We start from the raw sequence: 131,002 nt of genomic DNA on the forward strand, positions 1-131,002 counted from the left end.
CTCAAATTAATGTCATCTCCCCCAGGAAAATAACTGCTGTTACTGCAAAGCACAGAAGATTTTATGACTTATGAATAAATGCATATGTTTTTTTATACTTGTCATAATGAGGAACTGTAATACTCAATGTTATAAAATGAGCAGACACCTTTCTTCAAAGGGAGGCGCTTCATCAATGAAATATTTTCATAACGGTTACTAATAACTGGCTCATAATCTCCACATTTCTTACGCCACATCTTTTATGATGCCACACAGTGCATGCATCAAGTTAGTAAAGAATGTGGAAAAGAGGTTGCCACAGAGATTGACTCTTTATTATCTGTTAAATTCTGAGGTCATCCCTGACATTTCAAGGGTAAGGTCGCACTGTTATTAATGATAAAGTTGTGCCATGCAGCAAAGTAACTTTAGATCTCAATTTCAAATCCAATCAATGTCTGTACATGAGTCAGGACTGATCTATTGCATATCATCCATTTGGCCTTCTCTACTTGATCCTTTAGCCAAAACTCCACAGCAAACAGACAGCTACAGCATTTATCGATCACTTTACCTATATCACTCAGGAAGGAAGGGATAAGTGGTGCCAGGACAGTCAGATAGCTATATGGCTAAAAGCACTTGCTCAAAGCCTGAAGACCTGAGTTACACCCCTGGAACCTTCATGATGAAAGAAGAGATGTGATGATATATTATTTAGGTTTTAGGAAAGATTGCCTGAGGGGTCAGGATGCAAAGCAAGTCATAAGCTACAGAAGTCAGGCAATGCCCTCTAATCCCAGCAGCAGTACTAGTTAGCCATAGCAGCTGGTAGTGGGAGCACACACCCTTCATCCCAGGACTCAGGAGACAGGTAGATGATCTCTCTGTGAGTCCTCGGCCATCCAGGGTTACATTAGAGTGAATCAATCTAAAAGAGAATTAGAGCTCACAACTATAATCCCAGCCCTAGAGAAGTGTATAAAAAACAGGAGCCAAGTGTCTCAGGCTGCAGTCTGAGATTTCTTCTCCAGCCACGCTGAAGAAGCAGCAGTCTCAGGCTTGATGGAGTGCTCATGGAGACAGGATCAGCCCTTTCAATCTGAGGTAGAGGTAAGAGCTAGTGGTTTGGCTACTTTGCTTTTCTGACCTTCAGCTTGAAGACTGACCCCCAACATCAGTCTCTGGGTCTTTATTATTCACGCTACAGAGAGAATTGTGATTCTCACAAGTTGTCCTATGACCTCTGTGTACATACACATGAACATGTGCATGTCCTCTCTCTCTCTCTGTCTCTCTCTGTCTCTCTGTCTCTCTGTCTCTCTGTCTCTGTCTCTGTCTCTGTCTCTGTGTCTCTGTGTCTCTGTGTCTCTCTCTCTCTCTCTCTCTCTCTCTCTCTCTCTCTCTCTCTCTCTCTCTCTCTCTCTCTCTCTCTCTCTCTCTCTCTCTCTCTCTCTCTCTCCTCTCCTAAACTGCTGATTCCAAATTAAAAACCAAAAATACCCAGGACAAAAGTGGGAAAACAGTGTCATTTTTAAATGTTGATATCGCGCCACATTCATTTCTTATCCCAACCTTCTAGTCCTCTGATTTAATAGCTCCCAGTGTTTTCAAAAAAAATCTAAGATTCTCCTCAAGGTGCAGTTCTCCTTCTCTTGGTCTCTGCGCATACACATCCAAAGGAAGGCTCTCAGATTGGCTGGCCCTGGGAGGAAAAGAAGAGGCTCTGCAGCTTAATAGTGAACCCTGATTTATTGTCTCTAAGTAGTGTTTGGCAACATTTCAGGTCTCATAAAACTTAAGGGTAGAGTTAGTTGAGTCTATGATCTTATGGTCTGTTTCATATTGCCAGTCCCCAAGCAAGAAGTAATGTGACAACAGCTTTCGTAAAATGTGTTGGCAATATCTGAGAGTGGACAGTTTCAGCAGTACAGGTTGATTTCATGCAAGTTTTATAAAAACAGGCAATTTTGTTGTTGTTGAGAAGTATATCCAGTAGTGTACATAACTGCTCATTTCCTTGCAAGGAGATATGGTCTGAGGTTTATTTCTACACTGAGCCGTTCCAGCTGATACCTTGGCAGGATAGGCATGGAATTAAAAGACTATTAGAAAATCGGTAGCATGAAGTTTGAGGGAGGATTATGTGAACAGATTTGTATAAATGAATACAGAATGGAAGGCATTTATGTCCTACCTAAAAGCAGTCTGGCAGGAGACTCGGCAGAGGAGTCATAACAATTAGTATCATAAAATGTTTCAGTCTGATAGTTATCAATTTCTTCCAATTATCTTCTACTTCCAAGAAAGCTCTGGATTACAGTTAGTAACCAACAGGAATAGAGATCATGCAAAACTCAGGTCACCAAAACTTGTCCACCTATATCTACTGGTTACTACCCAAACTATAAAGCAGAAAAACCAAAACTATACCTCCATGCGGTACCATAATCAGGAAGAGAGTTAAGTTCCATCTAGCCATACATGTTATATTAATTTCATTGAATCATCTACATCATGGAAAAACTACAATAATTTGCTGTCATTTGAATATATCCTGATGTATAGATTCACCTTCTCAAACTCTTCTGTGAATATTGTTATTCAGGGAATTGAAAATGCCTCACTTAGAATTATCATATAGCACTCATCCCAAAATTCAACCAAGAAATGCTGTAGAGTCACTGGTATTTTCCTTATTTCTTTTTCCTGATAGAAGTTGCATAATTGCCATTTGAAGTGTTAATTCTAAGTTGGATAACACAGGGCTAAAGAAGTGTTTTCCTGGGAAATGGGTATATGTTAAGTAAGAAACAAATCCATAGACCTGTTGTACTAGAGTTGGGATTTAGAGGGTTCCAAATCAAGAAGTGAATATAGGAATGGTTCCTTTTACTATTAGGCTTATTGATCCACTAGCAAGACTGTTTTCTGTCCCTAAGACTTGCTATGTTGATATAAAAGTAATATTTTTACAAAATACTGCAACAATTATGGTATCATTAAGATGGAAGTTAAGAATGTTTCCCTGATAGAACCTTGTGCCTTCTTTGGGGAGGACAAATAGTATGTTTTTAGTTTTGTGAAGATAAGCTGAATCTTTTTAGGTTGAAACATGTTTGGCTACTGTCTTCATTTGCAATTATAAACATGTTTAGGAAAACCGTGCACAGATGTGAAGTTGACCCAGAGCTGATTGTAACCTCCTTACTAATTTAAAGTAACTAGCTGTTGTAGTTGCTTTTGTTTGCTTTTAGTTTACTTTCCTGTGACAACATACTTGAGAATTATAGAGAGAAAATGTTTTATTCAGTTCATAGTTTGGGAATTTGAAAGTCTAGGCATGGTCAGGCATACACATTAGTCTGGACTCTATCTAGATGTAATAAAGTCCAGTCATCATGGAGAAGAGAGTATGTAAAGAAAAGCCCTATCAACAAACCAGAAGTCAAGAGAGACTGACATACCACTTTGGCTCACAAACAAGATTTCCTTGATACCACATTTTCCTAGTAGGAGAAGTGAACTGGGAGCTATGTTAATGAGAGATTTTTCCTTTTTTTTTAAATTAAAATAAGAAACAATCTTGCTTCACATATCAATCTTAGCTCCCTCACCATCCTCTTCTCCCCAGTCCCCCACCAGACCCTTCAATCCCCAACCGAATCCAAACACCATTCCACAGGGAGGGTGAGGCCATCCATGGGGGATCTCCAAAGTCTGTACATATCATCTTGGAAAGGGCCTAGACACGCCCACATGTGTTCAGGCTGAGAGAACATCCCTCCACATGGAATCAGCTACCAAAGTCCATTTGTATGCCAGGGATAAATACTGATCTACTACTACCCAAGGCTCCATAGATTGCCGAGGCCTCCTCATTGACACCCAAATTTAGGGGGATCTGGATCAGTCCCATACTGGCCTCTCAGCCATCAGTCTGTCTGGGGTCCATGAGCTCCCCCTTGTTAAGGTCAGCAGTTTCTGGGGGTTTCACCAGCCAGGTATTGACCCCTTTGCTCCTATCTCTCTGGAACTGGGTTCCAGGAGTTCAGTTCAGTGTTTAGCTGTGGTTGTCTGCTTCTGTTTCCATCAGCCATTGGAAGAAGGCTCTAGGATGGCATATAAGTTAGGCATCAATCTCATTATCTGGGAACAACATTTAAAGTAGCCTCTCCATTATTGCTTAGTTTGCCAGTTAGTGTCATCCTTGTTGATCTCTGGAAATCTCACTAGTTCCAAATCTCTCCTCAAACCTATAATTACTCCCTCTTATGCTGCTCTCCTCTATTCTTCCCCTGACTCAACCTTCCTGCTCCACCATGTCCTCCTCTTCCCTTCTCTTTTCCCCCTCACATTTCCCCAGCTCATTCTCCCCAACCCCAAGAGCCCAGTCCACTCAGGAGATCCTGTCCCATTCCTCTTCTCTGTGATACCATGCATGTCTTTCTTAGGGTCCTTCCTGTTTTCCCAGACTATCTGGCAGTGGGATTGTAGGCTGGCACTCCCATGATCCATGTGTAAAATACATACATAAAAGACTACATACCTTGTTTGTCCTTTTGTAACTGGGTTACCTCACTCAGGATGATTTCATCCATTGGCCTGCAAATTTCAATATTCCATTGTTATTTTTCCTCACTGAGTAGTATTCCATTGTATAAATGTACCACATTTTCTCTACCTATTCTTCAGTTGTGGGGCATGTAGGTTGCTTCCAGGATCTACCTATGACAAATAATGCTGCTATGAACATTGAGGAACAGACATCCTTGTTGTATGAATGGGCATCTTTTGGGTATATGCCTAAGGGTGGAATTGCTGGATTTTGAGGTAGACTGATTCCCAATTTCCTGAGGAATCTCCATACTGATATCCAAAGTGGCTGTTCTAGTTGGCACTCCCACTAGCAGTAGAGGAGTATTCTCCTCTCTCCACATCCTTTCCAGCATAAACTGTCATTGGTGTTTTTGATTTTAGCCATACTGATAGGAGTGAGATGGTATCTCAGAGTTGTTTTGATTCGCATTTCCTTAATGGCTAAGGGTGTTGAGCACTTTCTTCAGTGTCTTTCAGCCATTTTAGACTCCTCTACTGAGAATTCTCTATTTAGTTATGTAGCACAATTTTAATTGGATCCTTTGGTGTTCTGGAGACTTGCTTCTTAGGTTCTATGTAAATTTTGGAGATCAGCCCTCTGTCAGATGTGGTAGTGAGTATCGTTTCCAATTCTGTGGGCGCCCTTCTGTATCGATGACTGTGTCCTTTGCCCTGAAGAAGATTCTCAGTTTTAGGAGGTCCCATTTATTGTCAATCTCAGTGTCTGTGCTACTGGTGGTATGTTTAGGATGCAGTCTCCTGTACCAATTCATTCAAGGGTACCTCACTATTTCTCTTCTAAGAGGTTCAGTGTGGCTGGATTTATTTTGAGGTCTTTGATCCATTTGGACTTAAGTTTTGTGCTTGGTGATAGACATGGATCTATCTGCAGTACTCTACGTGCCAGAATCCAGTTATGCCAGCACCATTTGTTGAAGATGCTTTCTTTTTTCTATTGTATAATTTTAGCTTATTTGTCAAAAATCAAGTGTTCTTAGGTGTGTGGGTTAAGATCAGGGTTTTCATTTTGATTCCATTGGTCTACCTAGTTTTGTGCCAATACCAAGCTCTTTCCAGGACTATAGCTCTACAACAGAGCTTGAAGTCAGGGATGGTGATGCTTTGGGAAGTTCCTTTATTATGCCAGTCTTTTGATGGAGGTGGCATTGAATCTGTTGATTGCTTTGGGCAAGGTTGCAATTTCCACGACATTGATCCTACCTATAGAGCATGGGAGATCTTTCCACTTTCTGGTATATACTTTGATTTCTTTCTTTAAAGACTCAAAAGTTTAAGCAATGCAGGTCTTTCACTTGTGTGATTAGCATTATCCTAGAATATTTTATGTTGTTTGTGGCTATTGTAAAGGGTGATGTTTCTTTTATTTCTTTTCCAGTCTATTTATAGTCTGTATATGGTAGGGCTACTGATTTTTTTGAGTTAACCTTGAATCCTTTCACTTTGCTGAAGGTGTTTATCAGCTGTAGGAGTTCCCATGTAGAGTTTTTTTGGGTCATTTATGTAAACAATCATATCATCTGTAATAGTGAAAGTTTGACTTTTCCTTTCCAATTTGTATCCCCTTGATCTTCTTTTGTTGTCTTAATGTTCTAGCTAGACCTTCAAGTACAATATTGAAGATATATGGAAGAGAGTGGACAGCCTTGTCTTGTTCCTTATTTTAGAGAAATCGCATTGAGTTTCTCTCCATTTAGTTTGATGTTGGCTGCTGGTTTACTATATGTTGCTTTTATTATGTTCAGGCATGTTCCTGTTATCCCTGATCTTTCCAGGACCTTTATCATGAAGGGATGTTGGATTTAGTTAAGGCCTTTAAATCAATTGAGATGATCCTGTGGTTTTTCTTTTTCAGTTTGTTTATATGGTGGATTACATCGATAGATTTTCGTACGCTGAACCATCCCTGCATCTCTGGGATGAAGCCTACTTGATCATGGTGGACGATTTTTCTGATGTGTTCTTGGATTTGATTTGCTAATATTCTATTGAGTATTTTTGTATCAATGTTCATGAGTGATACTGGTCTGTAGTTCTCTTTCTTAGTTGTGTCTTTGTGTGGCGTGGATACCAAGGTAATTGCATGTTGTAAAAAGACTTTGGCACTTACCCCTCTGCTTCTATGGTGTGGAAGACTTTGAGGAGTATTGGAATTAGATCTTTTTTGAATTTCTGGTAGAATTCTGCACTGACACCTTCTGGACCTGGACTTTTTTGGTATCTGGACCTGGGCATTTTTGGTTGGGAGATTTTTGATGTCTGCTTCTATTTCATTAGGAGATATAGGTTTGTTTAAATTGCTTATATCTTCTTGGTTTAATTTTGTTAAGTGATATCTATCCAGAAAATTGTCTATTTCCTTTAAGTTTTCGATTTATGTGCAGTATAGGTCTTCAAAGTATGACCCGAAGATTCTCTGAATTTCTTCAGTGTTTGTTGTTATGTTCCCCTTCTCATTCCCAATTTTGTTAATGCTTGTTCTCTCTGCCTTTTGGTTAGTTTGGATAAAGGTTTGTCTATATTGTTGTTTCTCGATGAACCAACTTTATTACATTGACTTTATTGATTTCAGCTCTCAATTTCCTCAATTTAATTGTTTCCTAGCATCTACTTGTCAGGGGTGAGTTTGCTTCTTTTTTGTTCTAGAGTTTACAGTTTTGCTGTTAATTCTCTAGTGTGACTATTTTCTAGTTTCTTCATATGAGCACTTAGTGCTACAAACTTTACTCTTAGTACTACTTTTAAAGTGTCCCATAAGGTTGGGTATGTTGTATCTTCATTTTCATTGAATTATAGGAATTCTTTAATTTTTTGTTTTGTTTTATTTCTTGTTTGACTCAGGGATGGTGTAAAGATTGTTCAATTTCCATGAGTTTGTGGGATTTCTACAAATTGAGCTGTTGCTGAATTCTAAATTTAAATTATGGTGATCAAATAGTATACACGGGATTATTTCAAATTTTTGTACCTGTTGACATTTGCTATGTTACCAAGTATGTGGTAGATTTTAGAGAAGGTCTGATACGGTGCTGAGAAGATATGTTCTTTTGTGTTTGGATGGAATGCTCTATAGATATCTGTTAAACTCAATTGGGTCATGACTTATGTTAGGTCCTTTGTTTCTCTGTTAAGTTTCTGTCTGGTGGTCCTGTCTAGTGGTGAGAGTAGGGTGTTGAAGTCTCCCACTATAACTGTGTGAGGTCTTTGTGTGATCTGAGTTTTAGTAATGTTTCTTTTACAAATGTGGGTGCCTTTGTGTTTGGGGCATAAATGTTCAGAATTGAGACTTCTTCCTGATGAATTTTTCCTGTGATGAATGTGAATTGACCTTCTTCATCTCTTTTGATTGATTTTAGTTTGAAGTCTAATTTTTTTGACAGTAGGACACCAGTTTGATTCTTGGGAAAATCTTATCCCAACCCTTTATTCTGAGGTAATGTCTGTTTTTAAAGTTTAGGTATGTTTCTTGTATGCAGCAGAAGGATGGATTCTGTCTTTCTATCCATTCTGGTAGCCTGTGTGTTTTTATAGGCAAATTAAGACCATTAATATTGAAGGAGATTAAGGATATTTGAGTGTTAATTCTTGTTTTTGATTTGCTGTTGGTGGTGTTATTGTTCGTGAATTTACCCTGCTTTTTCTTTTGGCTTTTGGTAGAGTTGGATTATCTATTGTCTATGTTTCTGTGAGAGTATTTACCTTCCTTAGGTGGAACTTTTCCTTTCAGTACTTTCTGTAGGATTGAATTAGTGGATATGTATTATTTAAATCTGGTTTTGCCAAGGAATATCTTGTTTTCTCCATCTATAGTGACTGAAAGCTTTGCTGGGTACAGTAGTCTAGGCTGGCATCCCTGGACTCTTAGTGTTGGTAGAATATCTACCCAGGACCTTCTGGTTTTCAGTTTCCATGGATAAGTCAGATGTAATTTTGATATTTTGCTTTTGTAAGTTACTTGGCCTTTTTCCTTTGCTGCTCTTAATATTCTTTCTTTATTCTGTATGTTCAGGGTTTTTACTATAATACAGTGAGGGGACTTTTTTGTGGTCTACTCTATTTGGTGTTCTGTACTTTCTTGCACTTTCATTGGCATGCCATTTTTCTTCTATTATTTTGTTGAACATGTTTTCTGCGCCTTTGAGTTGGGTTTCTTCAACTTTTTTCCCTATTATTCTTACATTTGGCCTTTTCATGGTGTCCCATATTTCGTGGATATTTTGTGTTAGGGATTTGTTGAACTTAAGATTTTCTTTGGTTGATGTATCTATTTCTTCTAGTGAATCTTCAATGCCTGAGATTATCTCTTCCAACTCTTGCATTCTCTTGGTTATGCTTGCATCCTTAGTTCCTTATCATTTACTCACCTTTGCTAATTCTAGCATTTTTTAGAACGTGTGTTTTTTTATTGTCTCTATTTCAGCTTTCAAACCTTGCACTGTTTGAATTGTTTCTTGCAATTTTTTGTTTGGTTTTTCTTCCTTTTCTTTAAAGGATTTTCTCATTTCCTCTTTTAGGGTCTCTATCATCTTCAAGAGGTTGTTTTTAAGGTTGTTATCTTCTGCTTCATCTGTGTTGGGATGTTCAGGTCTTGCTGGTGTATAGTCTCTAGACTCTGGTGGTGTCATATTGGTTTTTCTGTTGTTATGTGTTCTTATATATTTTCCCATCCCTTCTCCCAGTGGGTACAGGTGGGGTCTCTTCCTTTCCTGGTGTGTATGGGAACAAGGTTCTCTTCTGGTGGGTGCAAGCAGGTCTAATACTCTATGTGTCTCCTGGTGAGTAGAGGTGGGTCTGAGGTACTCCCTCTCCAGGTGGGTCTCCAGCAGACTCTAGGTTGCTAGGTGAGCCAGGGTGAAGTCGACCTGCCTGAAGTCCCTAGATCAGGTGATCTCAGAGAGGGCAAGGGGAAGGAAGTTTTATCAGAGGGTTCCTGGAACTCACCTCTGCACTGAATGGAGGAGGGAGTAGACCAGCACTCTCCCCAGGCTCCTGGTTGCATGGTCCTCCAGGACAAGTTGACCTGGCTGCCGTCCCCAAGCCAGGAGATCCCAGAGCAGACAATAGGAAGGAATTCGGCTCAAGATGGGGGCCGAAGCTCACCTCTGCCTTGAGTGGAGGCAGGAGTAGACTGGTCTTCTCAGTATATAGCCTTAGAAAGGAAGTTGCTGGGAAAGAATGGCTATTATGCTCCATGTATTTTGCTTCAGTTTTAGAAAAACAACCCCTCTAAATATCATGAATTAAACATGAAAAAAGAGGAAAGAAAAGAAGAGACTTCCCATTATACCATATGCACAGTTTCCAATAATTTCAAGGATAAAGCCTTTATTTAATGTATTGTCCTTTGTGTGACATTCAACATATAAGCCACAGCACCTTTCCTTTTCTGTAGCTTCAGTGAGGGTCTAGTCAAATAAGAAAAACTCCCAAGAGAAAAGGAAATCACACATGAAAATCCAACAGCCTCACATGTCAAAGGTTTGGTAGTGTACCGTGGCAGTCTGTACTCCTTGCCCCTCAAGATTCCAGCTTGCTTCAGTGACAAGAAATAAGAGCTAACCCTAGGCTCCCACTAGTTTTTTCCATTGAGTTAAGGTAAGTTAAGGACCAGGTAAGTGTGAAGGCCCTTTGAGAAGCTATCACCATCTTCTATAGGTCATCAACATATCTTAGTGACCAAGAGGAGTATATATTCCAATTTAAATTCATGATTGCAGTGCAAGTGTCCCAGATCCAGTTGGTACTAGCTCTCTCCTACTTGACATTCAGCTTTCCTCCTTTACTGAGAAGAGCTGTCAGACCAGATACAGAGGTCTTGTATCAGTTTCTCTACCATCGACCGCATCTGCATTCATCCTCACTCCCATAATTAATTCTGTAATCTACATTACTCACATTGCCTTTCTGTTCATCAGAGTAAACCCTACCTGATCCAATCAGTATGCATACTATAAAAATTCTGCAAATAAGTAAAGCAAGCACCCAAACAGAAAATCGGAAACAAAACAAAACAAAAACTCAGAAAATTCCCAAAATAGAGAAAAAAAGGGGGTGTGGAGAGAAGAAATTGGATCATGAGCTTCTGTTCAGACCCTTAACAGATCAGATATTAAAATTTCATACAACTCTAACTAACTATTATAGAAGAAGAATTAGAAATATTCCCAGAGCATAATAGAAACATTCTTTTTTTTAATTAATATTTTTTTTATTTTCCATTTTAAATTTAGATAAGAAACAAGGTTGCTTCACAAGTCAGTACGAGGTCCCTCTCCCTTTCCCTCCCCTCCTCCCGTGCCCTCCCCCTCATCCCCCCCCCGTTATCCCCTCATTCCCCAAGGGAGGGTGAGGCCCTCCATGGGGGTGTCCATAGTCTGTCATTTCATATAGGGCAGGGCCTAGACCCTTCCCCAAGAGTTCAGGGTAAGAGTGCACCTCACATTGTTCTATGGGAGTCCAGAGACCGTGTGTATACTTGGGATGGGTACTGATCTGCTGTCCAAGGCTCAATAGATTACCTAGGCCTCCTCACTGACACCCAGATTCAGGGGGTCTTGATCAGTCCCATGCTGGATTCCCAGGCTGATGCCTGGGATTCAAGAGTTAACCTTTGTCTGGTCAGCTGTTTCTGGGGGTTCAACCAGCCCAGTCTTAATCCCTTTGATCATCAGTGCTCCCTCTCTGATACTGGCTTTCTTGAGTTCAGCTCAGTACTTAACCAGCCAGTAAATGAAGTTTCTGTTTCCCAGACACTCTGGTCATGGGATTGTAGGTTGGCACTCCCCAGATCTATGTCTAAAATCCATATATGAGAGAGTACATGCCATGTTTCTCTTTTTGTGACTGGGTTACCTCACTCAGGATGGTTTCTTCTAGTGTCATCCATTTGCCTGCGAATCTCATGATTCCATTATTTTTTTCTGCTAAATAGTACTCCATTGTGTAGATGTACCACATTTTCTCTATCCATTCTTTGGGTGAGGGACATCTAGGTTGCTTCCAAGTTCTGGCTATTACAAATAAAGCTGCTATGAACATAGTGGAACAGACATCTTTGTTATATGAATGGGCATCTTTTGGGTATATGCCTAAGAGTGCAGTTGCTGGGTCTTGTGGTAGGTTTATTCCCATTTTTCTGAGGAATCTCCATACTGCTTTCCAAAGTGGCTGAACCAGTTGGCACTCCCACCAGCAATGGAGGAGTGTCCCCCTTTCACCACATCCTCTCCAGCATAAATTGTCATTGGTGTTTTTGATTTTAGCCATTCTGACAGGAGTGAGATGGTATCTCAGAGTTGCTTTGATTTGCATTTCCCGGATGGCTAAGGATGTTGAGCACTTTCTCAAGTGCCTCTCAACCATTTTAGACTCCTCTATTGAAAACTCTCTATTTAGTTCTGCAGCCCACTTTGTAATAGGGGCCTTTGGTGTTTTGGAGACTTGCTTCTTGAGTTCTTTGTAAATTTTGGAGATCAACCCTCTGTCAGATGTGGGATTAGTGAATATTTTTTCCCATTCTGTGGGCTGCCTTTTTGTCTTGCTGACTGTGTCCTTTGCCTTACAGAAGCTTCTCAGTTTCAGTAGGTCCCATTTATTAATTGTTGATCTCACTGTCTGTGCTACTGGTGTTATGTTCAGGAAGCTGTCTCCTGTACCAATTCTTTCAAGGGTACCACCCACTTTCTCTTCTAAGAGGTTCAGTGTGGCTGGATTTATGTTGAGGTCTTTGATCCATTTGGACTTAAGTTTTGTGCATGGCGATAAACATGGATCGATCCGCATTTTTCTACATGCCAGTCTCCAATTATGCCAGCACCATTTGTTGAAGATGCTTTCTTTATTCCATTGTATATTTTTAGCTTCTTTGTCAAAGATCAGATGTTCGTACGTGTGTGGGTTAATACCCGGATTTTCAATTCGATTCCATTGGTCTGCCTGTCTATTTTTGTGCCAATACCAAGCTGTTTTCAGGACTATAGCTCTATAATAGAGCTTGAGGTCAGGGATAGTGATGCCTCCGGACGTTGCCTTGTTGAACAGGGTTGTTTTGGCTATCCTGGGTCTTTTGTTTTTCCATACAAAATTGATTATTGTTCTTTCAAGGTCTGTGAAGAATTGTGCTGGGATTTTAATGGGGATAGCATTGAATCTGTAGATTGCTTTTGGCAGGATTGCCATTTTTACTACATTGATCCTACCTATCCAAGAGCATGGGAGATCTTTCCATTTTCTGAGGGCTTCTTTAATTTCTTTCTTTAAAGATTCAAAGTTCTTACGATACAGGTCTTTCACTTGTTTGGTTAGCGTTACCCCAAGGTATTTTATGTTGTTTGTGGCAATTGTAAAGGGTGATGTTTCTCTGATTTCTCTTTCAGCCCTTTTATCATCTGTATATAGTAGGGCTACTGACTTTCTTGAGTTGATCTTGTAACCTGCCACTTTGCTGAAGGTGTTAATCAGCTGTAAGAGTTCCCTGGTAGAGTTCTTTGGGTCATTGATGTAAACTATCATATCGTCTGCAAACAGTGAAAGTTTGACTTCTTCCTTCCCAATTTGTATCCCCTTGATCCCCCTTTGTTGTCGTATGGCTATAGCTAGAACTTCAAGTACCATGTTGAAAAGGTATGGAGAGAGTGGACAGCCTTGTTTTGTTCCTGATTTTAGAGGAATTGTGTTGAGTTTCTGTCCATTTAGTTTGATGTTGGCTGTTGGTTTACTGTATATGGCTTTTATTATGTTTAAGTATGTCCCTGTTATCCCAGATCTCTCCAAGACCTTTATCATGAAGGGGTGTTGGATTTTGTCAAAGGCTTTTTCAGCATCTAGTGAGATGATCATGTGATTTTTGTTTTTCAGCTTGTTTATATGGTGGATTACGTTGATGGATTTTCATATGTTGAACCATCCCTGCATCCCTGGGATGAAACCTACTTGATCGTGGTGAATGATTGTTTTGATGTGTTCTTGGATCCGATTTGCCAGTATTTTATTGAGTATTTTTGCATCAATGTTCATGAGGGATATTGGTCTGAAGTTCTCTTTCTTGGTTGTATCTTTGTGTGGCTTGGGGATCAAGGTTATTGAAGCCTCATAGAAAGAGTTTGGCAAAGACCCTTCTGCTTCTATTGTGTGGAACACTTTGAGAAGAATTGGTATAAGCTGTTCTTTGAATTTGTGGTAGAATTCTGCACTGAGGCCATCTGGACCTGGACTTTTTTTGGTTGGGAGACTTTTGATGACTGCTTCTATTTCCATAGGGGTTATAGGTCTATTTAAATTGCTTATCTGTTCTTGATTTAGTTTTGGCAAATGATAGCTGTCCAGGAAGTCATCCATTTCCTTTAAATTTTCGAATTTTGTGGAGTACAGGTTTTCAAAGTATGACCTAATGATTCTCTGGATTTCCTCAGAGTCTGTTGTTATGTCCCCCTTTTCATTTCTGATTTTGTTAATTTGCGTGTTCACTCTCTGCTGTTTGGTAAGTTTGGACAAAGGTTTGTCTATCTTGTTGATTTTCTCAAAGAACCAACTCTTCGTTGCATTGATTCTTTGTATTGTTTTCCTGGTTTCTACTTTGTTGATTTCAGCCCTCAATTTGATTATTTCCTGGCGTCTACTCCTCCTGGGGGAGTTTGCTTCTTTGTGTTCTAGAGCTTTTAGCTGTGATGTTAATTCTCTGGTATAACTGTTTTCCTGTTTCTTCATGTGAGCACTTAGTGCTATGTACTTCCCCCGTAGCACTGCTTTCAAAGTGTCCCATAGGTTTGGGTATGTTGTGTCTTCATTCTCATTGAATTCGAGGAAGTCTTTAATTTCTTTTTGTATTTCCTCTTTGACCCAGGGATGGTGCAGTTGAGCATTATTCAATTTCCATGAGTTTGTAGGTTTTCTGCAATTTGTGTTGTTGTTGAATTCTAATTTTAAGGCATGGTGGTCTGATAAGATGCATGGAGTTATTCCAATTTTTTTGTAGCTGCTGAGGTTTGATATGTTGCCAAGTATGTGGTCGATTTTTGAGAAGGTTCCATGTGGTGGTGAGAAGAAGGTATATTCTTTTTTATGTGGATGAAATGTTCTATAGATATCTGTTAATCCCAGTTGGGTCATTACTTCTATTAGACCCTTTGCTTCTTTGTTGAGTTCCTGTCTGGTATTCTTGTCTAGTGGTGAGAGTGGTGTGTTGAAATCTCCCACTATAACTGTGTGGGGCTTTAGATGAGATTTAAGTTCTAATAATGTTACTTTAACGAATGTGGATGCCTTTGTATTGGGGGCACAGATGTTCAGGATAGACACTTCGTCTTGGTGGGTTTCACCTGTGATGAGTATGTAATGACCTCCTTCATCTCTTTTGATTGATTTTATTTTAAAGTCTAGTTTGTTAGATATTAGGATTGCTACCCCTGCTTGTTTCTTGGGTCCATTTGATTGAAAAATTTTTTCCCAACCTTTAACTCTCAAGTAATGTCTGTCTTTGAGGGTGAGGTGTGTTTCTTGTATGCAGCAGAAGGAAGGGTTCTGTCTTCGAATCCATTCTGCTAGTCTGTGTCTTTTTATGGGTGAGTTAAGGCCGTTAATATTGAGGGATATTAATGACCATTGATTGCTCATCCTTCTTCGATTTGCGATGGTTGTTGTTGGTGGAATTATGGGTGGAATTTCACCCCTTTGTTCTTTTGGCTGTTGGTAGAGAGGGATTCTCTAATGCTTATGTTTTTCTGGTTGTAGTTAACTTCCTTGGGTTGGAGTTTTCCTTCCAAAATTTTCTGTAGGGCTGGGTTAGTGGACACATATTGGTTGAATCTAGTTTTGTCATGGAATATCTTGTTTTCTCCGTCTATAGTGATTGAGAGCTTTGCCGGGTATAGTAGTCTGGGCTGGCATCCATGGTCTCTTAGTGTAGGTAGAATATCTATCCAGGACCTTCTGGCTTTCAGAGTTTCCATGGAGAAATCAGGTGTAATTCTGATAGGTCTGCCTTTATATGTTACTTGACCTTTTTCCTTAGCTGCTCTTAATATTCTTTCTTTATTCTGTATGTTTGGGGTCTTGATTATTATGTGGCGAGGGGATTTTTTTTTGTGGTCCACTCTATTTGGTGTTCTGTAGGCTTCTTGTACCTTCATTGGCATGTCTTTCTTAAGGTTGGGAAAGTTTTCTTCTATGATTTTGTTGAATATGCCTTCTGCCCCTTTGAGGTGGATTTCTTCTCCTTCTTCTATACCTATTATTCTTAGGTTTGGTCTTTTCATGGTGTCCCATAATTCCTGGATGTTTTGTGTTAAGGATTTGTTGGATTTAAGGTTTTCTTTGGTTGATAAATCCATTTCTCCTAATGTATCTTCAACACTTGAGATTCTCTCTTCCATCTCTTCTATTCTGTTGGTAATGCTTGTATTGGTAGTGCCTGACTGTTTGTCCAGCTTTTCTATTTTCTGCCTTTCTTCAGATTGTGTTTTTTTTAGTGTCTCTATTTCAGTTTTCAACCCTTGCAGCGTTTGCATTGCTTCTTGCAATTTTCTGTTTATCTGTTCGTCCGTTTGTTGCCTTTTATGAATTTTTTGGTTTGTTCTTTCTTCCATTTCTTGCATTTTTTGGTTTGCTTTTTGTTCCATTTCTTGGATTTTGTGCTTTGTTTCTTCTTCCATTTCCTGCCTTTTTTGGTTTGTTTCTTCCTCCATTTTTTTCATTTTTTGCTTTGTTTTTTCTACCATTTCTTGCATTTTTTGCTTTGTTTCTTCTTCCATTTCCTGCCTTATTTGGTATGTTTCTTCTTCTAATTCTTGCATTTTTTGCTTTGCTTTTTCTTCCATTTCTTGCATTTTTTGCTTCATTTCTTCTTCCATTTCGTGCCTTTTTTGGTTTGTTTTTTCTTCCAATTCTTGCATTTTTTGGTTTGTTTTTTCTTCCATTTCTTGCATTTTTTGGTTTGTTTTTTCTTCCATTTCTTTGAGGGATTTTCCAATATCCTCTTTTAGGGCCTCTATCATTTTCATGAAAGTGCTTTTAAGGTCGTTCTCTTCTGCTTCCTTCGCGTTGGAATATTGGGGTCTTGCTGGTGTGGAGTCTCTAGAATCTGGCGGTGTCATATTTGTTTTTCTGTTGCTGACTGTGTTTTTGTATTGTCTCTTTCCCATCTCTTCTTTTAGTGGGTGCAGAAAGAGCCCCTTCCTGGTCTGGGGACCAGAGTTCCCTTTTGGTGGGTGCTAGTAAGTCCAGTAATCTGGTGGTTCTTCTATGCCTTGTTCAAATGCTGGTCCGTGGGTAGAGAAGAAGAACAGGAATCTGGGGTGCTTAGCCTCCTACCTGGTCCCCTGGACCCTATGCTGGGTCCTGTTGTACCTGATCCGGAACAGCTACTCCCCTGGTCTCCCTGGCTCCTGTAGTTTCCTGGTCTCTTTGGTGGGAGAGAAGATCTGGAGTCTGGGGTGCTTGGCTCCCGCCGGGATTGGGAGCTCTGTGCAGTTCCCAGGCGATCTGCAGGCTCTGGAACACACACAGGCCGGGAAGCTGGCCTGTTTACCTGATGCTCCCGCCGGGATTGGGAGCTCTGTGCAGTTCCCAGGCGATCTGCAGGCTCTGGAACACAGGCCAGGAAGCTGGCCTGTTTACCTGATGATGCCAGAGGGACAGCTACTTCCCTGTACTCCCAGCCTCCTCTCCTTTCCTGGAATCGTTGGTGGGAGAGAAGATCTGGAGTCTGGGGTGCTTGGCTCCTGCCGGGATTGGGAGCTCTGTGCAGTTCCCAGGCGATCTGCAGGCTCTGGAACACAGGCCGGGAAGCTGGCCTGTTTACCTGATGCTCCTGCCGGGATTGGGAGCTCTGTGCAGTTCCCAGGCGATCTGCAGGCTCTTCAGCTCTTTTTCTTCTATCTTCCTTTGGAGCACTTTAAGACACTTGGTAAAATCAGTGTGGTCTTGGTCAGGAGTTGAAATAAGATCACAGCCCGGTGGGTAGCAGGGGCCGCAGCGGGGTAAAGGCACGCTCCATGGCGGGCTATGGGGTTTCTCACACAATGGCTAGTGGAGCCACGAGCGACGGATTGGCCGCTCGGAACTCGGCGCTAGGCTGCGGGCGTAAAGCTAAGTATTTAATGTAGAAAATTACTCACAAGATACCAAACCCAGAGGAGCCAAGCAGTTCTCAGCTAGCCGCCGGACCAGAAGCCGAACTCCAGGAAAAGAGAGAATAGAAACATTCTTTACAACACCCCAATTCTACAGCTAGAAAAGATCCAAAAAGACACAGATTCCCCTAGGATTCCAAAAGATTTCTTCTCTAAGGCAACCATACCCTTGCAGTAGTCTAATTCCTTCTTTTGAGCTACAGGCTTGATTTAATTACTTTCCTATGAATAGAATATATGACAGAGGTGATAAAAGACTGGGTTACAAAAAGACCCAAGGGAAAAATCAAGTAGTGCTATTATTTTATCATTGGTTTGCCCTTGGTGATACCCACATGACTAAGATGTGATCTACCCAGCTACATCCAGCAAGGTCTTGAGACTAGCCGACAACCGATTCAGAGTGACTCTCTAGTAGATGATTACTCCTTCCCTAAGATGAATTTAGCTCTTTCTGAATATTTTGAAGAAATAGGAGCTCCTGCACCACATAGGCCCACCCCCATCACCCTCAGATTCCTGATTTACAGAGAATTTGAGTTTGCAAATGACTTATGGAAAGAAGTTTCAGAGTAATTTGTAAAATTAAGCAGATAATTAAAATAGTCTCCAACAATCTAATTATAACCCTTAGTGGAAATCAAATTCCTATTTTTAATTTTTTAATGAATGTGGGCTATGATTACCTATAGTCACCCATTTATTCATCATTTCAATGTAATTGAAAGCCTTATCTACTAGATCCTGTTCTGAATACAAAAATCATAACAGGCATCCAGAGCCTATGATCTTACAGAGATTCCCAAATAAATAATAAACAAGATTGAAAGCTATCCTGAAAGTCATATAATGAAAAGAGCTATTGAGAAAACAAGTGAAGGAAGTAAGAGAGAGACAAAGCTATGTCAAAACATAAGTAGCAGGAGTTTTTTGTTTGTTTTTTGAGACAGTTTCTCTGTGTAGTCTTGGCTTTCCTGGAACATAGAGATCAGCCTACCTCTACCTCTGAGTGCTAAGATTAAAGGTATGGGCCATCACTGCCTGGAGACGTAGCAGTTTTTAGCAGGTTTACTCTGAAAACATGACGTGAGCAAAACCAAGAAGTTACGAGGAAGTGATTCATACAGAATCTAAAGTGCATCCCTTATGCACAAGAAAGAAACAAAAGCATCTAGATGCAAGAGGTAAAATGCCATTGCAACATCCAGAGCCACTTTTCCTATGTAAAAGTTTGGACTTCAGAGACAAATGAGTTTCTGGCTTTACAAGATGGGAGTGACAGAATGATAGCTTTAAGATAATCTTGATAGCTGAGTTTAAAAATGTATCATGGTGAAGGAAGGTGTCAGGCCAAGTTATAATAAACAGAAAAGCAAGGAGACAAATGAGAAAGTTTGAATATCAACACCAATGAAGTATGGTGGTGCAGACCAGAGTGGGAACGAGGAAGGGCAGGTCAAACTGGCCAGCTTCTGACAAAAGACTATTCACTGGATTCAACTAATGTCTAAGACCTATATGTATGAATGCCCACTACAATTAAGTCATTAAATCAGAAGAATTTATGCCTTTAAAATTCTACTTTTCAAATACATGGTATCCACATTGCCCAGTATCTACATCCACAGCTAGTGCATTACTTCCAGGAACTAAATGATAGTTCTTGATGACTTGTTAGTATTTTTAAATGAACTTTATTTCTCTTGTCATGCTATACTTAAGTGACAGAGCATTTCCATGACTAGTTTGCTTTGAGACATGTCTGCATTATGGTATCTGAGATAGTTAGTCATTATTCCACTCTCTGGGGGTAACTCTGCCAACAGGAGACAGGTTCCATTCTACCCCCATCTGTGTTATATAAATCACATATCCAACAAAACAGAAAGTGGATCCACCAATTAGCAGCATATTGCCATATTTGTCATGAAAATCTGATGAGGGCTTTGTGTGGCCCTGTCTTGCCACAACTTTCCGAATGCTTTGAATCTTGAGATGGTTTAGTGCATATCTGGCCAAGGGAAACATCACGACGTGTGATGCGATTGCTATTGATTGCAGCAATGGGTCTAGTTCCAGAGACCTAGAAGACAAAACATAACATGGCAATGATCTTTTATCTGTATTCAGTTCTTCCTTCATTTAAATGTTTCATCTACGGCCCTAGATAACCTAGAACAGTTGCCAAGGATTATGATGGTTCCAAATTTCTAGTGCAATCTTCTACCTTTTTTGAGACAAAGGTTTCTCGCTGCACCTCCTTATGGTTTCAAAAACATGATCATCACAACTGGTATTAGCTTCAAAAAAAAAAGGTTAATCTTTGTATTGAAATAATGTGACAAACTTAAATAATCTCTGGATGAACTCCAGTGATATTTTGTTTGTAATCTAACAAATAAAGCTTGTCTGATGCAGCAGACATAAGCCACTAGTTAGCCACAAGTACACTAAGCTAATAGTTAGCCACACACCTAAGCCACTAGTTACCTATAGAGGACAGGCTGTGGTGGCCACACCTTTAATTCCAGCACTTGGGAGACAGAGGCAGATGGATCTCTCCGTTCAAGGCCACTCTGGGATACACTAGAGTGAATCATTCTGAAAGAAAAATGCCAGAACTTGGTTGGTGGAAACAGGATTGATAAGGCTGGGTAGAGAGAGGAATATAAGGTGGGAGAAGACAGGAACTCATTGAAGTCTCAGTGAGTGTGAGGAGCAGTGCAGCTTGGAGATACAACCAGAGGACATGATATCACCTTCAGTCTGACCTTTGGTAGAGCTGAGAACTCTCTAGTGGCTGGGCTCTTTGCTTCTCTGGTCTTCAGTGTTAATCCCAATATTGTCTCTGTGTGCTGCATGAACAGTCTTTATTTTACAAATATGGTTTGGTTTTATGGTAGTATTAACCTTTAAACATACAGAGAATTAGTCTGCTTTTATGGTGACACCTAAGAGATTTTACAATAAAACAATTAAGATGATATACATAGCACTAACTGCCCAATTCTCCTTTATATTGATTCCATATATGATTGAGAAACATTCCTGTGCACAGGAAGAAATCATTGATCATCAGACAAAAATCTAGGGGCAAAACCAGATTTAACAGGTATGGTGATGTGTGGAGACACCAGACCTTGAGCAAAAACCCACTTCCCCTTCAGCCTGGGAGCAGGCAGCTGTGTAAAGTTTACTGAAAACAATTCAGTGCTATAAAGCTCTTGATAGGGCTCAGATAAGGGCTAGCTCACTGAGATACTATGACTTTCACACCCCCTACGGCTAGATGCTTCTTCCTGTCCCCCCTGCTGTGTCTCCCCGATTCTGGGGCCTGAGATTAAACCACCAGCCAGGAAGGTGAGAAGTCTGGAAAGAATTGTATGTAGATGGATGACAGAAATCCTTAAAAAGGGGAAGCGTTTTTTCTTGGAGAGACTTCTCCTGAGCGCTCTCTCCTAAGCGGACTGGGGTCTCCTCCTAAGCTGACTTGGGAAGCATAAAGTTTTTCTTAAAGCAACCGACTGGTCTCTGTCATCTATCCCGACCACCTTGCTACATTCTCAGATGCAGGCCGCACAGCAGGTGCGATAGTGATGTAGCTCAGTGTAGATCACCTAATGCCCCTTGCCTAGCACTGCAACATACATAGACACACAGACACACACATATACACACACAGACACACACATATGTACAGACACACACATATATATGTACATACATGAACACAGAGGCACACACAGAGACACACAGAAGAAATATATAGTCAAAACCACAGGTGAAAACATTAAACATTAGAAGTACTTATAACTATGGTTCTTAAAGAGGTAATAAGGATTTGAAGTACTAATAGAGAGAAAAAATAATTAAGGAATGCTAGCTCGCTAGGGAAATAAAATCTGACAGATTCATTTAATCAGTTGTTGCAATTAAATGGAAAATTATAATCTTTCAGCTTCTAGGGGAAGAGTTTTAGCTGAAATGCCTTTCCCACTCTTTTCCACCATCTCTCTGAGGAAGCAGACAGATCCCTGTCTGTTCTGTCTCTCTCACTGCTCTCTTTTTCTCTGTCTCTTTTTCTTCTCTCTTCCCTTCCTTTCTTCCCCCATACCCTTCCCAGTAAAACTTTCTTTTCGTGTTAAAAAAAATACCTGTCCCAGTTTAAATTCAGATACTCACACTAGCTTATAGCTGACCCCGTGGAATCAGAATCTAGGTGATGCAGGTACAGAATACAGAAAGAAAAGATTGTATATGAATGAGGTGCTTTGATTATGTGGACTTAGATACCTAATTGCAAGGGAACAAGATCCAGAAAGAATCTCAAGGGGAATGTATCATCTGGATAGCCCAATACTACCATCAGATTGCTCCCTAATTTGATATAATGATTTCTCTTTAAGGGTAGGAAATGTGATTTTTCTTTTCTTAAATGTCACAGTTATCACTCTCAAAGACATCAGCGTTATTTCATGTCGTGGGAATAAGTCATACCAGGTCTTCCCAATAAAAGTCTGATGCTTCATTTCAATGATGATATGCCTGTTGTGGAGTTATCTTACACATTTTAATATTTGTTGCAGCATCCCTGCCTTTAGCCACTAGATATCAGCAGTATCATCTTCCAGTGATGATGGCATTAAGATCTCTAGACATTGCCAAATGCACAAAATCGTCCCTGGTTGTTCTCTGCTGTTGAATATGGAAGAAAATGGGTTCTTGGAGCTTCAGTTTTGCTTTCACAGTGTTAGGGATTGAACATGGGACTCTGCATACTAAGCACGTCCCCAATCACCACACTATAACTACATTTTCAGTCACTCTTTTCACGTCTATGACCAAAAATCAAACATTTTATTTATTACAAATGCCGCTCAAGTTCTAAGAAAAAACATTCTTCCATGTCCCACCATGGGATGCAAACTCACTAGGAGCTGATCCTATCCTATGCAGTAAAATGTCAGCAACTCATTTAAATCTATCTCACTTCTGTTTTCTCTCAATAAAACAGATAAAATAATATTGAAAGTATTTAGGACTTTTTTTCTCAAACTTTTCAGATCCAAAGAGTCTCTGAAATCTTTGTTTTAAAATGGAAATTCCTGCCTGGCGGTGGTGGCGTACGCCTTTAATCCCAGCACTCAGGAGGCAGAGGCAGGCGGATCTCTGTGAGTTCGAGGCCAGGCTGGACCAACAGCCTCCAAAACAATACAGAGAAACCCTGTCTCGTAAAAAACAAAATAAAAATAAAAATAAATAAAATTGAAATTCCTATGTCCCATATCAAATGTAATAAAATATCTGGTTAACTGCCTAGGAATCTGAAGTAAGTTCTCTAGGGTGCTGTACCACTAGATGTGCTTATGGGACACAAAGACCAGCTACAGCATGCCTCCAGCTGTAAGTGTTCATGGACTTTCCAAGGAATGAATAATTCTAAGAAAAGTACTGTAGTAATTGAGCCCCTCACTCTGGTGAACTCGAAAGGGTTATCTGAGAGCCCTGAGTCATACAGACACCCAATGCAAACAGTTGGCCCATTTAATGTCATTAAGAGTACTAACTTAAATGACCGTCCCTGATAATGAGTTTCAGGACTACCTTATATGCCATCCTAGAACCTTCATCCTGTGGCTGATGGAAGCAGAGGCAGACACCCACAGATAAACATTGAACTGAACTCCTGGAACCCAGTGACAGAGAGGGAGGAATGATGCAGGGGGTAGGGGGGGAGGTGTCAAGACCTGGCTGGTGAAACCCACAGAGACAGCTGACCTGCACAAGAACACGCTCATGGAAACCAGACTGATGACTGGGAGGCCAGCATGAGACTGATCCAGGCCCCCTGAATGTGGTTGTCAGTATGAGGAGGCCTGGCCAATATATGGGGCCTTTGGCCGTAGATTGGTATTTAAGCCTGGCATACAAATGGACTTTGGGTACCCCCCCCTACAGTAAGGGATGCTCTCTCAGCCTGGACTTGTGGGAAAGGGCCTAGGCCCTGCCCTGAACAAAATGACAAACTCTGGATATCCCCATGGAGGACCTCACCCTCCCTGGGGAATGAAGGGTGGGGGGCTGGGGGGGAGAATGGGAGAGGCAGGGAAGGAGAGGAGGGAGAGGGAGCTGGGATTGACAGGTGCAGCAAACTTGTTGCTAATTTAAATAAAAAAAGATTTTGAAGTAAATTAAAATGAAATCTACAAAGAACTTAAAACAACAACAACAAAAAAAAGAGTAACTACCAATGCTGATGTTCGGTTGTATAACAATGACATATTTTCAAAGCTACGCTCTTGGACATTATTAAACTGAGGCATCTTTGTTTCCACCTGTCTTATTTCCAGTCTTCTTTTTCTTTTTAACAGCTTTAGAGTATCAATGCAGAATAAGAAACAATAAAAAGGTGATCTTCTTGAAATGAAAAATGCATATAACCTGTGGTGTCTTCAGTTCATTTATGTATGTGTCAGAGGACACAAGGAGGGAATCAAGTGTACACTATGCATAGTGTCTCCCATCATTACTACTTAAGCTTTCAGGCTTTTCTTAACAAGAAATAGGAGCACCCCGCAAGAAGAAAAAGTACCGGTGCAAATGTTGACCAATGGCTATATTTTATAATTAATGGCATCATATCCTGACTCACTGAATTGATGCATTTGCTTAAGGCTAAATTTTATGTCTCTTTATTAAGGTTAAAATGTTACATAAACGAATGCTACCTGCATAAAGAGAAAGGCAGGTTATCACACTGAATTGATAATCCTAGAAGAAGGAACAACAGAGATGAGAACACAAAAATCTTCTGGCGTGATATTCTCTAAGGCAAATGTTGCCTGATGATGATGGTTGTAAGATATGCACACTCTTGCATGTTCCCCCCCTCCCTTTTTGTTACTGAATGTCAATCAGGTCCAGTATTTCTTCAAAAAGGACATTATTTGTTGTTTGATAAATGTTTAAAAGATCCTGCTGTAAGTACTTGAAGCCATTCATGGAGCATAAAATTTCCAGTAAGAAATAGCAAGGGCCATGAAAATACAGTGTATCAACAAAGCTCTCAAATGTGCTAGTCTCTTGGTGCAGTCATTGTGTTTCTTCATCCATTCCTCAGCAAAGCCAAGCCAGAGTTCTTTCTCACACTCGTGAAAATTACGTTCATCTCAGGATCTACTTCATACCAAGGAAACTCAGAACTTAAGTAACTAGATGGAATGCAGTGGTAATTACACTAACAACTGCATTCTAGTTTCAGGAATGCTTACTCTAACTCTAGTTGTACTCATTTGACACTGACTAGAATCAGAAAGTATTCTTATTTCAGTACTTTTCCATAGCATATACCTATTTCACTTGTTCTGTTAGCTATGGGTAAGAGCTACTTGAAAATAGGACTACAGGGTCATCTACATTTGGGAAATCATAAAGGCAGCAGATACTTTGAAAAACTATGGTACTTAATATACTGCAATGATTCTTTAACAAGGAAGGCATGTGACACTTTTTAAACTTAACTGAGGATGCCATCCTTTTTTTTTTTTTTTTTTTGGCCTGGAGTGAATCTATATTAAGATTTTCTAGAATAGCTTAGGGGAACACCAAAATATGGCTTAATGTTCTCAATCCTATTACATCTCTGTACCCTTAAGGGCTTAAGGGTCCCATGAGGCACTTCATAAACCACATAGCTTAACACATGACTCAAAGGATATAGGTGGCATATAAGTGTCTTAACATCCATAGAAGATAACATGTATGTTTTTCATATGATTGAGACTTATCAAGTTTTTGTGTAGGTGTTTTTCTTGCCTCCATACCTACTTTAAAAAATACGTGTGAATAGATGGAAAGCATGACACTGTAGAGGCCAGTGAAGTTATATTAATAACCTCATTGAAATTTAGATGTCATTTCAGCCTTTATGTAAGTGATAAACTCAGCTAAGAGTAAGACATTTAACTATTAGAACACAAAAACGTTTTATTTTTTAAAAAGCACCTACTAATCTACATTTTGAATTATAATTACTTTTAATTGCTTACTAGAACTCAGGGCAGTAAGGGTGCAATGTAGATATCAATTTAATGAAATGTCAAATTCAGATTATGATTATCACTGTTTTCTGAAATCTCCATAATTCTTTTCAGCTTACAGTATCTTTGCTCTCCCAAATCTGCTCCAAATTTACCTGTAAATTTTATCTCTTTGGGTAACACCCTTGCTAGCATCATCACCTGAGCATTTGCAGAGAAACTTCATTTGACAAAGACAGTACTTCTAACCCCGAAGCAGCAGTGAAGTGTGCTGGGGCAGGGTGTTTACCAGGACAGAATTGTCCTTTATCATCATACCCCTCCCTCTTTCCCCTTTTCTAACATTTGGTGAACTTCTTGAAATCTCTTAACAGATGTAAGCATTTGACCTTTTCCTTCTTCCACTTTGGATTCATTATTTGAGAATGAGGAAAATTAGCCAGAGGCTACAACTTTGGTTAACTGATGTCCCCCTGTAGACACTTCAGGAAAATCAGTTCTACAGGATGAAATCTAGGGCCAGATGCTTACTTTTTGTGAACTGGTATGTCTAAATTTGTATTTCAAGTTCCTGAGGGAGAGATTCTAAAAAAGAGAGCAAACCTTAAAGTCTACCCATCTAAAACATATGCAACAAAACTACAGAACACAGACTCTTATTTTAAAAGGATAAAAATTGCTATGAGAATTCTAGTTTGAGAAAGATTTCTTGGCTTTGCCTTCCCTTTCATTAATCCAACAGAGGTCAGAATTTCAAAGGCTCAAAGGGTATTAGATTAACATTATGTTTTTAATAACACAGGTAAGACTGCTATGTAAATAGATCATAATTTTTACATAAACAAAAGGTGATAAAGCTTAAACTACTCAGTCCTGACACAGTATTTGGCTTCTTGTATACAAAGTCTATTTTTGTATGTTTGGGTCATGTAAATAATCAGATGTGAACAACCTAGAAGTTATTTTAAATTGCCCTTTGCAGTATTTTGGGGGTGTCACTGAATAATCATAGCTTGACAGAATAAATAATCATTGAGAAATAAAGTAGATAAAGGAAGCTGGATATTAGACAGACCTATTCCCTTTTCATTTCTTGTTTTTTTTTGTCTGTTTGTAGCATGAATTCTAATTGGTATTAATATAAAAACCCAGAGACAGATATTGAGGTTAAAGCTGAAAACCAGAGAGGCAAAGCAGCAAGCCACTAGAGAGTTCTCACCTCTACCAATGCTCAGACCAAATGGTCAATCCTGTCCCCACATTGCATCTCCAGACTGCATCTGTCTCCACCAAACCCTGGACTGCACTGAGTTGCTGTCTCCTCCCACCTTATATTCCTCTCTGGAATTAAAGGCGTGGAATCTTAAGTGCTGAGATCCACCTCGATGTGAGCTCTGTTTCTCTTTTAGACTGGATCGATTTCATGTAGCTCAGAGTGGCCTTGAACTAACAGAGCTGCATGGCCTCTGTCTCCTGAGTGCTGGGATTTAAGGCATGTGCCACTACTTCCTGCCCTCTATGGCTAATTTGTATGGCTAGCTTTGCATTCTGATGTTCAAGCAAGCATTAATTGTTAGATCATAAACAAAATATCACCACATATGTTTTAGATATGTTCTCACTATGAAACCTAATCTAGTTTCAAAGTCATGATACTCCCATTTGTGACATCATCATGACATTTTCACTGACAAGTTAATAGGAGAGCTTAACTTACATACCTAAGAACAAAGAGGAACAAATATGTAAATGGAGAACAAGTGAGATACATTAACACTTTGACCAAATCTCAACAAACAACATAACATCATAATACAGAGTGGAAGATAGGAGAATTCTATTTTTTTACACTTTTTTATTATATATTTAAATTAGAAACAAGCTTGCTTCCCATGTCAGCCCCAGATCCCTCCTCTCTTCCATGCCCACTCCCTCTCCCCAGCACCCCCAGCCCCCCACCCAATCCCCAGGGAGGGTAAGGCCCTCATGGGAAATCTCTAGAGTCTGTTATTTTGTTCCTGGGAGGGCCCATGCCCTCACCAAAGTGTCCAAATTGAGGAAGCATCCTCATTGTGGGATGGGTCCCCAAAGACCATTTGTGTGCCAGGGATAAATACTGATCTACTACGGTAGGAGATCTCTTAAAAATTAAGGATGTTAATCTCTGACACAGGTGGAAAGGATACTGAATGCCATCCCCAAATAAACAACTATGTGCATAATATATCTATAGGTAGTCTGAGAGGAAGAATAAAACAAAGCAGCTCATTGGTCAGTTAACAGAGACCAATAGACTAGATACTTCCATCTGTAATAATCTATTTCTAAAGTTTCAAGTAGTTATCTTTTATAATCCGAGAGAGAGGAACATACTGGACTAATGGTAACTATGCAAGAATGAATACATGCTTACCTCTTTTGTATATTTAAACTTTTATGTATCTATGCATGTGTGTAAGAGTTTGCATGTGGTTTATGAGCATGTGTGTCCACAGGTGTACATGTCCATTAACATGGACACCTTAGGACAGTGTTTGGTATTGGTTCTGTTACATTCCCCTTTTTTCCCTAAAGACAGGGTGGCTCACTGAATCTGGAGCTAGGCTGGTAGGCAACAAACCCCAGAAATCTCCTGCCTCCACCTCCCATATGGTAGGGTTATAGGGGTGTCCCTGAACTATATCTGACTTTAATGTGAGTCCTGGGGATTTGAACTAAGTTCATCATGTTTCCCAAAAAGTGATTTTACCTGCTAAGCCATCAACCTAGTTTGTAACCGCACTCCTTTCCTGAAATTGCATATTTCTAGAATTAAAAGTTTCTCTTCAAAGATTCACTATGAAAATATCAGAAACCCCTAGCTAACTAGCACTATTATTATGTAGTTGCTTAAACATACAAATACACCCTTACCACATAACAGAGTCTGCTAAATAAATGCTGGTATCAAGGGAAATGAGCAAAAACAATATTATTTCCAGAACTCCTCACTTAGCAGAAGAGATGGACAGGCAACCATAAAGTATCTATACATGGTAGGATGTAATATCATCAAAAATACGAGGCCTCACTCCAGCCAAAAGGTCCCACAAAAAAAAACTTCATTTAGTAACTTTTGCCTTAACTACATTTTAAAACAGATGATATGATAGTTTACATAAGTGACCTGAAAAACTCCACAAGGGAACTCCTAGAGTTGATAAACACCTTCAGCAAAGTGGCAGGATACAAGGTAAATTCAGAAAAATAAATGGCCCTATTATATACAGACGATGAAGTGACTGAGAAGAAATCAGAGAAACCTCACCCTTTACAATACCCATAAACAGCATCAAATATCTGGGGATAATGTTAAACAAGGAAGTGAAAGACCTGTATATCAAGAACTTTGAGTCTTTAAAGAAAGAAATCAAAGAGGATAGCAGAAAATGGAAAGATCTCCCATGGTCTTGGATTGGTAGGATCAACATAATAAAAGTGGCAATCTTGCCAAAAGCAGTCTACAGATTCAATGGAATCCCTATCAAAATTCTGGCACAATTATTCACAGACCTGGAAAGAACATTAATCAACTTTATATGGAAAAACAAAAGGCCCAGGATAGCCAAAACAACCCTATACAATAAAGGAACTTCAGCAGGCATCACCATACCTGACTTGAAGCTCTATTATAGAGCTATAGTCCTGAAAACAGCTTGGTATTGGCACAAAAATAGGCAGGTAGACCAATGGAACTGAATTGAAAACCCCGATTTTAACCCACACACCTATGAACACTTGATTTTTGACAAAGTAGCTAAAACTATACAATGGAAAAAGGAAAGCATCTTCAACAAATGGTGCTGGAATAACTGGGTACTGGTATGCAGACGACTGCAGATAGATCCATGTTTATTGCCTTGTACAGAACTTAAGTCCAAATGGATCAAAGATCTCAACATAAATCCAGTCACACTGAAACTTTTAGAAGAGAAAGTGGGAGATGCTCTTCAATGAGTTGGTACAGGAGACCACTTCCTGAACATAACACCAGTGGCACAGACACTGAGATCGACAATTAGCAAATGGGACTTCATGAAACTAAAAAGCTTCTGTAAGTCAAAGGACACACTCAATAAGACAGAAAGGCAGTCCACAGAATGGGAAAAGATCTTCACTGACCCCACATCTGACAGTGGGCTTATCTCCAAAATTTACAAAGAACTCAAGAAGCAAGTCTCCAAAACACTAAAGGATCCAATCAAAAGGTGGGGTATAGAACTAAACAGATAATTCTCAATAGAGGAGGCCAAAATGGCCAAGAGACACTTAAGAAAGTGCTCAACATCCTTAGCCATCAGGGAAATGCAAATCAAAACAACTCTGAGACACCATCTTACTCCTGTCAGAATAGTTAAAAATCAAAATCACCGAAGACAATTTATGCTGGAGAGGATGTGGAGAGAGGGGAACACTCCTCCACTGCTGGTGGGAGTTTCAACTCGTAGAAATGGAAATCAGTATGGAGATTCCTCAGGAAAATGGGAATCAATCTATCACAAGACCCAGCAATTCCACTCTTAGGCATATATCCAAAAGAGGTAAATTCATACAACAAGGGCATCTGCTCTACTATGTTCATTGCAGCATTATTTGTAATAGCCAGAACCTGGATGCAACCTAGATGCCCCTCAACTGAACAGTGGATAGAGAAAATGTGGTACATTTACACAATGGAGTACTACTCAGCAGATAAAAACAATGGAAACTTGAAATTCGCAGGTAAATGGATAGCACTGGTAGAAACCATCCTGAGTGAGGTAACCCAGGCACAAAAAGACAAACATGGTATGTACTCACTCATATACGAATTTTAGATTTGGATCAGGAGAGTGCCAGTCTGCACTTCCAATAACAGAGAGTCTGGGAAACAGGAAAGAACATAAAAGATATGCATGGTACCCAAGAGAAGAGAAATGAGGCAAGATCCTCTGAACAGATGGGGAACACGGCAAGGGGTGGGGGGTAGGGGGAGCTGGGAACTAGAGAGGGGGAGAAGAGGAAGAGAGAGTAGGTCATGGGGAAACAGGAAGGTTGACTGGGGGGGGGGTAGGATAGGGGGAAGAGGGAATCATAGGTTAGAAGACAGATCAGGCACCATTGTGACCTCTAGTGATCTAAAGGGATGACACTAATTGGCAAGCTAAGCAATAGTGGAGAGACCACCCCGAATGCCCATTCCTGATAATGAACTTGATATCTATAACCATCCTAGAGCCTTCATCCAGTGACTGATGGAAGCAGAGGCAAACACCCACAGTTAAGCACTGAACTGAACCCAAGGAACCCAGCGACAGAGAGAGGGGAGCGATGAGCAAACTGGTAAAGAATGGGCTGGCAAAACCAGCAGAAACAGCTGATCTGAACAAGGGGGAGTTCTTGGACCCCAGACTGACAGCTGGGAGGCCAGCATGGGACCGATCCAGATGCCCTGAGTATGAGAGTCAGTGAAGAGGCCTGGGCAACCTATGGGTCTCTGGGCAGTAGATCAGTGTTTATCCCTGGCATACAAATGGACTTCGTGTGTCTATAACACAAAGAGGGATGCTCTCTCAGCCTGAACTCTTAGGGGAGTGCCTGGACCCTACCCTGAGTGAAATGACAGACTCTAGATATCCCCTATGTGGAAGGAATTAGCAATAGGGTGGGAGGATGGGGGGATGGTGGAGGAGTGCGGGAGGACAGGAGGGAGAGGGAACTGGGATTGACATGGAAAACAAGCTATTTAAAATTAAAATAAAAAAACAAATATGGAAAATAGATTTTTTCTATTCAAAGCTTTATCTTAATTATTAAAGATAAGACTTGGTTTTCACATACTACTCCTTTAAAAGTGACCTTCGTATTCTATAATATATAAACTGGGATCATCTCCTTTACCATCGTATCCATAAACAAGAGTCCATGTGATGAAACTATATAACACCAAACTGAAGTACAAATTCTGTGGCTTTTTGCCAATTATATAATAATACATTTAATTTTTTACGTTTACTATTGTGCATATGTATGTATATATAGAAGGTATGTGTGCAAATTTGAGTACAACTTGTAGCAGTCAGTTCTCTCCTTCTACCTTTCAGTAGGTCTTGGAGGGACAAAACTCAGACCATTAGGATCAGTGGCAAACATCTTTACTCACTGAACCATCTAGCCAGACCTACAAATTGTCCTTGATTAGAGATAAGATTCTTTTATCCTCTTCCCTACACTCCATTCTGATCTTTCCAGATTTAACCTTAGTTCTGCTGCAGCCTGCCTGCCTGAGCCCCTCCTCTCAGCCCACCTTCATTCCCTTGGAGTTGGGGCCTAACCCCCACAGGGTCACTGAGTTGTTTGTCAGCTGAGAGCCACAGGTGCATCCTGGTTTCTAGTCCTGGCTTACTGCCCCCACATTACCCCACTGACATCAACATCTAGAAGGAGGAAAACATGCTCTCTTCCACCTCGGGTTTTTCTACTGGGTTGTAAGACTATATATAATACTGCTCCCTCCTACGAGAGAGAGAGAGACCTCTTAGCACTTGCAATGAAGACACACACATACTCTTTGGGACTGGGCTTCTTGGAATGGAGAAATGCTAAAGAGGAATAACTAAGGAAAAAAAACCAATACAGAACAGTTACGTAAGGGGATGAGGGAAGAAACTATACACCACAGCAAAAGATAACAAGAATTAATAAACAGCCCTCAACAAAACCACAAAATATTAATGGTCTAAATTTCCCCCAATAAAATGACAGAGGCTGAAAAAATAAAAAAACAGGACCAATTTTTCTGCATTACCTAAGAAATACACCTCACCGCCATCAACAAAAATCACTTTAGAGGAAGAACAGTCGAAGCAACTGGAGTCAAGAAGTAAGCAAGTGTAGCTATTTAACACCTGACAAACCACAAATAAAAACCAAAACTCATCAGAAGAGAAGGAAAGACAATGCACACACATTAAAGGACAAATTCAGCAAGAAGGTATTACAATTCTCAGTACTTATACACCAAACACAAAAGGGCATTCAAATTTATAAAAGAAATACTACTACAGCTAAAAGCATATACTGACCACTGCATAACTTCAATACCCCACCCTCTCCAGAAGACAGGTCATCCAGACAAAAAGTAAAGAGAAAATGCAAAGTTAGATAAAGTCATAAATCAAATGGATCTAACACACATCTTCAAAGGATGCCACCCAACAACTTTCTTCTTCCTTAGTTCTTTGAGCTTTATCTAAAACTGGCCACCTACAAGGACACAGAAGTCTCAAAAGTTAAAGATATATATTTCCTGCATCCTATCTGACAACCCTTAATTAAGCTGAATATCTAGAACAAAAATTGCAGAAAGTGTACAAACTCATGGAATCAGACCAACTCATGTTTGAGAAAGAGATCATGAAACTGATAGGGTATAGTGGTGGTAAGGATCTAGGAGAAGTTGAAGGAAGGGAAAGAATAAATTCAAAATATAGTGAATAAAGTATTTTAAATTTCAGAAACAAAAATGTTCCAAAATCAGCTACAAATTTTAATTAGCATTATTGTTTTAATATTACAAAATTACAGACTATATGCTTCAGAGACTTCTTAAAAAATAAAATTGATAAAACTGACTAGACAGAGAATAATCAGTTAAGATAGTTAGAATTCAATTGTATTTAGAATTAACATTATGCACAGCAGGGCCATTAACTTTAGAGTTCATAATGCTGCAGGATCATTTTAAATTTTATACACCCAAAAGAATATATTTAAAAACTTGATAATGATACCCAATAGATACGCTTATTACAAATTAATACATATACTTTAATATCAGAAGCAATATTGGGGAAACCATTTTCAGTCATGGTTCACACATTTGATCAAGATTTGGAATTAAACTAGTCAATTAAAATCTTTAATGTGCCTCATAATCACTGTCAAACATTGTTGGCAAAAGTTTACAAGTAGTATCTTGCAAAATTTTGGCAATACAAAAAATACTGGAAGCATATATCCATCAGCTAAGTTGAAGAAACCTTAAAATAAAACATCCACTTACTCAACTGTAGGAACTATTTGCAGAACAAAAACAAAAAGTAAAAACCGTGATTTATATTGTATAAACATCATACGTAATGGGATACTATTACAGAATGGTGAAGGACAATTGAAGATGCCTGCTCCATGTGTATCCAGCCTTAGACAGGTAAGGAAGGAACTCTGTCTATTTCTTGAGGACCACCCAGTTTCTTTCTTTTTTTTTTCTTTGGTTTTACGAGACAGGGTTTCTTTGTATTGTTTTCGAGGCTGTCGGTCCAGCCTGGCCTCGAACTGCCTCCCGAGTGCTGGGATTAAAGGCGTGCGCCACCACCACCGCCCGGCGCCACCCAGTTTCTAATCAATCACTCTCCATAAATTGTTAGTGCAAAGAATGCTGATATTTCTTGACTACTAAAATGATATTAGGTCACATTTTTGCCTTTGATAGCAATAATAGTAATTATGCTCCCCTCCTCTGAAAAACCCATTAGCCTCTGTAAACCTCCTTAAGTTTTATTCCTGTCTCTACAGACATTTATTTAATGATTCACACTCTTTGTTGAGGCCTTGGCTAGGTTTGTAAAGCACTTTTTACAAGCATGAGGGCCTGAGTTTGGATCTCTAGCACCCACATTCTTTTGCTGTGGAGGCTGAGAAAGGTGGATCCCCAGAGCTTGCTGGCCAGCTAGTCTTGCCTAATTGATGACTCCCAGGTTCACTCAGAGTCCAAAGACTTTGTCTCAAAAATGAGCTTGATAGTGATTTAAGAAAACAATCACCATAAATGTTTGATCTGCAGAGCACAGTACACAAGCACAAAGAGGGAGAGAGGGAGACACACACACGGGGGGGGGGCGATTATGAGCTCTTTAAATACAAAAGCTTATCACAAATCTTGCATGTTTACTCTTCTGGTTGCACAGAATGACTTATGCCTGTAACCACAGCACCTGGGAGGCTGGTATGGGACTGATACCACCTTGGGATACATAGTGAGTTCCAGTTCTTCCTTGGATACTAAGTGAGACTGAGACCCTATTTTAAAAATGGATTCTTCTTTCTTCATTTCTCTTTTTCTTTACTTTTCTTTTTTATTTGTTTTTGTTTTTTTGAGACAGGGTTTCTCTGTACTGTTTTGGGGGCTGTCCTGGAACTCACTCTGTAGATCAGGCTGCCTCTGCCTCCCGAATGCTGGGATTAAAGGCATGCTTCTGTTTTTCTATATAGTAAAAATCACTGTGGTAGATAGTTACCAAATTATATCTCCAGATATAAATCTTCAGTTCCTGAGAACTTCATTAAAATCCCCTTTAAAATCAGCCCAACAGCACTCAGGACAGGGCAGCAGGCAGGCTAACTGTCTCTATTCACCTCTCCTGCCTTTCCTCCAAATCCAACCCACCAGTCTCACCAGCAGCTCCACAGCATCCACCTACTATGGCCTCTTCTTCTCTGCTCCAATTTGCAGCACACCACACAGATCTCCTCCATTCTTCCTCTTACTATCCCTTTATTTCATCCCCCAACTGGAGCACGCATTGGCTGGGCTCACAACAGTTAAGACTGCCAGTTAAGCAAGTAGGACAAATAAACAGATAGGCTAATTGCAAATCTTCACCTTTCCCTCCATTTCTCAGAATCCAACATCCCATTCTTATCCACAACTCTGTAGCATATGACCTCTCTTCACTGTGGTCTCTCCTCTGTCCGGATTCATGGGAACTAAACATTGTTCCTAATGGAACTCCCACTTTCCTTCCTCCTGTGGACACCCTTACCAATAGACTCTTGCCAATATACTGATCATCCAGACAGAAACTAAACAGAGAAATGTTGGGTCTAACTGATTCCATAAACCATAAATTAAATGGACCTAATAGATACATACATACACACACACACACACACACACACACACACCTTCTTCTCAGCAGTTCCTGGAACTCTGTCAAAAATTGACTACATACTTGCACACAAATCAAGTCTCAGCAGACATAAGCAACTTGAAGTAAAACCCTACATCCTATCTGACCATCATGGATTAAAGCAGATTGAAGTTGGGTACCAACAGAAAACAACAATAAGCTTAGGAACTCATGGAAACTGAACAAATTACTATTGAATGAGTCAAAACAGAAATTATGAAAGAAATCAAAGTCTTTCTGGAATTCAATGAAAATAAATACATAATATTCCTAAACTTATGTGAAAAAATGAAGGCAGCATACCTTAAAGTCCTATAACAAAAAGAAAAAAATCGTATGCAAAGGAGTGGATGGAAAAAAATAATCAAACTCCAGGGTGAAATCAATAAAATACAACAAAAAATAACAACAGGGGGAAAAAGTTATACAATCAATGAAACAAAACAGATTGTTCTTTGAAAGAATCATTAAAATTGATAAACCTTTAGCCAAAAAAAAACTGAAAGATGGATTAGAGAATCTCCAAGTTAGCAAAATTAGAGATGCAAGGGAGGGCATAACAACAGACACCGAGGAAATTCAGAGTATCAGAAGGACATATATTAAAAAGATATACTCCACTAAATTGGAAAATCTAAAAGAAATAGCTAAGTTTCTCAATACATGCCAAAGTTATTAAATCAAGATCTGATAAGTAATTTAAGCAGGCATAGGTAAACTTGGGCCATTTGAGGAGTACCTAATATCTTTTAAGTCAAACAGAAATATGAAGATAATCAAAATGAAATCACCGAAAATATGGAAGACGAGCCCCAGCTACCCACATCTCATCAGCAAATGAAGCTTCAGTAACAGGAATGGGATACATACAATTGAGCTGTTAGCCAAAAGGGTCCCATAGGAACCCAGAAGCAACCCAGGCTCCCAAAAAAATATAGGCTGCTCTCCAAACTAATGGCAAGGCCCACTGCTAAAGACAACAACTACACAATTCACTCAAAGTGGAGAAGTTGAGCTGGTGCCTGTACAGGGCCTCCATCACTACTAGCTAGTAGTGTTCTTAGTGCCAAATTATACTCTACACAATGCCAAAGGAGAAAGGTAAGCACCAATCCAATTACAACCCCTTTGATCTAAAATGGCATCCCTCCTGCGAGATACGGTATTTCTATGGTGGCACAAAACTGGTAGGACTAACAATTCAATACCTTATTTGATTTGCAGCCCAGTCCATGAGATGAAACTTATGCCTGACCTAGCTTCAGTGACCAAGAACCTGAGAACAGATTGCTCATACACCCAGGATACAAAAGGAATGTAGCAATAAAATTACTCCTAATGGCATTCTGCTCCTCTCATAAATCAGTGCCTTGCCCAGCCATCATCTGAGAAGCTTTCTGCTGTAGCTGATGGGAGCAATTACAGAGACCACAGTCAGTCACTATGCAGAGATTGAAAGACTGTGTATCACTCAGTCCTAAGTCGAATGTCTCCATCACATCCCTCCCACCTCAGGGCTCAGAAAATGCTCAAGGAGATGAAGTAGAAGAGCCAGAGGGAAAGAAGGACACCAAGAAAACAAGAAATATAGAGGACTGATGCACATATGAACTCAGAGACCAAGGCTGCATTCACAAGATTTGCATGGAAGTGCACCATACTGGACCTTAAAGTTGAAAGGAGAGTAGACACGTTTTCCCACCACTAATCCAGAAGCTATCTCTACCTCACCATTACTTGCAAATGAAAAATTAGTTTTCTCCAAAGGAGTTTCATGGGGAAACATACTCTTCTTCAGGGTATGTCGCATGCCCAGCAGTAGATGCCCAACAGGAAACAAACTCAATGGCTTCTTTGGTCGGTCCCTGCTCATGATGGTATGTCAGGGTTTTTTAAATATAATTTAATTTTTAAAAACTTATTCTTCATCTTATTCTTGTCTTATGGGTTTTGCATATATATTATAGCATCCAGTTTTGTGTTTTCATGGGATTCTTAAGTGTGCAAATGAATGGGTCTAGCATCTATATCTGCTCCTTGTATCTGTTCTTTGGCTCCTTTCTCATCCTGTTCTGATTTGTTTGTTTTTGTTCAATCTTATTATATTTTATTTCATTATTATCCCTTAAATATTTTCTAAGGAGACATAGAAAAGGGGGTGGATCTGGATATGAGGGAAAGTAGAGAGAAACTGGAAAGAGTGGAGGAATGGGAAATCATAATCAGAATATAATGAAATGCTTTTCTTTTTCTTTTTATTGAAAATATTCTTCTCTCATACAATACATCCTGACCATAGTTTCCCCACCTTCCACTCCTCCCACACCCCCACATCCTCTCTCCCCAAGATCTGCTCCCTCTCCATTCCATCGTCTGAAAAGAGACAACAGCTAACCAGTACAAAACAAGACACAATAAAACAAGGCAAAAGCCCTCATATAGAGGCTAGACAAAGCAACCCAATAGAAGGAAAAGTCTCAAAATCAGGCAAAAAAGTCACAGATACCTGCACTCCACTGTAACAACAAGCTAACAACTGTACATAACAAACAGAGGACCTGGTGCAAACACATGCAGGCCCTGTGCTTGCTGCTTCAGTCTCTGTGAGCCTATGGGCACCCTGCTTAGATGATTTGGTGGGCCATGTCATCCTGGTGTCCTCCATCTTCTCTGTCTCCTATAACCTTCCCTGCTCCTCTTCTGTAGGGATCCCCATCTCCAAGGGGAGGGACCCAATAAAGACCTCAAAATTAGACTCTGAATAATGTCTGGCTATGGGTCTTTGCACCTGCTCCCATCTGCTGCTAGAGGAAGCTTCTCTGGTATTGACTGGACAAGTCTCCAATCTATGAGCATACCAGAAAATCATTAGGAACCATTTCATTCATTTTGTAGTCTCTGGAGTAATCAGTCTTCAGTTTCTGGGTTCCATCTCCTGGTTTAGCCTCAAGATAAAGTAAACACTGGTTTGGCCACTCTCACAAGTTCCATGCCACCACTGTCCCAGCGTATCTTGCATGGGAAGGGGGAATAAAACAACTGAACAAAAATCAAACATATCAGTAAAATCAACAGTCTTTTAATTTACAGTCATGTTTTTCTCAAATTGATCCTCAATGATATTCCTCTATCTCAGTAATATTACCTCTGTCTAATAGCTTGAAATATCTAAGTTAAACTATTCTTGACATCTCACTTCATTTACATTATCAATTGCACTATTAGATTCTTTTAATTCTGCATCTGTACAAAAGCACATATCTACTCAATTCACTGTATACATTCCTATGAAAGAATAAATTCCTTAATTTACTCTACAACTGCTGGTAGCAAAGTTATCTCTTAAATGCAGAAGTAAAATTGAACCATAACACAGATACTCCCAGTTGTACTAAATTTGATGGCTCACAAGTTTTCCTGTAAATAATGTGGCACACAAGTGAATTAATCATTTTACCAGACATAGGGTTAGCTATATCTGCAAGTACAATGCAATTATACAAGTTCTAAGCAGAAGGCTCAACATATAATTATGCTAGGGTAGAAATGTAGTGTGACTAGGCTATCCTGAGATAGAGAAGTACTGATAGCAATTAAAACAGGAGATTTCAGCAGAAGCCAGTAATACAAAAACTTGCAGACCTCAAACATTTTTTTCCATTCTACTAGTAAACAAATGGCTTTTTATAATCATTTAGTATATAAACATTTCTTGTAATGCTATTCTGTTAAAAGTGGAGTAATATTTAGTTAGTCAGGATTCACTGAAGATTTATCCAAAGTAACTAAACGAATCCAATTCAGACAATTGTTTGCTAACATTCTACTGAGAGATATGGAAAAGAAAGTCATTGTGTCTGATGATAAAATTTAAAGAATCTTTAACAGGGACTAACAATTCCAAAAATTATAATTAAAATAAAAAATAACAAAAAAATTTAATGGTCAATTAATTGTATCTAAAGAAAAAGTAAGTGAATAAGAAAGTAAGTTTGAGGAAATTAAAATTCAGCAAAGAAACAAAAATATACAAAGGGCCATCTATATGTACAAATGCCTAGATGGGAACTCAGACACATTAGTAACTTTACATGAAGGCAAATTACAGTAAAATCATGATTTCCAAATTTGAAGTCTTCTTCCTTCCTTTTCTTTCTTTGTCTTTTTCTTTCTTTCATTTCTTCTTTATTTCTCTCTCTCTTTTTTGCCTATATAAACCTCATGGCCTTTTAACTATTCAGTCACTTGACCTCTCTGCAAATGAAATCCAAGAAAACTTGGAAGGCAGATGAGTTATTTATACAGTAAGGTAAATGTTCTGTCTAGCAGTGCCCCAGCTCTTCCTTAATCAGAACATTTTTAATAAGTAGACAACCCTTTTAAAACATTTTTATGCCTGTAAAAGCCAGGCTTCCTTGAAAAATAATCCCCTGTTCTCTGTACAACCGGCTTGTCAGCAAAACCAATAGCAGGGGACCTCATAAATGTAGCATCTCAAGTGCAATATAGTTTCCTGCTGTTTTCTTGCAGCCAAGGTATCCATTAAAGAGCTGGCACAGCTTCCCAGGGCACATTAGAAATGGCCGTTCCTAAATACACACACAGTCTCTTCCTCCCTCCTCATACAGATGATATTGCTTTAATTGATCAATCACTCCTACTGTGTCCTGCTGGTGCCAGCGCAACTGGAAGGGATGAACTGCTGCTGTACATGTTATAATAGTCTCCCTAGATGAGGATAAACAACATAGATTTTTAGGCTGGAAATGCATTTTCCAGGTTATTACTTCCTTTTACTATTTTATGCCTAAAGGGGATAAGTTTGAACTCAATACCCCAAGCTGTCTGAAACTCAATGGTTCACTGCTTTTCTCTAGGGAAATATAGATCTCGACTGGCCAACATGATGAATTGCTTTTAGTTATGCCCTTCTCAAACCTTTGAAAGTACTGCAGATTAAAATAAAAAAAGGGCCCAGGAGAAATCAGAAACTCCAACAACAGGTCAGAAGTTGTTAAGTTGGGTGAATTATAAAAGATATGAAAGTTTCACTACCCATTAAGCTGCCTCATTAATTTCTATCACAACCCCTTTCTATGTTACCTACTGCCTTTTTAATGTTACTCATGTGGTAAGACTACAAATAAACATATGGATGGTACGACCCTGAGAACATGACCTAGAAAATTCTATTCAAAGTTGTGTAACTTAAATAACTACTTGACCTTGAACACAGGAGAACCTTTCTTTGCTTTATTTTCTTCATATGCATTACAATAAGAGTATTACCTATTTTAATCTGAAAACAAGTGGCTCATGAAAGACTTAATGACAGTAGGTAGAGAAGACAATGGGATGTAGTGCCCAGGAGAGAGGAGTTCCTAGTTATATCATTAACCACATTCCAATTGATATAGCTTATCCTATTTTTCTTTTTAATAATCAATGTAATAAGAATAAAGACTTTTTTCATATTGGTATTCTCAATGCATGTTTCTTGAGAGAATAAATGATGCAGTTAAGTCAATCATAGTCAAGGCCAGCTGGCCAGTAATTTTGTGAAGATTATATGGGATTATATGAAGACTATGCCAGTAAGTCTGAACTGAATGGGATGAAATGAATGAAGGCTTTTATGGATAGTTCAAAATTACAAGTTGCACAGAAAGTCTTAATTCAACTCTGGTGGACCTAACACAAAAGTCATGAATATAGAAAACGGATTTTTGTGGGAGAAGAAGGGAGGCCAGCAAGGCTTGGTAGAAATAAAAGAAATCAGAGATTAGTAAGCAGAATGCATTATTTACAGGCATGAAGCTATCATAAAACAAAATTAATAAATAACAAAATATGTAAGATAATATCTCTGATGAACACAGATGAAAATATCCTTATCAAAATACCAGCAACTAAATTCATCAGTATATTAAGAGGTTTATACTCCATGATTAAGGGAGCTTACCACTTAAATGCAAATATGACTTAACATATGTAAATCAATAATATATACTGCACCACACTAAAAGTGAACATGTAGAATCCTATAATAATCTTAAAAAATGCAAAAAAACTAACTGATAAAATGTAATGTCCTGTTGCAATAACACTTTTGGATGAAATTAGGCATGAGAGGATTGTTGCTAGTCAACAAAATAAAGGTCACATTAGAGTAAATCTGTGGGTAACCACTAAATGATAAAAGGTTATAAGCCTTCACCAAAAACAGGAAGAAGAGAAGTGGACCAATGATGTGGTTCACACACTGAAATTAGTACTGAAAGCTGTGGCCAGAACAATTAGGCATAATAAAGGAATTAAACACATACCAATCAAAAAGGAAGACATAAATCTTTTGGTTTGAGGACAACGAGATGTTATATGCAGAAAGTCCTGCAGATTATAATCCACAAGCGGAGTCCAGTCCAGCTCGAAAAACAAAGTATGTAGGTAGAATTTAGAGAAGACATAGACAAGGTGTACAAGACGATTAACAGCAATATGGGGATTTTGTTCTAAGTGCTGCAGATGGAATGTTATGCCCCTCCTCTCAAAAGCTTAGTTGAAACCTTAGCACCCAATATGCTTCTGGGGGGAAAAAGTGACCAACAGGAACCATAAAAATAAATTAGTACGATTATAAAAGAAATCCTAAAAGACCTTGTTCCTTCTCTAAAGTAAAGATAAACAAAGAAAGCAGTATTTAAACATGGACATATTTTGTTACAACTGCCAAAAACAGACTATGACACTGGAAAGTAATAAGCAGAGGAATAGCAGATATTTGCAATCTACATTCCACACTGATTGTTCAGTGCAAAAAAGCTACATGTAAAAGCAGAAAGAACTGGGATAAATAAACTTGTACTTGACATCTTATTAGCCAACACTAGTAAATTATATGCTCAAACCAGAAACAGACCCAGAAAGTGCACTCTACCTACAGGGAATGCTAGCATGGACAAGAAAACGAATTCACAATACTGTTTCAGGGATACAAGGAATGATTTAGAAAAATAATACAATTTATTTAAATTCCCAGAATCAGGTGAGTTCATCAGGCAAGTCAGTACACATAGAAAAATGAAAAGAATACTACATCATTCAATTACTACAATGATGAGTACATGAGAACCTGCCAAAGGGATTAGAAAAGAGGCTACCAGGGAAGCAGAAAGGCACCAGAAAAATCAACTGGAATACAAAGAAGGACTTTCAAGGAAAAGTTACAATCAGTGACTAGTTAAGCTGACTGAAAATGCACTCTATTTTTAGTAACAGTAATATACAAACCTTCAGAGTTGGACATAGGATATTTCACTGGGATAAGAGTAGTAAAGAAATTTGAACAGTTTCTTTTCTTTTAAATTTTCAAATTTTGTTGAGTGCAGGTTTTCAAAGTATGAACTGATGATTCTCTGGATTTCTTCAGTATCCATTGTTACGTCCCCCTTTTTATTTCTGATTTTGCTAATTTGCATGTTCACATTCTGCCATCTGGTGAGTTTGGATAAAGGTTTGTCTATCTTGTTGATTTTCTCAAAGAACCAACTCTTTGTTACATTGATTCTTTGTATTGTTTTCCTAGTTTCTGCTTTATTGATTTTAGCCCTCAATTTGATTATTTCCTGGCATCTACTCCTCCTGGGAGAGTTTGTCTATTTTGTGTTCTAGAGCTTTCAGCTGTGCTGTTAATTCTCTGGTGTGACTGTTCTCCAGTTTCTTCATGTGGGCACTTAGTGCTATGAACGTTCCTCTTAGCACTGCTTTCAACGTGTCCCATAAGTTTGGATATGTTGTATCCTCATTTTATTGAATTCTAGGAAATCTTTAATTTCTTCTTTGAACCAGGAGTGGCGCAATTGTGCATTATTCAATTTCCATGAGTTTGTAGGTTTTCTGCAGTTTGTGTTGTTGTTGAACTCTAAATTTAAAGCATGGTGGTCTCATAAGATACATGTAGTTATCCCAAGTTTTTTGTACCTGTTGAGGTTTGCTATATTGCAAAGTATGTGGTCAATTTTTGAGAAAGTTCCATGTGGCGCTGAGAAGAAGGTATATTCTTTGGTGTTTGGATGGAATGTTCTATAGATGTCTGTCAATCCCAATTGGGTAATAACCTCTATTAGTTCCTTTGTTTCTTTGTTAAGTTTCTGTCTGGTAGTCCTATGTAGTGGTGACAGTGGGTTACTGGAGTCTCCCACTATAAGTGTGTGAGGTTTTATGTGTGGTTTGAGTTTTAGTAATGTTTGTTTTACAAATGTGGATGCCTTTGTATTTGGGGCATAGATGTTCAGAATCGAGACTTCATACTGATGGATTTTTCCTGTGATGAATATGAAATGGCCTCCTTAATCTCTTTTGATTGATTTCCATTTAAAGTCTAGTTTGTTAGATATTAGGATTGCTACCCCTGCTTGTTTCTTGGGACCCTTAACTCTGAAGTAACACCTGTCTTTGAACCTGAGGTGTATTTCTTATATGCAGCACAAGGATGGATTCTGTCTTCAAATCCATTCTGTTAGCCTGTGCCTTTTTATGGGTGAGTTAATACCATTAATATTGAGGAATATTAATGACCTTTGATTGCTCATTCTCGTTTGTTTTGGAATGGTTTTTCTTGGTGGAATTGCATGTGGATTTCCACCCCTTTTCTGTTTTGGATGTTGGCAAAGTGGGATTATCTATTTTCTATATTTTTTCTGGTTGTAGTTAACTTCCTTGAACTGTAGTTTTCCTTCGAAAGCATTCTGTAGGGCTGAGTTAGTGGTTATGTATTGTATCTGGTTTTGTCATGGAATATCTTGTTTTCTCCAAAAAAAGACCAGGGCCAGAAAGCTTCAGTGCAGAATTTTACCAGAAATTCAAAGAACAGCTTATACCAATTCTCCTCAAAGTATTCCATGCAGAAGGGTCTTTGCCAAACTCTTTTTATGATGATTCAATAACATTGATACCCAAGCCACACAAAGACACAACTAAGACAGAGAACTTCAGACCAATTTCCCTCATGAACATTGATGTAAAAAACTCAATAAAATACTGGCAAGCTGGGCGGTAGTGGCACACGCCTTTAATCCCAGCACTCGGGAGGCAGAGGCAGGCAGATCTCTGTGAGTTCGAGGCCAGGCTGGACCAACAGCCTCCAAAACAATACAGAGAAACCCTGTCTCGTAAAACCAAAAAAAAAAAAAGCAAAAAACAAAAAGATTTAAAATACTGGCATATTGGATCCAAGAACACATCAAAAAACTCATCCACCATGATCAAGCAAGCTTCATTCCAGGGATGCAGGGATGGTTCAACATATGAAAATCTATCAATGTAAACAAGCTGAGAAACAAAAATCACATGATCATCTCACTAGATACTGAAAAAGCCTTTGACAAAATCCAACACCCATTCATGATAAAGGTCTTGGAGAGATCTGGGATAACAGGAACATACCTAAACATAATAAAAGCTATATACAGCAAACCAACAGCCAACATCAACCTGAATGGAGTGAAACTCAAGGCAATTCCTCCAAAATCAGGAACAAGACAAGGCTGTCCCCTCTTGCCATAACTCTTCAATATTGCACTTGAAGTTCTAGTTAGAGCAATGAGATAACAAAAGGAGATCAAGGGAATACAAATTGGAAAGGAAGAGGTAAAACATTCACTATTTGCAGATGATAAGATAGCTTACATAAGTGACATAAAGAACTATATATACCAAGGGAACACTTACAGCTAATTAACACCTTCAGCAAAGTGGCAGGATACAAGATGAACTCAAGAAAATCAGTAGCCCTACTATATACAGAAGAGGGCTGAGAAAGAAATCAAAGAAGCATCACCCTTTACGGTTGCACACACAACATAAAATGCCTTAGGGTAATGCTAACCAAACAAGTGAAAGGCCTGTATTGCAAGAACTTTGAGTCTTTAAAGAAAGAAATTTAAAGATAGTTCAGATTAATGTAGTAAAAATGGCAATCCTGCCAAAAGCAATCTACAGACTCAATGCAATCCCCATTGGAATTTCAGCACAATTCTTCAAAGACCTTGAAAGAACAATTCTTAACTTTATATGGAAAATCAAAAAACCCAGAATAGCCAAGACAACCCTGCTCAACTAAGAAACGTCTGGAGGCATCACCATTCCTGACTTGAAGGTCTATTATAGAGTTATAGTCCTGAAAACAGCTTGGTATTGACACAAAAATAGACAGGTAGACCAATGGAATAGAAATGAACACTCTGAGATTAATCCACAAACCTATGAACACCTGATTTTCAACAAAGAAGCTAAAATTATACAATGGAAAAAAGATAGCATCTTCAACAAATGGTGCTGGCATAACTGGATATTGGCATGTAGAAGATTGCAGATAGATCCATATATATCGCCATGCACAAAACTTAAGTCCAAATGGATCAAAGACCTCAACATAAATCCAGCCACACTGAACCTCTTAGAAGAGAAAGTGGGAGGTAACCTTGAACAATTTGGTACAGGAGACAGCTTCCTGAACATAGCACCAGTATCACAAACACTGAGATCAACAATTAATAAATGGGACCTCCTGAAACTGATTAGCTTCTGTAAGGCAAAGGTCACAGTCAGCAAGACAAAAAGGCAACACACAGATTAGGAAAAAATATTCACTAACCCCACATCTGACAGAGGGCTGATCTCCAAAATTTACAAACAGCTCAAGAAGCAAGTCTCCAGAACACCAAAGGACCCAATTAAAACGTAGGGGACTGAACTAAATAGAGAATTCTCAGTAGAGGAGTCTAAAATAGCTGAGAGACACTTAAGAAAGTGCTCAACATCCTTAGCCATTAGGGAAATGTAAATCACAACAACCTTAAGATATCATCTTTCTCCTGTCAGAATGGCTAAAATCAAAAACACCAATGACAGCTTATGCTAGAGAGAATGTGGATAAAGGGGAACACTGGTCCATTGCTGGTGGGAGTGCAAACTAGTACAGCCACTTTGGAAAACACTATGGAGATTCTTCAGGAAAATTGGAATCAGTCTACCACAAGACCTAGCAATTCCACTCTTTGACATATACTCAAAAGATGCCCATTCATACAACAAGGATGTCTGTTCCACTATGTTCATAGCAGAATTATTTGTAATAGCCAGATCCTGGAAGCAACCTAGATGTCCCTCAATATCTAGAGTGGATAGAGAAAATGTGGTACATTTACACCATGGAGTACTACTCAGAGGAAAAAAATGGAATCTTGAAATTTGCAGGAAAATGGATGGTACTAGAAGAAACCATCCTGAGTGAGGTAACCCAGACAAAAAAAGACAAACATGATATGTACTCACTCATATACGGATTTTAGATATCGATCATGGGAATGTCAGCCTACAATCCCAGTGCCAGTGATTCTGGGAAACAGGGAGGTTCCCAAGAGATATGCATTATACAGAGAAGTGGAATGAGGCAAGATCTCCTGAGCAGATTGGGAACATGGGGGGGAGGGGATAAGGAACCAGGAAAAACAGAGGGGCGTGAGAGGACAGTAGAAGAAGACATGGGGGAGCAGGAAGGCTGAGTCAGGGTAAGAACAGAGGAGACCAGGATGAGAGATACCATAATAGTTGGAGTCATTATAGCTTTGAGGAGAGAGTTGACACTAGTGAGATTTCCAGAGATCTACAAGGATAACACCAACTGGAAAACTAAGTAATAGCAGAGAGACTACATTAACAGCCCCTACCTGATGATAAAGTTGATGACTATCTTATATGACATCCTAGAACCTTCATCCAGTGACTTGACGGAAGCAGAGACAGATACTTGCAGCTAAACACTGAGCTAAACCCCCTGGAACCCAGTGACAGAGATGGAGGAATGATGAACAAAGGGGTGAAGACCATGCTGGTGCAACCCACAAAGACAGCTGACTAGACAAGGGGGAGTCCTTGATCCCCAGCTGATGACTAAGAGGCCAACAGGGGACTTATCCAGACTCCATGAATGTAGTGTCAGTGAGGAGGCCTCAGAAATCTCTGGGGCCCTGGGTAGTAGATTAGTGTTCACCATGACGTACAAATGAACTTTGGGAGCCCATTCCACATGGCGGGATGCACTCTCAGCCTGGACACAGTGGGAAGGGCCTAGGTCCTGCCCTGGATGAAATGACAGACTCTGGAGATCCCCCCAAGAAAGGCCTCACCCTCCCTGGGGAATGACATGGGGATTGGGCTGAGGGTGGGGGAGTGGGGGTGAGGGCTGGTGGAGGGACAAGGGAGGGAGCTGGGATTGACATTTGAAGCATGCATGCTTCTTATTTAAATAAAAAAGGACCAAAAACAAAACAAAAAGTTTCAAAAAAGAAATGGTACTAATGGAGGGGAAAAAAGGGAGGATGGGGAAAGAGAAAGATAAGGGGGAGGAGGAAAGATAATAGGAAGTGGAAAGGACAAATGAGAACAAATATGAAACAGTCAGTAAAGAGAAATAGCACCATGTATACTGTCTTTGATTTTAGAATTAAAAAAAAATAATTACCAGTATGAGGCCACTAACATCAAACATGATAAAGAAATCATGGGAACAAATGGAGGCTCAAATATCCGAGAAGAATAGGGAATAAACCCAATTTTTCTAAGAAATACATAGGACTTTGAAACAAAAAAAAGCAGAGTACCAGAGTGGAGCTACACATTACAAGGTGTAAATAGTCATGTGACATCAAGCAAATATTAAATTCCACAACGCCAACACTTGTTCTTTAATAGATGGACATGACACTGGAATTTACTTTGTAAGGTTAAAAAGGAAATATTAAATTATGTATCTACTTTTGCTACCCCCAAATATGTGAGTTTCCAATTTTCCCCATATTTATATTTTCCCTGATATATGATAAGAATTCAGCAAATGTGGAACTAGAGAGATGGCTTAGGAGGTAAGAGTCCTAGCTGCTCTTCCAGAAGACCCAGGTGTGATTCCTAGTGCTGACACAGTTATTCACAACCATCTGCAACTCTAATTCCAGGGGAATCCAATGCCCTCTGGTCTCTGCAAGGACCAGGCACACATGTGTTGCAATAGACACGAAGTCGGGCATGAACATATACATATAAGATAAAAATAATAAAATTAAAAACAAATAAATTAGTAATTGTGATCTTTTACTACCACCATCAGTTAATTTTAACACAACTTTCACTTGGGTGGGAAATGTTCTCTTTCTGAACAAAAAAAAGGAGATTTCTCTGTAACAAGCATTGGTAGAGGGGTAGGGGTACTGAAAATATACAATAAAGTTAAATTTTGTAACAGTTCAAAAATGTCAAGATTCCTTCTAAATGCTACAGTAACATTTCACACCAACATTTCTTTTCACCTTCTGTTCCTAAAAGGAGAAATACTGTGCAAATATCTCACTAGTCATTAATCTGCCTTTATAAAAATATGGTAATAATATTCATTGTAAAAATCAGTTTATCTTGTAAATTTTTATGTCATCAGTATTTTCTCACAGCAACACTGCAATTATATATAAATTTATGTGGATTTTCAGTTTCATTATTTTTACAACCATCTAACCAAGATGTTCATAGAACATGAAAAATAAACACTGTATATCAAATTCAATTATAAGTGACCTACTTAAACAGTTTTTCCATGTTACTCTCAAATTAAAAAATAAGCATATAATGCTAATTCATGAGATGAAGCATATAGAAGCAGTAGACATTTTTAAATATAGCTTATGCCTTGCATATTTAATCACATCAGCTGATGATCCACTGAATAATTTGATATGTCAATTACCATTAACGTATCTGCTAGTATTTTTAGCATCTGTTACTGCAGTTAATAGAATAACCAATGAGGCAAAATCTTCACCTTAGGAACTCAGCGGAGAACACTTGTCAGAAGACAACCTTTTACGTTTTGGATTCAATAAGGAAACTTCCAGATTTCCATGACAGCACAATTTCTTTATCCCTTCATCCAGACACTTAGAATGCTTCCTTATACTGGGTATTGCAAAGAATGCTGCGATTAATCGAGGGGGGGCAAATATTTTTAGTAAGGTGGTGATTTTGTTTCCTTTGAATAGATGGCCAGAAAAGAAAATTCTATTTTTAAATTCTCTAGATGCCCCCAAGCTGTTTGCCAAATATGTTGTATCAGTCTGCAGTTGATCATCAGTATACTAGAGTTCCCCTTTCTCCATACTCTCACCAATACCTTTTATTAACTCTTCCATTTGATAATAGAAATTTCAAGAAAAAGGAGGTATGAAATGCAAATAACACTCAAATACACAGAAGTAGTGAGTAGGGGCAAATCGGTTATCACAGGATGAGATGGGAGGACTATTATTATGACTTCGGAGTTCTTCAAAGACTCATGTTGTCTAAGGAAGGAATGGAAAAGTAAAGATGAATTTCTGCCATCACTGTAGAATACAGTTTAATGGCACTAACTGGATTCATTTAGAGATTATGATAAATGGTGTTTTCATACTTCATTTATATACTGGAAGACATTTGTTATAACTCAATGTTCCATAAAGACAGCTATTAGATACCTTATCTATAAGTATATTTCTAGCCTCAACAAAACACTTGGCTTGTGGTGAGCACTTAGAACTGGCTGAATTTAATTTGAAAGTAAAAGTACAATAGAAGTACTGAAATCAAAAACATACTGAAGCACACTGTATGTAGGTTTTGAGATTCAGGAGAGACTTTAATGGGAGACAATATTTGAAATGGGAATTCTAAAGGTAGAGTCTAACAGGACCTTGATACACAAACATGTCATCACCTGCTCAGCCTTCCGTTATGAAACACTAGGCCAACTGGAGATGCATTCCCCGCTATGTTGGTTATACTTTCCAAATTTTGAGCTATTTCCTTTAGTTTATGCAATATTTTATGGATTTTACATATCAAGTTCCTGACCATCCATGTCATTCTAAAATTTAAAGTGTGTATTTTCTCCTTCATTCAGATGACTGTTTCCCATCCCTGCTTCTCTGGAAATAATGGCTTCTTTTGATATAATTTTGTTCATACATGCATGCACATGTGAGCGTGCACACACACACACACACACACACACACACAAACACACACACCATACATAAACACACAAATTCCAGGAATGCTGACAGTGAGAGAAATACTTTTCCCTAATTGGTTATCCAATAAGTAGTCAGTCCTGATATCATATTCATATATCATTGGATAACCAATTAGGGAAAAGCATATATATACCCATATATATATATATGAAATACTAAATGGACTGGGCAGTTTGCATTTATATAATATATCTATAAATTAATATGTACTTTATATATTACTTATTTCTATTACATGAAATATATTTTCTAAAATATTACAAAATAATTAAAACAAATGTAATGATAAAGTAACATCATTTGTAGTTCAAAATGCTAAAATAGAAAAAATTACTATTTATTTATGAATAGCACTATTATCTCCCATTTGATGCAACCAGATCATCAATGATCCACAGAACAAACTTGTGGTGATATATTATTTATGACTTATTAAAGCTTGCCTGAGGATTCAGAAAGCAAAATCAGCCTCAAGCCATAGAAGCCAGCCACACACCTTTAATATTAAGATTCAGGATTAAGAGATAAATGTATCTCTGTGAATCCAAGGCCACCCAGAGTTAAACAAGATTGATCCAGTTCTAAACAAAAATTTCACACAAGATGATGTCAACACCTGGGATCACTACATTCAGGAGGTATATAACACAGGAGAAAGGTCTCAGCATCAGGCCTTGATTCTCCAGACACACTGAAGACAGGAAAGCTTGCTCAGTAGCTAGGAGGATAGGAAGACATTCAGTGTCAGGATTCTCCAGTCATGCTGAGAAGCAGCTGGATCATCCTATTTAGCCTGAGGTAGTAGTGAGAGCTAGTGGCCCATTACTTTGCTTTTCTGGCCTGGGTCACTTATTTTTTCTGTTTCACAAACTTACTTTGACTCAGCAATACAGTGAAATTTAGATGTGGAGACCACCATTTCAAAGAAGCACTATGCTGACATAGCTAAAGTTTCTCCAAATACCTGCTTGTTCTATTTCTCGATATAACTAAGTCATCACTGATATATCCTAGCTTAGTATTTGTTTTTGAGTCTTCACAAACTGAGGTCAATTCTTCTACAGCACAACAAAATGAAGTTAAAGATGTAGTATGAAAACTTTATAGAATTTCATTTCATGGTCCGTGACTCCAGTTGGCATTTAAAAATTGGGAGGTTTATCAGCTCATGTATGGACTATCAGTTTTCTTTTTCTTTTCTCATCTTCAATGAATTCTTTGACTACTCAACTTCCTGTAATTCCAACAAATGAAACCAAAGTACGGGAAAGCTCAAGATAAACAAACAAACAAACAAGCTTTGAAATCCCACAACAGAACAGATCAATCCTGGCCCTTCCTCCTTTTATGCTACTGAAGAGATAAACTAGCCATCACAGAAAGAAAGGAAGAAAGAAAGAACAAAAGGGAAAAGGGAAGAATTCCAAATCAAAAGTCACACGTTAAGAAACTCCTGTCTACTAATTTAGAAGATACTTGCTTAGTGCAAAGTTCTTTTTTGAATTTCCAAATTCACTGACCTATGATTGCAAGCTACCTCAGAGCCTTAAGATTCCTGATACTACTTGTGATATTATTAGCAATGACTCGAATCATGGGTTAGGAGTGGAACAAATAACAAGAAACAAGATTATGTATTTCCACTATTCTAAAGGGAAAAGAAATGGACTTTTATCCAAATCAGCCACTGAGGTTTCTTTTTAAGTCTTCAAACTTTGGAATTCAAGTGACTTGAGCAAAGCAGAATTCTCAGGATTGGGGATTTTAAAAAATATTTCATTTCTTTCACCTTTAGAAACCCTGAACCTGCTACTATAGTCAGTTACATGTTGGGGAAGGATTGATTTTATAGATAAAATGGAAGTTTATTCTCCCAGTATTCAGAAATTTCAATTTAAGTGACACATCTCAGAATTTTAAAATATTACAAAATTTAACGTAAATAATATTATCTAATCAAAATCCTAGGCTTAATGCCACATTTTCCACTTCCTCTTTACCCAGAAAATAAGAAACTCCATTGCGAACTTCAGTTTATCTCACAAATGTGCCTAACTTTGTACCATTCACCCAGATTTTTAACTAGAAGGAATATCAGGAAAGGCACATGACATTCTAAAATTCTAACATAAATAAATGTTATTTTCAAGAAAAATGACTGATTTTACGTAGGTTTTTAGGTGAATCTTAACTAGTCTTGGCATTTTTACTTATCTCATTAACATTACATTACAACCAACTTTCTGATAAATAGTTTTAGAATTGCCTTGGATCTGCTTTGCATGTACTGAGCTGTGATCCCAAACTCAGTTGCGGACAGTCAGACTGGAGGATTCCATGATTAAGGACATTTCTGACACTCATTTCAATACAGCAGGCAGCTACACCCCTACTATCTTCTTCCTATGCACTACTACTCTTACATTTGTTTTCTTAAGAGAGCAGTGTATACTTAAGGCTTTCACTGAGTAAACAAACCCACACAGCAAACAGCTGTACCCTCACCCAAGAATTTCTTCCCAAGCAAACTGAAGGAGTAGGGGAGTATCAACACTAATGCTTGTGCCTAAGTGTTCTGGTTAAATTCAGTGTCTCTTGGCATTTTCTCAAGTGTGCACTATATGTTATAGGGAAAGACAGTATTTTTCTTTTCTATTTACATGTGTGCACAGTCATGCACTGATTCTCCATTGTGGTGTGTGGAGATCAGAAGGTTTTCTCCTATTACATTGATTCTATGATTGAACTCAGACATCAGACTTGGAAGACAAGCAACTTTTACAGGCTGACCCAATTCATCAGCCTTCTTTCACGAGTATGTAAATCCTGGTTTGACATATACCATTGAAACAAGGTATAACTCAAATACATACAGAGCCAAAGACGATGTTTTATTTTATGTTGATGAGAGATTTGCCCACATGTATGTATGTGTACCACATGTATTTGTGGTGCCTTCAGAGGTTTTAGGAGGGTAACAGATCCTGTAAAAGTGTAGTTAGAGACAGTTGTGAGCTGTCATGCAGGTGTTAGACATCAAACCCAGGTTTTCCAGAAAAGCAACCAGTGCTCTTAACTCCTGAGCTCATGAGCACTCCCCCACACAACACTTCAAAGAGGATTCTGAATCCTTTAGATAGCTAATATTTCAATTACTTAAATATTCTCAATTATTTGAATATCAGATATTGAGAATTATATGTTACTGAAATTCAGAGGCCTACTACCTCTGTATAATTACTCCTTGCAAAGGTAAAAAACATTATTGAATCTGGTTGCCTCTATAAATATTAAAGACAAATTCAAAGTCCCTTTAATACATTGAGGCAGAATTTTCATCAACGTGGGTGTGCTAATCTGGCTCATTTATTTATTGATTCACCCAAGTTCCCATTTCAGAATGTTGATCTGAAAAGGAGAAAGATATGTAATAGCTCTCAGTTGATATAGATGCTACAATTAAGTCTCAGGCACATTTAAGCACATCCACCTGGGCCTGAAATATCACTGGCAGATAAGAATGCAGCTGGAAACAGCATGTAAGTCATCACAATATGGGACTTTGAGATTTTGGAGCAGCGCCAAAATGTTCCTTAAAGGACGGGCCATCTGTTAGAATTTAGCAGAGACTGAGTGTTTAACAATGCACAAGTCATTGTGTTCCTATACAAACTCCACTGTCTGTTATCAACAGAGTATTCGCTAGCCCGTCAAGCTGTAAAACTGGCAGTCATAGAGCATTCCATCATCAAAGCAGTATTTGTGTGACCTCAGCTAAAGTAAGCCTTGAAGGCAAAAGTAAGCTACAGGAAGTAGTGGTCCAAACGAACATCGTCACACCTAATTCGCTGCCATCTTTCTCCTGACCTGCAGGGAACTATGGTTTCATGTGATATTTGATACAAACTATCATAAAACTTTAGGCCTGGGAGAGCTAAAAAAGGCCCAAGTTTGGAACCTTTTAGTATTTCCTCTGGTAGCTCATGCATCTGTTTAACAAAGTATTGAAGGTTTCCACAATGACCAAGGGACTGATACAAAACTTAACATGCTCTGAATGTGAACTAAGCATGGTGGCACACACCTGTAATCTCAACAATACTGAGGCAGTTGTTCAATTAGGAGTTCAAGGATAGCTTCACCTACATAAGACCCCCATCTCTTTTTTTAAAGGCAGAAACAACAATGAGTTCCAGTTCCAGTGTTAATAGTACAAAGACCATTTTTCAATTGACAGATGTCATCCAACCAGTGCCTCTAAAGTGTGGTTTGCATTCTACTCACATGTTTACACAGTGGGTAGAGCTACAAGATTCCCAAAGACTCTCTTGGGAGCTACGATGTGTTTAGGATGAATGCTTTGGAGGGAGGGAACTTGCAAGACAAAACAAGGAAACCAGGTCAAGTATGTTCTTTTCAGCAATTCAGGAAATCTCCCTCGGCACGGCAAGAACTTTTATGTAGGCAGGTTCTATGTTTCCTTTTTACAAAAAGTCAATTGAATGTTGGGTAAGTTGTGTATAAGAAAGAATTTCATGGTATTAATACTTCTGGCACAAGTTTCTAATTTGAAGTCATATAATCATTTATGAGATGTACTGCATTAAAGGTAGCGGCCACATTGCTGCAGTCTATTGAAGGAATTCCTGTTTTGAGTCAGTTTCCCAAAGCTTCTGAAAGTAAGAGAAGTCTGAGGAAAGGACAGTGCGGGGAGGTCTAAGACTTGCTTAAGTCATCCCCCGACATCCCATAGTGATGCTACTAAAAGACGAGAGATGGATGAGAGTTGAAGAGCTTCTGCTATGACACTGAGGAAAATGCACTGGCAGAGAGTCACCAGTAAGATTTAAGATAGGTGTTTTTTTGAGTTAAAAGGTGCTTGACAAACCTCCACCTTCTCATCCTGCAGGCATAGAATGAATTAAATGCAAATGACTTGTAAGATATTTCACAAAGTTCCTTAGCAACCAATATCTATGGCAAACAACTCCGCCTCACTCTAGAGAAGATAAATCCTCATTTTACTCTTATGGGAATCTTCTAAAGTCATATAGAAGCCTGAAATTGATGGATTCTGATATGCTAACAATCTTGGCAAAGCTCTTAAGTTCCCAATAATGTGAAGCTTTTTTTGGTAATTTCTTCATTCTCTATCCCTTACCAGTACAAGGCAGAAAACATAATTATAGCTTAGAAATACATAAAGTGAAATCGTGTTACATTCTAGAGGAAGGCTGCCAGTAAAAATATTTACAAAAAATGTATTCATTATTATTGAAATCCTGGCTTCTTTTCGCTAGTCTAGTTACTATGCTACGGTTGCTGTGCTACACACTTTCTTATCAAATAGTCCAATTCATTGGTCATTTGTTTTTCAAAGATTTTCATCGGTCGTGAGTACATGTTCCCTCAAGCATCTTTGTGTCCTATTTTCCCTCCAAAATTAATATTTATCCACGTTTACCACATGTATGTCATTTGGCCACTTTCACAGTTGTTGTTTTCTAGCCACAATTACCTCTGTCTTCTCTTGCTTTTACTCTCTTCCAAGAGATAATGTTGTTCACAGAGAAAGCCAAGGATAAACTGAACCTTACTCTTCAATCTCATATTTTAAAAAGCAGAGTGAGACTTGCTCATGCTATTATCATTTTTGAATTGTACTGTTGTGCTATTTATATGCTTTGAGCTAATAAAACATCAGCAATCTACCCTAATCAAGAAGATCTACACATTAAGTGAATGCATTATAAATACATAAGAATGCCTAAGAATATCACATATCTAAGAATCTATGATACAGTTTACTGCAGACTTTCTTCACATCCATTATTCATCTCTATTGCAATCCCACTAGGTATCTACATCTACAATTCTCATCTTAATTTTGCTGATGGAATTGCTAATGTTAACACTGACAAAAGACAAAGACATAATGAATTGTGAATATAAGACCTATACCCATTTGAGAAAAAATATTGCTTAGCTGATATTTCGGTATAACTTTTGTTTTCCTCTTCTTTATATTATTTGGGTCTACATTCAGTTTCACATAATGCCCTCTAGACCGCACCACCTCACTGATTTTTACCAAGTCTGTAAATTCTGTGATCCCAAATTGACTAATGTACCTTTGTATTCCTGTTAGATGATGCTTTAAAAACACAACAATTTAAAGGAAATATGCTTTAGATATTCTCAAGTAAAGCCTAAATATTTAAAGAGATGGGAAGGTACAAACTATATGCCATAAAACATCTTGAATGCTCTTTTAACATGATCATCTTGGGTCTCAGTCTCTTTGCTTACAAAGCTTGCTCCTTATTTACAGGTTAAGATTTCCACATTTCTATTACTGATATTTATAATTTTATTTGAAATGTAGTTGATTATTTTTTTGGTTTTTTTAGGAAGAGAGAAGATTCTAGTCTGCCATTTTGCTGATAACTTGCTTTAAAAATGAATATGGACCTATGGACCTAAATCCAGAGGATAAATTTCTATTTAATGTTATAGGAACTATTTAAATTGTGTAAAGTTGACTTAAAATATAGTAAACATACTATGAGGTACATAGCATTATGAATCAAGCATACCAAAAAGCTAGTTCAATGCATTAGCTGGACCTCCCCTATAAAAATGGACCCTATTTCAAGGCTTCTGGAAGGTGCAGTGAATATGGAGGCAATGCATACACAGTTTTATTTTATGTTGAGGGACATAAATGATGTGCATAACTGTTGTGCACAGCGGATTCACTGTTTATAACCACTCCTGTTGTAACAAATAACTGGCAAATATTTACTAAGAAAGAAAATGAAATAAAAAAATTGTAAGCAATCAGTAGCCCATATAACATTAATAGCTAAATCTTAATATTGAGATCAACTTAATAATGCTTGTTTTAGACTTCTTTTCCAATATCTTGAGTTGTCATTGATACTGAAATCTGGAACATATTTCAGATCCAAACTTCCATTTTGGTTTCTCTACATACTGAGTGAGTTTTTCTGGCAAGACAATACAATAACTTGCTTTTTTGGCTAATTCACGGTGACTTTCAAATAATAGTAAAGTGCTCCATAACATACCTCTTTAAGTGTATCTTTAACATAATTATCTTCAACTAATATATATATATATATATATTCCCATTGAATCAATGGCACTTAGAACTCATGACAGTCATATCTCCTATTATGACCTGTAATTTATCAATTAACAATGCTACATGTTAATAATTACATTGCCTTCTCTATCTTTAAATATTTAATTTATGTGTGTAAGCATTTTGCCTGCATGTATGTGTGGAAAGCATTTGCATGCTTGGTGCCCACACAGGGCAGAAAATGGTGATGGATCCTAAGGAACTGGAGTCATAGATGATTGGGAGCCACCATGTGGACATAGTGATCAAACACCTGTCCTCTGTAAGAGCAGCCAGGGCTATTAACCATTCAGTCAACTCTCCAACACCTACCCTCCACCTTCGATATTTTATATTTTGTGCATCTTGTGTTTAGCTTCCCCACAGCTCTTCACTCTTCTGAGCGATAATATTTCTGAGTTTAGACTATCTGCTAATAGAAAAACTATGAACAGATTATAAAAGACAATATGCGTGGCTTGCCATACAGATACAGAAACGCAGATTCAATTTCACTCAAGTGGCATATCAAGAATTTGTAAAATACTGTCAAACTTGCTTCCCTGTCCAGGATTGGAGAAATGCATAATCCTTTTATTATCTCTTATTAAAAGCATCCTTGACAGTATTGTTTGAACAAAGGGTTCTTATCAGGGCTTCAGAGAATGCTGCAATGCTCTGTGAATATTCAGTTTCTTTAATGTCTAGAGTCTATAACAGGATAGTTGTTTTAGCAAGTAACACATTCTTTACCTAGTAAAAACATTGTACTTATACTTCTATTTTGTAAAGGTGTAAAGGAAATACTTATAAAAGATTTATCAAACCATAAGAAGATATCCCTTTTCCCTTTTACTTATGGACACAAAGTGAGATTTGTTGCTGTTGAGACTTCCTATGTGAATTCAGACAATGAGTCTACCTTATTGAAAACCACTTGATAAAAATGGGTAAAGTGGTTTGACCTATGTCCTCCACCCAACTATCTTCATCCAATCCATCAAACAATGAAATAGTCACACAAATACATGCACTAAGTATATAATTTAATTATATAATAAAATTATGATATCCTTAAAATCTGTTATAATCCTGAATGAATATGAATATAACCAAACATATCATGGCATCCAAAGTCAATAATGATATGAATTACATTGGTTTACCAAACTGGACTTTAGTGAATTGTTACTTTGCTCTTCAGTGTCCTTTCTGGATTTAACAGGCATGTGTAGTGGGCAATTGTGAGTCCATGAAAGCCCAAAATAAAGGGATAACAGATATTTATTGGAGAGTCACTCACAAATGATAAATGAGGTAGATAACTACTGTGGCCTTCTGCCCAGGGGACCACCACCCAAGAGGAGGAAGCATGCTTCTTCTTCCTATTATCAATCCGCAGGTAGCACCTGAACCCCAAAGGATATTGGCTGACTAAATTTCCATAATAGGCATGTGTTCACATCTCGCCATCAAATGTCTCATGATAAAATTACATGTGTTACTGACTGTAACCTGGGATGTACTTAGACTAGAACTAGTCCTATATAATTAAAATGATGTTCTAGACAAAAATTGCAGTGCCATGATGAGTAACTAAAATTCTACTTTGCAACCAAGAAAATTATTTGTGGGGGTACATCTAATATCTTTTTTTGAATTGGGGTATATTAAGATTTGCCCCATCATGCACTAGACTTATCATGTAAAGACAAAGTATTATTCAGGCCTGGCTCAATGCTATGATTAGGCTGCTCAGGCTATAGTGTGAAAATATAAGGATGAGAAAGAAACAAAAAAGGTAGGAGCTAGTGAGCTAGCTAGTGTCCCATGACCTGCAGAGACCACAGTCCTTTCCTGCCACCAAATCCTGCAGAGGGCCCTGGAGGGAGCCATTCCTGCCTTGTCCTCCACCTGCCAGTAGAGCAAGCAAGCATAACTAACATAATACAAGAAATGGAAAAGAGAATCTCAGGTGTTGAAGATAAACTTAAGGAAATAGATTATCAACCAAACAAAATCTTAAATCCGACAAATCCTTAACACAAACTATCCAGGAAATATAAGACACTATGAAATGACCAAACCTAAGAATGATAGGTATGGAAGAAGGCAAAGAAGCCAAACTCAAAGGTGCAGGAAATATACTCAACAAAATCACAGAAGTTTCCCAACCTGAAGAAGGACATGCCTATGAAAGTGCAAGAAGCTTACCAAAAACCAAATAGACTGAACCAAAAAGAAAAAAAAGTCCCCTTGCCACATAGTAATCAAAACACCAAACATGCAGAACAAAGAAAGAATATTAAGAGCAGTGAAGGAAAAAGACCAAGTAACATATAAAGGCAGACCTATCAGAATTACAGTCGACTTCTTCATGGAAACTAGGAAAGTTAGAAGGTCCTGGATAGATGTTCTACAACCGCTAAGAGACTACAGATGCCAACCTACACTACTATACCCAGCAAAACTCTCAACCAGTATACATGGAAAAAACAAGATATTCTATGACAAAACCAGACATACATAATATATATCCACAATTCAGCCCTACAGAAAGTTCTGGAAGGAAAACTCGAACCCCAGAAAGTCAGAAAACCATAGGTAATAGATAATCTCACTTTATCAAAAGCCAGAAATAGGGGAAAAACTCATACATAATACCACCACAAAAAAGATTCTAAAACAAACAAGAATCAACAATCTCTAGTCATTAATATCCCTCAATATTAATGGTCTTAACTCACCTATAAAATGGCACAGGCTAACAAAATGGATATGAAGATAGAATCCATACATCTGCTGCACACAAGAAACACACCTCACCTTCAAAGACAGATACTACCTCAGAATCAAGGGTTGGGAAAAGATTTTCCAATCAAATGGCCCGAAGAAGCAAGCTGGTGTAGCTACCCCTAGTATCCTTTAGGGCATATACCAAAAGATGCACATTCATACAACAAGGACATCTGTTCCACTGTGTTCACAGTAGCATTATTTGTAATAGCCAGAATCTGGAAGCAACCTAGATGCCTCTCAACCAAAGAGTGGATAGAGAAAATGTGGTACATTTACATGATGGAGTACTATTCAGTGGAAAAAAATAATGGAATCTTGAAATTTGCAAGCAAATGGATGGCACTAGAAGAAACCATCCTTAATGAGGTAACCCAGTCACAAAAAGACAAACATGGTATGTACTCACTCATATATGGATTTTAGACATGGATCGTGGGAGTCCCAGCCTAGAATCCCACTGCCAGAGAGTCTGGGAAACAAGGAGGACCCTATGAGAGATATACATGGTACCTCAGAGAAGGGGGATGGGACAGGATCTCCTGAGTGATTGACAGCATGGGGAGAGGGGAGAAGGAGCTGGAAAAAAAGAGACGAGGAGAAGAGGAAGGGAAAGTAGGACATGAGGGAGCAGGAAGGTTGAATCAGGGGAAGAATAGAGGAGAGCAGGATGAGAGACACAATAATAGATGGTGTCATTAAAGGTTTGAAGAGAGATCTGGCACAAGGGAGGTTTCCAGAGATCTACAAGAATGACACCAACTGGAAATCTAAGCAATAGTAGAGCAGCCAGCTCCCTTAAATGCACTTCACCTATGATAAGATTGATAACTACCTTATATGCCATCGCAGAGCCTTCATCCAGTGGCTGATGGAAGCAGAGGCAGACACCCACAGCTAAATACTGAACTGAACTCCTGGAACCCAGTTCCAGAGAGGGAGGAATGACCTGAACAAGGGGGAGCTCATGGACCCCATGGCCAGCATGGGATTAATCCAGACCCCTGGAATGTGGATGTCAGTGGGAAGGCCTCAGCAATCTATTGGACCTCTGCTAGTGGATCATTATTTATCCCTGGTGTAGGAATGGAATTTGGGAGCCCATTCCATGGGGAGGATATGCTCTTGGCATAGACACATAGGGGAGGTTCTGGGCCCTACCCAGGATGATATGACAGACTTTAAGGATCTCTCATGGAATGCCTCACCCTCCCTGGGGAGGGGTGGGAGGATGGGATATGGGGCTGGTGGGGAGTGGGGGAGGAGGGTAGGGAGAGGGAGCTGCGATTTATATAAAAAATGTACTTAATATTTACATTTATTTGTTAAGACATTTCAAAATAAGAGTAATAAATATCTCTCTATTTTTGTACTGAAAAAACAAGAGAAGCATAATAGGTCACAGATATAATGGAAGAGAAGAAAGTAAAAGTCACATTTCAATTATCCAAATTCAGTGCCTTATTGATGATATGTTACTGCTCTTCATGAGAGCCTGTATCATGTGACCTGTGCATAGATGGAAAATGAGATATAGAAAGGAGTTATACTCACTGAATATTAACAGTTTGTACTCATATTGAGTAAGGAGTTTGCATAAATAATTTTATTCTATTTTGACCAAAATTTGCAAAGTAGAAACATTTGTGAACATCACTGTTAATGAGGAAGCTGAGATTTGGGCATCTGTGCACAGTTACATGGCCAATGGACACACCAGGATTCATATGCCAGTCTTACAGTCCTTCACATCATGACCTCCCCACTAGAACACTACATGTGAACTCAAGTATGCACTCAATACTATTGTTTTTTACTCTGTTCTCTTTTGTGTGTGAACTCTCACTTTACTTAGAAAACTTTAATTAATTATCTAACTATGGACTCCAAAAACACAGAGTAAATAGACTGTGTCAAAAATTTTACCCTATTGGAACCCTGACAGAAGGTGTGGCAGAAAGAATCTCTTGAATATATATCGTGACTTCCAGGTTAGTGTTTTTACAGGATTACAGGATTACGGAGTGTGCAAACGAGTAGGTCTCTGTTTCTTTTGTCTTCTCTTGGGCTTCTTTTCCTTATGTTTGTTTTGTCCAATTCCAGTTATTTTTGTTTTATCCTAGTACATAGTATATTTTATTGTTATTCCATAGAAGCCTGTTTGCCTTCTAATGAGGGACAGAAATTGGTGGACCCAAAAGGGAAGGGAGGTGGGGAGGAGAGCAGAGGTAGATGAAACTGTAATCAGGATGCATTATGTGAGGGGAAAAAATCTACTTTCTATAAAAGAAAACTTTATCCTCTTGAAGAAATATGATATAAAAGAATAAAAACCTGGTCAGGGAAACTTTGACTGTAAAAACAGACAAAGAAATCTGAAGAAAGTCTAGGGATAGGGCTTAAATCTTAATTTGGGACTGCTGGTATGTCTCAGTAAGAGCCTAGTCTTGCTACTCAGACCCTCCTCAAGCACAAGTGTCCCCCAGCTTCAGAACATGCTTTCTATATGTAATAGTTGAGCATATTTATGAACCTTGCCTTGTCTCTGAACAATACAGAACAGGAACTGACTTGATTAGCAATTTAAATTTCAGGAATATGCAATCTTGCAAACGAGATTTATTATCCGCATACTATATGAGGCCTCTAGTGAGTCCTAGGATGTAGATGGCAAAGGTCAAGTCACTGCATGTGCACAACAATACAGGGACTGAAGACAAGTAAACAGGTCAAATGAGCAATGACAAATACTATGTGCCATTGATTAGTCAATGTTCCTCTATGCATTCGTGACATGTATACAATATGCTGCCTTACTTGTCTTTTACACATTTAGTACAAGATGAGTCATTCTACCGTGGTCTTTTATAGAAGGCCACTACTAGAGTTTTGCTATGAACTCTGTAAAGAACACATGAGCATGGCAGTGTTTCTCCTAGAACTAAAGTCAACTTAAGAGAATAAAAATTACATACATAGAAATGTGCTCTTAGACCCAATTTCCTCCCGCTCCCCCCTCTCGGATCGCCTGGCTTGGGGACAACAGCCAGGTTGACTCTCCCCAGAAGGATGAACAAGCAACCAGGAGCCTACAGAGAGAGCTAATCCACTTCCACCCAAACCCAGGGCAGAGGGCAGAGAGCAGAGGCCAGAGAGTATTGGATTTGCTTGAACCCACCGAAAGGGAACCCTGGTCACCTACCCACCAGGAGAGGAAGAAACTCTTCCTACACCCACTGGAAGAAGTGATGGGGAAAAGGCAATATATGAACACACTCAGCAACAGAAAAACAAATATGATGCCAGCAGAGTCTAGAGAGTCTACACCAGTAAGAACTGAACACCCCAATGCGGACGAAGCAGAAGGGACACCTTCATGAAAATTACAGAGGCCCTCAAAGAGGATGTGAGAAAATCTCTTAAAGAAATGGAAGACAAAAACAAAACAAAAATTCCAAAAAAATGGAAGAAAGGGAGGAAAACACGAAGCAAAAATTACAAGAAACAATTAAAACAATGCAAGGATTGAAAGCTGACATGGAGACAATAAAAAAAAACACAGTCTGAAGGAATACAGGAAATCGAAAAACTGGGGAAACAGACAGGTACTACAGACTCAAGCATAACCAACAGAATACAAGAGATGGAAGAGAGAATCTCAGGTGTTGAAGACACAGTAGGAGAAATACATTCATCAATCAAAGAAAATCTGAAGTACAACAAATCCATAACACAAAATATCCAGGAAATATAGGACACCACGAAAAGAACAAACCTAATAATAATAGGTATAGAAGAAGTTGAAGAAGCCCAACTCAAAGGGACAGAAAACAAATTCAACAAAATCATAGAAGAGAACTTTCCCAACCTTAAGAAAGACATGCCAATGAAGGTACAAGAAGCTTACAGAACACCAAATAGAGTGGATCACAAAAAAGTCCCCACGCCACATAATAATCAAGACCTCAAGCACACAAAATAAAGAAAGAATAGTTAGAGCAGCTAAGGAAAAAAGTCAAATAACATATAAATGCAAACCTATAAGAATTATACCTGACTTCTCCATGGAAACTCTGAAAGCCAGAAGGTCCTAGATAGATACCCTATCAATACTAAGAGACCACGGATGCCAGCCCAGACTACTATACCCAGCAAAGCTTTCAATCGCTATTGATGGAGAAACAAGATATTCCATGACAAAACCATATTTAAGCAATACGTATCCACTAACCCAGACCTACAGAAATTCTGGAAGGAAAACTCCAGTCCAAAGACATTAACTACAATCAGAAAAACATAAGAAATAGATAATCCCACTTAACAACCAAAACAGAAAACCATTCCAAAACAAACAAGAACCAGAAATCAAAGGTACTTAATATCTCTCAATAGTAATGGTCTTAATTCACCCATAAAAAGGCACAGGCTGACAGAATGGATTCAAAGGCAAAACCCATCCTTCTGCTGCATACAATAAACACACCTCAGCCTCAAAGACAGGCATTACCTCAGAGTTAACGGTTAGGAAAAGATTTTCCAATCAAATGGCCCCAAGAAACAAGCAGGGGTAGCAATCCTAATATCTAACAAACTAGACTTTAAACGGAAATCAATCAAAAGAGATTAAGGAGGTCATTTCATATTCATCACAGGAAAAATCCACCAAGATGAAGTCTTGATTCTCAACATCTATGCCCCAAATACAAAGGCATACACATTTGTAAAAGAAACATTACCAAAACTCAAACCACACATAAAACCTCACACACTAATAGTGGGAGACTTCAACACCCACTGTCACCACTAGACAGGACTACAAGACAAATACTAACAATGAAACAGAGGAACCAATAGAGGTTATGACCCAATTGGGTTTGACAGATATCTATAGAACATTCCATCTAAACACAAAAGAATATACGTTCTTCTCAGTGCTACAAATGGTTCTGGCATAACTGGATATTGACATGCAGAAGACTGCAGATAGATCCATATCTATCGCCATGCACAAAACTTAAGTCCAAATGGATCAAAGACCTCAACGTAAATTCTTTTACAATAAGCCTGTTAGAAGAGAAAGTGGGAAGTACCCTTAAATGAATTGGTACAGGAGACCACTTCCTCAACATAACACCAGTAGCACAAACACTGAGATCAAGAACTAATAAGTAGGTCATGGGGGAACAGGAAGGTTGAGTGGGGAGGGTAGAATAGGGGGAAGAGGGAACCATAGGTTACAAGACAGATCAGGCAACATTGTGACCTCTAGTGATGTAAAGGGATGACACCAACTGGCAAGATAAGCAATAGTGGAGGGACCACCTCGAATGCCCATTCCTGATAATGAACTTTATGTCTATAACCATCCGGGAGCCTTCATCCAGTGATTGATGGAAGCAGAGGCAAACACCCACAGTTAAACACTGAACTGAACCCAAGGAACCCAGTGGCAGAGAGAGAGGAGCAATGAGCAAATTGGCAAAGAATGGGCTGGCAAAACGAGCAGAAACAGCTGATCTGAACAGGGCATAGCTCTTGGACCCCAGACAGACAGCTGGGAGGCAAGCATGGGTCTGATCCGGACCCCTGAATGTGAGTGTCAGTGAGGAGGCCTGGACAGCCTATGGGGCCCTGAGTAGTGGATCAGTGTTTATCCCTGGAATACAAACAGACATCGTGTGTCCATAGCACAAAGAGGGATGCTCTCTCAGCCTGGACTCTTAGGGGAGTGCCTGGACCCTACCCTGAGTGAAATGACAGACTCTAGATATCACCTGTGTGGAAGGATTTGGCAATAGGGTGGGAGGCTAGGGGGATGAAGGGGAGGTGCGGGAGGAGGGGAGGGAGAGGGAACTGGGATTGACATGTAAAACAAGCTATTTAAAATTAAAATAATAAAAAGAATTAATAAATGGGACCTCCTGAAACTGAATACCTTCGGTAAGGCTAAAGACACAGTCAGCAAGCAAAAAGGTAACCCACAGATTGGGAAAAGATATTCACTAACCCCACATCTGACAGAGAGCTGATCTCCAAATTTTACGAAGAACTCAAGAAGCTATTCCCCAAAACACCAAAGGACCCAATTAAAAAGTGGCATACTGAACAAAATAGAGATCTCTCAATAGAGGAGACTAAAATGGCTGGGAGACACTTGAGAAAGTGCTCAACATCCTTAGCCATTAGGGAAATGCAATTAAAAACAACCCTGAGATATCATCTTACTCCTGTCAGAATGTCTAAAATCAAAAACACCAATGACAGCTCATGCTGGAGAGGATGTGGATAAAGGGGAACACTGGTCCATTGCTGGTGGGGGTGCAAACTTGTACAACCACTTTGGAAAACAGTATGGAGATTCCTCAGGAAAATGGGAATCAGTCTACCACATGGCCCAGCAATTCCACTCTTAGACATATACCCAAAACATGCCCATTCATACTACAAGGATGTCTGTTCCACTAAGATCATAGTAGCATTATTATAATAGTTAGATCCTGGAAGCAACCTAGATGCCCCACAACCAAAGAGTGGATAGAGAAAATGTGGTACATTTACACAATGGAGTACTACTCAGTGGAAAAAAACAATGGAATCTTGAAATTTGCAGGCAAATGGGTGGCACTAGAAGAAACCATCCTGAGTGACGTAACCCAGTCACAAAAAGACAAACATGGCATGTGCTGACTCATATATGGATTTTAGACATGGATCAGGGGAGTGTAAGCCTAGGGACAGTGAATCTGGAAAACAGGGAGGTTCCCAAGAGATATGCATTATACCCCAGAGAAGTGGAAAGAGGCAAGATCTCCTGAGCAGATTGGGAACATGGTGGGGAGAAGAGAGGGAACCAGGAAAAAGAGAGGGAGGTAAGAGGAGGGTAGAAGAAGACATGGGGGAGCAGGAAGGCTGAGTCAGGGTAAGAACAGAGGAGACCAGGATAAGAGATACCATAATAGTTGGAGTCATTATAGCTTTGAGGAAAGGGCTGACACTAGTGAGATTCCCAGAGATGTATAAGGATGACACCAACTGGAAAACTAAGTAATAGTGGAGAGACTACATTAATAGCCCCTACCCAATTTTAAGGTTGGTTACTACCTTATGTAACATCCTAGAACTTTCATCCAGTGACTGATGGAAGCAGAGACAGATACTCATAAACAAACACTGAGCTGACCCCCTGGTACCCAGTAACAGAGATGGGGGAGTGATGAGCAATGCGGTCAAGACCGTGCTGGTGAAACCCACAAAGACAGCTGACTGGACAAGGGGGAGCTCTTGAACCCCAGATTGATGACTTAGAGGCCAACAGGGGACTGATCCAGACTCCATGAATGTAGTGTCAGTGAGGAGGCCTCAGAAATCTCTGGGTCTTTGGGTAGTAGACTAGTGTTCACCATGGCATACAAATTAACTTTTGGGAGCCCATTCCACATGGAGGGATGCTCTCCCAACCTGGACACATGGGGAATGGCCTAGGTTCTTCCCTGTATGAAATAACAGACTCTGGATATCCCCCGAAGGAGGCCTTACCCTCCCTGAGAGATGATGTGGGGATTGGGCTGGTGGAGGGAGAAGTGGGGAGCTGGGATTGAACCATGCATGTTTCCAATTTAAATAAAAAACATACATAAAATTTAAAAAAATAAAAAAAGAAATGTGCTCACTCCCATTCAGTGTCTATTGGGATGACATACACAGAATTAATCATCTATATGAAAATGTATCACAGAAAGCATATCAGTCTTTGGTTCCCTACACACAGCAAACCACTTCAGGCATAGCCGTGCTGGAAACAGCCTGCTCTTTGTTTAATAACTATTTAGGGGTCTCTTCTTTTCTATGAGGACTCATAAATTCATAGGAAATAACAGAGTAAACTGAGGAACATGTTGAAAATTACACCAAAGAGAATTCATTCTCTTTAAACACACAGAGAGAGAGAGGGGGGGGAGAGGGAGAGAGAGAGAGAGAGAGAGAGAGAGAGAGAGAGAGAGAGAGAGAGAGAGAAGGAGGGAGAGAGAGAGAAGGAGGGAGAGAGAGAGAGAGTTGGGATAGCATTGACCTACTTTAGACTGAATTCACTATTCCATAAGAGCACATAGAACTAAAGTTTTTCATGAACCCCCCTCAAAACAAACAGAACATTAACTATGTTGAATCTGTTAACAATCTAGGCTTAAAGCAACAGTACTAGTATGCAATTCAATAAAAATAAAGGCTTTATAAAAAATGTGTTTGGTCATATAAGAACAAAGTTTAGAATATGCTAGAATCAGTGCCCCTTTTATGTTAAACAAATCATTTTATTTCTTTCGGCATAGAGTTTCCTAGTATTCACTACTATGATAGGGGGAAAGATGCTAAACAGAATAGTGTCAACAATATGATTCTGAGGTGTTACTCAAATTCACAAGCAAAATAATAATCACTAACGCATAGACATTGTCAATGTCAAGGGCTAAATATCATAATGGACTATTAACTTATAGTAAAAGAAATTCTAGGAGGCCATGTCAAATACTTCTTACATTTCCCAAAGAATGGCCAAGAGTTTAGTTGTATTTTAGATAGTCAAAACTGAGAGAGAACAATGGAAAGAAACTAAAATACAGCATAAAACTACAAGAAAATCTCAGAGACAAGGAGGAAAAAAACAATATAGATTTAAATTGAGGAAACAATGAAACATGAAGCAGAATAGAAATTTCCATTTGTATTTTTTCTCCTTCCTCTATCCTGCATGAATACTTGCCCATCACTGGCACAAAAATAATAATCAATGTGACAGAGAAACAGAAGAACTGACTAAATTTTTAAAAACACATGACTCCATAATTAAAATTTTATTTTTAAAATTGCCTTCTCTTATATCAGTGTTTAAAAGAAGTACATGTTTCACAAGTCTGAAAATTTACAAAGACAGACATTTTCCCATATTAATTCTTATAAAAAAATAACTGATACCATTTATTTGGGTAATTAATTAAAACACAATAAGGAAAATATTCATGGACGCAGGCATGCATTATTACATAACTTAATATACCAATAAGTTAAAAAAAAGGACAGAAATGTAAAGGCCTAGAAAGAGTCCTTAGTTCTGTTCTCCATCCAAATAAATGCAGAGGTCTTTGCAATTTTGGCAACATGAACGTGTTTCCAAACACATAGTGAGCAAATGTTAATTCAGGTTGAAGACATTAACTTGATGAGTCTGAGGTATTTCTTGAAGTACTTAATGTACATGTGTGTATATGATAGAATATAGACATATATGAAAATTTTTAAATCTATTTTTGAATTTAATTATGTTGAGCTGTTTTAAAAATTGGTGTTGGAGTTGAAGGCTTGAGTCTCATAAGAATGTCTAATGAATTTCAACTTGTAATTAAGAATGAATTTTCAACCATTTATAAAATGGCTTCCTATTTTATAATTAGTATTAATAAGAGATAGCATTCTCAGCATTGACAATTATGAAATAAAAATAGTAATCAACTCTGAAAAAAAATTAAAGATGCTCTGCATCCTGTGGTAGCAAATATTCAGGAAAGATATACTTCTATGTGTGGGAAATGCTTATGTGAGCATGTTTGCCTGTGTGTAAACACATGGAAAGGCTGGAAGACATCAGACTGGCAGGTCCAAAATATGGGAGGAAATAATTTTCAGACAAGAATATTACATGAAGTAAAATAACTTCCTCAGAAGTAAAGTCGGTGGCAGTGGGGAGACAACACATTGGGTAAAATACTGTAGGATCTTGAGAACCTAAGTTCAGGTCCCTAGAATCCATGTAATAAAAAAATAGACAAGTGTGGCAGCAGCATTATGTCTATTTATAATTCTAGTGCTAAGAATGCAGATCTGGGTAACCCCAGTTCAGGGCTTATTAACCAACCTATTATAGTTGGCACCGCAGATTCAAATATAAGATATTACAACTATAAGATAGAGCACTAGAAGAAAACACTATAAATAGGCCTCCTGCCTCCACAAGTGTGTGCATCCTCCCATATACAAGCATACACACACACACGCAAAAACACAAACACACACAAATTGTGATTGGCTTTACAAAATAGTTATTTGTAGTTTATCTACCATAAAAGGAATGCTAAAAAAGAAAGACTTGGGAACTAATAAAAAATGATACCAAATAGTAACCTGGAACCGGGATACCACAGGAACAAAGAGTACAAGAAGATAGTGGTACATAACATAGATAACAGACATGTTAGCGTGTACTTGTATATATTTGTGTTTATTTTTTTATTTCATTTACTAGGTTAATGAAGTGCACGCAGTGATGGCTCCATTTATCTGATATTCAAGAAGAAGCAGAAATAATCTTTAGTGACACAAAACAAATGCTAGTAACCTAGGGGTAGTGAGAAAGGAAAAACCAATTGTAAAAGATCAGAAAGAAAACTTTAGGGTATGAAAGGAACTCTGTTTTGATTGCATGTATGAGTACACAGACATATTTATCTGTCAAAACTCATCAAAATATACTTAACATGCTTATATTTAATAAACATCAGTTTATTAAACTTATCTCAGGAAACAAGTAAGCTAGTAAAAACTTAAATTTAATGAAAAATTTCTTTTCAAACAAGAGTACTGAGTTCAGAGAGACATGAAAAGCAGGAAGAGAGATCTGCAATGTCTTAAACTAACAAGATACTAATCTAGATGAAACAAAAAATTCCTTAAACATCAAAAGACAGGAAACTCAACAGAAAGACTGAACAAAAGCTGCATATGTGGAAAGGAGTCTCACTCTCACTATTAATGCAAGAAGACTTAAAATTACTATTTTTAAAACTGAAAATCAGAAAGTTAGATAAAACTCTTATTAGAAAACATAATGGTGAATTAAGCTATAAGACTGCTAGACAATGGGTTCAACAATCTTGCAAAATGTGGAAAAACCGTATGTGTATATTACCTACAAAATAATCTTATAATACTAAGTGTCAAGCATAGAAGATAAGAGAATATAACAGATGAAGAATATAGAATTCAATGCAGGAGTCAAAAATAATAAAATTAAGTCCATGTAAAACAAACTAATAAATTAAAAAAAGTTGAATCAGAAACTTATTAAAAATGACAACTAAATGTAATTTTTATAAATTATAAATGTTTTAACACACACTAAAATACAAAGTAATACCATGTATTCTTCAAAGAAATGCTTAACTGAAAGTCTCATCCCTGAGTACTGGTAGAGAGGAATGTTAATAGGAATGAGGAATTAATTTGAAAAAATACAGAAAGATTAATGGGGGATGAGTTTTGCAAAGTGAAATGTGATTAGTTCAGCCAATAAAATTTAAAAGTATATAAATTCCTGTTTAGCACATTGATAAGCTTGCCAATATTCTGAGTTTTGAGGTTACAGAAGTTCAAGCCAGTCCAACTGGCTTCACTTGGTCTTCCTCCTCCCTCCCCATTCCAGATGTAGAACTCTCAGATACCCTGCACTGGAATGAAAGCTAGAACAGAAGGATCTCAGCATATGCTTCAGATTGCCATCTATTGCATATCAAATTGGATTCAGCATTCCATGTGCCACTTCAAAGTCTCATTGCATCGTTACTTTTTCCCCTCCAAAGAGAATTTAATTTTCATGGTAAGTGTCATACTGTCAAGATCTATCTTGTTTTAAATAGAAAAGTATGTCAAGAATCATGGTTCAGTTCAGTTGAATATAATGAAGAAATAATCTTTCTTATTTTATATCTGTCAGTTGTTGACCATGATGGAATTACATCATATACTGGCTCAGAACAATCTACTTAACAAAAGCCCTGGAGATCTAATTTCTACTTCAGTTTGCACCCACTTTGACAACACTAACTGATAAATTTCTTCCCATGTTCAATTTTCTCAATAAAAATACTGTTAGTAACAACTATTTCCAGAGAATATCAGAAAATTCTTTGGCACAGAAGATAATACATTAATAGGTCTACAATAGAACTAGAGAAGATCCAGAAAGGAAAACAGCACAGGTTGCCTCTCACTGGAGGCTTGTAGCTCTAAATCTTTAGATATGAGTAAAGACTATATATTCTGAAACAAATTAAGGGATTGGGAAAATAACAAGAGATCATTGCTAGGGGCATGGGCGCATAATAAACAGGGGAATAGTGGTGTACAGAGATCTGATGGGGACATGGGATAAATAGGGGTAGGGACTCTAATAAGGAGGAGGAGAGAGATAAAGAAGAAAAGAGGCAAAACAACCATAAGGAAGTCTTTTAAAAAGTCATAAGAAATCAAACTCTTAACTATTTATCTAAAGTTGTGGTTTTTAAAGAAAATGACCCCCATAGATCCCCATGGAGTGGCACTATTAGGAGGCATAGCCTTGTTGGAGTAGGTGTGGCCTTGTTAGTGTGTCACTATGGCTGAGTTCTGAAGTTTCAGAAGCTCAAGGCCATCCTAGTGATTTTCCTCCTCTCTGCCAATTACAGATGTGGACCTCTCAGTTACCTTTGCAGTACCTCATCTAACTGCATACCACTATGCTTCCCACCATGACAATAATGGACTAAACTTCTGAGCCTGTGAGAAAACCCCAATTAAATGTTTTCCTTCATAAGAGATGCCATGGTCATCGTGTCTCTTCACAGCAATAGAAACCCCAACTAAGATAGTCAGTATATAAACAAATATATAATTTAAGTAAAAGTTTCCCATTTGGGCTGACAATGATCCCTCCAAAAGTCAAAGAAATTTCTAACAAAACCCCAACACTGGGCATGAGAAGCCTTGTTTCTAATTGTTGCTCAGAGTTGTCCAAGAAATTCCTAAAACATTGGAGAAGGCTATTGCTATTGCCCTTAGCTGCCCCCCTCCCACCCCTCACAACTGGGATGAAACGAAGTACCTATTGCTGAATGCATCATACACTTTAAATACAGGGACCAAAGCCACTGAGTTGGAAGTGACCCGAAAGCTTCCTACTCAATGACTGGATTTCATGGTACCAGAAGGTACCACAACAGTCCTACCAAACTATGATGCTTATGAACCACACCAATGACCAGAATGGCACATTAACTGTGAGGCTACAGTTGTGGAACAAAGATGTTAGCAGTAGCCAACTCTTTGCTTGTACTTAAGACTATTCAACAAGAGGAAGAATATGCATGGTATTGGAAACCTAGAAAACTACCCAAGGATAGTGAAGTCATGAGTCTTGAAGAACCTACAATTCCCACCTTACTAAGCCAGCATAATCCCTAACTACATTCTAAGCATTTGTCCTTATACCGACAGCTAAGTGTAGTTCTCACCAATCATCAAGGAAACTTCTTTTTCAAAATACAGAGATCATCACCAAATAAATAAATAAATAAGGATGAATAGATAGATAGGTAGATAGGTAGATAGGTAGGTAGAATGAGAATAGATAGATAGATAGATAGATAGATAGATAGAAAGATAAGATAGATGAAATGGAGTGTTGTGGATTCCAGTCAAAATGAATACATGTAAAACAATTCATGCATCTAAAGAACAGGAATGCTGAGAGTGGGAGAATTCCAAAAAAATTGTTTCTCCACTATCAAATTACCAGTCCATTAAAAAAATCATATGAATAACATTATATCCAGTGAACAGAGGAAAGAGAAGAGGAAATTATTATATTACAATTTCAAACAGTCGAAGAAGTAATTCTTAAAAGCCCTAAGAAAAGCAATATATTATAACTGAAATTTCATAAGAAAATGAAGAAATTATTACTAAAGAAGAGCAGGTTTAGGCACAGTCGCACATGTATTATTTTAATTTCTATTGCTGTGATAAAAAAACACCAAAGCAATTAGGAGAGGAAAAGGTTTATTTTATCTTATGGCTCACAGTCCATCACCCAGGGAAGTCAGGGCAGAAACTCAAGACAGGATCTGAGGCAGAGACCATGGAGGAGAACTATTTGTTATAACACATGAAACTAACTACCCAGAGGTGGCACTGCTCACAGAGATCTGCGCATTCCCACATGCATCAGTAATTAAGGAAAAGTTCCACTTGCTTGTTTGCAAGACAATCTAGTGGGAGATTTTTCTCCATTTAGATTCCCTCTTGTAAAGACTCAGCTTGTCTTAAATGACATTAAACCAAGATGACACAGTGGCTATAATTATAGCATTTGAAGGAAGACTGCCCGAAGTTTGAGGTCAGTCTAGTCTACACAGCTAGAGTTCTAGACCAGCCAGGGACACATGGCAAGGTCCTGTCTCATAAAGCCAAATGAAATACAACAGCAACAACAACAAAAAGAATTGAAAAGAAGTAAAAATGGGCCGGGCGTTGGTGGCGCATGCCTTTAATCCCAGCTCTCGTGAGGCAGAGACAGGCGGATCACTGTGAGTTCCAGACCAGCCTGTTCTACAGAGTGAGTTCCAGGACAGGCTCCAAAACAATACAGAGAAACCCTGTCTCGAAAAACCAAAAAAAAAAAAAAAAAGTAAAAATGGAGTAAGAGTAGGAAGTAACACCTGCACTGAATTTAGAGAATTCTGACATTCTGAGATGTAGAGAGAAATATAAAAAAAAAGACAAAAACAGAAAATGAAGAGTGGTGAACGGTTCTTATTGTTAAATATTACAGCTTAGGAGTCTTATAAATAATGCTGAAAATGAATTTGAAGGTCAGATCATAGACAAAGAAACTGAATGCCATTATATTATATCCAAGTAAAAGTACTGTACATGACAACCAAGCATGGAATATTAATCAGTAGCATGGGGTGAGTGTGAAGAAATGGAATTAAATCAGAAGATTGCTTAGGAATTTATGGCAAAGGTCCTGAAATAGAACCTGCTATTAACTTGCTAAATGGTCATTGTTATGATAAAGTACAAGGGGAACCTTTGAGAATTCCATGGCAGGTGGAGGGACAAACATGCAAGGCAGATGAAGCTTAACTGCGACCTTTTATTAGAAAGGGAAAGGGAGGGAGAGGGAAAGAGAAAAATGGGAAAAGAGGCACAGAGACAGAGACAGAGAGAGGACAGAAGAGAAGAGGAAGATAGGAAAAGTCCTGGCAGGAAAGACAGCAAGAAAGAGAGGAGCAGGAAAGAGACTGGGAAAAAGAGAGCCTAAGTAGGGTGATGGTCTTTCTTTTAAAGGGGTCCTTTGCACCTGAGTGCAGAAAATGCAACCAAGGAACCCTGGACTGACCAAGGTACTACCTGAATGCATTCTGCCAATTGACAGGGTCAGGGCAATGTAATATCTGAATCCTCACAGCCATCCTAGCAAATTGTCTTCTATTTATGCTTATACCCGCATTCTCTACTCTCTGGTCAGAGAAGTTTTTTGCAGTAGGCAACAGTCAATGGAGGGTTGGATAATTAGTCTAATTGGTGAGACTGAGAAACCGAGTGTTCAAACCTAACCAGGATATCTATATTAAACTTGTCCCCCACCAAGGTTTGGAAAGAAAATACCATAGAAGAGAGAAGGTAGAAAGAACATAGGAGCTAGCAGATAGGAAGAAGTGCTGGGAAACACGGCAGGGCTATGACATTCATTAACTAATATAGCAGATGGGATGGCCTGTGTCCATTTGTTAGGTTTTGGTTTTCATTATAGAAATAGGTAATATGTATGAAACATAGTTTAGAAAAATGGATATATAAATTACTCTAACATGAAAAGAGTCTTGGTGATAATAAAATAAATCATGAGCACACTCAGGATATCCTATATTTTAGAAACAGATTTGACAATGCACTGTAGTGATGAGGATCACATTAAGAAATGGGCACTATTCTTCACTGCTATAATCAAAACAAAGGACAATTGAAAACTCCATCGACACTACAGATACATGTAGCTTTTACACTGATGCAAAACAGCATGCGGGAAGGAAGGTTTATAATTTTGTTTAAAAATTAGTAAATTCAGTATTTCATAGTCTGTAAAGAGCATAGGATGATAACTGCTTCTAAAGACATCAAAAAAGTACAATAGCTGTGAGATTCAGTTCTACATTTTAGTCTCTCTGAATTTTCAGCAAGGTTGGTTTTATACCACAAACAACTATCAGTTTCTCTATCAGACCCTTGTGCCCATGCATCAAAGCATAACGCAGTCCATTAACCCTAGGCGGCATCAATGTATAGGCTATGTTGTGATTATTGCATGTCTCCATGCTTTATTGGTATTCACAGTTTCTTCCAATGCAAAGCTCTATGCATACTGGAGACTTATTATTCAAACATAAACCACTGGCAACTTTCCTCTTATTCATCTTCCAGTTATACCCAGTACATCAGAAGAAATGAAAATGTGCTCAAATTTCATTCTGTAATTTATCACAAGACCCAAGAATTCTAAGCAGCAGGTAGCCCAACTCCAGAATTTCCTCTTGATATTCATTTTGCTTTTGCTGGGATTCTTCTGCATACAAACTCTGCACCAAAGCAAACAACCAACAAGCAACCATCTCAAGATCAAGAGCTGAAATCAATGCACATGTCCCCGGACCTGATTTTGATTTGGTACTTTAAGCATTGAATGTCTCTTTCTGTACACTGACACATTATAATTTTTATGTCTTGAAGTCCTTGTTTCATTTTAGCTCCTTTGAACCTCTTTGGGTTTATAAATAGGGTCCTTATTATGGTCTGCATCTGGCTTCCCTCAAAGACTTTTCCAAAAGCCCTGGAGTAGAGCGGCCTATTTTTGTGCTCTCTTGAGGAGTCTTGTTCCCTAGTTCTCCCTCTCTGTAGTTTGTTCCAGGCTGTTGGCTGCCTGATGTTTTGATGCCTCTGTCCATTAACTAACTCTTGCCTTTCAACAACTGAGCTTCAGTGTCTTATTTACTGCCTCCCTCCTTTCAGCTTCTGGCTTACTACTTCAGTCTGTGTGTCAACAGAATCCCTGGCAACTTCCTGGCTCAGTCTCTGCCCCTTCTGCAGATTGCTCTCTCCAATTCAGCTTTCCAAAAACAGCTATTCAGTAGCTCCAAGGGGGGAGGATTTTATCCTTAGTTTCGTAGTCTGTGCTCATTTTCATGATTATTAAGAGGCAAAAGACTGACACTTTTAGATAAATGACTACCTACATAGTGACACATAAAGGTTTAAGAAAGAGGTTCTGCCCCTGAAGGCTGATATCTCTCAGAACAGACTCATTTCCCACTTTTACAACATGTGCTCTTTCTAGGGATTCCCTGGCCAAATGGATATATTCTTGTCTGTTTATCTTTAGGTTTCCTTCATGGGCACAGTGTGAGGCTATCTCACATGGCATTGCGTATTGTAATTCATTTTATAATTTTGTGCCCTCTTAAGATCAAAACACATCTGTACAGCAGTGATGCTTAAATCTTACTGCTTAAAACAAGAATACCACAGCAACAGGACCCAATATGTGGTTTGTGAATTTAAAAATACACAATTAAAAGGCATATTACTATTAAGTTATCAATTAGGGGACTATGAAACAGAAAACTCTAAAAACAATTGTATATATACTCAACACAATGATTCTACAAGGAAAAGCATTCAAGAATACCAGTATTCAAGTCTGAACAAATCCCAGCCATTCTTTCCCTCAAAGCTACAGAAGAGCTGTTCTAGTTTGTCATCACCTGTACTTTCCAGGAATGAAGGATGAGTAAGAGGGCAGAATAAAGATAAGATAAAAAAATTATACAAATAAACCAGGATTTTCTTAGAAATCTCATCACATTTTAGATGTCTCACAAGATGAAATGATAGATTGTCTCTCCAGAAAATGAGTTTGTGGGTTGTTTATTGAATAGAGCACTAACGGCTAACTAATTGGAAGAGTTGATATAGATGAAGCAGACTACATGAAGTCAGGTAATAGCTGCTAAGGTCTCCAGCTGTATGAGTGAGCATGAGCATTCCTTTCAATCTACCAGCTTCAATCCTGATTGAAGGTATGGGTTTCATGAGAACCCTAACATGACACCTCTCTAATTTTTATTAAATATTTTCTTGGACTTCACAAATACTGTTTTTTTTTTGTTTGTTTGTTTGTTTTTTAACAAGACAGGGTTTCTCTGTATTGTTTTGGAGGCTATCGGTCCAGCCCGGCCTCGAACTCACAGAGATCCGCCTGCCTCTGCCTCCCGAGTGCTGGGATTAAAGGCGTGCGCCACCACTGCCCGGCTACAAATACTGTTTTTCTTGAACACTGTCTATATTATCCCTGGCACAGAGATTCAATTGGTGACATAACACTTGCCTTTCAAGCTATACCCTGTGTCCTAGTTAAAGATATTATTACTGTAATTAAACGCCATGAGAAAAAGCAAGTTGACAGGGAAAGGGTTGATTTGGCTTACAGTTCCATACCACTGTTCATCACTAAAGAAGCTAGGACAGCCCTGTCTCGTAAAACCAAAAAAAAAAAAACAAAAAACAAAAAAAAACAAAAAAACAAAACAAAAAAAAAAAAAACAGGGAAGAACCTGGAGGCAGGAGTTGTTACAGAAGCCATAAGGAGTACCTGCTACTGGCTTGCTCCTCATGGCTTGCTCAGCTTGCTTTCTTACAAAATCCATGACCACCTGCCCAGGGTGGCCCCAGCTACAATGGGTCAAACCCTCCCATATCAATCAAAAATTAAGAAAATAACCTGCAAGCTTGTCTACAGCCAATCTTATGGAGGACGTTCCCTTCTGTCCAATGACTGTGGCTTGTGTGAAGTTGACATAAAATTCATCAGCACACTTATTGAGCTGAATTTACAAAATAAAATCAAGATATTATGTGGCCACTGAAGAGGTACTAAGCCAGGGCATGTGTTGTGTGCTATTGGGACTTCAGTATGGAAAAGAGCATCATATAAGGTGCAAGTTAAGATGAAAAGGACTCACCAAATGAAGTTATATAGAAGGGCATTTGTATATGAAGGCATAGAGAAGGTGAGAGGGGAAACATTCTGGTATTTGTAAATGTTTCAGTGAACGACAAAACAAAGTTCAAGAGCATACACAACGATAATGAGATAAGCTAGGAGCAAAGTAAGCAAGAAGAAAGACAAAAGACACTGACACATTTTAAATGATTATTAATTACATGCTCTAGGGAAATTAGTCTAGTACCAGTGGGTACAATTAATTGGTAAGAGGTAAAACCAGAGACAGGGAATTCAATGAAGGAACTCTCCTCTAATTGTCTAACATAAAGTTATAAACTAAAACAGTAGTACCAGAGGATTTGAAAATGCAAAGACTGATCTCATAGATATTAAGCAAGTTCAAAATTAAAAAGCTTATTAGCCAGGTACTCTTGAGCAGGGAACAAAGGAAGCCTGCATGCTGTGAGCAGAAATGAAGATAAAAATTTACCAAAGTTCTTACTTTTTTTCATTAACTCATTGATTCAACATGGTACATTTTGGATAATGTGATATCTTACCCGAGTGCAACATAGCACATACAGCTACTTATACAGTATATTTTACACTTCATTAATTCAGGTCCTGAAACAGTTCAAACACAAAAAAATCAATCTGCCAAAGAGAAGTCGATGACCTATACACACTACTTTTTCTTTAATTATGATCTGATGTGCACATACGTGTATTCTACAACTTGCCTATTGTGAATAGTGTCACATTCAACGTGGATATGCAGGGATCTTTTTGTTGTGCAGATTTTAGTCTTTGGATATATGCCCCTAACTGAGATAACTGGGTCATGGTGGTAGATCTTAGTATGGGCAATGATTTTTTTTAAAGACTAACACCTAGGCACAAGAAACAAAAGCAAACAGACAAATACAATTATAACAAACTACAAGGACTTTCCCAAAGTGCAGAAAATACTCAGCAATGTATTTTTTAACTGTCATCAAAGAGCCACTTCCTACAACAAATCTAAAGGACAAAGGAAAAATATGCAACACTAGAATCTGTTAAACAAAAAACAAGCTTGTTCACATCAAGTCTCCATGGTGATCTACTTAGTAACCTTCAAAACTATAATTAATGAAACAATAAAGTCATCATTTTGGCAACTGCAGCAATGAAAAATCTGCTGATAAAATTCAGGAAAAGAATCCTTAAGAAACATCATAGGAGCTTCACAAAGACAATGCAAATACGGGGTTACATAAATAACATACACAAAACTGTATTTACATTCCAATTCCAGAGACAATTAAAAGAAATGCTAAGAAAGAAACAAGCAGTAGTTTATGCATATTCTATATCCTGCTTTTCTATTATCTATAAAGGTGCATCCCTTCCTGCTGCCTCAGGTTTGAGAAAGCTTCACTGAAGAATAAGTTCCCAAAGTAATTCCAGTTTACCAGTGAAAGCAAACATCTTGGAGGATCCCCTTAGTCTTTCCAAAATCCTGATCTCATCTGTTTGTCTGTTATGGTATTGCTAGTCCTTAAGGACAATAACATCAATAGATGTAGTTACCAATGTGTGCAATCAAATTAATGATACAATATTGTGGTTATATGCCTATAACCTGTTCTGAAGAGTTGAATAGGGTCTGTACTTCCCCACCCAGGAGTTTTATAATAGTACCTGCTTCAAAGAAGTGTTGTGGAAAGAAATGTTCACTCCACCTAAGTCTGACACAGAGGGAGTTTGAATTATACAGTGCATATTAACAATGTCCAGGGAGATGTTTCTGCATTTTACTTGAGAGATGAGATAAAACCTAAGAGTCACTGATCTGTCCAACATCATTATTGATTTCTATAGTAAATATGAAAACAAGGATTCAAGCATAGTTATTCAACAAAACAGGGACTAATGTAAGTACTGTACCTGGCTGCTGGCTTCAAAATGACAAGACAGGAATCTGCAAAAGAAAACATTATCCCTGGCACACAAATAGATTTTGGGTGCCCATCCCACAATGAAAGATGCTCTCTCAGCCTGGACTCTTGGGGGAAGGCCTAGGCCCTGCCCTGGATGAAGTGACAGACTATGGACAACCCCCATGGAGGACCTCACACTCCCTGGGGAAAGGAGTGGGGATTGGGGGAGGGGTGATGGGGGTTGGTGGGAGGGCATGGGAGGAGGAGAGGGAGCTGGGATCGACATGTGAAGCAACCTTGTTTCTAATTTAAATTTAAAAATAAAAAGAAAGAGAGGAAGGAAGGAAGGGAAGGAGGGAGGGAGGGAGGGAGGGATGGAGAAAGGGAAAGAGGGAGGGAGGGAGGGGAGGAGGGAGGAAGGGAGGGAAAGAGGGAGGAAGCAAACAAAAACAATTACAACTTAATACAGTAACCCTACAAACATTGCATTGAGAACACAAAACATTCAGGAAATTATTTAAATAATCAATAGCATTTAGTCTAGGAAAGTAAGAATAGGAGAAAGTAACTACTATTATCAAATTTACAGTCATATATTTTAAAATACTATACGCAATTTAAGGTCACAAGGACTATTTAAATACTTTTAAAAGATTTTTAGGAAAACAAATACAAAGAAGACTATCAGTTATAAATAAATACTCTGCTGGTCTTGACTGAGAGTATTTGATAAGAAGTTCTTACTGGGTGGCAGGGAAAAGAAAGCTAAGATCCCTGGACATGATACAAACATGAAGAGTGTTTTCATTTCAAGTTCAGTGGCTATAAGGGAGCAGCAGGCTTCTGAGGAAGTCTCAAGATTTGTGTCTTTTTCACATGATGAACTATTACTTTTTTTAAGAAAAACAAACTCAATAATTGAGTTGTCTTGTTTAATTATTAAAGTGCCCATGAATTTAACAAGAAGGAATTATTCACAGCAGTTTACCATAACAAGGTTATTACCACCAAAACCCATATATACCTCTGTAATAATTAATATCAGTATATATAATTATATAATTTCACAATTACTAAATGACATATTAATATGAGATGAAGAACTTCAGCAATCAAATATCCTCATATTATGCTTCTAAACTGATCCTAGATATGAGCAGGGATAAGCACCAGAAAAACATCACTGCCATTTGTGGAAAGTTACCCGCTATATATATGCTGGTCAACCTAGCATAAAAAGAAGGCTCATCACTAGCCAACAGCAAAATGAGATCTAAAAAAAATATGTAAATTTCACATAAACATATGATTATACAGTCACACCAGGGGGCGCTCTTAACACTAAAATGATGGACGATGTATTCTAAAACACTTGGTGGTCTCAGCTGGTCAAAAGAAAGATTTCTTTTTCTAACTATGTACTACATACAACAAATGCTTATCTCTTGTATGTGTTTGCTGACAAGACACACATTTTCTTCTGCTTCCTACTGTTTGTGTGGTTAACACTGTGAGGTTAGTCTATCAAGGAAAACATTTTCTTCTGATAGGAAATGTTTTATTTTGGAAACATTTTGTCAACTTAACTCACATCTGCCTCTTATTCTTCCCATAGTTGGACTGATTCCCATTAACATAAAGAGTGTTGATGAGTGCATACACTTAAAATATGGCACCAATGTAAATTTTATTTCTTACTGAACTCCTTATCAGAGAGTTTAATTCCTTTCAATCCCCCATATAAAAAGGAAGCATGATATGATGTGCGTGTGAGTGACTGAGATTCTCTGTGTGTGTGTGTGTGTGTGTTACTGCTAAGAAAGCACTGTACAACTGTGCTTTATCCTAAACCCATTTTTTACTCTTTATTCTAAGGAAAGCACTGTGCAAACAGCTCCAGCAGACTTGAATTTGTGATCTTCTTATCCAAGTCTTGCCTTGTAGGGGTTACAACCACTGTCAGACCCGGCGGAAGTGGGATGCTAAAGTTATTCAAAATGGAAAATTGTAGTGGCATTCTAATCTTCGCCATTCTAACCCACTCCCCTCATTTTCTCATTACCTGCAGAGTCACGCGAGCCAAGCGCAGATGCTCTCCTCCAAAAGATCTGATGACTCAGCTTCCTAAAAGCACAGAAGAACCAACGTGAGCTTTCAGAGGAACAATAAATGAGGAACAGTCAGTAGATTGTGTCAACACAAAACCATTACATACTACGTACTCCATTAGAATCACATGATTACATAAGAAGGACACCTAATTAAAATAAATGTTATAAAATGACTCAAACTTGGAATGAACGCAAAGTATGGGAAAAGATGAAATCACACCTGTCTGCCTATATTTTTAGGAAAAGGGTTTGTAAGTTTTTCTCAACCCCAGTTGAGAAAACTATTTTATATATAAGCAACCTCTATAAGTAGCATCCACCTGTAGTCAGTTGACATGAAGAATTCTGGCTGAGGTCCACTTGCTATATTGATGTGAATTTAGGAAACAGTAGTAATACTTTTTACAGTTTGTACCCCAAAACCAAGTCAATAACACCTCAAAGTAAAATTATAGAAAGGAAACACATACATCTATTTAAGATTTAGACTGAATACACATGGATTGTAGGAAGTCTTATCCCACAAGGCAGACTCTCACATGGTTTTGGAGCATGTGTAGCAACAAAAAAGAAACAAAAAAGAACATGGAACAAATAGGAGACAGGCCACAGAGATGAAAACTCTGTAGAAAAGAACAGAAAACTGCCATTACTTACTTTATGTCCTTGGTTTTGGAATAAAAGTTCTGAGAGATTCAACAAAGTACATACAGCCTTGTTTGAAGAAAACCAACACCTAACAGAATATAATCTGACAGACAAAAGCTGCGAGTCCCCATGAAAAGCAAAATTCGAGCAGTGATCCTGGGGTTCTCTGTGGCCAATCTTAGAAGCAGGTCTGGAATTAGTTTCAAGAAAGGAAGAAATCAGTCAGTCTCCATTAGGGCTGGAATAGAGAGGCAAGTGTTACCTAGTAACCGGAAGTGACATTTCAGTTGATGACAGGGACACAAGCCAAGAGGTAAGAAATAAGAAGTCTGAATAAATTATACTTCTGCAAGAAGTTAAGATTCTAAGATTTAAGCAAAGGGCTAAAGACCCAAAGATGAGAGTGACTACATTCACCCACTCACACACCTGCTCGCTCATTTAATAATATTAAAGGAATACCTATGTATGTTCCAGGTACACACTTAATGTTTTAGAATAGAAGAAGCAACGAAACATAGATCCCTGCATTCATGAAATTCACATTCTTGCAGGGAACAGGGATCCTAAACAAGATCTAGTATGATATCAGATTTGTAAGATGTTTAAATGTCATGACAAAGGAGAGGAGAGTCAAGCCTTGTGAGGGTAATTTGAAATAAAGAACAGGAAAAGCAGAGTAAGAACGCTTTTAGATCTCCTTTCCCACATAGAGAAAAAGGCCTCAAGTAACAGGAAAGGGCCCAAAAAGTGGAAGTGTGCTTCATCTACTTAAAGGATAGCAAGTTAGCAAGTGTTTGGAATGGAATACAAAATTTTCAAAAAGAAAAAAAGAATAGAATATGTAGTTGTTTTGCAGAGAATAAAGCAGGAGGAATTTTGGTGAAAAAGAAATAGTTTGAAAGTAGGTGGGACAAAACTTTATGATAAGTGAATCTGACATGTAAGAGAACACAGAATATGCAATGATACACATGTCTGATTTGAGCAACTGAAAGGAAAGCTGATAATTAGTGGCCCTGAAAATCAGGCAATAGGAAAAACTGATTGAGGAAATATGAGCTATCTAGTAGGTCTACTTTAAAGCCCATGGAATAAGGGAATGAGTGGCAAGAGAGGGGGTAAGGTAGATAACTATCCCTAGTCTTGGAGTGGTCCACTCTTCAACTTCTGATGTGCATACCCCTCATTATTCCCATCTCCTGGAGTGAGGACAAATGGTCCAACTTGTTTATAACCCATAAAATTAGAGAAGCAACAAAATTTCTCCAAATTACACACCATAATTATATAACTTCATTAATATGATAACTTTAGCCTTGCCTGCGTTTTTCTCTCTAGTCAAATTCTGCAAAGCAAATACACATCACGGAACCTGCATGGACAAGAACTAAGGACATCCTCTAGCTGCCACTTTGCAAAGCCACCAGTTTCCACTCAGCCAAACAGCAATCCCTTCCTTCCCATAGCCTTCAGGAAATAAATTCTTCCAGAAATCTGAGCAAGTATGAAAATAAATCTCAAGTTATTCAGATACCATCCCAGTTGCAGATGACAGCCTGAGTGCAGTCATAAAAAAGGATTCAACTGAGTTATGACTAGACTTCTGCTCCATAGAAAGTGAGAGCATAAAATGGGTGTTATTTAAAAACAACAAGTTTATGGTCATTTGCTATGCACCAGTAGAAAGTAATATAAACCCTAGGTGGCTGCAAAATTTAGACACCAGAGAGACATGTAAGACAAAGAAAATGAGGAAGACAGAAAGGCAATGAAGTTAGAGAGAAATTAAGAGAATGTTTTCCAAGAAACAGGTTGCTAGCTTTCTGCAAGAGGCAGATACAAAAAAAAAAAGGATAAGCTGGGCCTGTGGTCTTGCTAGAAGCTGCTAGGTAATAAGCCATTACAGTTTCTGTGACAAACCAGGTCCAGCCACTTACTTCCAGCTTTAGAGTCCTCCTTCCCACTTCCTAGGACAAATGGTGAGAAGAGTTGATATTATATAGGGACTGGTGAAAGCCAGAAAATGTCTGCATTCTTTCTGCTATAGGTGCTCATGCACTAATAAACCTAGCTCTTCCACTGAACACTTTTGCGGCTGATATTCTTGCAATGATGATTTATTCTGCAAACGTTTGGGAAAGTATTGGAGCTTTGTAGTAATCTAGTCAGCTGTTATTTGCTAAAGTAAGTGACATTTAGTCTTATTAAAAGCCTTGGAAGACCCAATTAGTACCGAAGCTGTGACACTTCACTGTTTATAAGGCTTTGAAGGTTGATATTTCAAAACTGGCTAACAACACCAATCATAGTTGGCTCATTTTAATTACTAAGTAGCTATCCTAACCTATTTTTAAACATTTCATTGTGGTGCTACATGCTTAGATTGCCTTGTAATTTATTTTTCAAAAAAAAATCAATAGAAGTCAATCTAGTAACATGTATTATATTCAAGGTTCTGAGCTAACTAGGTCTTGTTCAGTCAAAGTGCTCACTGCTGCTTTCTGTAACATCTAGACTCTGTGTACAAATTTAAACTATTTATAAAGTGCTGTCACATAAACAAAGACTGCTGGGCCCTACAGTGATTAGTATTCAGCATTTATCTAGATTTATCTATGGAGAGCATCCCATTTTCTTACACCAATGAAGATTTATTGAGGACTTCCTCAGTTACATAAAGGCACAAGTTGGATAAAAAGCAGAGAAATATTTAAAGTTGCTTTTTTAAAGAACATCTCAAATGTAACCTTCTACTTCTTCCATATATATAAAATTATAAGGAGTATTTATATTTAATATGCACACCTTTAAAAGGATTTTTCATGTGGTAGTAATACAAATGTCTTTTGCAACATGAGACATACCCTAGGTCTCACTCTATTGTTTAAGGTATAGAGTAAATAAGTTCCTCTGGTTTTACTTCGCTCTCTCTTCATTATCTTAATTTTAATAGTATTTTTTAAACTTACTAATTTGAAACACATCCTGATGTGGAGAAAAAAACTACAAAGAATGTTTTACCTTTCATTCATTTCCCCTAATGTTAACATGTCATATAAAGTATAGGATCTTAACAGTAATACAATATTATTAACTAAAACAGTCCTGATTTGATATTTACTCTGTAAATGGCCTTCTCCCATCCCAAGATTCTTTCCAGGTCCCCATGTTAAATTTAGCTGTTAATTCTCCTTAGCATCATCTGACTTTAGTAGTCTCTGAGTCTTCACATTTATTTCATAACCTAGAAGCATTTTTGTTTGTTTGAGACATGGTTGGCCTCCAGTTCATCATGCCCACTTCTTCACTTACTGAGTCCTAGAGTTATAAGAATGTCTACCCTGTCTTGCTACAAATCCTATTTTGGAAAAGTAGTGACCAGTTAGTATGTAGAACATATTTATTAACTTTCACCAGACCTATTTGGAATTAGAATGAACTAACAAATATTTCATAAGAATACCACAAAAACAGTGTTATAAAGTTCTCAGGAAATCAAACCGAGAGCGTTAATAACAATACTAATGTATATTATTTTCAATGACAGATACCTTGATTGTCTGATTAGGCTGGCATCAGAATTTTCCAAACAATATTGTATTTACTAGGTATACTGAGAAGATACTTTAGTCCATGTACATTTTGTTCTTCCATAACCTTTTTCCAACTAGTTGTAACACACTTCTGAGATTGTCTGCCACATGTATACAGTGCTATTTCACATAACTCTCTATTTTTCTCCTTTAAATTAGCCATTTTCTCTCATGTATCTTATCTGCTCACTTTTTGAATAATTCATTGATACCAATAATGATTCAAACTTACTTTATTTTGCTCTTGATGTTATCATCAAATACTGTTGTTTATTTTGTTGCTTAATTAGTTCCAACTTTGTTCATTAATAGCTTTTTCAGGTTGTCTCCTATACTATTCTAATAAATAATTATCCTTTCATTTCTGCATTTTTTACTTCTAACATTACATGATACTGAAAAAAATAGTCCATAGTTTTCTCATTCAAACCTTAAAATTGACCATTTATCTGAAGAATTCTTTTTTATAATTTTATTTTGATTGGCAATACTTTTGGCAATCTATGACCTATGTACTGGCTATAGTTATTGCTAATGCCTCTGAGATGCTCAAGACATAGCTACCACATACATGCAAAAATATACAAATATTTACACACATTTCATTTTCATAATTTATTACTGAATTTAGATATTTATCTGCAACCATTCCATCCATTCTTGAGACACTTTTGCAGTTATTCAATTTACTGCAGAGCAATGCTATGACATAAGAGCAGAACAGTGAAAATCCTGAGCCACCAAACCTAGTGTAAGGCAATTCTTAGTCTTCTTATATCAAGTCTCACACTGTAGACAAGTGTCTTTCTGTGTACTTTACTTAATGATTTTACTGTCTAAACTGCCTTCAAATATTATGTTGAAATTGATTCAGTGTTCCTAAATACAAAGGGCTAATGGGTGCTTTATGGAGAAAAGATGTAAGTTTTACTCAGGAATGAGCTATATTATTGACAATAAATTCAATATTTTAAAAGTGTGTATTTAAAAAGAAACACACATTTAAAATTGGTTAAAGTCACTGGCAGCTGACAAAAATGTAACCAGAAGCCTGCATATTCTCTCTCTCTCTCTCTCTCTCTCTCTCTCTCTCTCTCTCTCTCTCTCTCTCTCTCTCTCTCTTTCTGTCTCACACACACACACACACACACACTAATCCTGTATTTACTCTCATAGTAATAATTAAGTTTTTGCTAGCTTGGTGTCTTAATGGACTAATCTGCATATATTTTAAAAGCAATGAGTACTCACTGATACATCTAATTCTAGTCAAAGTAATATTGTAAGACTTTTTTAGATATTTCTTAGTTTATATTTCTTTCTTAAATCTGAGAATCTCAGCTCTGCTTATTCAAAATTGATTTGTTGACTGCATTAAACACCTAGAAAATATGTGCATATAAGATGTACACTTGGCTAGCCCATTCTTGTTAGTAGTTTCCAACTGAGATTGCAGCAATTTTGTTTTTCTTCATAGCTGAATAAGATTTCACTGTGCACATGTGCCACATTTTCATTAATAATTCTTCCATTGATAGACATCTAGGCTGGCTCCATTTCCTCACTATGGTGAATAAAGCCAAAATAAACATGGCTGTGCAGTTATCTTTGTTGTAGGGTACATGTCCTTTGGGTATATGTCAAGGAGTAGTAGCGCTGAGTCTTCCAGCGGTTCGTTTTTTAGCTTTCTGAGGACTCTCCACACTGATTTCCAGGAACTGAGTCAGTTTAGACTGCACCAACAATGGAAAACGACTTGTCCTGCTTGCAGCATTTGTCTTGTTTTGTTTATAATAGCTATTCTGATAAAACACAATCTCCGAAGAGGTTTAATACTTTTTCTCTGATGGCTGAAGATGTTGAACACCCTTTCTTAGCAATTTGTGATTCTTCTTTTGAAAAAAATCGATTTAGTTCCACAGATCATGTTTTAATTTATTTTTTAATATGTAGTCTGTTTAGCTCTTTCTATACTCTATGCACTACTTCTGTCAAAGGCACAGCTAGGAAAGGTTTTGTTCCATTTTATCTCTTTATTAATAGTTATCTTTACAGTACAAATGTTTTTTATTAATTTTGTACAGTCTATTTGTCAATTGCTGGTCATTACTTCCTGAGCAACTGGAATCCTTTTCATGAAGTCATTGCCTATGCTTGTATCTTGAAGTGTATGCCTTCTTTAGAGGAGGCTGTAGAACCAGAGGTGAAAATGAAGGGTGGATATACTGAAGGTTACAATTTGCTTTTATGCCAGTACCATGATGTTTTTATAAATATAGCACTATAGAATATCTTAAAATCAGGATGGTGGTACCTCCATTAATTCTTTTATTTATCATAAGTGTTTTTGCATGCTGTTTTATGCATATTTTAATGAAAATTAATATTTTTCCAATTTCTTTGAAGAACTAAGTAGAGTTATGATAAGGATAGTGTTGAATATGCAGATTGTATGTGGTAAGATGGCTATTTTCACAATAGTAATTCTATCAGTTGTTGAGATCTTCCATAGTCTGCTGTCTTCAATTGTTTTCTTCAAATCTTACGGTTTTATTATATAATTCCTTATATTTATCCTGAAATATTTTTAGGCTATGTGATTGAATCCCTAATTCTTCTTTTTTAAAAAGTTTGTTATTTGTTTATTGCAAAACTAGTTCTCTCTCTCTCTCTCTCTCTCTCTGTGTGTGTGTGTGTGTGTGTGTGTGTGTGTGTGTGTGTGTGTGAGCGTGCACGCACGCAAGGGGTTTAGTTATTACTAGCTAGCATTCAGAATCCTGGAAGGTGCTAATCCCATTTCTAGAAGAGAAAAATAAGCTTCAATATTACCCAGATATGATCCTTGCAAGCTACAATTGGCCTGGCAAGATATGCCCAGTGGTGTTACAGTAACATAAATGCTATGGAGTAACCAGCCATTTTCTTAGTGATTCTAAGACCCATTCCATGAGATGGTTCAGGTATTTAAAGGGACCATGAAACTTTAACTAGATAGGTTATTGGTTCTAGAGTGCAGGGGTCTCTGCAACCTCCAGACACCAGAGTAATGATCCACAGGATGCAAAAAGGCAGTTTGGCTCAACACAAATAAGCAAGCAATGTAGGTTCAAACTCAGAGAGTCTGACCCCATGTCAGACATATTTTAGACATATTTAAGCACAGCACAATTTGGTGAAAATTTTCCTGGTAATAATTAACAGAATCCTATGTACATAATAAAGGACAAAGTAAGCTTTAAATGAACGAATGTGACAACATCATAGTTCCTTGTAAAGTGCATGTAACACCTTCCATAAAGATGGGCTCTGTATGTTGACTGATAAAAACAAACAATAAGGGTCTAGGGAGGATCAGGTGTGGTCTTGGTAGATATCTCAAAAATCACCATGTCCACTCCCAGTCTTCTGGGCAGATAACAAGCTTTGCATTCCTTACTTTGAATGGGCAACCCTATGTTAAACATTTAAATTCTTTGAGCACTAGGACCTCGATACCTCTCCACTAAAGAACACAATACTATTTTTCCTTATGGAAAAAAAGTTTTAAAATGACTCATAACGACTTGCTGATATAACCACTGATCAGAGAATCCCTCAACACTCACCATCAAGATTCTTTCTTCTCAGCAGACAGCAACTAACAAAGACCTTCATGTGGTCAACGGAGAACAAAAAACTGTGGAGTAAGTCCTATGTGCACCATTCATATCACACTCCTCCCTCCAAAGTTCACAGATCTTTGCAGAAGAGGCTCAAAGCCAGAGGTGTTGGCAAACATCAAAGAAAGAATGTTTTCCAGACATAACAGTGTAACTGCACATATGACCTCATAGACATTGTGACAGTATGCACAAGACCTGACCCACACAAATTCATCCAGACAAATTCCAAAATCGATGGAAGATAGACATGAAATCCCAATAATAACTGAAGAGCTACTGGTATCTGATATCTTCTGGGAGAGGCAGAGTCATTTTTTCTTTAATGATCTAACTAAATTCAGGGTAGCCCATGCTCCCAGGACTAGGAGGGCAACACAAATCAGACTTGATGGTGTTGCAGACAGAGAAAGAGACAGGAACACTCCAAAGTTTGGCAGGAAGTGATCAGACAGCGCTAATATATATATGAAGCACCCTCCATGCTGTAGAGTGATAGTGCTTCTCTCAGAAGCTATGACTTATTAAACAAAAGCCCCAGTGCAGGTTTTAAGATAACCTCCCTTAGAGTTCCTAGTAAGAAAGGCTCCAGAGACACACCTTCCCAAAACAACACAGGCTGTTGCAATTGCTGTTTATTGTGCACCAGATTTTATTGACAAGATACTGTTGCTGGAGATACTACATACTGGTAGTAAAACAAAGAGAAATTAAGCTAGAACTGAGTTAGAAGTATTCTCCCTGCTCTTTAGCTTCCATGGTGCTAGAAGGTGCTAGGGGAGAAAAACAATCAACAGTCATAAGATGTGTCCACTAGCACAATAGTGAAGGGACTATTCAGTTCATAACCAATCGCTTTCTAATTCCATTAGAGACCTGCTCAAATTTGCTTTGCAATATGGTTACAATGTCAAACTACCTTCTAAATATTCATATTTATATTTATAGAACAGTGCTGCAGCTCAGCCTTCATCATAAAAGCTTATGAGAGCAGGCAGTGGTTAATGCAAAACCTACATGCCTGTAATGATTATTTAAATTATTCTATTCATAAAAAGTCGGGGGTTAGAGACCCTAAGAGAGAAATGCATGGTAACCCGGAAGAGGGTTAGGGGATGTTATCTCCTAATTGGATTGGGGCGGGGAGAAGAGGAGGGTAGAAGAAGATAGGAGAAAGAGAGACAGAAAAGAGGAGGGGAGAGGAGGACATGGGAGAGCAGGAAGGTTGAGCCAGGTTAAGAATAGAGAAGAAAAGGATGGGAGATACCAGAAAAGAGGGAGCCAGTGTAAGTTGGAGGAGAGATCTGGCACTAGTGAGATTTTCGCAGATATACAAGAATGACACCAACTGGAATTAAGGCTACCTTGAATGCCCTCCCATGATAATGAGAATGATGACTACCTTATATGCCATCCTAGAACTCTCATCCAATGGCTGATGGAGGCAGAGGCAGACACCCACAGCTGTGGACCGAACTGAACTCCTGGAACCCAGTTGCAAAGAAGAGTGATGACCAAAGGAATCAAGATCGGGCTGGCAAACCCAGAGGCAGCTGACCTAAACAAGGGGGAACACATGGACCCCAGACTGATGACAGAGGGGTCAGCATGGGACTGTTCCAGACACCCTCCCACCAAATCTGGGTGACAGAGAGGAGGCCTTGACAATCTGTGGGACCTGGGAGAGTGGAGCAGTATTTATTCCTGGCATACAGAAGGACTCTAGGAACCCATACCACGTGGAGGGATGCTCTCTCAGCCTGAACACATGAAGAAGAACCTGGGCCCTTCCCGGGATGATGTGACAGACCCTGAAAATCCCTCATGGAGGACCTTGCCCTCCCTGGGGAGAAGAGAGGGGTGGAGTAGGGATGAAGGGTTGGGAGGATTGGGGAATGGAGGAGGAGGGGTGGGAGAGGAACTGAAAGTGACACACGTAAAAAGTTAAATAAAAAATATAGGGGAAAAAAAGGAACCTGGGAAAAAAAGTCAGGAGTTAGATATGAGCTGAACCTGATTGATCAGAGAAGCAGTAGAGAAGCAACCAGTGACCTCCTCTCTCTTTCCTTCCTAGATCCAAAACTGCTGTGAGTCTTTCTAACCCCTCCCAACTACTTCCTGTGTCTCTCTATATGTCCTGGCTTCTCCAAAACCTCTATGGCTGATTCTGGTCGGCTAGTAGCTAGCTCTGATTCAAGGGAAACTTTATTGTTAGTCTTGGGAGTGTCAGAGTGTGATCAAAATATCCAACAGCACATGCCAAAAAGCTGAGAATAAGTGATGATGGTTCTAAATGCAGTATCTCTATCACTTCCTGCAAGGCTCAAGGTTCAAAGAGAATGTAAAAGTCAGTGGACGAGACTATGTGAGCAACACAATGGCTTCTGAACATGACAAAGCTGTTATACTGTCTCTCACAGAAGCTGTACTTACCTGTTCAAGACTTGTACAGGATTGGGACCTTCAATATTTCATCACGGGTGGAGAAAGGGTCCATGAAGCCCCATCTTTCCTTAAGGTTTATCAGGATTTCATTTTCTTTAGTGGTATATCCAATAATAACTTATCATTGCTCCAGTAAATAATCCTCCACCCATGCTCAAGCAGGCATCTCTAATTAAACTCAGTGTAATAAAAAAAATGAAACAAAAAACAGAAGAAAAGGGGTTTCCTCAAGGAAGTGAAAGAAGGAGATGGGAGATGAAATAACTAAAATTCATTTCACACACACACACAGAAAACTGACACAAAATACACTGCAAAATGTTTCAAAGATTGTAAAAGTAATGCATAACTTATGTCTTAAGAAATACAGGATTCAGTGAAGATACTACTTTCCACATTAGTTCTGTTTCTTCATTATATCTAAGTTATTCTTTTGTGATAAAAGTGCTTTCTTGTCTATATGTGTTCCTTTTACTGTCACTTCCTCTGAAATAGGTGTTTTTTATTTTTGTGATATGTAAAATATTCTGTAGTATTTCTACATTTAATACATTTTCATTCACCCAACTCTACATCATCTACTAATTATAAATGTGTGTTTTCTTTTCCTACTGTAGGCTCAGGTTTGTCACACATAGCCAACCATATGCAAATATGTTTCAAATAGGTAGCAATATAACATTTAAAAACAAGAGTCTTACTTATAATAACAGCATATAAAGTAACACTGCATCAACAATTATCAAAGTGGAGCTCCTATTAACTTTCAATACCTTTGAATGCATAGTACAATGAGTATAAAAATGGAATTACATATCCTCTGCATCTATGGCTCAAGGAACATCATAGAAGACAGCATGCAAAGATTACAAGAGCCAGAATACCAAGATGTCCACTATGAGACAAGACTAAGCAAAAAGCAGTATCAGGTGGACATATTAACATGGAAGAAGGATAATTGCAAGGGCTCTCATAAGAGCTACAGGTAACTACTGCCTGCTTGGAGAAGGAAATCTAGCCTTTCCAAAGGGTAAACTCCCTTATTGGTTGGCAGAGTAACACATATCAAGATATTTCTATTGTGACATTTTATATGTCAGTGGGAAGAAATCCAATAAAATTTAATTATGAAAATAATAATAAGAATGTCTTTAAAAGTCAAAAGGAATCAATCACTCTGTGTCTAAAGTAACCCAAGACATACATAATTTTGTGTGTAAATGTACAAATATAGTTAAAATGACTTTTCTCATCAGAGCTGACAGTGTTCCCACCAAGAACTACCTAACAAAAATCCCAATACCAGACTTGGGGAACCTTTTTCTGAGCTCTTGATCAGAGCTGTCCAAGAGACTCCCAAATAATATAGTCTATTGCTATTGCCTTGGATTCCACCAGTGGTGGAAGATAAGTCCCTATGGCTAAAGAAACCATACACTCCAGACATGGCCCATAGGCCTAAAGGCCAAGGAGCTGTAAATGACCTGAAAGACTCCTTCCTGCGGACTAGCTTTCATGATACCAGAAGTTGCCATGAAAGCTTCCAAAGGAGAGAAGCAACCAACAGTACTACCTAGCTATCACCTAGAAAAGACATATCCAATTAGCAAGGCATAATATCCCTAAATATCAAGTAGTGACATGCATAGCTTGGCAATTACAAAGTTCTCTAATTTTAGCTTAAACCAATTCAACAAGAGGGAATCCATGCTAGGATACTAGAAATCCAGTCAACTATTTAGGGCTAGTAAAATCATGGATAATAGAAGAGAGCCTACAGCAACCAGCTTTTAAAACCAGCATAATTCCAGCAACAAATTAAGCACTGTCCTTATGCCCACAGGTACATTTAGTTGTCACCCCTCATCAAGGAACCTCTCTTTGAAACAGACAAAAAAACAATGAAGAAAACCACAACCAATTAAAATGCCGAATTGTGGGGCTAAATTCAAACAGATACATCTACAAAAACACCTGTACCCCAGGCTCAAAGGGCACTGAAGAGGAGGACTAAAAACCTAGAAATAATTAACAAGAGATGAATGATTACAAGATGTTTATAATACATTGGCAACAAAATACATCTAATGAAATACAATAACATACATATTTTTAGAACATTTTACTTTTTTTTTGAGACAGGGTTTCTTTGCATAACAGCCCTAGCTACCCTGAAACTATTCTGTAGGTCAGACTGGCCTTGAACTGACAGAGATCCACCTGCATTTGTCTCCTTAGTGCTGGGATTAAAGGTGTGCATCACCACTGTCTGGCTCAGAAAATTGCACCTTCATTTCCAAGGTCTATTCATAACAGAAAATAACGGAATGAAATGAAAATCATTCTTAAATTATTTTAGTTATGTGTCATTTTCATGCAGATAATTATTTAAGTAGTTAAATAATAAAACCAGAGAAATTTATAATTTGCTGCTTATAAAGAGATAAAATTATTTTTTTTACAATTCCAAAAATAGTCATAGTTAAGTATGGCTGACTTTCTTTTAGAACCTGTAAACAGTTACATAAAAAGTTAAGTTAAAAATAGAATATTTAAGATCTGGTTAATCTGCTTTTTCCCGAATGCATACAAATTAGTGTGCATTAAGACCCAGGAGCAGGGTGAGATGATGCGCCCAGGATTTGCCCTCAAATCCCTTGTCTAACACCACCTGAATCTGCCTTGCTTGACTTCACACACCTCAGCTGAGATCTGAAAGCCTGGGACATTAATCTTCAGTGCTCAGGATTACACTTCAGTGACTTACGCTTTTGTTAGAGAATTTCTAAGTTCTCCTTCCCAACTGTAAACCATGTCCCTCCTACTTTGTATCTTTCCACTGCTCCTCATTCTAAGCAGTTTTTGCAGGTAAAACTGTATTTGAATAGAAAAATGACAAAATAGAAACTACATATATTATTTTATCACACTTTTCACTGAAAGGATGAAATGAATAGTTTGGAGAAAAAAATACTCTTGGAATAAAAAATATAATTAACATATCTTAAATTTATTAAGAAAACTTTTATATCCATCCAAAGTCATCAAGAACTAAAGTGTTTTCTTTGTTCTGACATGCACACAGTGGTAAGATCCATTTTCACAACCATATGTAAGTTCAGAATTTCAGTTAGGTTTAATAGTCAACAGAATAGATATAGTTGGAACAATAGAAATGTGCTACAAAAGAAATGCATAATAAAGGAAGAATCATTTAAGTTTAAAAACTAAACCCTCATGAATCACAGGTACAAAAGCAAAACCACTGTCCACCTTACACAGATATTGCAAATGGATGGGACACATGCATTAGACAATAAAGAATGTATCAGATGATAAGTCAGAGTCTCTAGTGACTAGGGTCACAAAACTAGAGCCTGATAGCAATATTTAAATTCTCACCTACATCAAGAGTTCCATAATTCCTGACAGGTTTCTTCACTTTCCTGTTATTAAAATGTCACTAATATATTTGAAAAATAGTAACTATAGTTAGAATATGTAGTTTGCCACTATTACAACTGAAAAATAGGAACTACAGTTACTGCATAAAAATTAAGCCACACAATGAGTTAATAACACATGCTAGTTCATTTGGATTTTTAAATGGGAAACAATTATTTCAGTGGATTCCACTTTACTTACTTTACCAAAGTCATTAAAATGATGAATTTCTATTTAATATATGAATTCTTATTTAATGTATGTGTGGGTTTGAATCAGGATCATGAGGTCTGAGTTCAAGCTGGAGGCCTGTACTTTTATTTCTAGACTGCAATGGTCTAGAAGGACAGGTTTTACACTTCCTTATTGCTTTCACATTCCTATGATCCAGAAAACTAGTGTGTGGGGGGGGGATGGGGGTTTGGTTAATACTGCTTCTTACAAAAATATTTTCACAGCAGTAACTGAAATGGTGGAGCATTTCAGCATATGTATGGAACAGCTGAATTAAACAAAAAGTGAGGAGAATTTCCCAGTGGGAAAGCTCCAGAAGTAAAACTGATCAAAACAAAGAGTTTTCCTAACTATACTCAGCACTGAGGTTTCAATGAATGGAAGGACAAACTTGAAAAAGCAACTGGTGTGTTAGGAATCAGCGAGTAAGACTCTTCCCCTTTCGCACACGTCTCTGCTCTCGGGGAACCTGGAATCTACTGAGGATTTCCTACTTTCTCTTCATAGCAGCTTTATAGTTCCAACTTCAAGGCTTTGCTTTGTAGAGTTTTAGATATGACACAGGCTAAAACTCTATTAAGGTGTGTATAGAATAGAACATATTCTATTTTTATATAACATAAAATGAGACACATTTTGAAACAGTACTGATTTACGTAGGAAGCAAACTGTTAGCTTTAGGAATTGTATACATACGTTACAAGTTTCATGTACCATTACAAGAACAGGAAGAGTTAAAGGGGTGAGCAGAAAACATGAAGCAAAGTGATAATTGCCTAAAACTGCATGCGACAGTACAGGCCCAGTGTCCCTATGTCTAACCTAACAACCATAAAGCAGCATGTAGATATTCATGCAACATTTCTTCTTTTAAATGTTGGAATATCATTTAAACCAAACAGACACATATCTGGAACATATGTGCTTTATAGATTGACAGTGTAACAGTAAACCTTTGGTCCATTAAAAGCTATAGCAAAAGATTTGCTGACAATACAATTTTGAATGTTTAAAGTGAAATGGCAGTTTTCCTCTTAAAAACCTGAATTACTACATAATTCATAATTTCACAGGGAAACCAAGTGTCAGAGGAGCTAAATGTATGTAGCCAGAATCACAGAGATTTCATTTCTAGCCCAGGTTTGTTCAATTCCAGCAGTTTTTTTTTTTTACACAAACTGGGAAAGATGAATGGAGAGAATGGGACTTAATGCTAGATCTGCAAGGTCAGGAAGATTTTAAGAAATGAGAGAAAATGAGTCAGGAGGAATGAGCATGTTTTTTTGTTTTGTTTTGTTTTGTTTTTTTTAGAGAATACCTTGAAAACTGTTCTAATGACCACAGGTCCCTAATCTTGATTCAACTACTCCCACATGTGTGCACACACATGGAGACTAGAGTACAATATTGAGTATCTTTCTCCATGACTTTCCAAAATGTTTAGATAGGATCAGATACAGAACATGGAGCTACACTGGTCAACCAGGAAGCCCCAAGGATTCTCCTGTCTCCTTGTCCTCAGCACTGGGATTACAGGTGCACAATCATTTCTTAGATGAGTGCTGGGAATCTAAACTCAGGTCCTGGTGCTTGTACAGCAAGCATTTTCACTGGCTGTTTCTCTGGCCCATCATCTCTTTATTTGACTCTAAAATTCTTATCAAAAGGGTCACAGATGTTCAGAGTCAGTAATCTGTATTCAAACTATGAATCTGGCATTTATGAGCTCTCTGATCCAAAAGTAGACATTTCAGATCTTTGAGCTCTACTCTCCTTGTCTGAAAATGGTACTAGAAAAGAACAATGGATGAACTTTCAATTAAGCAAGAAAAGGGTCCTGTCTGGTTCTATTCTATTCATAAATTTAATTATACTTTTAGTACAATATACTTTTATCCAGTTTCTAGGAATATGTAACTTTGACTTTTATTTCTATAACCAGATGGAACTTATTCAAAAATGTCACTAAAGTCATTTTACAGCACAGAGTTAAGGGAATGAATTCAGAAGCCAGTATATTAGAGTCCAGGTTTATATCATCATCATATCCTTGCTGTGTACCTTGGAAAATTTACAGATCTTAATTTCTCACATATATAAAATAGAAATCTCAATGAGTCCTCAAATCACAAGGCTTTGTGTTAGTGAAATAGAAAAAAAACAGAAATACTAAGAATATGGTAATAGTTTAATAGATTCTATTATTATTTTAATAAATATATTACTTTGTCTTTTATTTAACCCATCTAAATTCTATTAATAAAGGTACTATGTCATTCAATTTGTTATCCAGTGGGTAAATGGGCTAGAACAGGAGATCTGTCAAAGACAGAAATATATCCGAGCACATGTTACATACTATTTTATACATTGGTTCAAATAAAAGAATATACAGATATCAGCCTCCTGTTTTTTACTAAAAGCTTGTATATTTGGTTCAAATTCTTGAAAAGTAATTTAAATGGGTAATTTAATACAGAAAGCCAAAATTCATTGTATATTTTATTTTTCTAAGTAAAAGAAATAAAACTAGGAGGAAGGAAAAATAAAGATTTGGTTCTTTGTTTTTAAGCTCCACAAAATATGTCCCAGGCAAAGCATAGGTGTTTTCATTGTCATGAAGATAAAGGAAGATACCAAAAGAATGAAGCAATGAGATTTTCACCAATGAAAACTTCACTAGAATTAAATTTTTCAGTTGCAGCATTTACTGCAATAAAACTAAAAAAAAAAAAAGATGAGATCTATGTGCTTTTCACTTTATATTCTATCTTAAGTTACCTTTCTCTTGCTGTCTTAAAGAGGAATTTAATTGGAAGCTTGCTTACAGTTTCAGAAGGTTAATCCACTTCCTTCACGGTGTTGAGCATGGCAGCAGGCAAGCAGGTCCCCAAGATGGAAGTAGGGGGGCAGAGAGACTAGGCCTGTAGTGAGCTTTTAGATCTCAAAGACTACCCCCAGTAACACACCTCTTCCAACAAAGACACATCTTCTAAACCTTCCTAAACAGTCCACCAAATGAGAACCAAATATTCAAATACATGAGCCTCGCCTATGGGGGACATTCTCATTCAATTCACCACATATTCCATTGCTGTGACAACCAAACAGCATATAGTACATTCTGTTGATTCACTTGTTGAGTCTTAATGCTGTCGGCTACATTCTTTATATTGAAAATCAACTTCATGTGTAATAGCTATGTTTTCTATAGTCTCTGATAAATTCTGAAAGCACAAAGTATTATTGGTTAATGAAGAGCACATATTAATAGATAAGTGTACATTTGAAAGAGACACAGGAAGTCCACACAAGCTTTGATTTCACTATGTGTCAAAGGATCATCTAGAGCAGTGGTTCTCAACCTTGCTAATGTTGAGACCCTTTAACACAGTTCCTCATGGGGTGGTGGCCCCAACCATTAAATTATTTCAGTGCTACTTCATAACTATAATTTTACTACTGTTTTGAATCACAATGTAAATAAATATCTAATATGAGGATATTTCATATGCAACCCCCAAGGGGGTCACAATCTACAGGTAAGAATCACTAATCTAAATCATATGATTTGTCTGCTTCCACATTTCAGGTATTAGGATGGCAGATGTGGGTCACTACACTTAGGTTTTTATGCAGGGTGGTAGGCATGATAAGCAAGCATTCTAATTAAGCTATATCTATATCCTAATACTTTTTAAATTAAAAAAGAAAGAGTAAAACTTGTCTCAATATTTGAAAACTAATATTTTCTGGATATTCTCTCAAAATTAACATGTTTATAATTTTTATACCAGTAAACTATAACTCTAACTAGGTAGATTTTCTTCTTTGTATTTATAGCTATTTAGTAACTATGCACATTTCTTGACATATTTGCTGTTATCAAACAGGTTTCCTAAGTATTCTCTGAAAGTTACAAGCACATTTGTGTCTTCCAGTGCCACATACTGAAAATCCTATCACACCTCTGCTTCTGCAACTATGGCTGAGTACTAAGGCTGCATAATTCAGAGCACACGTTGCTTGTATGTAACTTACATGATACACTTCATAACTTCTGCACAAATAATCATTCATTACCCATTCTCTTAATTTTTGCTTTGTTTTTTTAAAATTAGGAGTATTGTAAATATTTTATATATGTCACAGCATGAAATAATTACTAAACAAAAAAATTTAACCCAGTAGACTGTGAAAATACTATATTTTAATGTTTTCTTCAAAAACAGAAGAAGCACTGGCTCTCATTTGGCCCAGTATCTTCTGAAGCATAGTTTAACCCTCCCCTTTTCTACATGTCATTAGTTCTTTATCTGTCCTTGGAAAGAACTCTTATTTAATCCACAGTTAGAGGCCCTGGACAATTTCATCTCATTTTAACATCAGATAATAAATGTTGTCACTCCAGTCCACAGAATAAACACTATCTAGATTGGATTTTATAAATCACCATTTTCATCATGTCCCAGTCTTGATCAGGCCCCTACTGTAATTATGATTGTGACCAATGACGCACACTCTTTACAAGAACAAGGTTCCAACTCTCAGAAATAGCATGCTATTCTAGTTATCAACCTTGATATTCTAAGACGTCCTGACTAATTTCCATAAGAAAAAAATTCCCTTTTCTTCCCCATGCTCTAAACTCATTCTTTCAACCACTATAGTGAACTGGTAATATTATTCTCTCAATTTACACTGTATTTATCATCATGTAACTTAGCAAAGTTTATGCTGTTCTTCGTTGTTTACCTGACCCTACAGAACCATTGCTTGTTCAACTGTGTGTGTGTGTGAGTGTGTGTGTGTGTGTGTGTGTGTTTGGCTTAAGGCATGAAGACACGAATATCTGCTATGTAATTTTACTCTATTACTCACTTCACTTTTTTCTCTACTAGAAATACACTACATTTCCAAAGATATGTGTGTGCTTGACATGATATTCTTTAAAGATATATTTAACTTTGTATTTTCTAATAGCACTAGCTATATCTGTAGAGAAGATAATGATTGTTGAGGTTTGAATGGGTAAATCCACGCTTATGCAAGTCTAGAAAAACATTTTCATTTAAATAGTATATCACTAAATGCAAGATATGAAAGGCTCACTAAAGAGCCAAAAAGGGGAACTGGCTAGATGGTTCAACTGATAGAGACACCTACCTGCCACCAAGCCTGATAACTTGAGTTTGATCACCAAATTACACATGGTAAAAGGTTGACCATTGCAGCAAGCAGGTGCTCACATGCACACACAAATTAATACATGTAATCTTTTAAAGTAAAATGATCTATGTTGTACATACCACTCATTATTTATGTTACAGAGTTGCTAACATCAAATCACTACTGTAAAAACTAACGATCTTGCTAGTATTCCTACTCCATTTCTTACTATTCATTTCAAATAGTTTCAAGGTATTATTGGGTGAAGACTAACTGATGTTTACATATGGTAGATTCATTTTGTCCTCCTTAATCAGAAGGCTCATTGAAAAACTACTGAAATAATATGAAAATACATAATTTCTCAGATACATTTCACTAAACAATTTCTCTTATACACTAAGTATATATATTGAAAGTATCTTATATATAAATTTCTATTTTTCATTACTGTTAATAAGTAGAAATATCACAATTTTAAACACTTGAATAAAAATTAGGCAAATATATGGAAATGCACATTCTTCATCTAACCAGAAACAAAGAACACAATAATCTGTGACCCGCACCTAAGCACATCTTTAACATGGACTCTACTTCTCCTATATATTATGCTTCTCTCCTATTCTAATATCAGGAAAATTATTGACCAAATATTGGGAAGAGGAGTCTGTCGTAACAGATATACCTAGTAAGCAGAATTTATCTTACTTAAAAGTTTTACAACATTAGATACAGTTATCTGACATAACAAAATTATACTACTCTCTCTAATAGAATATCATTTATATGGCAGTTGCTCAACTTTTGCTCAAATTCTTTGTGAAAGGGACAATATGGGTTTTTAGTTTGCTTTGTTTTTTTATTCACCATGTACCCCTGCCTGCCACATCTCAAAGACAAGACACTAAAGGATGACAAAGACTGATTTATTTTCTTTTTAAATGATACTACATCTATGGCAATAGACACCTAAACCTGATAAATTACCCTGAAATGCAAACCAAGTTCATGGATTCAACTGAACCTATATTGTAATTGAACTTTTGCCTTGGGTAAACCTTTGTATAAATATATGAAGAAATGTTCTGATAAAAATAACCTATAATTTTAATTGTCTCTCCTTTTATAGTATGGGTTAAACAAGAGTTCTCTAAGGTTTCTTTTCCAGTATAATACACAGTTTTGCAAGAGTCAAAATGAAATTACATGCAGCTAAAAAGAACCCACTACAATTAATGTCATACAAAATAGTGTCCTGCATAATACATAGGAATCAAGCAGCAGACTCTTGTCATTTTTCTGAAAACTACGTGAAGGCATAACTAACCCTTTTACTACTGACAACATATCAATATTACTCTACCTGTGAAGACCAGTAAAACGGGAAATGACTTCATTTCTGACGCATTTAAAACATGTGTTCAGAATGCCAAACTGATTGGCTCTAGCTTTATATAAAATAAAGTTAATTCAATTGTTTCTTATTGTTGCTAAAAAAGAATATATCAATATTAAAAGTCTGGAGCAAAAACATGAAAGTCAATTTCATACCTAAAACTGAATTCTAAGTGTAAAGACAGTAATAACTGAAAAGAATTAAGTTGTTCTTCTATCTTAATAGTTTTTTCTTTTTTAGTTCTAGAAAGACACAATTAGCCATGAGGAGACCATCAATTATTTTCAATGACTTTGTCAACTATTACCAGTATTTATCTCATGTCTCACCCAAACAATGTTTTAGATTTTAGATTCTATTTTACTTTATAGATTGATTAGTCTTAATTTACCTAAAAAGCATCTTCTCTAATTTGCAATCTTCAGCATTCTATTTTTGCATTTACTTTTGCACTAATGTTTTCTGCTGTTAATTTGTACCTATCTACATATACTTGCATACGCACACACACACACACACACACACACACACACACACACACATATATCTTCACTTAAATTTTAATTCTTCGCAGTGTCCCATCTCAGAATTTCAATGTGTTTTCAGAGAGAAATTACAGCATTGCTGTGTCTGTCCTCTCTGCGTCATTCTGGAAAAATGACCAGAACCAGTTCCTCCTGTGACAAGTATTTACATTCAATTTTGTCTGGGTCAGGAACTAATCTCTTCCTAGAATGTACATCAGAACATAGATATAGAACCCAAACTGTTTAGTGTACCCTTAATGTGGGTATGGCCTTTTGCCTTGCTTCTGTGATTCCCATACATAATCTATACTACTTGCTAGGCAACTGTGTATAAACTGCTCTATCCTGAGAACATCCTGGGAAAGGGCTGCTCTTTTAGTATTTAGTATGTGCTAACTGACGTTTATTTACGTTTTTCTGATCATGTTTGTCTGAACTCAAACAACCTTCCTTGGACCACTGCTTTCTTTGTTCCATTTACATATAAAAGTACAATGGGGTGAGCTGGAGAGGGGTGGGGGTAGGGGAGGAGGTGGGGGCGACAGGAGGAGGTGTGGGAAGTATAACTGTGGTTGGAATGTAAAATGAAAGAAAAAATAACAAGAAATGGCAAAAAAAAAGGACACTGAAACTGAAGTGAGGTTTTCTACAGCATTAGACTATAGTCTACCCCATCTTTCAAGTCCTCACATGCCAGGGCCAACAGACAAGATCTACACAGCTCAGCTGAAAAGTTACAAACTTTCGAACAGATCTGTAATAAATCTATATTTATTTAAGTTCAAAATTATAGATTGATTTTTTAAAAGAGTTTTAGGCTAATGAAAAAGACCCAAGAAAAAGAACTCACTGAATAATAGCCACAACCAATAAAATGTCATAAAATATGTTCAAACAAAAATTTACAGAAAGAGAAAATAATAATAGATGCAATTACTTCTAAAAGAGGAGTAGAGAGAAACCTGCAGTCTGCTTCCAGCCTTTCATATAGTAAAATGAGAAACCAGAAATTCAGTGAGGAAAAGCTGCAGATACACCAGCAACCTTTGGGTAAAGTAACAAGAAAGCCTTATACAAGGAGTCCACCTAATGCAAGAACTGGTAATTGTGGACATTTTTTCACAGACATATATTTTATACCCCTAGAAGTCTTCCAAACAACACCATAGTGTCTCCTTTTAGTTTTCAATTACTGACATCATTCTAATAAGAAGCAAGCACCATTATGTGTGCTTCACAGTGAGAAGGGCTTAATAAAAAATAAACAAAGTTGGAAAAAGAAAAAGAAAGGAAAGAATGCAGAAATTGAGGGAAGAAGGGAACTGATCCCCTGGCTTCTTCACAAATCTACTTGTTTGCTTGGCTTTCTGGGAAGGACTTTAGGTGATGAAATTTTTATGTGCATTTTTCACTTGTGCCCTCCTAGCCTAAGGGCAAACACAGAAAAAATATGAATGCAGACTTAAGGAGCATAACTTTGTTCTAGTCCCAGTGGATTTGGGTCTGTAAGACAGCAGAAAAAAGTTGCCTCATATCCTTCATATGACCTCTGTCTATCAACCACCACTTGAGTTTTATAAGATCCCTCCAATATCATATACAAAGGAAATACTTAAAATAAACAAAAACAAAACCCTCATGTTGATATGTAACAATCACTGGTTAATCGAAACGTAAGAACTAGAGACAAAACACCAGACTCTTTTCTTTAGTTCCCTCACACCACTAGGCAGTCTCTGTGTGCCACGTGCAAACAGAAGGACAGTCTGGCCAAAGATTCCTCTGTCATCTCCTGGAAATGCCTTGTTCGTATTTGGAGCCATTAATCAGCAAAAAACCAGTAGGCTGCCAGCCACTGCTGAAGATATAGATGCCCCAAATGGCATGCATGCTTGCTGTGCTGACACTACTTTTAATGATGCAAGCATCTGGAAAACAACATTTCACAGTGACAATCCGAACTTTACTGATAAGCAATAACTCCCATGCTGTGTACTGTGCATTAGAAGCACAATAGGAATAGCAAAGTGATGTCTCTTAGAATGTGCCATAAGAACTCAGCTGATTTCCATTGAGACAAAGACTTTTGTATCTTGACAGGGCACGTACATTCTACTAAGACTTAAGTGAATTCCTAAGGAAAATAAGACACATTTAAATGTTGGCCTTTAGAATTTTCTATTTCTAGTGTGTTCATGCTAGCTTAAAATTCAGATGCTCTTTATATATAACATTTCTTTTCTAATTGTTGAAGTATATATAACAGTTTAGATAACAGTGATAAAAGGGAAGATTGATACAATTTTCTTAAGAATTTTATATTGCATTGATATTGCTTTTCTAGTTGTCTCTTATATTTCATCCAGTACCAAATTTCTCTTTCCTTATTCCCCAGTCATCACCTCACGAAATACCATAAGTACCAAAGGATACTTTAAGCTAAGCATAACAGCAGCTGAGCATAATGGTACACATCTTAGATCCCAGTGCTTGGGAAACTGAGACCTTTGTGAGCTCAATAACTTGGTCTCACTTCGGGAAGCCAAAGCTACACAGTAAAAACAAAAAGAAAAAATTAAAGAAAGATAAGCATAGCAGCTCTTTTCTGTACTCTCTGCCATTCCTAAATGATCATGTTACACTAAATAAACCAAGGAAGATCCACTTGGTATAGCTAAGACTAGTCCCCTTTTCCACTAGGCATACAAGCATAGTCCCTCAAAACTAGACTTTTAACATCTCCAAATATGGTTTTATTAGATCTTAGAACTCCAAATATAATTTTATTGTGTATTTATCAGTTTCCTTAAGGCTTAGGTTTTGTCACAAGCAATGCTAGAATTGGATTCTCCCTCCCACCTCTAAACCTGGAACCACAGTTTTATTTATTTTAGTGTTCTTGAAGTTCAGGATACTCCACTAGTTCCAACTTTTGATTTAACTCATTAAATTCTATTTTTCAGCACTGTAATGCCTTATCTCTCTAACATACTTGCAACCTGGAAAACAAGGTATATAAGACTCCTGAGCCATTATTTCATAAACATTATTGAATAGTTAGAAAGTATGAAAGGAAAACATTTTTTTGTTTACATCAAGTACCCCTTAATGGTAATGTGAATAAAAATACATTATAATTTCCCATAAAAGCAATCCCTTGAAGAATAACTCATGTGATGAGAAAGTTAAATTCCTTCATCTATTTTATTAAGCTTATTTAAGCTAAAAACAAAGAGCTCTAAAAACAAATACTGCCCATACTGTTTGAAGAAGGCATCTCTTCAATGTTTTCTACCCATAATTCTTGGAGTAATTAATAGCCTAGTTGACCTGTACTATATTTAGGATTAGGCCACACCTGAATCTCCCTATGATGTACATACCTGACTCTCTAGACCTTTATCTTGAACATTGTTTCTAAGTCATTAAAACCTATCCTTAGGGGAGGTGTCACATGTACTTTACAGCTTAGTGACCTCTATGTTATCTGTATGACTGAGACAACACCAGATACTCCTCTAGACCCTTAAGCTATAGAACCCATCTTCAAGTTTGTAACAGGTCATTATGACACAAACATTACTGGAGTGTTGCTGCTGTAAAAATCATTTTTAGACACAAATATATCTAGGTGACACACAGTTTAGTAGTTTTCTTGTGAAAAGGTACTCTTAGATACTTAACTTGGTAAGAGCACAGTGAGGCTCTGTTAAAAGGAATATAGACTACTTTATGTTTCATGTTACTGGCTGTAAAAATCCTTTTATAGGATGAGAGTTTCCTGGAAAATGTTTTGAAAAAAAATTGACAAGTAATCTACATTATTCTGGCCAGCTAAATTGCCTCTACTTTTATACAGTCCATTGTTTATACTTTGATGTAGAACTTTTCTTGTTCTAGAATATGTACTTGTACTCTTAAAATATGTACTGTGAACCCTTAAAAATATGTCTCCTTTAAATTTCTTTATTCTTCACTTGGACCGAGGTACAGGACCAGGAAAACAAACAAAACAAAAAAATTTGAACAAATGCATTAAAGCCCGAGTTCTGGTTCACAGATTAAATTAACAAATGCCTTGTTCATATGGTTCATCATTTTCAGAATGGTAAGAGCTTGGCCAAGCAAGACTGTCTCCTGTGGCAGCTTCAGCATGGATGATAGAATGACACGAAATCTCAGGACGCTGAAGTCTGCTTCTGTATATATTTGGTCAAGAAGGGATCTGAGCAAGAACTTTTGAATAAAGTAAATGATGTGAAATTTCAAAAGAGGGTTGATGACACAGATGAAAAGTGGATGACTTAACAGAAAAATGCTAGTTATCCTTTTTAAAGTACATACACATTAAATCAAGCACAGTATTACATGCCTGCAATCCTGGCATGTTAGAGTTGATGACAGAAGGGTTACAAATAACAGGCACAGCTGAATTACAAAACAAAATAATAATAATAATTAGACTTTTCTTTTCCCTACAGAATGAAGGAGTCAAGTAGTATTTATCTAAAAATGTGGGATGAGTTGTTGGCCAACAGAGGGTTGAAGCAACTCCTCCCAAACTAGTTTATGGCAAAGCTATTTGCTACCCTCCAGAACATGACAATAAAAACCTATTGTTGAAGACACTAGATACTTATGTCACACAACATGGAAAAATCTAACTGATATTCAATTGGAATCCTTATCTCTACAGTCTAGGATTCATACTGATATAAGGAGTATTCATTGACAAATGAGGACAAAAATAATCATCAATCTCACCTAGTTTTGAACATGGCAAAGTACAAGAACAGCCTACCTAGCAAAATGTGCCTACTGATAAAATAATGGTACGAATGTTAAGGGAATAACCAATTTTAAAAAATGTAAAGTCAGCTTCATGAGATGGAAACCATACTTACTAACATTAAGCCAAGAACTTGAGACTAGGTCATGGGTCCTAGGGGGAAAACCTACTATTATTACTCTGCTGAAAGAACACAGTAATAGAATGACACATAATGACATTTTTATGCCCATACATAAGTACATTGTTCAACTCTCATCAGAAAACTTCTTTCAGTACATGACAATTAATACAGAAAGCCGCAACTAGTCAACATTCAGAGAATTAGAGATTCTGGGAAATTCAGCCCTAAATGGGATTACTTTATTACAACACTCCCCTAAAAATTCAGATATATATGGAGAAGACAGCATGGAAACATTTTAAGAGCAAGAGGTGGATGATTTCAAAGAAACAGCATTTCCTGACAGAACAAATGTACATGAGAAAGCACAGAGACTGTGACAACATGCACATGACCTGTAACACTCAAGCCAGTTAAAACCCTAGGCCAGAGGAGGGAAGGAGGATACAAAGTTAAATCACTAGACAAGGATCTATTGCAGTTAAATTGCTACTGGGTTAGGATAAATCAGTTTTCTTTAATAAAGTGGTATTTGGTATACTGACTAACTACAGAGGAGGCTCCACACCCAGGAGCAGATGAACAAGACAAACTGGACTCCTTGTTTTTGTTGTTGGAGAACAAAAACATGAAGTTAGGTGGACATCAAGGTAGAGAAATGTATAGAAGGACTTGGAGGAAGGGAATAAGTAGGATCGAAAAATATTTTGTGTGATTTTTAAAAATGTAGAGAAAGCAATTATAGAGATATTAATACATTAACTTAAGTGTCTCTGCATTTAATTGTATTTACCATTTTAATACATTTCACTGTAAGTCTATGAAAGTGTATAAATAAATATTTACAGTACTTATTTTAAGGTTCTTTCAATAGTATAAGCTTCAGGCTGTATGATAATGCTGATCTCAATAAAGGAAACACTATTAATTAAAATTTACTTGACTACAAAATAATTGCATTTCTACTTGAAACATAGCTGACTGTTCTCAAAGCATTTCCCCAGCATTTCTATCATTTCCTATTAAAACTCAGTGACAATTAATTTCATCTCCTAAGGATATATTTATAAGAAAAAGACAAAACACAATAAGGTCTCTAGAGAAAGCAGTAGTATAAGTATGCCAAAAAGCAGCTAGAGTTATCTAAAAATAAAATATTCAAACTTCTCATTTTGCCTAGGGTTATACCTCTGACTTTCTATTACAGGTTTGACAAAAATATTTATTTATTAAGTTCCTATGAAGACAAAATTTTACTTTGTCCTTATCTCTCCGTTCCTTTAAATTTGACTATGGTTTCCCAATTGGCATGGCTATGAGACAATCTTAGGAAAAAAGAAAAATCTAGGATAGACTGTGTCATTGGATGCTTTTTGTGATGGTTGTACTATGAGAAAATGCACCCAGTGGACATTTCACAGCTAACATACTAGATAAATAAAATAAATAATTAAATAATTAAAGCTAGTGTTATGCCTTCTTATAAGTCTATTCGACTATTTCCTAAAGCAATTAACAGTAATGTAGAAAGGTTACAGCAGGCAGATAGGCAAAACAATCACACTTGAGATCACTTTTGGAACATTCACGTTGGCTCAGCTATTAAAGCTAGTGGAAAAACTCTTCTCAAACCTATTTTCCTGGTTCATTTTGTACCATCTAGCACTCAAAACCACAAATTAATAAAAAGATAAAGGAAAAAAGGCAAAAAGAAAAAACCTAAAAGCACAAGGTTCCACAAAGAGGAGTAAATTTCCACATACTTTATACAGTTTGGGGCAACCCAATGTTGTAATATTTGCCATGATTAGCAACAAGCACCCTTTGCTATTATTAATGCAGTTCAACTGATATGAACAGACAAAATTGAAAAAGGAGGAGAATGTGCTTTATCATCTGTAGCAGAATTTCAATTTTCTCTTTCAAGTACAGTTGAATGCATTTTCTTTGCAAGCTAAAGACAGAAGATCTTGATTACTGTTGCAAGAATAATCTTAGCCTTTGTGTGAAGAAGATAGGGAAAATAAATAGTTTTTCTGGATGATGTGTCAGCTTGTGAACTTACAAAACAAGATATATTCTTGGAGGTACGGAAATTAAATTAGGGTAAATGGTAGACCCATTAAAATGACAATTGAAGGCTTATTTTGTAGTCCATGGCTGGCTTCCCAATTGTCCTCTATTTTTGCTTCACCTCAGGGGCACAGACAACTGAACCAGAAACAAACAGGGTCAAGACAGGGGCAACTGTCTGAGAATACAGGTCACCCAGGCTATAGGCCTTGTCATAAATTGTTAGCTGTGTTTTAAAATTAAAGTTCTGATTCCGTTCTCTCTAGCTACCACCCTTGTTTCAGATCTTTGCACACAAGACACACACACACCATGGGAAGAAATGAGGGGAGAACAAAGAAAGGGAGGGAGCTATATTCCTTCTCTGTAACAGAATACTCACCATGGGAAGAAATGAGGGGAGAACAAAGAAAGGGAGGGAGCTATATTCCTTCTCTGTAACAGAATACTCACCATATATGATTTTGAGTATTAGTTATTTTGTTTTGTCTTGTTTTGTTTTTGAGTCACCTTAATTTATCCACAATCAATAGACAACACAGGCTTTCCTTTGGAAAAAAAAGGCAAATCATGCTACCTACCAGAATCAAGAGACACAAGGATGCTCACCCATCCCACATACTTTCATGGATCCCTCAAATAATCCCTATGGATAACAATTCAACATAGCTCTCCTGTCATCACCTCTCATGCTAAACTTAAATGGCTCAGTACTAAATAATGTGTAAAATAATGTGTAAAACGTGACCATGTTAAAAGTATGTATTTTCACCAACAATAGGCTCAGGTTATCTCCAGTACACACCTTACTCTAGGAACTTCATAAACCAGTTTAACAGAGGTTTCGTAGTCTTCATTTTCTTCCCACTCATATTAAAATTAATACTACTAAGCACATTAATTTTACAACATTATTTCTTCAGCTTTCTTAACTGTGCTCTCAAGTTCTTTCCACCTTCTGTTTCTCTTAACTCTGCTTGGTCTTTCTCCAAACTCTACCCTCTCTGGCCTTATAAGTTAAAGCACATCTTCATTCTCATGAAAGAGGTGAACTTCCAAACTTTACCTTGTGACCAACATCACAGTACCTTAGCTTCACTATCTACAACAATCTTTTTCCAAAATACAGTCATTGGCCTATAGCCAAATAAACATGAAGATTAATTTTCCCATTTCATTGCCAAAATTTGTATTGTTTTCTCTAATCAAGAAATTATTTCCAAATTACCTCATTCCCTCTACTCACAGTCTATAAATAATTTTATTCCTTTGAGTTCTCTGTTCTAAAAGCCAAAATTACATTAGATGTTCTTATCATTTCTTGTTTGTATTATCCCTAATTGGCCTTTCCTACTTCTATCTCTCTATATTCAATTTACCATTGACTTATCTTCCTAAGCTATTTTTCAATCTTTTACTTTCCTGCTTAAAAACTGAGCTAATCTCACATTGCCAACAGCAACAAGTTTATTTTTTTCTAACATGACACGTTCATTCCTCCAGCATATATGTTCTGTGTTCTCTGTTTATAGATTTAATCACTGAACTAGTGTATCATATGCTTAGGCTTCTCAAACTCAGATGCTTTTCATTATATTACTTCATGTATGTGGATTATTCCTCTATAGATGGGGAGGAGTTAACCAGCACATGTTTAAGAAATAGAACCATAAAATCAGGTATTTCTCAAAAGGAAACTATGCAAATACACTAAGACATATTCACATAACAAAACATTATGATGTAACTATAAAAAGCATGGGAAAATCTCTCTACAAATGTGAATATATTTTCACAACATGTAGTTCACTTTTTCAAAATGTCACAGAAGTTTAAAAACTTAATTCCTTATGTAAAAAGAAAAACTAATTAGGAATATATGCCCATATTTGTACATATTCATGTTTAAAAATATGAGTGAGTGAGAAAGAAAAACCTACTGAGCACTTGACCTATATAGCTCTGACCCAGGAGCCCAAACTGCTTTGGTCAATTTCTGTCACTTGCATATTAAAACTTAAGTCTATACTTAAAATAACAGCAAGGATTCTTACTGCAGAAGACTGAAGTGACATAATGAGATAATAGTAACCAAATTGCATGTATAGGACAGCATTAGGCATTTAATTATTATAGGTTTTCTTTTTTTAAAAAAAGGGAGATGGCGCTAAATGAAGGGTGCAGGGACTGGTAGAGACACAGAGAGTAAACTTACCTAGATATACATTTTATCAGTTTAGAGTTTGAAACACTTAGATTCATAGTTCAAGACCAATCAAGAATACATAAATTTAGAACTCTCTACCCATGGAATTAAGTATATGATAGTCCTCAATTCTAAACAGTACTCCATTAAATTAGAAACCATTCCTAAAGCCTTGACCCAGTAGATGATGGAAGCAGAAACAAACACCCACAGCAGAGCACTGAGCCATACTTTTGGAATCCAGTTGCAGAGAGGAAGAAGAGATGACCAAATGAATCAAGATGGTGCTGAAGAAACAAGCAAAAACAGTTGACCTGACATAGTGAGAGCACAGGGGCCCTAGTCGTAAAGCTGGGGAACCAACATTGGACTGAACCAAACCCTCTGAATGTGGGTGCAAGCTGGGAGGCCTGGGCAGTCTATAGGACCTCTAACAGTGGAGCCAGAGTTTATTCCTAGGGCACGAATCAACTTTGGGAGCCCATTCCCTATGAAGGGATACCATTACAGCCCAGATACAGAAAGGAGGGCCAAGGCCCTCCTCCAATTGATGTGACAGACTTTGATGATCCCCCATGGAGGGTCTCACTATCCCTAAGTAGTGGGTGGTGGGTGAGTTGGGGGGTCGATGGGAAGCATGGGAGGATGAGAGGGAGAGGGAATGAGATGATGGATATGTAAATAAGAGTGTTTTTAAAAATGTTTTTTTAAGAAAAAAATTAGAAACCAAAGATGAATGGTGACTACAGAAAAAGGACATGGAAGTACTTTTGTTCTGAATCTCACCAAGATGCAACTCATTTTATATGTGAATTATACAATCCAGGGCATGCCTACTGGTAGTCTAAATTTTCTGTTATGTTTTCATGACATTTAAGAGGAACATGGATCCAGCCTCCTGTGACTAGTATGGGTAAAATCTGAGCCATGCCTGTCTTTCAGAAAAGTTCAAAAGTTCATCAACAAATAATAAGATTTAAGTTAAACTATAGTTTTGTCCTTAAAATTAATTTTTAAAATTTCTTCATTTCCAAATATCCTGAGTGAGGTAACCCAATCACAGAAAGACAAGTAGGGTATGTACTCACTCATATATGGATATTAGACCTAGAGCAAAGGACTACCAGTCTACATTCCACACCACCAGAGAAACTAGGGAACAAGGAGGACTCCAAGAGAAGAACCCTGAAGAAGGGGAGGGAGACAAGAACCCCTGAGCAAATTGGGAGCACAGGGGGAGAGAGGAGGGAGATAGGAAGGGGAGAGGACTGAGACAGGGGGAATAGAGGAGGGCAAGAAAGGAGATACCTTGATAGAGGGAGCCCATATAGGTTTGTAGAGAGGTCTGGCACTGGAGATACATTCAGGGATCCACAGGGATGACCCCAACCGTGAAATTAGGTAGTAGTGGAGAGGCTGCCTTTGATGCACTTTTCCCTATAATGAAATTGATGACTATCTTGTTTGCCATTCCTAGAGCCTGGACCCAGTAGCTGATTCAAGTCACACTCCTGGAATCCAGTTGCAGAGGGAAGAGAGAAAACCAAATGAATCAAGACAGAGCTGGAGAAACCGGCAGAAACAGTTGACCTCATCTAGAGAGACCCTAGTCGCAAAGCTGGGGAACCAGCATTGGATCCAACCAAGCCCTCTGAATGTGGGTGCAAGCTGGGAGGCCTGAGCAGTCTATGGTTCCTCTCACAGTGGAACCAGTGTTTATCCCTGGTGCACAAATAGACATTGGGAGCCCATTCCCTATAGAAGGATATTATTGTGGCCCAGATATGGAAAGGATGGCCTGGGTTCTCCCCTGTAGAAGGTCTCACTATCCTTGGGGAGTGGGTGGGGATGGGTTGGGGGACTTGGTGGGAAGCATGGAGGATCGAAGGGAAGGAGAGGGAATGAGAGGATTGATATGTAAAATAAGACTGTTTCTAAAATTTTAAAAATTATTTTTAAAAAATATTTATTTCCTCCCGGTTTTTGGTATTGTTCGGGTGCTACTGGAAGTAAACTTTCCCTTAAACAAAACAGTCGATCTCTAGTAGACAGGCATTTCTACCCTGTACCACAGTGATGCGTTCCTCTGACTACAGCATCCCTGTACTGATAAAGTCTTCCTCTTAGAGAAAGCGTTAGTTTCCTTCAGAAATCTCTCAACAGACTCCTGAACTGGAACCGCAACTGATGCTTCTAAAGCTTGTCCCCCTGGGTTTCCAATGAGAATTAACTCCTCTTACATGTGTTCCTTCAGGCATTGTCATTCATCACTGAATTGCTCACACATTGAAAATTATTCTTTACTACTACAGTTTTTATAAGCCAGGACTGCGTCTGGAATTTTCATTTTGTTCTATCCTTCACCTACCCTTCTTAATTTTGTGACTGCTTAGTATTTATGAAGCTGCGTACTATTAATGTAGTACTCAGTAGCAGGGCTCTTGCCTAGCAAGCCCAAGGCCCTGGGTTTGTTCTGAATTGCTGTAGTTTTCAACTGCTTAGCTTATTCATTTCATCTCTTCCCCACCACACAACAAATTAATGCTGTTTTGCTAGATGTGAGTATCTGCCTTCTGTGCCTTTTTTTTTAACTAGAACTTTTTGATTACATCTATCTATATTCTTAAAGACTGGTTTGCTCCACTATTAATAATAAAATAGCTTTTAGTTTGCTGCAAGTACTGTTCAAATACCCCCCACTGGAATGGATAATTACAAGGTATTTTCTCATGCTAGATGACTAGTCCATCCAACAACTAACTTATACTGCATCCTGGTCACTTATAATATAGCTTATCTAGCTAAGTCTCATCTTGACTCTTATGAAAACATTTTAACAAAACACAAAATACATTTATTTTCAAACTCAGTAGTTAACAATATACCTTGAAAATCATCTAATACTTTGTGTATTCACAATTCCGCCTAGAATTGTTATTTTTAGCTTTCTATTAGCTTAGAAAGATAAGGCGTCTTTATGGCATTTTTAATACAAACTTAGCTTTGGTTGACATAGTCCACCCCATCCCCTGTTTCTGTCCCCTTTCCCACTTCTATATCCTTCAAACCCCAGTGTCCCAATGCCCCTTCCATTTCCATTTTTAAAGTTTTAGCACTCCCTTTGCCCTTTGCCTGCTCTATAAAAGCCTTTTTAAAAATAATCTTATGAGCCTCTTTCTAGTTTCCTAGCCTTTACCATATTCACAATTGCAGTTGTTTGAATAAGAGTGTCCTTCATAGTCTCATATATTTGAATGGTTAGTCATCATGGAGTGGCATCATTTGAGAAATATTAAAAGGTGTGGTCATGCTGGAGTAGGTGTGTCCTTTTGGAGGAGGTGTGTTGCTAGGGGTGTGTTTTGAGGCTTCAAAAGTCCATGCTAGGCCCAGTCTCTCTCATTCTCTCTACCTGTAGATCATGATGGAAGCTCTCAACTACTTTACAGCACTATGCTTGCCTACATGTTTCCATATTCCCTGCCAGAATGATAATAAACTAAATCTCTAAAACTGTAACAAACTTCCAATTAAGTTCTTTCTTTTATAAGTTACTAAAGTTATGGTGTCTCTTCACATCAATAGCAGTGACCAAGGCCACGTCCATTTTGATACACATATTTAACAATTAGGAGGTAGGATCTACATGTGAGAGAACGAAAACAGACATTTCCTGGTTCCAAATACCTGGCAGCCACTTACCAAATTACGAAACAAAGGGTTTATTTTAATTAAAAATGCTCTGCCAAAAGCTCAGGCTTATTACTAACTAGCTCTTACATTTTAGGTTAACCCACATTCCTTATTTACACTCTGACACATGGCAGTACCTTTATTAGCATGGCACATTCAACTCCTCCTCCCTTTGTATCTGGCTGGCAACCGCAGACTCCATTCTTCTTCTTCCCAGAATTCCCTGTGTCAGGCTGTCTCACCCAATCTCTTCCTGCCCAGCTATTGTCCAATCAGACTTTTATTAACAATGAGAGCAATGAACATTTAAAGTGTACAAAGATTGTTCCACAGAAAGAGAAAACATGCTGTATTTGTCTTTCTGTGCCTGGATTTTCTAACTTAATATAATGTCTTACTGTTCAAACCATTTTCCTGAGAATGCCATAATTTCATTTTCCTTTATGCTTGAATAAAGGTCTATTTGTTATATGTCCCATGTTTTCATTATCTCTTGACAGACATCAAGGCTGACTCCACTTCCATTTTATTATGAAAAGAGCAGTAATAAACATAGATATCAAAGTATTTTTATGGTTGTTTAGGTATGCCAAGAGGAAGCATAGCTTGGTATGGAGTTCCATTTTTACTTTTGAGTAGCTGCCACACTAATTTAGATAATGGCTATACTAGTTTATACTCTCAGAACAGTGACTAAGATTCCTCAGACAAATACAAATTATTTTGAGTCCATTGCACTAGTTGGAACTGCTGTCATCAGGAAACAAGTGACAAGAGAACCTGGGGAGGAGGAGAACAAGAGGAACCTGCTGTGGCACATCACTATGAATATGTATTACTCTTATTTGCTAATAAAAAGCTAACTGTCTAATAGCTGGGCAGAACAAGATTGAGCATGAAAGCCAGATTAGGAGAATGCTGGTAAGAGGAAGGAGTCAAAGGGCAGAAGGCAAAAGCAGAAAAGCAAGATGGGAATGCCTTACCAATTTAAGGGACCAAGTCCAGTGGCTACACAGACAAGAATTATGGGTTAATTAATTTAGTTGCTAACAAGCCTGAGCAATCAGCTGAGCATTTATAAGTCATATTCAGCCTCTGAGTGGTTATTTGGAAACCGGTGGGCAGGAGAAAAACATATGACTACAGTAATGTTTATTATGCACTCTTTAAAAGGTAACTCTAATTGCTTCTAAGTAACTCTAATTGCTTCTAACTTCAGCCCCTACCTGTGACTTCTAATGGCCTTTCTGATTTTTACAGAAATTATTTCTTTTTTAAGTTTCATCATCATATCCCAATCATTGTACAATGAATTGTTTTTCATTTTACAGTGAAAATTTTGTTTTTAAATATCAAAAAACATTCATGAAATATATTGAAGCATCATTAATATTTCCTTAAATGGCTTTCTGAAATTTCTTTACATTAACGCCTCTAACATTGGCTCATATGGGATGAGTCTTCTGTTTCAGCCAAATAGTCACTGTGCATCACCCCTTTCCTAACACTCTATTGTACAGTCTTTGGGTCCCTCTTGAAGCCATTTCCCTCTTCAAGATATCGATAGTAGATCTCAATTCTAGGTAACTTTTATTTTCTCCCTAAGGAAAAAAATTGTTCCTATAGTCTGCATAACTATGGTTTCATATTAATACCGAAGAACACACTTTAAACTATTTTAGTATGCCAAATCCTATGAAGAGGTTTGTATCAGAACCATTCAAATCACTTTGTACTTGCTTGTATAGTCACAGATTTTACAACGATTTTAACGAGCTGTTTCTCATCATCAAGTTGTTAAGGTATATCATATTCTTTTTACATGAATAGTTCTTATTCCTTATAAAACTGACATCGGCTTAATAGTTTGATATCTTTATGCAGCTCCTGTGGTAGCATAAGTTTGGATTTCAATAACCAAAGTTACTGTCAAAATTACAAAGCCAGTTTAAGATGAAGAGCTTGGGGCAACTTTAAAACCTATATAAAAGTCCTATACGTCCAAGTTTTGTCCTTGTGTAATTCTTTCTCTTGGCTGAATAGTAGATAAAAATAAAAAAAAAGTAAAGCAGAATACAAGTCTACCTCCTATGCCACCTGCTTATGCCTGACACTAAATAGTTCTGGCACATAATCCTGTTGAAGCAAACAAACAAACAACAGAAACAGCTTTATGTTCTCAAATGCTTCCCTACAAAGATAAATCTATCATCGTGTCTTTGTCTCATACAAAGTTATTCTAAAAAAATAATCGGTCCAGATTTCCAGGCCAGGCCCAGGAGCAGAAAACGTTTAGGAGCCATTTTGTATGGTCGTCTTCCGCTCCTGAGAGACCGCGCTTGCTGTGTCTCTGTCCCAAACTTGCCTTTACAGGAGACAACAGTAGCTTCTATTAAAAACAAAGTCATTCTTCAGGGGACAAATCACGCACTGCAGAAATCAATCCCTAACCGGGTGGCTGAAACTGCGGCTGGGCGTGGCAGGGCGAGCCTCCACCACCAGGTTCAGAAGCCAGTCTTTGGGGTCGAAGCAAGCCTGGGCTATCAATCAAAGGAACTGACAGACTTTCTCCACGAACAAAATAAAACGACCGTCATGACTCCGCAACAGAGAATTTTCCTTCCATCCTAACGCTCTATGTCCTAACACATTGGACTGGGAAGGAAATCCAACACAAATGTTCTCTTTTCTCTGGGGGGGGGAGCCAAGCAGCTAACCAAGAAAGGCCCCGGAAATGGTCTGCAGTCAGTTATTAACAATTTGAGATGATCTCTGTGAACGAATGATTAAACTGAATCCCCACACTGGACTTACCGGATACACAACAGGCACAAGCCAGAAGAAAATGGCACCGAGGCGATTCCAGTACCCGTCAATATACCTCCCAGAAGGAGGCACTTCCTGTGGTAGCTCCGCCCCAGAGGGAAGGAGGGGGCGGGCCACATGAAAATGGAGATTCCAAACTGACCAATCAAATGACCTCATTACTTCCAGAGGCTATATCAAGGAGGCTGGTGTTTGGGAGTGTTTTAAGGCATCAAATGCCCTGCGCCCACACCTGGTATGATGAAGGAAGCTCCAAACTTGAAGATAATGCATCCCAAAACGCCAACCCATTGTTTCTCTTCCCTCCCAAGCTATAGTACTCGCTACCAAACCCAGGAGCTTTCTCTCAATTTATATTTTTATTTCAATTAGTTATGAGGGAACTTTGAGACTTTCCTTAAAACCTCAAAGGGAAGTCAAAACTCCATATAGCTATCTGGCTCACCTGTTTCAATGGTGACAAATTAATCTTATGACCAAAACGGAACATTTGGAAGGCAAAGTGACAGTATCTTTATTTAAAAATCTAGGGGTGTAGGGAAAAGGGGCCAGTCAAAGAAACACACTTTGGCCCTGCAACCAGAACCAAAGAAATGTACCCTGACCGTGAAACCAGTACCAAAAGAACACACTTTGTCCTTCAAATCTGAGTCAGTGAAACAAATGTACCCTGGCCCTAAAATTGGAGCCAAAAGGCTAAAAAGAACCAGAGAAAGAAACACATTTTGGCCCTGAAACCAGAGCCAAATCTGACCCTAATCCTGTGCAGAAAACTAACCAATCCTCGAGCAGAGCTCCAGCCGATCTGAGCTCAGCACTAAAATCTGACCCATCCCCACCCTGGAAGCCCTATATAAACCCTGTGTCTGTTCAGCTTGTGGATGTTCACGCTACCCGCCGCTACCCACACAATACCTGGTAGCCACTCTCCTGGATCTTTCCCTCGCAATAAACCCCTTGGATGAGCTTTGGGTGAAGATCTTCTGCAGCATAGAGCAGAGGCGACCCTGGGCAGAGCAGAGCAGAAGGAGCAGGGCTGTAACACAAGCCCAGGAAACTTACCTTGGCAGACCTCTCCAGGAGCAGAGCTGAACTGTAGCAACTTTGCCAGAGAAACCTCCTGCCGAGCAAAACTGCTACACCAGGCACTGGGCAAACATCCTCAGCTGGGAGACCCTGTCCTGCCAGGGCTGGGGGTTGGGGTGGGGTGGGGAGGCGTTTCCCTTTTGCTGGGCTGCAAGCAGCTAACCTTACTGCAACCTGTGGTGATCCTTGGCTCCCTAGCTCCAGGATACTTTTCTATCTGAGCTGTGTAACACTCAGTATCCTATGGCTCCTGAGTTCCAGGATACCTTTCCACCTGAGCTGTGTAATGCTCAGTATTCTGTGACTCTGGAGTGCCAGAATACCTGACCCACTCCCATTCCATCCCGACATGCCAACAAGGGGTTTAAGATTTGAGGATGTGATTTTGATGAAACTGTAGAGAATAACTAACTCAAAGGTGATTTTGCAAATGAAAATGTTTCTAAATACTAAAATGTCAGAAAAATCTTAAAATTCTGTGTTCATGACATAAATTTAAAATTCCATTAACAATTATTAGCATGTGTTTATTTATTTTAACTAATGTATCAGATTTAAAGTCTTAATATTTAATATTGTCACTGATACTTTCTAGAAAGCATATTTTGATATGTTTTTAAAATTCTTAAAATTACTTCTTGTGATGTTTTGGATGAGAATGGTCCACATAGGCTAATAGTTTTGAAGACTGGGTCCTCTGTTGATAAGATTGTTTGTAAAGCCTTAGGAGGTGTGGCATTATTGGAGGGGCTGTGTCAAGAGAAACTTTGAGGTTTCAAATCCCACCTCATTCCTTCCATTCCCCATTACCGTTCCCTACCTCCTACTTAGCTCTCTCGGCTACTACTTCAGGACCATTCCTGTCTGCTGCAATGGTTCCTGCCTTGAAAATCACAAACTCTAACCCTTGGGAACTGTTAAGTCCCAAGTTGATTTTCTAAGTTGGGGTGGTCATGGTGTTTTATCACAGTAATAGAAAAATAACTGAGAAAACGTCAGTCTTCTTAAATTATTATGGGTCAGGTGTCACTCAGATTCACCAGTCTTATTCAAATTTTAATTTTAGCAAAATAGAGGCTTTTCAAAAAAAAAAACATGGCCAGGTCCTTGAAGAATTGTGATGGAATTTTGGTAGGGATTGCATTGAATCTGTAGACTGCTTTTGGCAAGATTGCCATTTTTATTATGTTGATCCTACCAATCCAAGACCATGGGAGATCTTTCCATTTTCTGGTATCCTCTTTGATTTCTTTCTTTAAAGACTCAAAGTTCTTGGTATACAGGTCTTTCACTTCCTTGGTTAACATTATCCCCAGATATTTGATGCTGTTTATGGCTATTGTAAAGGGTGATGATTCTCTGATTTCTTTCTCAGTCACTTCATCTCTATATAATAGGGACACTGATTTTTTTGCATTTACCTTGTATCCTGCCACATTGCTGAAGGTGTTTATCAGCTCTAGGAGTTCCCTTGCAGAGTTTTTCAGGTCACTCATTTAAGCTATCATATCATCTGCAAATAGTGAAAGCTTAACTTCTTCTTTTCCTATTTGTATCCCCTTTATCTCCTTTTGTTGTCTTATTGCTGTAGCTAGAACTTCAAGTACAATATTGAACAGAGAGAGTGGACAGCCTTGTCTTGTTCCTGATTTTAGAGGAATTGCTTTGAGTTTCTCTCCATTTAGTTTGATGTTAGCTGTTGGTTTACTGTATATTGCTTTTATTATATTCAAGTATATTCCTGTTATCCCTGATCTCTCTAGGACCTTTATCATGAAGGGGTGCTGGATTTTGTCAAAGCTTTTTCAGCATCTAGTGAGATGATCATGTGGTTTCTCTTTCGTAGTTTGTTTATATGGTGGATTACATTGATAGATTTTTCTAACGTTGAACCATCCCTGCATTCCTGGGATGAAGCCTACTTGATCATGGTGGATGATTTTTCTGATGTGTTCTTGAATCCGGTTTGCGAGTATTTTATTGAGTATTTTTACATCGATGTTCATGAGGAAATTGATCTATAGTTCTCTTTCTTAGTTGTGTCTTTGTGTGGCTTGGGTATCAAGGTAATTGTAGCCTTGTAGAAAGAGTTTGGCAGTGAGCCTCCTGCTTCTATTGTGTGGAATACTTTGAGGAGTATTGGAATTAGCTCTTCTTTGAATTTCTGGTAGAATTCTGCACTGAAGCCATCTGTGCCTGGGCTTTTTTTTTTTTTGTTTGTTTGGGAAACTTTTGATGACTCCTTCTATTTCATTAAGGGTTGTAGGTCTGTTTAGATTGTTTATCTGCTCTTGATTCAGTTTTGGCAAGTGATATCTATCCAGGAAATTGCCCATTTCCTTTAAATTTTCAAATTTTGTGGAATACAGATTTTCAAAGTATGCCCTGATGATTCTCTGGATTTCCTCAGAGTCCATTGTTATGTCCCCTTTTTCATTTCTGATTTTGTTAATTAGCATGCTCTCTCTCTGCCTTTTGGTTAGTTTGGAACGAGGTTTGTCTATTTTGTTGATTTTCTCAAAGAACCAACTCTTTGTTTCATTGATTCTTCTCAATGTTTTCCTGGTTTCTACTTGATTGATTTCAGCCCTCAATTTGATTATTTCCTGGCATCTGCTCCTCCTGGGTGAGTCTGCTTCTGTTTGTTCTAGAACATTCAGCTGTGCAATAATCAACTTTATATGGAAAACCAAAAGTCCCAGGATACCCAAAACAACCCTATACAATAAAGGAACTTCAGGGGGGCATCACTATACCTGACTTCAAGCTCTATTGTAGAGCTATAGTCCTGAAAACAGCTTGGTTTTGGCACAAAAATAGGCAGGTAGACCAATGGAACCGAATTGAAAACCCTGATTTTAACCCACACACCTATGAACACTTGATTTTTGACAAAGAAGCTAAAACTATACAATGGAAAAAAGAAAGCATCTTCAACAAATGGTGCTGGTATAACTGGGTACTGGTATGCAGAAGACTGCAGATAGATCCATGTTTATCGCCTTGTACAAAACTTAAGTCCAAATGGATCAAAGATCTCAACATAAATCCAGCCACACTGAAACTTTTAGAAGAGAAAGTGGGAGATACTCTTCAACCAGTTGGTACAGGAGACCACTTCCTGAACATAACACCAGTGGCACAGACACTGAGATCGATAATTAACAAATGGGACCTCCTGAAACTAAAAAGATCCTATAAGGCAAAGGACACAGTCAACAAGACAAAAAGGAAGTCCACAGAATGGGAAAAGATATTCACTAACCCCATATCTGACAGAGGGTAAGCTCCAAAATTTACAAAGAACTCAAGAAGCAATTCTCCAAAACACCCAAAGATCCAACTAAAAGGTGGGGTGCAGATCTAAATAGAGAATTCTCAATAGAGGAGGCTAAAATGGCCAAGAGACACTTAAGAAAGTGCTCAACATCCTTAGCCATCAGGGAAATGCAAATCAAAACAACACTGAGATACCATCTTACTCCTGTCAGAATGGCTAAAATCAAAAACACCGAAGACAATTTATGCTGGAGAGGATGTGGAGAGAGGGAAACACTCTTCCACTGCTGGTGGGAGTGCCAACTCGTACAGCCACTTTGGAAAGCAGTATAGAGTTTCCTCAGGAAAATGGGAATCAATCTACCACAAGACCCAGCAATTCCACTCTTAGGCATATATCCAAATGAGGCAAATTCATACAAGGGCATCTGCTCCACTATGTTCATAGCAGCATTATTTGTAATAGCCAGAACCTGGAAGCAACCTAGATGCCCCTCAACTGAGGAGTAGATAGAGAAAATGTGGTACATTTACACAATGGAGTATTACTCAGCAGAAAAAAAACAATGGAATCTTGAAATTCCCAGGTAAATGGATAGCACTGGAAGAAACCATCCTGAGTGAGGTAACCCAGTCACAAAAAGACAAACATGGTATGTACTCACTCATATATGGATTTTAGGATTTTAGACATGGATCAGGATAGTGCCAGTCTGCACTTCCACTGATAGAGAGTCTGGGAAACAGGAAAGAACCTAAAAGATATGCATAGTACCCAAGAGAAGAGGAATGAGCCAAGATCCTTAATAGATGGGGAACAGGGTGAGGGTTTGGGGGGGGTGGGAGCTGGGAAGAAGAGAAGGGGAGAAGAGGAAGAAAGAGTAGGTCATGGGGGAACAGGAAGGTTGAGTAGGGGGTAGGATAGGGGGAAGAGGGAATCATAGGTTAGAAGACAGATCAGGCACCAGTGTGACCTCTAGTTATCTAAAGGGATGACACCAATTGGTAAGCTAAGCAATAGTGGAGAGACCACCTCAAATGCCCATTCCTGATAATGAACTTTATGTCTATAACCATCTGGGAGCCTTCATCCAGTGACTGATGGAAGCAGAGGCAAACACCCACAATTAAGCACGGAACTGAACCCAAGGAACCCAGTTGCAGAGAGAGAGGAGTGATGAGCATATTGGCAAAGAATGAGCTGGCAAAACCAGCAGAGACAGCTGATCTGAACAGGGAAGAGCTCTTGGACCCCAGACAGACAGTGGGGAGGCTAGCATGGGACTAATCCGGACCCCCCGAATGTGAGTGTTAGTGAGGAGGCCTGGGCAAACTATGGGGCCCTGAGCAGTGGATCAGTGTTTATCCCTTGAATACAAACAGACATCGTGTGTCCATAGCACAAAGAGGGATGCTCTCTCAGCCTGGACTCTTAGAGGAGCGCCTGGACCCTACCCTGAGTGAAATGACAGACTCTAGATATCCCCTATGTGGAAGGAATTGGCAATAGGGTGGGAGGCTGGCGGGGGGGGGGGTTGGGGGTGTGGGAGGAGGGGAGGGAGAGGGAACTGGGATTGACATGTAAAACAAGCTATTTAAAATTAAAGTTAAAAATTAAAAAAAAGAATTAAACCTAAATACCAAAAAAAAAAAAAATATATATATATGGCTAGGAACAAACCAGCAAGTTTTCTAGGTAAGGTCTCAAATATTGTTAGTCCAAGGATTTAAAGACAAAAACCCACAAAATTACATGAGTTTTGCCTACATGTAGGTCAGAGGTCTAATTTTAACATACGTGTCTTACAGTTGTCCTAGTCATCTTTTTAACCAGAGTAAGAAAACTTGTTACAAAGGAAGAAATAACACTTAGTCTTATGACTAAGTTCTTTCTCAGGGAAAGAACACAATGGACACCTCTCATTTAGACTCTTTCTCTGCTTAATGTCTGACTGTGGGTCTCTCCGTATAGGTTCTCATAAGCTGCTGGAGGAATCCTCTAGGATGATTACTGGAAAAGGCACCAAACAATGAGGATAGGTGAATATTATTAGGGATCATGTCATGACTCAGCTGTTGAAGGCTAGACTCACAACTAAAATGATTTGCCATGTTTGAAATCTCACTTTAATCCTTCCCACTTGATTGCTCACCTCAAAGTCTAGAGTTATTTTGCTAAGCAAAGGATGGTAAAGGATACTTGTCTATCAGTCATGAAGGTGCTGCCTTACAGTTCAGGATCCATTGATCTTTACTGTGCTGTTGATTGATTAACTGAGGTTCAGGGAATAAGGCCCTAGTTTCAAGCTTTTGTTTATTTGTTTGTTTTTGTTTTGTTTTTAGAGTGAGGGTTTCTCTGTGTAACAGCCCTGGCTGTTCTGGATCTCTCTGTGTGAACCAGGGTGGCCTTGAACTCACAGAGATCTGCCTACTTCTGCTTCCCAAGTGTTGGGATTAAAGGTACTTGACACCTTGTCCCAGATATGCTCAGATTTATACTGGAATCAGAATAGCTTCGAGTTTTAACAGCCTGCTTAGAAAAATATATGTAGAATGAATCTCTTGCTTCAGATGTTACAATTGTGGAGACATGTATCTCCTGTAACTTTTGTTGAAGCATGCATGGTTCTTATATATCTATTTATTTGGAATGTTATTTTGAATACTTACTTCCAGCAACAAAAGGGGACAAAAACTTGGGTATGATTCTGAGACTTTAATTCTGTACTAATTATAATATTGTGTATTCAAATATCATTTTTAATAACTCTGAATAAATTATTGGGTAATAGAATCTAAACTCAATAGAAATATTTCAATGGCCAAAAAAATACAACACTCATTAAATAGGCTGCTAAATTGGACCAGGATATGATGATTAAAGATGTCTAAAATCCTTTGATTTTTCATTCCACTGACGTGAGATCTATATCTCTTTTCTTTTAATGACTTTCACCAACAGAAAACAGCAGAAGTTATTGCCCATTTATGTGCTACTTACTAAATTCCTATTATTTCTATTGCTTCTCTTTAAAAAAAAAGCTTGACTGGGGGTGAGAGGACAGCTGCCAAGGAAGAAGACTGATTTCTGAGACCTCCATGCTGTGACAGGAACAGACTCTAAGTAAGTAAGAACCTTCCAGATGAGCCCACAGACCAGTGATTAAAATACCATTGTGTTCAAAATGTTAAATTGTGGGGAAGCTTATAAAACTTTAAAAGGTATCTAGGATAATGGTTAGCATTTACTGAGAGCACCTTTATGCACATCCTTTTAAAAACAAACTCCTAGAGAGTTACATAGTAAACATCACAACCACTTGAGATGGCTGATGACCATTATTTTCATTTATGAAAAGATCAAGTAGGGACAAGATTAAAGGATACATCAAAAGTCCCATAATGATGAGTATTACCAACCTCAAACCCTGGATTAGCACTGCAACAACATATCTCTTTATAGTAACTAAGGCACTATGTTGCTATCTCATAAAGTCAAATATCACAGTATTGTGTTTTTTTCTGAGTATGTTTTTCTAGTAATTAATGCTAACCTGTGTTAACTTATTAGATATATTTTCACCTTTACCATATCAGATAAAATACCATATATATATGTATATATATATATATATGTGTGTGTGTGTGTGTGTGTGTATAACATGAGTACATTGTAAATATCTGAAAGTAAAACTGGTATTATTAATATAAAAACCACCTGATATGAAATTATATGACTATATATCAGAAATGTTCAAATACAATTAGGTATATGCAGTAATACCAAATTCTGATATCACATGTACAGAATAGGTTGTTTACACAGCTCAAACTTTAGAGACACTCAAAATCTTCTGACTCAACTGAATCACATGTCTATTACTGTGTCTCCATTAGTATAATAAGCATAGAAATGGTGTCTGAAACTATAATGATGTGAGATTGAAGGTAAACTAAAAAACAAAATTTACACTTAGTCTGCTTTTGAGATCTTCGTAACCAAGAGGAAGGTATGCTGATACAAGAAATTCAACAAACCATTATTTAAAATTGAAATGTTAATTTTGGTTTTTATACCTTATAACCTCGGAGTGATTTTGCCCTTTATTTTTATTTCCACACATTCAATTTTCGTCTTTTAAGTCATTTTTATACAATAGCACAACACTCCATTTATATTCTTAGGAAGTCAAGATATCAAGTAGGTTAAGTGGGTGATTGAGTTTTACATTTATGTCTATGAATTTAACACTACCAAATAAAAGTATCTCAATCAACAATGATTTAATAGTTTCCTCAGGAGAACCAAATAAATGTCTATACTTTTTGCGTATTTAACTACTCATCAAAATTCATTTCAAAATGATTTATATTATCCAAGAGCACGATGTTTCTAAGGCAATGCATGATTATTGTTACAGGTTCACAAATTTACCAACACATTTAACTGACAAATGTAAATTCTTGCATGATTTTAAGGACAGGGATCTTCCCCCAAGATGCTAGTATGAAGTCAAATGCTCTACCACTGACCTATACCCCCATCCCTAAGATGCTAGTATGAAATAAATTATTTTACTTTCTGTATTCTCTTACCAAGGGAAAGATAAAGGAGATAGTCACTTCTTTTCTCAAAAGTATGAATGCTCACATCAGTTTTTATTGCTGTATATTTCTTTATTTGCCAAAATTTCCAATAAATGTTGTAACTAGGATTATGGATACATTATTAAATTTTATATCAAAGCATAGATGTTGTTGATTAATCATAGTATGCAGTTTCAAATTGGAACTATATAAGTAACTTAATTTTTTGTAATTCATTATAATCAAGTATAATTATTAAATGTATCTATAAAATGAATAATAATGCTCACATAACATAGTTCAGTTTTAGAATTTATCCAAATCTTACTGGTAAAACATGATGGATGGTATTGGTGAATCTATTAATTAAAATATTTTAAATAAAATACTTTTGTTACAAAACCTGACAAGTAAAATGTTTGTGATTTGATTTTGTTGAAGTCATGTGTCCCTTAGCAATCAACTCACTCTCAATTCAAATTATCCAGTTCAAATTTGTCACTATACTAGAATCCTGTTTGTCATCAGACAGATAGTTATATTGACAATAATTTTGTTACATCTCTGAGATAAAGATGTGAAGCTGTAATTGAAGAAAATGTCTGCTCATCTAATATAGAAATTTATGAATATAAAAAGAAAGTATAGTAGTAAATGATCACAAATGGTCACACAAAAATCAAAAATATATAGGACTGAAAGAAAATGTCAAAGTTAACTCCCCTAGATATAATCACACATATTCTCCTCAAATGGAGATGCTACAGATATCCAAGGAGCTTCCAGCAACACTAGAGCAGGAGACAGGCAATCCAGACAAAGGATATTGCTTGGCAAGTCACTAACATAAGGTCGCACAAGTTATATTCAGGGAAATTTCATGTTGCCTGAGTGGGTAAATCATGGAATAGATGAAGTGATAGCTCAAAGATTGTCAGATGATCTCAGGATAGATTGTGTTGTCCCTGAATGTCACAGTGAGTGATTCATGTTTTATCTCATTTGATGGGGAACTGCCAGCAATTCTAAGGCAAGTGTGAAATGAACAGAAATGATCTTTAAATATAGTCTGACATCATTCTGTAGAATGGGTGAGTTGAGAAAGATGAGATCAAGAAGTCTGTAGGAAGGTCAACTTTTGAGCAGAAATGCAAGAAGTAATTGTGTAATGGAAAATAGATTACATATCACTCAACTTTTATGACGAATGCTAGCATTTTAGGTCTGTTCTTTGAGGGAGGTATTTGAATAATTCAGTTAGCACAGTCCCTAAAGGGCAGTTTCAATTCAATGTATGGTTTATTCTTAGAGTGGCCAGGAGGCATAATTCTATTCATGATTCAATCTTTTCCAAAATAAAGAGCAATAGCTTTTACCACTCACATTCATTTTTGGCTGGAAGAAACATTAGTCCTATTCTTATTTATAAGTGAAGAATACATTGCTCTCATTTATAGAAAAGCATTATCTATTATACATTGTAGTGAGTGGTTTATAAAGTACA

The 131,002-nt window shown here is 37.8% G+C and overlaps 1 protein-coding gene across 2 annotated transcripts; it reads right to left on the minus strand.

Moving 5' to 3' along the window:
• Positions 1–19,404: 19,404 nt before the first annotated feature.
• LOC101834758 (cytochrome c oxidase subunit 7B, mitochondrial) lies at positions 19,405–120,648 on the minus strand. 2 transcript variants are annotated; one of them, XM_021233404.2, is made up of 4 exons: positions 120,535–120,648; positions 83,669–83,730; positions 81,614–81,647; positions 19,405–19,809 (listed from the first exon to the last, which is right to left on the minus strand). In XM_021233404.2, exon 4 carries the CDS (start codon positions 19,752–19,754, stop codon positions 19,512–19,514), a length of 243 nt encoding a protein of 80 aa, XP_021089063.1. In that variant the 5' UTR covers positions 19,755–19,809; positions 81,614–81,647; positions 83,669–83,730; positions 120,535–120,648; the 3' UTR covers positions 19,405–19,511. The 2 variants fall into 2 exon arrangements, with proteins under 2 accessions (XP_021089063.1, XP_040603097.1); XM_040747163.1 differs by lacking the exon at positions 81,614–81,647 and having other exon boundaries at positions 120,535–120,559.
• Positions 120,649–131,002: the final 10,354 nt, after the last annotated feature.

Source organism: Mesocricetus auratus, unplaced genomic scaffold (genome assembly GCF_017639785.1).
Source record: "Mesocricetus auratus isolate SY011 unplaced genomic scaffold, BCM_Maur_2.0 Super-Scaffold_100006, whole genome shotgun sequence".
NCBI lineage: Eukaryota > Metazoa > Chordata > Mammalia > Rodentia > Cricetidae > Mesocricetus > Mesocricetus auratus.

Excerpts from the sequence above, each read along its gene's own strand:
- LOC101834758 (XM_021233404.2), bottom strand. The coding sequence starts at position 19,754 with ATGTTTCCCTTGGCCAGATATGCACTAAACCATCTCAAGATTCAAAGC.